Raw genomic sequence first — 144,179 nt, forward strand, 5'->3', positions numbered from 1 at the left:
GATTGAGTACCAAAAATTAATTTAATTTAATTAATTAAATCTATGCATCTATGTATGTACCAGTAAGGAGGTAGAGAGCTAACAAAACACAATAAAAAGGATAGCAAATAGACAGTATGTAAAAAGCTCTTCTGAGGGGCTGGTGAGGTGGCTCTTCCAGAGGTCCTGAGTTCAATTCCCAGCAACCACATGGTGGCTCACAACCATCGATAATGAGATCTGGTGCCCTTTTCTGGCCTGCAGGCAACATGCAAGAGGAATATTGTATACATAATGAATAAATCTTTAAAAGCTCTTCTGGAAAGAGCTAAGTATGTGATGACACCTCAATGTCATTCCTAATTAGGGGAAGCAAAATAAAACCAGTGTTGGTATGAAATGCCCCCATAGGTCCATGTGTTTGAACACTCATCCCAGGCTGGGGCACTGTTGGGAAGGAAGAACCTGTAGGAGGTGGAGCCTTGCTGGAGGACTGAGTTCCTGGGGGTGGGCTTTAAGGTTCAGCACACTGATTCTACTTCTTGCACATGACATGTGATTGTCTGGCCTCACACTCCTGCTACCTGGGCCCTGTCCCCATGACGGAATGCATCCCCTCTGCAACTGTGAACCAAGCAAACCTATCTCCCAAGCTGCTTTTTGTCAGTTTTCTAGCACCACGGCAGAAAGTAACAAATAGTCACAAGGAATACTTAAATAACCTACAGTCTGGCAATGCCACATGTGGCCAAATGGAATTCTTATACCATCCAGAGGTGATGGAAGCATAAAACATAAATGGCAGGCAGATGGCGTAACCCAGCAACTCCACTCTTGAATTGCATCCTATAAAATGTATTCGAAGTCAGGCATGGTAGCACACACTTCTAATCCCAGCCGTGGGAGAGCAAAGGCAGGCCTATCTCTGTGAGTTCAAGCCTGGTCTACACAGTGAGTTCCAGGCCAGCCAGGCTAAAGTGAGAGTCTTGTCTCAAAACAAAACCAAAAATGTTCAGATGTGCAAAGGGACTGTCTCACTGCTTTCCATGCCCTGAACTCAAATGACTGAAGAAACCATACTAATGAAACAGCATGATATATTAATCACAATGAAAATTAATTAACCTGACATGAATTCCCTAAACTATGTTGAGTGAAAGGCACAGGGCACAACAGAGGATGTTTGTACAAGTCCGAAGTGAACATGCATGGATGGTAAATAACAAAAGAGGGGTCAGGAGATACTGCCACTGTTAGGACAGCAGCGACTCCCTTGGGAAGAGACACACACATGGATGCGGAGGGAGGGCTGCCAGCAGCTCCTCTGCGTCTGCGCTGATCAAACAGCTGTTGCCTTTATCCATTAAACTGGTCGTATTTTATACGCGTTTTTGTAGGTTGTCACAAAACTTAGAGGATTGTTCTACTGAGTATTAATACCCATTAAAGCCATAATGATTAACAGTTTAAAAATATTAAGGGCCCAGAAATAGGCCCAAGACATAAAAGGCACTTTTATAGGGACTGTACTATCCCATTAAAACAGCCTTACAAAGCAGAAGGCATGGCGGCTTCTGACACTGAACCAACTGTTAAACATTCTGCAGGAACTGACATGCAGCCCTTCCCTCAGCCAGGGTCCAGGCAGATGAAATCTGTTATGGAGCAAACACTGCTCTTTCACCCCATGGCTTAAATGAGCTGATGTATGGAAACAAAAATTAAAATTCCTTCCCAGTGAAAGGTTAACCATAAAAGATGAATAAAGGGACTGGACAGACGGCCCAGCAGTTAAGACCCCACATTGCTCTGCAAAGGATACCAGTTCTATCCCCGATACCCACAACTGTCTCTTGAGTTTGAGGCCAGTCTGGTTTAGGTGGTGAGTTCCAAGATAGTGAGAGCTATATAGTCAGGGAGGGGTGGGGGGAGCGCAATGACATGGGCACAACGGGCAGGAGATGGGACAGGGATGGATGGGGACACCACAATGGACACTTAATAGGGGAGGGGGCGATAACAAAACACAAAGTTCTTTGAGGCACACAAGCAAAGGCAGACCCTTGGACAAAGCCAGGAGAAACATCATAAGCCATATTAAAAGGCAGATGGTCCCTAAGAGTAACTGCATGACGAAGGGTGAAAGGCAGATTCTTCATCCATCAGAACTGATAAGCCAAAAGGGGCAGTCTCTCCAAAAGGTCGCAAACACACGCATGAAGCCATTCTCAGACAAGTTCTTCCGAGTAGCAGTCACTATCCCAGTAAGCCATTAACACTAAAAAATCCAACATTAAGAAACATGTATTTGAAACGTCGCCCTTTTCAATTCACAAATGTCTTTTAAGTATTAACTTCAAATTATGTTTATTTGTAGAAGGACTATAACCTCTGTAATGAGTAACATACACCAAGATCCTCAAAAACTTACCTGCATCCTCACTTAGAAATCCCACTTCTAAGCTGTGCCTAATGGTGCAGGCCTGTAATCCCACCTACCCTGGAGGTTGAAGCAGGAGAAAAGCAAATGCAAAGCCAACCTGGGGAACTTGGTGAGAGCCAGTCTCAAAAGTCAGGTCAATTGAGGCTGGTGATGTAGGCTCAGCCTGTACTGGGTCCTAGGTTCAAGACCCAGCATCGTGTAAAAGAACAAGTTCATTTTTAGAAAAGGTCTGGGAATAAGCAAGATGTGACAACCTTTCGAGGTGTGATCACATCACCATTCACTGGTTATACTATCATCATTTAGTGAAATATGCAATTGTTTAAGAAGCTATGGAGCTGCCATGAAAAGCATTTTGTGTCTGCGATTTGAAACATTTAATACAGGAAAATGTTTGCAAAGCAAAGCACACTGAGAATGAATATAAAATGACTGCGTAGAAAAGGAAGTCAAAGTATGAACATTCAAATATTAACAGATGGAGGGTCAGTTCACAGGGGGACTGTACAACTTCATGCCATGTGCATGAGCTTTCCTTTACCAACCTTCCAGAAACACTAGTTCATTCTACAGGTAAAGAACATCATCTATTTTGAAATCATCTATTAGTAGTTTTAAAACCACAGGTTCCATATGGTTCTTACAGCAGCTTAGTGGGAGGGATATGGAAAGGGCTTATTTCTGTTAGCTAAAAGCATCCACTATGGAACCTTCACATGTGTATCTGACCTAAATGTTTTCAGTCCAATTTCATGTACAAACACCACTTTTAAAGAAGTCAAATTCAAACAAGTACCACACAAATAACCATTACATGTGAAGTTGCTCTGATTTGTATTTTATTTCTCTTTTGCAGGTCCCATATAATAGACAAAGGGTTTTGATAACATATTGTTATCTTTGCTGGAGAGGATCATATGATTATTTTTAACAACACAAATATGTACATACATGAGACTGTGGTTTCTGCAGCCTATAAACACCCTTTTGGGTTTAAAAAGGAAAAGAGCAATATGCGGACAATTCAACCATAACTCTTAGAAGAACACCGTTTTCCTTACTAAAGATGAGCACCCTGTGTATGGACCTATCACCCAAGACAGCAATGAGTCAAGACAGGGGAAACCAAGAGCAGCTCCCCACACCAGCTCAGAAGACCCTCCCCCCATCCAGTACTTCCTCAAAGTGCTCCTAGCTTCATCACAGAAAGGTAGCAGTCACCTGCAGAGAAGACAGGAGCAGCAAAGAAACACCAGTAAATTTGAGTGTCTTCCACAGTGTTTCACACCCACCCTCAGGAACTCCATGCAAGCATGCGTACCATTCTCTAGACTGCTCCCTTCATTTCTCAAGAAAGGGAACCAGGCCTTCCTAATTGATTTAGGTGCCTGGGATAACAAAGTATTTCACCAGAAGGGATGTAAGCAATGCTATTTCACTAGAGTAAGAACAAGGAAAAGGCAGCTATGTTAAAGAAAAGTGTGCTCTACTCATGCTACAATATCAGACCAATGCACAACATACCGCAACACTGGAACACACTGAGGTCAAACACAATGTTCAAATATTAACCTGTTCAAGCACATGAAGATCATCTTCTGAAAGGCAAACTGGGCTCTTGATTTGTAGCCAGCTTTGTGTAACTTTAAAAACTGCTGTCCCTCAACAAAGTCTGACACGGATCTTGATACTTGTTAGGAAGTTCCCCGAGGCAATGACAGCTCATAGAGATATATAGTCAGCTTTAGAGAGGTGTCCTCCCAGTGCTCATCTTCAGAATTCATCCGAGGACGAGGACTGGGCAGCATCTTCGTCCCCCACTTCTCGGGATCTCCCTGCAGACTCTCCTTCTTGATTGTAGCTCTGCATTTTAATGTTCAGTCTCTAGGCCAGTTTGCGTGCTGTGAGCTTTGCCTGCATCTCCTTCAAAACAAAGAACAAAGTCCAAGTTACACATGTACAGCTCCCCTTACAATACTCAACAAGACCCAGGACAAACGAGCATAATTCTCACTGTCTCTGGCAAAACAGAAAATTGACAGCTCTGTCCTGTTAGACACAGGGCAATGTATCTGAGAGTTGTCCACTTGCTGCAGTTGCTAGTGACTTCCATTAGCAAGCAATGCTGCAATCGAAACAGCTTACCTCTGCACAAGAAACTGAGAAATCAGCTGAGCACCGCGGTAGCTATAAACAGATACACTAAGTAAGTGTTGCATACACAGAGAACCACCTGTCTATATTAGAAATCACCAATGTGGTGCCAATGTCTCCAACAGACAAGACTTCCTTCTCTAGATTAAATCATATTTTCTAAGTTCGAGGAGTACACCTCAATGGTACAAAAGGAGCCAAGACATTAATGCTGCATGCTGACTGCTCCTCAGTAAGTAAAGTCTCAGAAATTAACACTCAAAAAAAAGGTCCAAGTAAATTTCAGAGTGGCAGTGGACTTTTCCACACATAAAGATCACCCAACTGCTGGTAGACTTCAGGGTTCATCTCTGATTCACCCCAAGCCCCATTCATTCCTGAACTTCAGCAGCTCCTTACCTCAGCCCATGAACATTATGGGTAGGCACAATTGGTACCTACTATTACTATTCTGTCAAGGCAACCCATTTCAGAGGGTTTAGCCTAAAAATGTCTCAAGACAGGTATTTAAAAATCCCTAGAGACAATTCAAAGGTCACTTCTCCAGCATAGCAGTTGGATCTGATGCTAATTCTAATGCATTAAGAGGAAGAAACACAAAGGGCCATAACGAATCAGTCCATGCCAGCTGAATGCTTAGGAAAAGGCAAAAAAAGAGACAAAGCTAGTTTGACTTTAGCAGGTGCAGGCACCTGACTAAAATCCAACTAAGCAATTCAGGAGAGAGGGGATGCCCTTTTCCCAGAAACTCACAATGTTACAATCTAACCATAACTAATCTCCACGCTTACTTCTCCCATCTTGCTAATCTGAACACAAACTTCAACAATATTATTCATTTTATTTATAGACAGGGTCTCACCGTCTACTGTACAGACCAGGCTAACCTCAAACTCAAAGAGATCTGACTGCCTTTACCTCCCAACTGCTGGAATTAAAGTGGTAGGATTAAAGATGTGTGCCACCAACAACTTAATATCCACTTTTAAAAATTCTATGCAAAACACAGTGCTATATACAACTGATTAAGACCCAAAGTAGAAAGGGCCTCTATTCACAAGGGTCATAAGTAATGGTCTCAAGCACCCTATCAGCGGCTGGCAACCCAGCATGATCTCCTGTCCTTCTGGGTTGGCCCCTGCACTGTAGATGGAACTGGGAACCGTCCCCCTAAGCAGGCCCCTGAGGGAGCTCTTACCACTGAGGGAGCCACATGGGAGAGAGACATATGTTGTCCCAGCAGCCGCAGACAGCTGATCCATGTCACTCCAATCCTGTCCTTGATCTACTGGGAAATTACTACTGAGGTTTCCTATAGTTCGAGCAACTTTGTGACTGAAAACGAGTAGCACATCTCTAAAACCTGACCCTTCTAGTCAGCCTGAGTAAATTCTGACTCCCGAAGCAGCAGCCACCACACAGACAAGAAAAACCCAAGACTCCAGAATTACCTCGTAATTCTGCTTCTGCTCTTTCTGCAGGGCCAGTGACTCTTCTATGGCGAGCAGCTGAGCAGGCAGGTGGTGAAGCAGAAGAAGGCGCGCTGCTGTGATGTCATCAAGATGTTGCCCAGCCCAACGTCTCTGCTCTTCTGAGGAAGCGGGAGACCAGTTGCTCTGACAGTGACCCGGTGAGTCACTCTGTTGGGTGGGTAACCTGAGAAAGGAAAAGCAGGCACAATCAGACCATGCACAAAGCCTACTGCTTCTACAGGGTAATGGCAGAAGTCTGCCCGTGCTCGATGCTGACAATGGTCGCGTCTACAGGTACAAACACTGCCTTCTTCCTCACACCTTATACTCCCTCCATTCACTCAGAGAACACTTGTAAAAGAGCTTAATGCCCAGTAAAAGGAAGTAAACCGAGTACTGCTTCGGTGGAATATAATACAGGCACTGACAGCCTGACCAGTTCTGAAGGAAAAGGAGGTGTTGGTAGTTGAGGCTAGAGGGAGGAACTGACAATTACAGCCCCAGAGATGAGAACCTTCTCCTTCAAGGATGATGGTGAGATCAAGGAAACACCATGTATGGTCATGGGCAGGACATGATGGATGGGGTAGGGGTGGTGATATATGATACAGTGCTGTCACTAGTCATTTCATGCATGTGTATGTCTCAGAAGGAACTGGCGTTCTGCACTGGAAATGAACCCCCAGGTGGTCCTGCTTCATAGCTAACTGACCATTTACATATGAAGTTCTGCAAAGTCAGCCATGAGCAGATGAGGTAGTCTCCTGTACCCAGATAGTATACAAAAGGTAAGGTCAGAGGAATTAGCACAGAGGTTCTCAACCTTACTAATGTTGCAACTCTTTAATATAGTCCCTCAGGTTGTGGTGACCCCAACCATAACATTATTTCATTGTTACTTCATAACTATAATTTTGCTGTTTTGACTCATAAATAGGATATGCAGGGTATCTGATGGGACCCCTGTCAAAGGATCACTCAACCCCCAAAGGGGTCCATGACCCACAGGCTGAAAAGTGTGAGCAGCACACCTATAACTGTGCTCAAAGCTCCGCGCACACACAAGCCCAATACCACATATCCGTGGCCAGCGGCAGCCTCTCCTGGTCTCTTTCATGCACACACTGCCCCTTCTCTCTCAAACTCACCAATCTTGGTGGCCCTCACTGCTCACTCCTCACCTTCCCTATTCCTGGCCACATGGGCCACCTTCCTCTTTCTGACACACCTGGTCTTCCAATGTGACCTCCTAGAAGTGAAGAGAATGCTTGGCACAGAAGATGAGACCCCTTCACAAGACACCTTTCTCAAAGTTACTTTTCTAGCTGAAAATGAATGTACTAGGACCTGGTTTTCTAAACACAAGAAACCATTTAAGGTTAAAATAATAACTAGTGGAGTAGGTTTAAAGTCTGCAAGAACAATCATGACATGGGTTTTTGAAGCTGCTTTCCTAAGCAGAACAGTCATGGTCTCCCTGTGTCTGACCTATGTAAAGACGGCCAGTTACCCAGCAGTACTCCTTCACAGACGGCCTAAGTACTATAAACAACTCTCTTCTCCTCACAGAGCTCATTTTTTTCTGATCTCAGAAACATTATAGCAAAGAACTCAAAAGCAAGATTTCTTCCCCATTCCCCCAAATCTATTTTTAGTTAAATCTTTTTAAAAAATCCTTTTAGCGTCCCTTTCCTGGAAACTACAATCATTTAGTCTAACATTTCTTCAAGTTTGGAAACCTTGAGTGGTCCTCTAGATTCCAACCTCTTTAAGGAGCAAAATCTTGACTTCACTGTGTCCCCACAGCTCTGCTGCCTACTTGTAGTGAACACACTTTGTTTTGTTTCCTGATGAACAGCCCATTAGTTCCTGCAATTGCTTCTCTGGGCTTACCCAGCAATTGAGGGGGAGCTGCACACTAGCAAATGGTACTGAAAAAAGTCATGATACATCTGCCTTCCCACTGTGTTTATTATGAAACATTGGCCAAGTATCTTGAAGCACACTACTCCCCAGCTGCTATTTAAACCCCTTCTATGACTTCCTTCAAAACTAACTTCATTTTTTTCAAAAGCAGATCTCCAGTCTAGCCGTGCTGGTCTGTTTTCACGGTATGCTCCCTCCTGCTTACAAGCTCCTCACACAGCACTCTGAACTGACACCTCACATACCAGTCTCAGCGGAAGCCCGTTCCTCCACACTTACACATTGGACTTAAACATAGGAGGCAGCAGCACTGGGGTTTTGGCTCGCATTTCTACCACTTCCATGTAATGAGGTCTCTTAGGAGTCTCACTCTGGAGCCCTGGCACGACGTCAGCGTTGGGGTTTTCTTCTGAGGGTTCACTCTGGTCTGCCATTGTGACCTTCTGCAACATAGTGATGAACAGACTGTCAATGCTGCTGGAAATGACTTCTGCTTGACTTGAAACCGGGCGTTTTGGGGGATGTTTGGTAACTTCAGTTGAGGGTGCCCTGGCTCTGCTGCCTGGAGTTGCGCCTGTGTTCACTGTGCAGCAAGCCTCCAAAGTCTCTTCATCGCCTTTGTGAGTGAGGTGTACAAGTCTTTGTGTTTCTGTGGTTGTTTTAGATGATGTGACGTCTACAGAGAAACAGTCAAGAACTAATGACAAAGTATCAAGCATCAGGTCAGAATTCTGGGCCTTTTCTATGTAGGTAACTACTCTTGTGGTTGCTTTTTGCCTTAGCTTATAGTCTACAATTTCAGGATCAAACAATTCACTTCTTCATCTAACCCTTTCCTCACGTTCTTCAATAGTAGCTTTCAGTTTGGCAATGGTATTTGAAAGCTTTTTACCTTTGTCGGGCAATTTGCAAATGAATTTTCTGTCGAATGCAAAAAAGAAACCAACACGTACACATTAGAGCCATGTTCTTAAACACGAAAACACAGCATTTAAAAGGCAAAATGTAACCCTTGAAGAAAAGCTAGCTGGCTTTTAATTTTTTTTTAACCCCCCCCCCCCCCCCGCCATGTCCGACCTCACCCCCCACCCCCACCCCACCCCCGGGCTTTGACTGGGGAATTATTTCATTGAATCAGAATTTCAGAAATAAAAGTTGTATCTTCCTAATCTAAAATCTGCAATTGACTGCCCCATGGAAAATTTCACACCTGACCACATGATGAGATGCAGTCAAACCCAAGCTATAAAGATCACAGTACAAAATTACCTTCCAGCCATGTATAAAAACAACTTTAGTTCATGTTTGGATTTGGGTCTTAACTCTACACTGTCTCTACATACACTCACACCTATATTCAAAGTCCCTTAAAAATATGAAATTCTGGTCTTCAACATTTAGGAACGCAGATCCTGTACAGTAAGCACACTGACAAAGACCAGTGGTTTAAGTGTGCGGAAGAACGGCTCTGTGGGTCAAAGGCACGGTCTGCTACCTCTGTCATAAAAAGTGACTACAACAGGTTACCAGAGGTCACATAATGGGATGACATCACTACCTTACAAAGGAAGGGGACGTACGTGTTTTTGTGTCTGAAAGAATTCTTAGCTGTTTCTGATAAATCGGTAATATTTCTAGATTCAGCATACATAAACAAGAGCTCTTAGGGATGCCCAGTAATTCTTAAAGAATCTAAAAATGTCCTGAGATCAAAACGTTATTTTATTGCTAATATTAACAACCCATTCTGGAAAAATCAAAACACCGACCTGTCTCCAGTAGGAACCCTTCCTGCAAAGTGGTCACTGGCTCCTTCTCTCAGTGAAATTCCCTTTCTGGTTCTTTCCCATGGTTACATAACAAACGGAGGCCTCTTAGGTCCCTAGTCTTCCTGATACCACACCACATTCATTCATTCGCACGTTTTCAACAGTACTAACATCTCTCTGCATTGGAGCTTCCTCTGCTTTTTCGGCCCTCTCGCGCGCGCCTAGTACCATTTCTCAGGGTTTAATCAGTTGGCTTTTAACTAACTAAAAGCCAGCCTTTTTCCCCTCAATTAAATACACCCCAATAAAAAGTTAACCTTGAATCCATTCCTCTCTCCCAATTTTCTCATTATCCTTTGTGGCTCTCCAGAAATTTCAGCCACCTGTTAAATACACACACACTTGCGCGCGCGCATATATATGAATAAAACAACTATATATTTATCTCCAAATTACTTCACCAGTACTTCAGTTTCCCAGTCCCTCTGCCTTCACAGTTCACTTTCCCCCTTGCTGAAAACCTCTCGGAAAACATCCTTTTGGTGTCTTCCGCCTCTTATTGCTTAAATCCCATCTTATACAAAGCTGCCTTTAAAAAAAATAAAAATCAGCTATCATAATCTACCCTAGGCCCAAAGAGCCACTCTTTAGAGCTCGCTCTCCCAGATCCTTTGGTTTGGGAAAGAATGGGGCTCTAGATCGAGAAGAGGGGTTCTTGACCGTTCTGGTCAAGAGGATTTGGTACCCAGACTCTCTCCAAGCCGTTGTGGGAACATGGATAATCGAGCAGGCGGGCGATGCTGGCCAGGCAGCATGGAGGCATGCATGGCGCGCGCAGCCCGGGCCTGCCCAGGAGGCCTGCCCACGCAAGGTCACCTTCGCCCGAAAGGCCGCGGTGGGGAGCGGGAGCCTGGTCCCGGATCCCGACCCCCGAGGGCCTATTCCTTGATCCCGGTTCCCCGTTCCCCGCAACCGCGACCCCACGAGCCCCCGCTTACTCGTTGCGCAAAAGTCTCTCCTGGCGCCTCAACCTCTCCCGCAGCTCCACCGAACTCCGCTGCCCCAAGTCCTCGGGAGCTGGGGGCTCGAAGCCGCGGGGCAGCGAGAACATTGTGCACGGGCTGCGGCTGGCGCGGCGGGCAGGGCTCCCCAGCGGGGCCCACGGCGGGCGCAGGCTCTGCGGCCGGCGGCGACTCTGGCGCGCGAGCGGGAGTCGCCATTTTCCCGGAAGAGAACGGCTTCTTCGAGCCGAGCGGGGCTCTAGGCAAAGGCCGGAAACGGACAGGGCCAGGAGCAGGGGGCGCCCGAGGAAGCGCGCAGGGGCGGAAGTTACATCACCGCAGAAGTGTCCGGGGTTGGCGCGCTTTCTCGGCATGGGTGTCTTTTGCTTTCCCAGCCGTTCGCCTGCGCTTTGGGAAAGTATAGGAGACTCATGTCAAAGACTTCCTGACACACTTCTAAATAAGTAAAATATGGCAGAAGTAATAGTGTCGCTTCTAAAATTAAGAAAAACAAAATTTGGACAAATATTTCACAGGGATTTCTGAATGAACAATAATCACAATAAAAATAAAGGACAGGGGGTTGTAGAAATGCCTCAGTGGTTACGAGTGCACAGTGTTCTTGTAGAGGACCAGAACTTGGGTACCAGCACCCCTGTTGCCCTGTTGGTTAGCTCACAATTGCCTTTAACTCCACCTCCAGGGCATCTCTGGAAACTTCTCTGGCTTCTGCAGGCACCTGGTTCGTGTGCGCACACATACACATGTGTACAAAATTTAAACATAATAAAATAAATCTTTAAAAAATAATGAATGACCAATATAACCAGCTATAATAAAATGCATATTATAAAGACAATATAGCTAGGTGTGGTGGTGCACGCCTTTAGTCCCAGCACTTGCGAGGCAGAGACAGGCTGATCTCTGAGTTCAAGACCAGCCTGGTCTACATAGTAAATTCGAGGCCAGCCAAGGCTACATAGTGAGACCCTGACTCAAAACAAACAAAACAACAAGATGTGAATATTTGGACAAGTCAGAATATCAGGATTTAGAAAGACTGACCATGTCAACTGTTAGAAAAAATAAAGAGCAGCTGAGATTCTTATAGACTGATAATGGGGGAGGGGGTTGCAAAATAGTTCAACCTCTCTGGAAAATAGTTTGATAATTTCCGAGTCTGGTTTTGTTAATGTTTAGTGTAGTGGTCTTGAAGTTCCTCTATGCCAATGTTTCTTTATATTGCTATGTAGTATTGCACTGTGTGAGTTTGTTTATGCTGAAGGACATTTGAGTTGTTTTCAGTTATTAATGATCATAAATCAAATTACTATCAACATTTTTGTATTAGGTGTTCAAGTCAACATAAACTTTCATTCTCTTCAGAGCAGCCTTATTAGGCCATGTTATCCAAGGAGAGAGGAAGAACAGCTCCATTCCATTGCAGTGCCTTCCACAGCCTGAGAAGTTCCCCTGATCCTTTAGGGGCTTTCAGGCCATGCCAGGATTTGTAGCTTTAATGCAGAAAATATTCAGGACTAGCAAAGTAGGAATCTAATAAAAATATTTTAACATAGGCTTAATTAGGAGTGTTAAGAGAGGCTATCTGATGGAATGTATGACATACCCAGATGTGGACATGGGCTTCTCAAGGGAGAGTCACCATTCACTGTTTTTACAATACTTAAACTTGATGGGTTTTGAAGTTATTATCTTTGTAACATTGCTAAGAAATCTAAAAGAGACCACAGATAGGTTCCTGGTTGTTATGTCTCAGGAATTCCATATATCCAGAAATGAACTCAAGCTGGACTATAGATGGATTTCTGGTGGTTAGACAAAAGCCAGAATTTTTCAAGAACTTGTGAGCTGGGTTTTCTATCCCCAGAAAGAGTAATTCCCCACAGCTATTTGTCCTACTTATAATCTGCATGAGTTACCCAGCCCACGTTCTCTAGCACTCATTCACTATGCTCTGTCTCTTGCTATTTCCATTATTCTCCCCCCCCCCACATCCCTAACCCTGGAAAATGTCCAGTCTGCTTTTTCTCTTGGTTCTGGATTCTTCTAAATGGTTTCTCTCTCTCTCTTATTCACACTAAAAACCCTGCCTCTAATAATGGAGCAGTAATGTTGAAAGTTTCTTTATTGTGTCCCTCATATGTACTGACAGGATTACAACTGATAAAGTAAAAATATAGACCAGAAGGATGTGGGGAAGGTCAGGCACCTTCACTGTAAACAGAGTTAATAGTCTTGTTTGAGATTCCCAGAAAATGTGTAGGGAAGAAATTAGGACCTGCTCAAAGTCTAACACATTTAGGACTTAAGTCTGGTTTGTTGCTATTTTAACATAAAGTCTCTCCATATGAAAGGAATATTATCTCTACCAGCAGTCCTTGCAGCAATGTGCAAGAGTTCTTACTTCTCAGCTGGCAAGAGACTTCAACCAGACTCCAGGGTGAGGGGATCCTTTCCCTTTCTGTGTCCCCATAATTTTTCCCATCTTTCTATCCTGCCCCAGTATGGGGTAAATGAATGTTTAACTTCTTAAGAACCAGGGGGTAAGTGAATGTTTAACTTCTAAGATGCTGCCAAACTGTTTACAAAGTGTCCCTGTCATTTTTCACTCCACAGGCAATGTATATGACCCCAGCTGTTCCTCCTCTTCCTCATCAATTGATTGTTGTTTCATTTTGCTTTTAAAATTTTAGCCACTAGCCCTTTGCCCTAGTGCCCTGGCTTGGACACACTTAAGAAATAGCACAGAATTTGCACTAAACATTTTTATGGTACTGTTTTAGTTAATATTGTCAACTGGACAGCCTTGTCACAAACTTCTGAGCATGTGAGGGAGCTTTTCCAGGGGGTTAAATGAAGTGGGAGGATCCATATTAACTGTGGGCAGCACCATTGCATAGGCTGAATAAAAAAAGAGAAATTGAGCTAAGGACCAGCAGTCACCTCTCTCTCTCTCTCTCTCTCTCTCTCTCTCTCTCTCTCTCTCTCTGCTTCTTGATGTCAATACAGTGTGAGTGACCCCCTCACACTCCTGCTACCATGACTTCTCCACCATGATCTACTGAATCTTCAAAGTGTGAGCCTAAGTAAACTTTCCTTGAATTTACTGTTGTGGGTATTTGTTACAGCATCCAGACAAGTAACGAATAAAGGTGTGTGTGTGTGTGTGTGTGTGTAATTCTCTCCAGGAACAATTGACATAATCCATGAAGACTGAGGAGATAGTGGAGGTAGAGGGTGGACCTAAAGTTCCCAAAGGTCATTAACAAGCATGAAGCAAATTCACTTTTCTTCTGTGATTGACTTGATTCCCTCCCCCAATGTTTTCACTGGGCAATAGAACATACTGAAGAGTCAAACAAACCCAAACAGCAGCTATACCTAATGAATAATGAACCAACAGTGTCACCCCAATGACTTTCGAACTATAATGGCTGCTGTCCATACACTACTTCAACCAAACCTCCTCTCTCAGTCATCCCCCAAGGTGCCCCTCCACATCAGTAAGGGCCAAGACCTTCCTGACTCCTCTGTCTACAGGTCACGCTCACCCTCTTCCCTATCACAGCCTCACAAATATATGGAGGAGAGAGTCAGGGGGGAGAATTAGACTCAAGGTATGAGGAAAACTGTGAGAAAGGGAAAGAGAGCCTGGGAAGAAGAAGATGGACAGAAAGAAAGACAAGGGAAAGAGTGAACAGGGATGCATGCTTTATTTCAGAAAGACTTCCCAGGGGCATCTCTAGTGAGAGGTCCAGAGAGCTCAGTGTCTACTTATAGGCTGGCTAGTCACAGGGCAGAGAAGGAGAAAACAGAGAAGGGACAAGGAGTGAATGAAAAAATGAAATGAAATAAAAGGAGGAGGATGTGGCTACTCCTAAAGTATGGAGAAGATTTTTAGTGCTGATATAAGGGAGAAAGCAGGCAGAGGGAAGAGTCCAGGCTGCACATGGCCAGAAGACTAAATTAGACCATGAGAGGAGAGAGGGGGAGGGAGAGCAAGAGAGGAGCCACTGACCAAGGCAGGCGGCCCAGGCCAAGAGACCAAGAGAGCAGTGTAGACAAAATGGCTGAGTTCTATAGCAATTAGACTGGGGAAAGGGAAGCCCCAGCCCCTGGGAGGGAAGGGTTGGGGTGGTGAGAAAGGCTGAGTGAGATTTTTTTTTTAGGGTTTAAGATCTAACATTCCAGGCTTTTGTTGATGATAAGGTACAAATTAATCTCTTCTATAACTACTTCCTGCTGAAATTGGGCAGTCATTTTTGGAGCCCAGGAAGACTGGAATGATGGTTAAGGGACAGGAAGAGAAAGGAATGCAGCCTGTTTCACTCTTGCCTGGGTTCTGTGGGACTGCCTGGGGCTAGGGAAGTATAGGTGGCTTTAGAGCTGCCTAAGATGCAGGAGGGTGGTCAGAAAATCCATCAGAATCATCCAGACCTTGCTCGTTAGGAATTTGTAAACTTTGATTATATTTAATCATCCTAATCCAAGATATTTTCGAGACCTGCTGTTGTCTTTTTAGTCTAAAAGGGAGATACAATGATAAGCAGAGAGTTCAGTGGGACTAAGAAGTTTTAGTTACTTTATGCCATGTGGTTATCTCAATCAAGATGGTCATAAAGTCACATGCCATGTACCCTTTAACCTTAGTAAAGAGAGCTGCCAGTCACATGGTTTCTCTCATCCTGATGAGGTCATCAGGTAAGATGGAGGCAAGTCACATGGTTGCTATTTAAAAACATCTATTTTTCTATCCAAGTTAGAATTAGGATGATTAAATATGATCAAAGTTTATAAATTCCTAAGGTTACCAAGGTCAACTCAAAGTAACTATACACACACACACACACACACACACACACACACACACACACGTATATATATAAAACTTGGATATATATGGTATATATATGTATATATATAATTCTAAACAGAAGTTGGATCACATATATAGTATGTTGTAGCAAATTAAAATTATTTTTGTATAGGGTTTTAACTATAATCCTTTCTGTTGTAAGTTTTAAGCCAATTTTCATTACAGATTTTACAGATTCTTTAACCACATCCAATGAACTTACAAATCTTATACAACAGTCTTAAAAGATTTCTTGAGAGCAGAATAGAGAGAAATCATAGAGATGAAAAAATTTCAAGAGTGGAAAGTGGAAAAAACCTTAGAGATAAGAGATTTAGGTTCATTTGCTTATTATGCAAATGTTACAAGCTGCAAGAATTTGGAACTCAAGTGTGCCATCCTTGGCCATTGAGCTGTACTGCAGCCAAGCCATTTGCAGTAAGACTGTGAGGCCTTAATAAAATTTCTGAGTCTGAAGAAGGAATTGAGTCTGGGGAGAAAGGAAGAAGGGTCAGGAAACAATCTCCATCACAGAGTTCCAATATGCTCCAAGAAGGAGCTGGAAGTCAGTGAGCAGTGCAAACATGAGAGATAAATGGGACAAGCAAGGATTCCACCCAAGGGAAGGATCCAATTGAAGAGGCCATAAGGGTGTGGAGAAGTTGCAGGCTTAGTAAACAGAGAGTTGCTCATGTGATGGGCCCTGGAGGGCATAGTAGGGGCCAGAAGCCAGAGAGAGAAAGAGAGATAACTAGGTGATGGGTACCCCAGAGGGCAAAGCAGGGTCCAGGAGCCAGGGAGATAGAGAGATGTCCAGGTGATGGAAATCCCAGAGGATGTAGCAGGCTCTAGGAGCCAAAGAAAGGACATTTACAGAGGAGGCAAAGAAAGACAGGTGGTTAGAGCCGGTAGAGACAAGAAGCCGCTGAAGAAGTGGACTCTAGGATTTGGAATTGAATATGGTGGCTGGCAGAAGCCAGCAGAAATAAATGATCTATACACACCTTAGGAGAGTTAAATCAGCAACATGGTTTAGAAAGGCCGCATCCACTGGGCGGTGGTGGTGAATGCCTTTAATCCCAGCACTGGGCAGACAGAGGCAGGTGGATCTCTGTGAGTTCTAGGCCAGCCTGGTCTCCAAAGCAAGTTCCTGGAAAGGCACAAAGTTACACAGAGAAACCCTGTCTCGATTAAAAAAAAAAAAGAAAGAAAGAAAGAAAGGCCACATCCTTTGGAAGGGAGCTTGTTTATGCCTCTCCCATGGTTTCAGAACCAGATAAATAAAAAAGTGAAATTAAAGGACGAGGGCATGGCTACTCCTAAAGTATGGAGATTTTTATTGTTGATATAGGGGAGAAAGCAGGCAGAGGGAACAGTCTAGGCTGAACGTGGCTGGCAGGCTAAATTAGACATGAGAGCAGAGACGGGGAGGGAGAGCAAGAGAGGAACCATGGATCAAGGGAGGTCAAGATACCAAGAGAGCAGTGTAGGCAAAATGGTTGAGTTCTATGGACGTCAGACTTGGGGGAAGGAAGCCGATGATCAGCTCATGGCAGGGAGAGGCTTGGGGAGAGAGGAGTGCTGAGTGAGACTTGTCCTGGGTTTGAGACCTAACAAGGAGAAAGAAAGAAGGGGACTTTTTGGGGGACTGGGTAACCATTGCTAGTGATAACTAGGGAACCAAGGGGAACTGAAGAATGTCAGGTGATTGATAAAATCTCTCTCATGGCCAGCCATTAATGGGGATGGGTAAAAAGAATCTAGAGAAACAAGTTATTTTTATTCTAGGAGCCAAATTAGTTTTGGGAACTGTTATTGTTTAATCAAAATAGAAGAGCTTCAGAGAATGGCATGGTCATGGCTAATGGGAGACACAGAAAAACAGGAACACTAAAGAGATCAGAACACAGAGCACCCTAGGTCCATAGGAATTAGGGTAGAGTCATTTCCGGTCCAGCTCTAAAATCCAAAACTTCTACAAAATGTCCCATTTCTCCCAGCTAATTTCCCCTGCGATCGTGGACACGGAGCCGCCTTCCTCAGCCATCCTAGGGTTTGGGCCGTAAAGTGCACACAATCATGAGAAAAGTATACTCTTGCATTGGTTATCCAAACTGTTGGAGATGCAGGGCTGAATGCTCAGCTCCTATCTCCCTTTTTTATCAGCAAATACTAATTTAGAGCCATTTGCTGGGTTATGGTTCCTGGGCGGCAGCCTGCAGTCTATTAAAATTAATCCTGACAGAAGTCCCTAGCTGCTTTCTCCAGGCCCATCTCGGCCCCAGTTTACGGACAAGATGAACAGCCCACCCATCCCAGAGGGTCTGGGAGAGGAAGCACATTAAAATGGCTGCCTGCGTCTTTGTTTGCTCAGCTGCTCAGACGAACTAGAACTGGGGGAAATGGGATTAATTAAGGGGCAGTTGCCCATGGGGAAAAAAATACAAGGACTCTGGTGAGAAAAATCTCAACTAAATAAGTTTCAAGTCAGAGGAAAGAACTTTTTTCCTCTTCAGACCTTTGCATGGTTGAGTGCTGTTCAGTGAGGGATTGCTCATTCCAGCCGACCAGTGTTTTATGAGCTGGACAGTGGGGGGAGAGATAGTCTGGGGTGAGGAGGGATTGCCAAATGTATGGCTCTCTGAATTTTCATTTAATTTTATTTTTTAATGAGAAAGTTTAAGGATGATTCTTAGTTAAGTAACATGGCCATTTATGGATACTAAACACTGGTAATATTTTTTCTATGAATAAGCTCATAAACCAGAAATAAAAATGTCCTTGACCATGTCCATGCCCTTATCTTTAGTACAAACCATATAGGCACTCTAGCTCTGTCCCCCTCTTCCACTCAGGTCAGAAAGTCTTAAGGAAGCTTTCAAATGCTTTCTCCTTCCTTTGTGGTATTTTACTTCCCTTTGACACATGGGCTGAAATTCCACCAATAAAAAGACAATTTGGTTAACAAAGATCTTCCTTTGAGGCCTAGAGCCTTCTGGAAAGCCTGTGGGCTGTCAGTCATCTGCACAGGAACATGAATTAGTTCCAAATGATCCTGCTCATAAAAGCTCTGCTGAGGTAATGGCCTACAGTAAAAGAGTGTTGTTGTTGTTGTTTTTCCAAGACAGGGTTTCTCTGTAGCTTTTTAGACTTTTTAGACCAGGCTGGCCTCAAACTCACAGAGATCGGCCTGCCTCTGCCTCCTGAGTGCTGGGATTACAGGCGTGAGCCACCACTGCCCGGCAAGAGTGGAATTTAATGGGAGAGGAGAGAGAGGACAGGACGTGGAGTGGGCCGAGGACAAACCAGAGAGCATCAGAGGGCCGAGTTTGGGGTAGCAGGAGGACCCTGAAGGTTCTTACCCTGAGAACTGGGAAGCAGGCAGGCAAAGGGAAGTACAAGGAGAGCTAAGACCAAGCCTTGCTTAGAAGTCATTCAAGCTGGCGCTGGAGAGCAGAGACCTTGCCTGTAAAGGGCCTCACTAAGTGTTGTTGCTTTGTTTTGTCATAAAATATCTAGGACATTTTGTATCCTAAGTCTGGCTATAAAATTATTTTAGGGCTGGAGAGATGGCTCAGTACTTAAGAGCACTGGCTGTTCCTCCAGAGGACCCAGTTTGCTTTCCAATGCCATATGGCAACCAGCAGCTATCTATAACTCTAGTTCCAGGGGCTCCAATGCCATCATCTTCTGGCCTCTTTGGGCACCAAGCATGCACATACATACATATATACATACATACATATATACATGCAGGGAAAACACTCATATACATCAAATAAAAATAAATAAATCTAAAAAGTTTACTCAAGTAATACAATAGGGTCAAATGAACTATACTGGTAGTTCTTTTCTGCTGCTGGAAAAACAGTTTACACATACAGAAAAGGGTAAGGGTAGTAGTTAGCAAAGTTTCTACAGCAAAACGTTTCAACCTTCCTCCTAGGCTCATGGGCTGAATGTGGTCCCTATAGTGACTGGAAATAAGGTCCCTATAGTGACTGGAAATAAGTGGGTCTTCATTATAGTCACATCTATTGCTCTTTTAAAAAAATATTTATTTTGTTGGGCAGTGGTGGCACATGCCTTTAAACTCAGCACTAGGTAGGCAGAGGCAAGTGGATCTCTGTGAGTTTGAAGCAAGCCTGGTCTACAAAGTGAGTTCCAGAACAGCCAGAGCTCTTACACAGAGAAACCTCATCTTGAAAAAAAAAATAAATAAATATAATGTGGCTGAGGAATCCAGAAGAAGGTGTTGGATCCCCTGGAGCCAGAGTTACAGGTTTTTGTAAGCCGCTGACATGGATGCCGGGACCCAATCTTGAGTCCTCTGCCAAAGCAGCACACATTCCTAAGCAGGAAGCCATCGTTCTAGCCCACATCTGCTACTCTTTGGATGGAGATCAGAGGCCAGGGAGCTAAAGAAGCTGGTGCTCTGCAGCCCAGAGCAGGGAAATACTAACTACCCAGTCTCTCATCATCCCTGGCCAGAAGCCTGTCTGGTCACCTTTACATGAAAGAAAAAAGCTCTGAACCATGTCAACCAAGAGCAGAGAAAGAGGAGGAGTATGGGATGCCTACGAAATAGACAGGAGAATTGCTCAGGGAAAACCAGAAAACAGAAAATCCCCTAAATGGGAGAGACATAGCACAAGGTAATCCAGATAGGAGACTGAAGACAGTCTGAAGAAAATTAGTCAGTCTCAGGCCAGTAAGATGGCTCAGTAGGTAAAGGCACTTGGGTACAAGCCTAGTGACCTGAGTTCAATCCCTGGGACCTACCTAGAGGTGGGATGAGGGAACCAATTCCACAGTGGTTCTCTGACACCTATTCTCTGACAGACAGACAGAAAAAAAAAAACAGGCACAGACACACACACACACACACACACACACTGAGAGAGAGAGAAAAAACTAGGACAAACACAATCTACAACCAGGACTTCAGGGGAAAGGGTCTGCATACCACTACCTTTGTGTTAAGTCCATGAAAGTCTCTGAGCCTCAGTTTCCTCCCACTGAAAAGGAGGGTGTAGAGCTAGCCTCCCACAGGCTCTCAGTGCTCAAACTGTACAATTCTAAGATGGCTGGTCTCACAGCACATTCTTTGGCAACATCTGCATCTATTTAAGCTCATAAATGTTGAGAAGAAATACTTGGTATGTTGTAAAACCAGGAAGCAGGTATCCCCTTTAAATAAACACTCCTCCAGTGCTGACGACGGCCCAGGTTATCAGTTTTGCCACACTCCCATAGCCATCCATATCTTATGGGACTGGATAATGTTTTCCATCACCCAGAATTCTTGAGCGTAATTTGATTTTCATATCTAGGGGATGACAGCTTTGAGTAGTTTAAGATTATTTATAGGGTTAAAAATTCAAAATTTGTCAAAATAGCAGAAGACAAGCAAATTATAACAAATGGTGTGGGAGGATGCCACTTGGAATGGGCTGAAGAGAGAGGTCGTTTTGAAGGAATAAATAGTTTCTCTCTTTTTCTTTTTCAACATCCAAAATTGTGTTTGTTTGCTTTTGTTTTTGTTTTTTAATAACAGTAAGATCCAGGGTTAGATTTCGTAGCTGTGGCCGGCCCTTTCACCTCTGGCACATTCGACCTTCTGGACCTTGAAATGGACACAGGGTTTGGTGTGGCGGTGTGGAGTTCCTGGGGCCTTGCCAAAATGTACATCTTGCAGCCCTTTCGAGGACCAGACAGGAATGCAGTGCCATGGCCTTTTGGAGACTCCAGGGCCAGCTGGTCAAAGATGAAGTTCTTACCACCACCACCACCACCAGTACCACCCCACCATCCCACCACCACCCCTGCCTTGAGGATGCCACTTCTAGCCCAGCTGCTTAACCCTCGGTGCACACACCGTCAGCTTGGGCACTTCCAGAATCCTCACATCATTTGTGACTGTCCCCATGACCACAGTTGCTTTGTTCTCTCAGCCAGGAAGCTTCATCTTTCAGATCATCCTGGACAGGACCGGAAGTGGCCAGTTAGTACAACACACAAATTAACCTTTCAGCACAACCTGATTGAAGGTGGAGTTGGTTCCTCTGGCCAGAAGCCTGAACAGCTTGACTAGCAGCTGCAGGTAGATGTCCAGGTTCTTGGGTTCCTTGTGCTGAACCTTTCCATCGTTCTTATGGCAAATGTCAACACTCATGATGGCGCCTCCTGCTTGGCCAGGTCCAGAAAGCAACAGTTTCTTGATAATATAAGAAAGGAAACAGTTAACATGAGCCAAGAGTTGCAAATTGTGGTTTTCTGAACTCATTCAATCTCCAGTTGGACACACAGTGTCCAAGCTAAAGAGTTGGAGAGATTGCTCAGTGATTATTGAATGTGTACCGCTCTTCCAAAGCACCTGAGTTATGTTCCCAGCACCTATATCAGGCATTTTATAATTGCCTGTATTATAGATCCAGGGGATCTGATGCCCTCATCTGGCCTACACAGGTACCTGAATTCATGTGCACGTACCTACACACAGATATGCACACAAGACATACAAGTAAAATAAATCTTAAGAAAGAAGGAGTTGGAGTTAGGATGACATGTCCTTACAGTCTGGGAATACATCCACCAGCCACTCACTCCATTGTCCTGCCCTTTCCTTCCTTGTGTGGGGGTCCCTGAATGCAGAGCCTTTATACTGGGACATGTGAATCATATGAGCATCTATATTGGGACATGTGTAAACTGTTTCCTTTTCTGAGAGACTATAATATCATGGAAACTTCTAGATTATCAGTACATTTCTGTACTTCTTAATGGAAAATTATCTTTTCCTAAAAAATCTCAAAGTTTTATAAAGCTTTTGTGTTTTAAGAACTATCCCAGGGCCAGTAGGAACTCAGCAGGTAAAGGTGCTAGCCTCACAAACCTAACCACCTGAGTTCAAGCCCAGAACCATGCAAAGGCTGAAGGAGAGAACTTACTCCACAAAGTTGCCTTCTGACCTCCACACACATACCGTGGCATGTATACCCCTCAATAATAATAATAATAATAATAATAATAATAATTCATTCAATTTTTAAAAGAATCATTGCAAAGCCCAGCTCTGTGGCATCACTACAGTGAGCTGGAAGGCAAGGATGGGAGTTACCTGAAGCTTGGAGGCCAGCTAGCCCAGGGTCGCTTACAGCAGAGACAGGAGAGAGACCCTGCTTCAACAATGTGGACAGTGAAAACCAAAAGCTACCCTTTGTCTTTGTCATCGACACTCATACCATGGCACAGGTGCCTCTCTCTCTCTCTCTCTCTCTCTCTCTCTCTCTCTCTCTCTCTTGACTTTTGTTTTGTTTTGTTTAATCCAGACAGGGTTTTCTGCGTAGCTCTGGCTGTCCTGAAACTCACTCTGTAGATCAGGCTGGCCTCAAACTCACAGAGATCCACCTGCCTGTTTCCCAAGTGCTGGGATTCAAGGCATGAGCAACCACCACCCGGCCCCTCCTCCAGATTATAAACTTCGTCAAGATTACAACTCTTAAGTATCATTTGTAGAAATGAATTTAGTCTGTTTTCCACCTTACCAAGCCCATTTATAAATTTGGAGGGCAGCACTGGTTTCCTTATTTTCTAATCCAGCAACTAAATGCCCTGGTCAAATGTCCAGTCTCACCACTTCAAACAATCACTGTATTTGCAACCAGTTCAATGACATATTGATACCATTTACAATACTTGCTTCAACACACCACTTAGTAACAAAAACTGTTTTTAAAACTTCAAAGAAGGGGGTTGGTGAGATGGCTCAGCAGTTAAAAGCACTGGCTGTACTTCCAGAGGTCCTGAGTTCAATTCCCAGTAACCACATGGTGGCTCACAACCATCTGTAATAGGATCTGATGCCTTCTTCTGGCATGTAAGTATACATGCAGAACAGAGCACTCTCACATAAAAAAATAAATAAAACTTCAAAGAAAAGTAGAAATCTTTATGATTACTGTGAAAAGAGCATCTTTAATACTTTAAATTTCATATTGAAGATTTTGTACAAAGAAAAACAAACAAAAAACAACAATAACAACAACACACAGTCAACTTGAGACAATCCTAACTTTCTTTTCCCCAGCTCTCCAAAAATTTTAAAATAAGTCTGTGGGTGCCATAAAGATCTTGTATTTTAGGGTAGGGCTACAAAATGATCAGCTAAGTTGTTTTCAGTCTGCGTGTGCTTTGTTTAGGAGGTGGCAAGTTAAGAGGAAAAGAGAGAATTAATTTTTGCAAGATGTCATTAATCTCCAGAAAGAGCCCAGGACAGCCCACCCCACCCCCATCCCAGCTCTCATTTCAGAACTAACCCAGTTTTCTGTTATTTGGCTCTGAAAAGTCTTAAATCTGTAACAAGAGACTGACTTCCTGTTCTCAAGAGTGTGCCTGCCAACAAAAACATTTACAAGAAAAGCCCCAGGGCCAAAAAATTGCCTACTAATTATTTCTCAGCATCCCCCCACCCCTAATTCAGGAAGGTGAATGCTGTAAACGCTGTATCTTAAAACTCTGAAGTATGTGTTGAAAAATTAAGAGAAAGCCCACAAGAACTGTTTGCTGCTTGCTTATATTTTATTGCATTCAAATTACATCAGTTTTATGGCCCTTGGGCACAAATGATGGGGTTTTTATATAATATTTTATTCAGAATTCCACAAAGATTATACTATATAGTTATCAAAATACCCACTGGAAGTTGTATTCCCATTACCTTCCCAAGTGAGGAAGCAGCAGCCTTCCCAGCCTGAAGCTGCCCTGGGCTTTTGCCAGATGGCCGAGTGTGCCCTAGCTGGGCTGAAAAGCCCAGGGTCAGGTGCTCTTGGTGGTCCATCCATCCGATGTGAGCCCTGTCACCATCCTAGCAGTGCCCCTGTAAGAATGCACAGGCTGGGTAATTGGTGTGAATGCAAAGGACCTAGAATAGGAACCGTTGTGAAAAGGATTGGAGAGTAGATGCCATCTGGTCTCATAGCCTATGTCAAAGCTACCATCATCAAGTGCCAGTCCAGGCACCTGGGTCACAACAACAGGACCAAGAGCACAGAAACGAACTCAGGCCTCTGCAGCTAGTAGAGGTTCAAGGATTGCGCAAGGGGAAGGCAATGGTAGATGAGTTGTGTCCCCAACCACTGTGTTAGAATATCAGGTACCTGCATGCAAAAGAAGAGGGAGGGAAGGAGAGGGAAGAAGGGGGGGGAGAGGCTGCAGGGAGGAAAGAAAAGAGAAAAACAGGCCCTGCTTTGAGCGCTTATAGCAGGCTTTAGGTCATTTTGCCCCATGAATTATCCCAAGGCCTCAGCAGGTGTCTCTTTCTGACCTCTCCTCCTGGAAACACATCAGTCTCTTCTCTTCTCTCACAGAATCCACTCTTCCGGGTTCCCATCTTTAGGTTTGAGGAAAAGAAGGCATGCTTTCTACCTGCCTGCTTAGCTGATCAAGTCTCCTCTCACTAGGGGTTGGGTGTGGCTTGTTCCCTGAAAGTTGCTTTGCTAGAATCTTGGTGTGGCGATGTGGAGAACACTGGGATACTTGGGTGGGTGGGGGGGCTAATGGAAGGTGGTGACATCATTGAGGATACCATCTGTGGATGTGATGGACACATTCTCGGAAGACCCTTTAGTTGCTAGGAGAGCAGACTACTATGAAGAGTGACGCTGGCCTCAGAATCTCCCCAACTTCCTGCTGCATTCTGTGGTATCTTCCTCTCCCACATGCCTCTACCATGTTAGCATACAGCCATGACAGAGTCCTCACTGAGCAGCAGGTTCTGGATCCCAGGGCATACCAGCTCCTTCTGAGTCCCTTCTGGGTTCCCATCGGCTGCTGAGATCCTCTCAGGGCCCTGAGAGAACCCAACTCACAAGTGTAAGTTCTTGAGGTTAGCTACCCAAGGGCACTATCCTGCAGGAAATCTTCTTACTGTCTTTTAGAAGGACAGGTCTGCAAAGGCAAGAAATTCTCCATATACTCCATTTCTCATTGCTAATGTTGGCAGAGGGGTCAGGAAGTCACATCCTTACAGTACTGGTGAGTTTCAGTGCACACAAATTTCCACAGAACAAATTAGGCCTGGTGCACTGAAAGATTTAAGGCTCGCATACTGTTGGGACTGGCAATTCTTCATCAAGGAATTTAACCTGAGAAAACAATTAGGGGGATGTCCAAGGACGTGTGCAGAAGATGGATTGCTTAAGAAAGAGCAAAGACAACCTTAGAAATTCCAGTGTGACAGGACAGGTTAATTGAATCATGGTGCTGGACTGAAATAGAATCCAATTAATTATGCTTAAAAAAATGGTGGAGCTGGAGAGATGGCTCAGCAATTAAGAACACTTGCTGCTCACTCATGAGGAGCTGAGTTCAGCACTCACATCAGGCAACTCACAACCAATTCCATCTCCAAAAAAACCTGACGCCCTCTTCTGGCCTATGCAGGCATCTGCACTCACATATGTTTATATACTAACACACACACACACACACACACACACACACACAATCTTTTTACAAAGATACAATGATACAAGGGTTAGGGATGTGCCTCAGCTGATAGACAATTGCCTAGCAGGCACAAAGCCCAGCTCCATCCCCAGCACTGCATAACTGGGCATGGAGGTGCACACCTGTAATCCCAGCACTCAGAGGCTGAGGCATGAGGATCAGAAGTTCAAGGTCATCTGTAGCTACACAAGAGTTTAAGGTCACTTTAGGATACATGGGATTTTGTCTCAAAAAAAAAAAAGAAGAAAGAAAGAAAGATGCAGATTCTATATGATATGTACACATAAACTTTAAGTGCATTAAGTCAAACCACTTATGAAAGACGTAACAATACTGGGTGGTATCTAGTAAGCGTTTACTGTGTACCAACTGCTATTCTAAGACCTGTCCAAGGACTAGCTCATCATTCTTCACATCAACCCCACCAGGAAGAATCTGCCTCTGTTCCTCTTCATGGGGGCTCTGGCGGGTCACATGACTTGCATAGGTACACACAAGGGACTACACTCAAGCAGTTGGACCTCAGAGCCTGTATTCTTAAAAACCATGTGATTATACTTGTCTATGAAAGGTCATATTTGTTTTTGAAAATGAGACAAATAAATGTTATATATGCTTGTTGTGTGTTTTTGAGAAAGCTAAGGAGGACTGAAATGAAAATATTAACAAGAAGCACCATAGTAAAATTCATTCATTTATATTGTGGTTCTTTATTCTGGAAAGGTAAATTTACTGTGTTACCACTAGAATCCTGCATCCCCATTCTACAAAATACTCAGGCTCCTGGTGGGAATATAGGAATATGCCTGCCCTGGTGTACGTAGAGGACAGAGACAACTTTCTGAGGTTAGCTCTCTCCTTCCACCTTGGGTTTGAGGTAGGGCGTCTTTCTCTTCCTGCTTGCTGTTTACTCCAGACTATCTGGCCTGAAAGCTTCCAGATGATTCCCACCTCTCTGCCTCTCTTCTCTCCATACAAGTGCTGGAATATAAATGCAAGCCACCAGGGATCAGACTCAGGCTGTCAGGTTCACTCACAAGTGCCTTCACGGGTTGAGCCATGTTACGGGGCCTCCCTAGATGTGGTATCAACCAAGGCTCTAGAAGGCTTTTCTCAGTTGTTCAGTCTGCATAAAGTAGCAGCTCTCTGTAACATCTTCCTGGATAGTTCAGTCTTTAGAATTCACTACATGTTGTATGAAAAACACAAAGGCCCTGGCAGCAGAACAATCCCTTGAACATATCTGTTGGCCTGCCTACCTAGCTTCCTTTTCCATGCTTGTTTTAAAAAGACAGGGAACTACAGAGTTGTTTGCAGATGGTTTGCTTCGCTGCCTTGGGTCACATTAAAACCGGCTTTCTTTGAATCACTGCCTTTCACTTTGAAACCTCTTCCAGACTAGTTTCTCCAGGGACACTGACTTCTGAGGATGACCTGCTCCTCCCTGTGGGTCCAGTGGCCCCATCTGCTCTCCTGATGGCCTCTGCTGGAGACACTCCTTGATTTCCAGAAGGCAGGGTTCCCTGCTACCCTCGAGGGCCACACAGGAGCCAACAACTCTTGAAAACAACCTAGGGTGACAGCAGCTGTGAACTTCATTTCCTCTGACGTCAGCCTAGTGAGTTGCTATGACTGTACGATGGTAGAGGAGGAGATGTCCTTTACAGAGACTTTCCAATGGTAGAGATGTCCTTTACAGAGACTGTCCAATGGTAGAGGAGGAGATGTCCTTTACAGAGATTGTCCAATGGTAGAGGAGGAGATGTCTTTTACAGAGACTGTCCAACATTAGAGATGTCCTTTACAGAGACTGTCCAATGGTAGAGATGTCCTTCACAGAGCTTTTACGACTCACCTAAGGTCCTTTAGCCAGAATTTAAACACAAAATTGACTATAAAAATGTACATTTTGGGTAATATCTTAGGTGGTAAAAGTATTTTCTGTGCAACCATGAGGATTTGAGGTTGATCTCCTGGAATCCATGTAAAAACAAACAAACCAAACAACTAGGCATAGTGGTGTGCACCTGTAATTTCCAGCTCTGGGGTTTGGGGGCAGAAGGATACCTGAGGCTCTCTGGGAGCAAGTCTGGCCTACTAGGCGTGGTTTAGGCCAATGAGAGATTCTGTCTCACAAAACAATAAGGTAGATGGTACCTGAAAAAGGATACTTGACATTGTTCTCTGGTTTGTATGTGTATGTAATATGCACACACATATGCACATATGTGTACATACATACACATGCATGCACACACATGCAAACATATAAACATGCACATGTGCGTGCGCACACACACACACATTTTCCTTTTCACTTTATCCTGACCTAGGGTGATTTATTCAATAGAACTACTTTGTTATTTGCATTTTCCAAACTGGATGACAGATGGCTGTGAAGGGAGGGAGGTTTCAAATGTTTATTTCTTTATTTTCTATTTTTATATGTATATGTATATGTATGTGCATAACTGTGCAACTCCAGTTTCAGGGGATTGGATGCTAGGAATAGAACCCAGGTCCTCTGCAAGCACAGCAGTTGCTCTTAACAGCTGAGCCATCTCTCCAGGCCTGGAGGGTTATTTTTAAAAGGAGGATCTAATTCTTTTGTGATCATGAATATTTCTTACTCTTTCCAGAGGGGGTACTAACAAAATGTATTTCGGGATTTGAGATGAGATACAATCTTATTCCTCAAACTGATGAAAGACCTTTAGTGTCTGACCTGGACACCATTCCAGGGCCTGGTCTGCTGAGTGTCCATCCCTTCTACATAGTCATGGACAAAACAGAACGGAGGCAACATGAGAACAAAATAGAAGGCATTTATTAAATATATGTGATGTGGGCTTTAATATCAAAGAAAGCGTGCGTGAATAGACTTCTCATCCATTTAACAAAAATATCAATTGTTACTTAAACATGAAATGACTAAATGCCACAACATACAAAAGTCTTTTTAAGTTAAAGTGAGAAAGACAAGAATCACAGCTTGAATAAATACAGTGAACTCAGGTGGTCCAATCAAGGCATAAGGCACACATTAAAACAAGGAATCGGTGAATCAGAACTCAGCTACTCTGGCACACACAAGTCTTTACACACGGCTCCCCCAACCAGGTACACATCCTCCCAACTAGAGGAGAGAGCAGTGCATGCTGGGACTCCTTCCCTCCAGGTTCAAGTTTTTCCAGGTGCCCATGCTACATGTGCACAGGCTTCTCCATGGGAGGAATATTGCTACTAATACTTTATGGGTAAACAAAACCTTTGCGCTGTAACAAACATGACGTTTCTAATTAATGCCCCTTTCCCTCCAAACCAAAATCGAGTAAAACAAAACAGACTGTGAAACTTGGACTTCAGCATCCACACGGAAAACAAACGATGGTTCTGTATAGCAGGGTTGGGCGTGTGTCTCAAAGACGGCCTCATGTCCATGACCTTGCTTGTTCTTTCTGCCTCCACTTGCCTGAGATTCCCATTCTGGCGTACACCATGTCTGCGAGGAAGCAATCCTCACGCTCTCCAGACTTTTAAGTCACAGGGTTCCAGAGCCTTCCAGAATTTGCAAGAAACGTGTGTCTGAGTGCCTAAGTCAGCGTTTTCTTTGAGGTTAGCTCCAAGACCCTCGTGTACGGGGTGTAACTCCTGGAAGGCAGCATGATTTCACGGGTCCTGCCTGTTGGGCTGAGAAATGAGAAAAGGAAGGAGAGGAAAATGAGATAAAACTCTAAAACTCTCTACAGGCTTCATGAAGTAAGAACTCGGCACCGGAAAATATAAATGTGGTGCTTAATAATGCAGTTGAGTATTTCACAGAAACACTATAAAAGGGATTCGCCATGGACTGAATATTGTATCCCTGCACATTCAGAACTGAAATCCTAACCCTCAAAAGGATGGCCTCAGCAGGTGAAAAGGCCATGAGGGTGGAGCCCTCAGGCATAGGATTAGTGCCCTTACCAAAGGTCTCAGAGAGCTTCAAGGGAGGACCCAGGAAAGGCATTACCTGTGAACCAGAAAGCACAGTCTAACCAGATACTGAATCTGTTGGGGCATTGGTCTCGCACTTCCTGGCCTCCAGCATGGGAAGAAAATGTGCTGCCCTTTAGCTTCTAGTTCATTGTGACCAAGTATGTAACTACACTTCCCAGCCTCCTTTGCAACTAGGTAGACCATGTTACTGGATGGGCAGAAATGAGGTCTGAATGATACATCCACATGCATTATCTTACACCTTCACCTTCTCTTCTCTTTTATGGAGAGGTGTGGTGGGGAGTGAAGGGACACTAGCCCACTCAAGCATGTGGCTCTGGCAGGCCTCGCCCTTCTCCCTCATCCCCTCTGCCTTGCTAAAAACCCTTAGATCACATTCCTAAAGCTAGCCACCAAGGTCTATTCCCTTATTTGGCCACTTCCCCCTCCTCCTCCTCCTCCTCCTCCTCCTCCTCCTCCTCTTCCTCCTCCTCCTGAGGCTGACACCAAAGTCCAGCAATCAAAAGCCCACTTTGGTTCACCTAATTAACACACCCAATTAAAATTAAACACCTCATCCTAACATGGAGTTTCTCATTTTACCCTTATAAACTGATGTTTTTCCTATGGGCACATCTGTCTCCTCTCTATCCAGAGGCAGTCCTCTGTCCCTCAGGGACAAATAGCCCTCTCCACTTTCCCTTGCCCCTTCCCCTTCTCCCTCGTCCTCTGTCTCCTTTACCACTGCATCCCAGCCCATTCTAACACGGACCTCCCTTTTCCTCCTCTTAAAAACTACCCCTGCAAGGCCATTTGCTGCTGTTTTCTGCCTGAGTCAGAAAGCAGCCCCTTTCCTTCCCACTTAATAAAGGATTTCTCTGTGAAAACAGGTGTTTGGGTGTGGTTTGTGCCTAATCTCGGGCCTGGGAGGGAGCCCCCACTGTTCTGGAGTCCCCTTCAGGGAAGGTGGGTCCAAGGATGTCACTGGTGGAAGAATCCTAGAACCCTGAATGACTGTGTAGAGCAAGGCTCATTTCACCCTGCCTTGAACTGCGATACAGAGATACGGAGGTGAGCCACTGAGGCTTGACGGTACCACAGTTACATTCTTTACCCCTATAGCACAATGACCAAACACACAGGAAGCATAGCAGTTAATTTCCTCACCACTAACTTCCCATGTCCAGTCACTCACAAAATGGTACAGGCTGTATCCAGAAGTGTGAGGGGCAGGGGTGTCAGATCTTACACACTGCGTGTTTCCCCAGGAGACAGGTGTGCAGTAATTTACTTCAAAATTAAAACCTTCCATCTTGGAGGGAATCTTATTAAGACATAGGATGTGAGGAAAGAGATGAAACAACAGGACGTTCTAAGAGAGGTGAAATGTTCCATCCTGCAGGGTAGCTCCTTAATCTCAGGAAGCGAACAATTCCAAGCCTTCAGGAAGTCCCTGAAACTGACCAGATCCAATCCTTCCCCAAGCATATATAAACAAAGAGTAAAGACTGCTGAGAGACACTTGCAGATCAGTGGAGCCTCCTGTGAGAACCAGAGAACAAAGCCACATGGTACATGCCTTTAATCTCAGCAGATCTCTGTGAGTTCAAGGCCAGCCTAGTCTACATGGCAAGTTCCAGGTCAGCCAGAGCTATACAATGAGATTCTGTTTCAAAAATAAAATTAAATAAATAAATAAAACAAAAGCAGAAAAGAGGAGGAGGAGGAGGAGGAGGAGACCTGAAAAAGGCTCTGACCAGTTGAGCTACCTGGAAAGGACACTCTCCAACCTTTTGAGCTACCTGCAGGGTATACAGTGTGCTCCAGGTTCCCAGCTTTCAGGGGACTGTCACCCATGCTAGGGTGGGCTTTGGGTGATAGAGCTGTCCTCAAACCATTTCTGCTTCTGTAAGTAACCCAAAAAAACTCATCAGTTCAGTCAGTTGGACTTCAATGGTATCCTTCCTCTGGTCTGTCATGGGCTCCCTATCTGGGTAAGTAGACATTCGTTCACATCTCTCCAGGTACAGTGCCGCACAACAGAGACCCAATGTGTGCTTTTCATGAATTCCATTCCCCAGGGCACACTAAAAATGACTGTTGCCCAGGCCCTGACACACAGAGGCAGTGTCTCCTATCACACTAATTTGCATCTGTGCCCATGGCTGGGTTTGATTTCTCTGAAAGTGAAAACCATGTCTCACTCATCTTTGTGACCTCAGCAGTTCACAAAGGCCGAGACTGGAGCATTCAGTCCACACAGACATGGGGATGGAAGCCAGAGTGAGTTTGAGGAGGGGGCAATCACAGAGACAGGAATCTCTGGGGTGTGGCACCAAGAATTCCCAGGTGACCTCACTAGGCAGATTAGATGAATAGCAGGGGCAGAAACCAGATGGCCTCGTGTGCCAACTCCTATGAAAATTCCATGCAACACAAATGGTCTCCTGTGACAATATCCTAAAAGCTCATAAAATGCAGAAATATTTATAAAGGTGAACATTCTGGGTTTCAAAAACAGGCACTCATATCCCAACCTTTCAAAAATGTAAAGGGTGGGGGCATTTTATTAAGCTGATCACTAGGAAACAATAGGACTCGAAGAGGGTAAGTCATTTTAATCACAGAACTGAAATTTGCTTGTTTTCTGGAACACAGTTGGGATCCTGCTAACCTTTTATGAATCCACAGAGGAAGGTCCCCTGGAGGCAGGAGGCACTAGAAGTACCAAAGGATAAAGCTTTGGCAAAGGGCTACTTTATATTTTGATCTCTACAACAGGAATGTGGAAATACAAGCCTTGAAAGCACTTGTCATGTGAAGGGCATGGATGGCCATGGGGAATATCTGCCACCAAACTGTACCTACTAAGAGGCAGTTAGAGAGATGGCTCAGCAGTCAAGAGCACTGGCTGCTCTCGCAGCACCCACATGTTGACTTAAACTAGTAACTCCAGTTCCAGGGGATCTGATGCCCTCTTCTGGCCTCCACCGGTATCAAGCATGCATGTGGTACACATATATGCGGGCAAAAACACTCATACACATAAAATAAAATAAATATATCTTAAAAAAAATTAAAAGTAAATCTAACGAAAAAACACAGCTGAGTCTACCACGTTTCAATTTATTAAGGAGCAGAAGAGACAAAGTCTCACTGCTCCTTTTTATTTTTCTCTGTACTCAGAGGCCAGATGACCTTAAATAACTCTCAATGACTAATCAATATGTATCATCCTTTTCAAACGGAACGGATTCTTAAAAAGCAAAAACTCTTGCACTCACAGTGAGTCCCTCCTCATGTTTTCATTCCGAGATGAGATAGATCCTTGCTCACTAGAAATGAGTGCAACCCAAAGATGAGCTGGAGGAGCAGCAGCAGGACAGGAGACAAGAAGGAAGACGGCGGCCAGGTAAGCTGGAGAGAGGGAGGAAGGAATTCCTGAGGACCTCAGGAAGGGAAGTGATAGCACAGGTAAGCGAGCAAGCCCACCGGCAAAGTGATCACTGCTAAGCCATGGCTCTCCTGTAGATCACAGGAAAATGATAGAAATAGCCACAGATTATGAACCTGCAAGTTCATAAATGGTGCCCTGGGTGCCCTGCGTGCCCTGCATTTGTTAGCTATCCACTTGGAAGCAAGCTTTTGGAATGCTGTACAGGAATATTTTCCCAACCCAACAGCTGCCATCTTTATGAGTTGGCACATGATTATCACAACTGGGCTGGTTGACTATTATTAGCCTTCCTTAAAAGGGGAGAGGGGCAGGAGGATCACAGGCCCTTCGAGTAGCCAACCATCTTTCTTAACCAGCTGTATTCAACTTTTCCCTAATGGATAGCATCCTCAGGGTCTTGGGGTGGGGCTGGAGTATACAGGCTTGGAAGAACTAGGAGCCGGTGACTCCATCTATGTGGCTATGGGGAAGCCATCACACATGCTGGGTGATGGCTTTGTAGTATTGCTGCTTGGGGTCGCCCATGCACCTATCAATAACCCCTCCCCCATCTCTGGAAGTAAGCCCAATAAACTCACGGGTTCCCCAGGGGAAACTTTGGTGGAACAGAACTTTGGATTGGCATTGGTATCTTACGACAGGGAGGTTAGATGTAACCTAGTACCCCACCCCCAGCAGAGAAAATTCTCAAGACAGGATCGACCACCAAATCTCCCCTCTTTTCTTTTGTTTTTGCCTTGAAAAAGACCTGTGGCCTATGTGGCCTCACTACAGCCCTCCCGCCTCAGTCTTCCCAGTCAAATTTTCCTTCTCAAGGTGAGGAAACAGACACTCGAAGAATTCAGAGTTTTCTCGAAGCCACGCAAAAGGCAAGCGGCAGATCCGAGACCCAGCTCCAGGTCTAACACACAAGCAGGCATCTTAGCCACCTCTAAGAACTGACACTGGAGAAAAGGCTGACACACTCAGCCTGGAAATGGTCTGTAGAAGACCAAAACAGACGGCAGCCGCTGGAGGACTCCAGAGGAATGGGGGCTTGTGTTCCAGGCAGGCTCGCCCACAGGGAAGGGAGGCAACACTATGAACGGGGGCCGTCTTTGCAGAAATGACTGAAACCAAGACGGAATCACAGGGTACTCTAAGGAGAGTGAGGCACATGCGCCATGAAAGAAGATGAAGGACAGGCCAGGAGGGTAGAGAGAGAGAGAGAGAGAGAGAGCTAGGGAAGGAACATCCTGTAAGAGTAAGAGGCAAGCATTGTTCCACCTAGGAACAATGTAGAAGCTGTTCAAACAACACTGGAGCTGTTGAAGGCTCTAGGGAGATGGTACTGCACAAGGTTGGATTGTTTTGTTTTGTTTTGTTTTTGTTTTTTGAGACAGGGTTTCTCTGTAGCTTTGGAGGCTATCCTGGAACTCACTTTGTAGACCAGACCAACTCACTTTGTTGGCCTCGAACTCACAGAGATCCACCTGCCTCTGCCTCCCGAGTGCTGGGATTACAGGTGTGCGCCACCACCGCCCGGCTTTTTTGTTTTGTTTTGTTAAAAGTACTCTTTGCTCTTCCAAAGGTCCTGAGTTCAATTCCCAGCAACTACATGGTGGCTCACAACCATCTGTAATGAAGTCTGGTGCCCTCTTCTGGCCTGCAGGGATATGTGCAGACAGGACACTGTATACATAATAAATAAATAAATCTTAATTTAAAAAAAAAAAGTATATTGACCAAAGTTTCCTTCCCCACCCCCCACCCCCAGAGCTGAGGACCAAACCCAGGACCTTGTGCTTGCTAGGCAAGTGCTCTATCACTGAGCTAAATCCCCAACTTGCAAAAGGTTGGATTGAATACCTATTCCACGGCACCGCTCTGAGCACATCTCGGGGAGACCAGGCCTAAAGGAACAAAACCTTCTGCTCAAACAGCAAAGCAGGACCCAGTGCCTCTTCTAAGCCCTCTACGAAGTGAATAAACCACATACAACACAGGTCAGCTGCCTAAATCCCCACTTTGTGTAGACCTAGCTGATTCACCCCCAAAATGTTTATCGAGCATCAACTAAATACCAGATTCTACCATCTGAATGCTGGCTTTCCAAAGAGGTCCAGGAATCAAAAGCTCAAGCCCTACTGGGGCGCTGCTAGAAGGTGGTAGGACCCGCAGATGGTGTGGCCTCAGAGGAAGGTCTCTGGTAATGTGGGGAGGTGTTACCCTTCAAGGGAGGCCTCGTCTCGGTTATTTTATTTGTTTCCTGGATCATGGCGTAACCAATTTTCGCTCTACCTTACAGTGCCCTCACCAAAAGATTTTGGAGTGAACTGAGTCAACACAATACACATTTCTCTTTCTAATTTGCCTCCGGTATTTTACTCCAGTAGCAATCAGGTGACTAATACCCTGGAGGAACATTGGATCCCTATTCATAGGCATTCACAATGCTGCCAGGAAAGGGGGCAGTGTGGAGGGGTGCTCTTGAAGAGGGGGTTAGTGCCATTATGACTAAAGAAGAGGTCGTTGCAATTTTGTTTTTCAGCATAACACAATTCCACAAGAGTCCTAGTTGTGAGTTACACTCTAGGAACAGCGGCAAGCACCCGACACCTGCAGGTGTGAGAAGAGAGTGAGCCACTGAGCTGGAGGACTCCCACACCCCAGAGGGAGCCCTGAAGTGCCTGGAACACACAAGGGCCAGTCTTGTGTCTCAGCTCACATAGTTCTCATTACTCCTTCACTCTTTGAAACAACATCTGGGGGATCTGAAGCCACGGAGGGTTTAACTGAGGGGTCTCATGTGCACTGAAGCACTGTATTCTTGAGTAGGCTACCAACCAATGATAACTACCTGTAATATTAAGTTAACAAAATCACCTTAGCAACCCCAAATTCATTTATATAGGATACAGTGTTTTACATCTAAAAAATCAGAAGTTTGGTTTAGTTTGGCTATTTAAACCATTATTGTGTGTGTGTGTGTGTGTGTGTGTGTGTGTGTGTGTCTATTTGTACACATGAGTACAGTACTTGCAGAGGCCAGATGAGGGCTCTGGAGCCTTGTTGCTGGAGTTAGATGTGGTTATGAGTCACCCAATATGGTTGTAAGGAACCAAACTCCAGTCCTCTGCAAGAGCAGTAAGTGTTCCTAACTGCTGAGCCATCTCTCCAGCCCCTTAAAACTGGCTATTTTTTTTTTTATTAAGCAACCTGCTTTATACATATTTTTACCTAATCCTCACAGCAATGCTGAAATTCAAAACTATCATCCTCTTTTCCATTTTGAGGATGAGTATGTCCAAGTTTCAGGAAGATTCATCAACCTGCCCAAGGCTGAGATCCGCTACTGGCTGGCAGGGCAGGGCAGGGCAGCCAGGTGCCCTAACTGTTCAACCCGGCTACACTGCTGAGCTCTGTGTGGCAGAAGAGTGTACAAAACACTTCTGTGTAATGCTAAATTCACTACTTCTCATAAAAGAATACTTTGTGGAGGAGGAGTGTGGTGGTTTGAATGTAACTGGCCCCCAAAAGCTCATAGGGAGTGTCCCTAACAGGAGGTGTGGCTTTATTGGAATGGGTGTGGCCTTGTTGGAAGAAATGTGTCACTATGGAGGCGGGCTTTAAGGTCTCCTATATTCCAGATACACCCAGTGTCTCAGTTCACTTCCTGTTGCCTGCCCATCAAAGATGTAGAATTCTCAGCTCCTTCTCCAGCACCATGTCTGCCTCCACGCTGCCACGTCCCACCATGATGATAATGGACCAAATCTCTGAACTGTAAGACACCCAATTGAATGTTTTCCTTTCTAAGAGTACCTGCGGTCATGCTGTCTCTTCAGAGCAATAGAAACTCTAAGACAAGGAGACTGGATCAAAAAACATTCTGAGTCAGGTGTGGTGGCACACAACTACAGTCCCAGCACTTGGGAGGTAGAGACAGGAGGATGAGGAGTTGAAGGTCTTCCTCGGCTACGCAGTGAGCTCTAGACCAGCATGGGATACATCATCACCTGTCTCAAAGAAATCAATATATAAATAAGTAAAAATTTAAAGTATAAAAAAATTCTGGAAAATATCCCAGAATATTTTACTTTTTTTTTTTTTACATATTTTATTAGTCAGCTTTAAATTTTTCTCAGTTGAAAGTATGTGTGTGTGTATGTGTGTGTGTATGTATGTGTGTATGTAAGTCTGTAGAATATTTTACTTTTTAGATGTAAGTTTGAAGTTCAAGTAAGAAAAGGACTTTTGTCAGAACACACCTAGCATGGCTTAGCAACCTTCTACTTTCTTCCCTTTCCTTCTCTGTGTGCGTCTATATGTGTATGGGCATGTAGGTGCCAAGGTGTCAGAGGTCAGAGGCTCCTTCCACCACGTGGGTCTCAGGGGTCAAACTCAGGTCCTTGGGTTTGGAGGCAAGCCTCTTTACCCAGTGAGCCATCCCACCAGCCCAGAAAACCTCAACTTACTGAGTCATTTCCCTTTATAAACGGTTATACCCAGCCTCAGAAGCCTGGTCTTCCTGGCTGTGTGGCTTCCAGTGAGTTGTCCATCCCCCCTCCACACTCTGGACTTCCTATTTGTTTCCTTTGAAACGTAGGGTTCATCCAGACTGTGGTGTTCTGATCTGTCTTTGCCCACAGACCTCTATTTAAGACAGTCTTACTTAGAAGCCAACATTCAGAACAAAGTGCTGGGTTGGGTCAGTGGGTGTTGCGAAGATTGTGGACAGGGAAGGTGCTTCTTGGCTGGCACCTCAATAATCCTCCTCCCCACCACTGCAAGGTCTCCTCAGAAGCCCCAGCAACAGGGCAAAGCCTTTTTAGGGAGCCAAGTGGGAACCCTGCCTCAGGATAGCTCAGAAGCTCTCGCCTCCTCACCTCCATGACCTGGGGGTGCTTTCCACATAGTAGGCACTTCGTAAATATTTGAGAGGAAGCGGGTGAAATATTATTCTGCCCTTTCGGAAATGTGGTTTATGCAGTTTTCATTTCCTCTGCTGACTGACCTAAGCAGTTAAACCTCAGCAATGGATCCTGAGGGAAACCCGAATGTTACATTTATGGAAAAGCTGCCTTTCGATTCTGACGTGCCTTCCAGGTTCGCTGTGGCCATAAGTTAAGGGTCTGTCAGCACTTCCATTATGAAAACTGTTTTGTGGTTTCATAACGCAGCCATAAAAGTTTGCCTCCGGCCATCCTTGGGTGTACAAATTGAAAAGCTTGTTTTAAGCCAAAATGTGGGAATCAGAAAACAAACAATTTATTGGTTTCAGACATGGTTTTGTGCCCGTCTTGGCCAAACAAGATTTATGATGTGGGGAACTAGAGTGATCTGAGACACTTGGTCTCTGAAAAGCCTGAGAAAGAGGGAAATGGCCAAATTACTCATATTTCAAAAAGGGTCCCCAAACACAATCATTCATTCCTCTGGTTATAGTTTCATCGAGTCAATTGTGCCATATGTTGATGAGATGCTGGGTCTACTTGATGTACTCTTATCTTTTTTAAAAAAGCATTTTCTGTTAATTATATTAGAATGGAAAGCTGCCTCGTTTACCTGGAAATCAGGAAATTGGCAAAGAAAGTTCAACAGCGCTGCTAGTGAGTTCTTTGACAATGGCAAATGGCTGGATTTAATCAACAAGAGCCCATCAGTCACAGATTTAAACATAGGGAAATGAGGTCTCACCGTACCACACTGGAGACTTGGTAAAGCCGCTCACTGACATTACAGACTCGGAGGCCAAGGCCTCAGCAAAGAGAGAAAGAACTCCTAGATGCCAGGCTACAGGTGATCAACAGGACCAGACCTGGGTATTCCACTTCCCAGAGGGGCAATCGGCTGGTCACTCTTTCCCACCAGATGTTACTCTCAAAGGTCCCAGGATCTGACATATTTTCTGGATCACTGTTTTCTAGCACAGCACAGCATAGGACAGCACATGCCTACACACAAATCCTTTCTTGCTCTCATGATACCAGGACTTGCCACTTCACGACTTTGATGACCTACATCACAAGCCACAGGGCATTAATAACCGCATTATACATATAGTCACATATGAGCACAATTGAGCACCCAGCCATGGCAAATTTGTGTCAGTCAGAGGCAGGACACTAAATCATAGGCTCAACTGCAACTCAGCAGGACACAGACCTCGCTGTGGGGAGCAGCTGAACAAGGAACAGGTCAGCCCTCTAGCCTAGTAACAAAGCTGGATGGTCAAAGGTAGAGTTATAGTCTGTCTTCGTTAGTGTTATCATTGCTGTGGTGAAACACATTGACCAAAGCCACTTGGGGAGGAGAGGGTTTATTTGGGTTACGCTTCCACATCACTGTTCATCATTAAAAGAAGTCAGGACAGGAACTCAAACAGGGCAGAACATGGAGGTAGGAGCTGGTGCAGAGGCCACAGAGGAGTGCTGCTTACTGGCTTGCTCAGCCTGCTTTCTTATAGAACCCAGGGCCTCCAGCCCAGAGGTGGCCCCACCCACAATGGGCTGGGCCTTCCCCCATCAGTCACTAATTAAGAAAATGACTTACAGGCTTGCCTAGGCCAGATCATCTGGAGGCATTTTCTCAACTGAGGCTCCCTCCTCTCAGATGACTCTAGTCTGTGTCAAACTGAAGTAAAACTAGCCAGGACACAGTCTAAGATCATTATGATGAACCAGATTCAAACCAGACGTCTGAATATATCAGCTCTGGTACTAAAGGATGGATGAATTTTGTTCCTCATTTGGACGCTCCTTCTGAAGGTAGCCAGCACACCCCTCTAACATGGTAATTAATGTCTTCCTGTATCCTGTCCTTCCCTCCATACACTACTCCAGGACAGGAACCAATCTCATTTCTCCCTGCAACCTGCCTGCCTGCTACAGTCTGCTGAATGAATGAATGAATGAATGAATGAATGAGAGAGAGAGAGAGTGAGCAAAGTCATGTAGTAACTCATAGTCATAGCTTCCTCAGTCTCTCTTTCCTGTCTCCTCCACCCCACACAATCGCTCTGCCTTCTCAGAAGTCACACTTAGCTCCAGAGCTGTACTTTCCAGAGGAAGAATTCGATGCTGTTCATCACAGCCCAGGACAATCGTCGTCTTAAGTCAAAGAAGGGTTTTTGTCAGAAAACCAGGAAATTCCCAAATACCTGGGTAGAAGGTCGCAGCCCACTCCGATTTCTCTGGTCTCCACTTCAGTCTTGGGCTGGGTTTCTGTCAAATAGTCCAACCTGCTTTGCAGTTCATTATTCTAGAAATGAGAGGAAGGCAGTCTTAGTACATCAAGGCTGGAGCACTAACATCCGTGTGTCTTTCAGAATCGGTGCTGAAGAGCTACATCGATTCCATCATTACGCAAAGCTCTCCAGGTGTGTGCACACATGCACACCGAGTTGTGCATAAATGAAAATAACACATGCTGCTCTATCACGTAATCTGCTTTTGTTTGATCAGCACATTTGTTGTAAGGACGGTGAGATGGCTCAGTGGGTAAAAGTGATGACCGCCAAGGCTGGTGACCGGGGTTTGAACCCTGGGACCTGCATGGTAGAAGAGAACTGACTCCTCCTACAAGACATCTTCTGACTTCCATATAAACCCTATTGCATGTTTGTGAAGACAGACAGACAGACAGACACACACACACACACACACACACACACACACACACACACGTACGCATGCACGCGCATACACACATCAGTGTGTTGTAGATATCTAACCATATTTACTAGCTTCCTTTCTGTGTCAACAAGCTCCGTCAACTGCATCACAGTATCCCAGTGTATGGATGTACAGTGTTTACTTAACTAGTCTCATACAATGGGCAGTTAGATATTTATCGCATTTTTGGCATTATAAATACAGTGCAACTCAACTTTTTAACACTCCCTTACTAAGCTGTAAAATGAGTGAGTCTATTAATTTAATTTAGTGGGAAAGCTTCTATAACTGGATAATTAGTATTTCATAGGTGTGGAAAAATTCAGAATCTCAAACACATAAACTAGAATGAGCTCCTTGGGATTAAAATTAGCATTCTGTATACTTTTCATGGCTTTTTTTTTTTTTTAAGCTGGAGCCAAACACTACATAAGCTTATGATTAGATGCCCAGGAATTGGAAATGTGCCCAATGGGAAAAATGAAGGGCAAGAGGGCAAGAAGGGTGAGGATGGGGCTGACTCAGTTTCACTCTAGATCCAGGGGACCCAGCACCCTCTTCTGGCCTCCAAGGGGTGTCAGATGCCCTGGAGCTGAAGTTCCAGGCAGTTGTGAACTGTCTGACATGGGTGCTAGGAACCAAATCTGAGTCCCCTGCAAGAGCAGCAAGTGTCTTAACTGTGGAGCCAGCTCTCCAAGTTTTCTTTAACTTTTTTTTTTTCCTTTGGTAATGACAGACTCAATTTTAAAACCATAAAGGCCCTATCTATTTTCTTGGCTGGAGTCTTTAAACTTGATATGTAACACATACAAGATAAAATTTACTGAATAAATGTACCAATCACTCATACACATAAAAAATAAATAAACCTTTTTTTTTTTTTTTTTTAAGATAAGGGTTAGAAAAAAGTCCCAGGGACACAGAAGCCGACTTTAGTCTGAAGTGATGTGGGCTGCCACTCAGTATCTCCCCTCAGAATGAGCAACGCCAAGGAGCTGTTGTATAAGCCTTGTTCTACACACTGTTCGGATACATGGAATTGGTATAAGGAAAGAGAATGTGCTCACGATGCCCCGGCAACTAATGAGCTAAGTCAGAAAATGGTCCCACTCTGCCACCCAATCTGTAGAATGGGAGAAAGGTGCTGGCTTCCCGGGGGCTGGGCACATTCTTCTGCTATTTATAAGGAAAGAGAAAAGCCAAAGAGGTCTTTCTTGCTGGCAACTGCAGCCCCCATGGCCTGTTCCTCTCCAATGTAAAGACTTTAATCCTGAAGGCTTCATGGAATGCTAGAGTGAGGCTATACCAACAGGGAGCAGAAGAGATGGAGTTAGCAAAATTTCCTGGACTGGTGACTACAAAATGTTTTGTTTCATTTCATAGGGATTCTGTGTATAATGTCAAATACCCTCGGGGGTACAGAAATTAAAAATTAATACTCATGAAATTTGGATGAAATCAGTAAAAGAAAATAATGTGTGTCTTCTGTACATCAGACAGTGTAAGGGGAGGCAGGGAAGAGTTAAGGAAATACAGCACAAGGTGCATCCCGGTGGAGCTTGGTCTTGCTGGGATACAAACAACTGAGCAGAACGGTGTGATAACATTACAAAAATATCACAAAGTCTTAGCTTGAGCCCAGAGGAGCTACATTAGACCAGGAAAAGGGAGGGAAGGCACTAGCGGTAGCTGGGAAGCAAAGGTGATGTGCACCCATGCTGGGCAGCTCACAACCACCTGTCCTTTCAGCTCCAGGGTGTCTGATGCCCTCTTCTGGCCGAGAAAGGAGCCTTGAACCGCCAAGATAATGCAACAGTGGGCAGATGAGAATCAGGGCAGGAGGGAACCCCAAATTGTGTTCTGCACTCAGTGGAGGCCTCCAGCAGGCCTTTGAACCATGCTCATGAAGGGGGATCTAAAAAAATTTGAATCTTAGTGGTAAAGAAGTGAACTGCGCCATTACCTATTACAGGCACAGCAGGAAATAGCCGGGTCTAAACAAATTCATTTGCTTTTAAGGGAAAAATCCTCAACTGCTCTTTAGAACAATGAACAAACCAACACAGTAGTTCTCAACCTGTGGGATGCAGCCCCCTGGGGCAGAACAACCCTTCCACAGGGGTTGTCTAAGACCATTGGAAAACATAGGTATTTACATTACACTCATAACAGTAGCAAAATGACAGTTATGAAGTAACAACGAAAATAATTTTATGGTCACAGCATTAGAAAGGCTGAAAACCACTGATCTAAAGTCTCCACATTAAAGGGTTCACAATGGCTGGTTTAGAATCCAAAGTCACACGGCACATGAAAAGTCGGGAAGATGTGACCTGTTCTTGGGGAACAGGGATGGACAGACAACAGTCTTGAGGGGACTCAGATACTGGACTTTGCAGGTAAGAATGGGAATGTACCCACTGTAACCGTGACCAAGAGATAGTGGAAAATTACATGCTCACAGTCATGAACTAGTAAAGAAAAAATAACAAAGAGCCATGAAAGATTCAACTGGGAATTTTAGAATAGAGAAGTACAACACTTAAAATTATTGTTATTGTTGTTGTGATTGTTGTTATTTTCTTATGTGGACTTAGGGAGAGCAGGGAGACAGTAAAGGCAAGAACCAGCACATCTAAAGGTGCATTAATAGAAATCATCCAATTAAAAGAAGTTAGGGCTGGGGAGACAGCTCAGTGGGTGAAGTGTCTGCCTTGTAAGAAGACCTGAGTTTGGTCCCAGAACCCGCATAAAAAAAGGCCAGTGCTAGGAAGCAGATTCAGAGCTCATTAGCCAGATAGTATCACCAAATCAGTGAGATCCAGGATCACTGAAAATCCCTGTCTTAAAAAATAAAAAAAAGGGAGGTGGAGGAAAACATCCAACACAGGCATCTGGCCTTCACATGCATGTATGCGCGTGCACATGCATGCACACACACACACACACACACACACACACACACACACACAGTTAAAGACAGAACAATTAGCGGAGCCTCACAGAACCATGCTGCAGTTGTTAAAGGCCTAACAGAGCTTCTGGAACCACAGAAGAGACATCGAGAGAAACAAAGGCAGCCAAATTAAAACCCAGCAAGACAGAACAAACTTCCAATCCCGGCATACTGGGGACAGAGACAGGGGATCAGAAGTTCAAGACCACCCTAGGCTACATGAATCTGTAGCCATCCTGGGCTACATGAGACCCTGCCTCAAAGAGAAAAGAGTAGGAAACAGTCCAAAACCATTTTAAAATAGAGAAGTAGGGTATCTGTAAGATATGCTAATGTTTTGTTGATTTTTAAACTAGGAGGCATTTATAAGGCTGTGTAGCTACTTGTGTATGAATTGTATGCCTGATTATAGCATCGCTGGCACTAAGCTGGAAAGAATAATAAAAAGAAGTGAGAGCCAGTGAAATGACTGAACTCTGCAGAAGCATCTGGGGCTGAGGGGCCACGAGCCGGCTTTCCTGCTTTCAAACACCACCACCTTGTGTTTGGATGTGTAATGAGTACCACCGTATGGACAGGGAGGTTTACATACCTTCCAGGAAGAAAGAACCTGCCATGGTCCCTCTAGGTATATAGGGGAAATTCACACACACACACACACACACACACACACACACACACACACACACACAGAGGAGGCAGTCATCTCCTCTCCCAGCTCCCCTCAGGCCCCCGGAAGCCAATGGCCAGGAGTTGACTGAGATACCTAGACAAGAACACATCCTATAAAATGCATGTGGGGAGCCATGTGCCAGGTGCTGCTGCCACGACGCCCCCCAGGAAACCTAATGAGAGTCCTAATAGTGTTCCCCAGACAGAAAGAGAGGCATGTGCCCTGCACTGTGTATGTTAAGGATAGGTAGGACATAAGCCGGACTTTGGATTCATTTCCTGTGACTCTTCAATGTCACCATAAGTTCAAGATTTTCAGCAAAGCGAAACAGAATCCAGTCCAGAAGGCTTAGCCACTCACTGAAGACCAGGCCTCTAATTTCACTTTAGGACATTATTTTTAAGATTTATTCTCTTTTATATTATGTGTATGAGTATTCACCTGCATGTCTGTGCATTCATGGAGTGTGTGCCGGGTGCCCAGAAGGGGGTGCTGGATGCCCTGGAATTGAAGTTACAGACCGTTGTAGCCACCATGTAGGTTCAGGGAACTGAACCTGTGTCTTCTGCAAGAGCAGCTGCTGCTCTTAACCACTACAGTCCCATGATTTTGAGAATATTTCAAAAAGTGTTTTATTACATTTTTGTGTGAGTGTGTGTGTGTGTGTGTGTGTGTGTGTGTGTGTGTGTGAGAATGTGTACCTGTGGATGTCAGAGGACATCTCACAGGATCTGCTCTTTCCTTCTACAATATGGGTCCTAGAGATGCACTTTAACCCATTGGGCATTCTTGCCGACTCAGAACATTTAAAAATTGTAAATGTTTATTTATGAGCATTGTATATGTCTACATATATACAGACACATGTTCATGTGGGTGCTCATGGAGGCCAGAAGAGGGCATCAGATCCTCTGGAGCTGGAGTTACTGGTAGCTGGGAGCCACCTGACGTGGGTGCTGGGAACTGAACTCCAGTCCTCTGCAAGCACAGCAAGTTCTCTGAAGCACTGAGCCATCTCTCCAGCCCCAGAACATGTTTTAAAGTGTCAGAAAAGGGGAATGGGATAGCTCTTCTCCAGAAGATGAGTAGACAAAAGTATTTCGGGGAGGGAGGGAGAAAAGACTAGGAGAAAGGCAGGCATAAAGGAGCTTTTGAGGATCTGGGGTGTATTTTTGAGGTGTGTGTGCATGTAAAACCTAATCACTTTAAATAACTGTTGAGAGTGAGTGGTAGAACCAAGGAGTAGCTGATATTTTCTATTTGATTCCAGACCACCACCCAGGAGCCCAGGATCAGGCACCCAGTGTTCCCCTGGACTGCTACTCTAATGTCTTGATGTGGTTTGCAGGGGCGGGACAACAAGCTTTCAAACAGTCAAAATAAAAGCAATCTTGTGGGTGACATGAGTCCTCTCTCCTTCCTCTTGCCTCTTTTAAAGATGGCGTCACTGAGCCTAAGCCGTGAGTGGAATGACCTCCTCATGCTCATACACAGATAATGATGAAACGGGTCAGAATCTAGTCTCCCATCAGACACATGCACTTTTTAAGATTTCAACCCAACACTGTCATTGGCAAAGTTTAAATGTGAGAACTATGCCATTGAGTGACAAAAATAATAACAAAACAGATCTCACTCTTGTGTGTGTTTATGTATGTACAGTGCATGTGTGTACATGCAGAGGTGAGAGTTCAGTGTCAGCTCTCATTCCCCAGCCACTATCAACCTTGTATTTTTGAGGTACAGTCTCTCATGGGCCTGGAGCTCACTAAGTAACATAGGCTGTCTGGACAGAAAGCCCTAGGAATCACCTGTCTTAGGGCGTGTCACCACCCCCTGCCCATTACATGGGTTCTGGAGACTGAACCAGGTCCTCACTTTTCCAAGTGAGCTTTCTCCTCAGAATGCTGTAAGGACAAGAATGATCATTCACAGCTAACCTCAGCTACATGCAACAGCAGGTTGAACCTGCCCAAGTCCTGAACCTGCCTGAGTCCTACATGATACCACAGAGTGAAGAACTAAGAGGTATCTGGGTGCATACAATTAACTCGTGACTTACCAATATACACTCCCCACAGACCTAAGGACACTACAGGGATAAGCAAAAATGTGTGTAAGAACCAAGGCTCTTCAGCCATTTACCTACCTTAAGCATTTTCTTATAGCAATAGAAAACTGCTTAAAAGCAGAGAGTGAAGCCAGGCATTGGTGGCGCATGCCTTTAATCCCAGCACTCGGGAGGCAGAGGCAGGCAGATCTCTGTGAGTTCGAGGCCAGCCTGGTCTACAGAGCTAGTTCCAGGAAAGGCACAAAGCTACACAGAGAAACCCTGTCTCAAAAAACCAAAAAAAAAAAAAAAAAAAGCAGAGGGTGAAAAATTGTTATGATCTGGCAGCAAGCTGAGTCTGAGAAATGCCTTTTGTCCATCATAGCATTCAAAGGCAAAGTTAATATACAATATATAAGGAGTATTATCAGATGTCTTTATATCAGCATCCAAGATAATTTTGTAATAGAAAAGTAAGATGATTATAAGATGTGTAAGAAATGTAATTGATATTTTTGACCTAGGAGCTTTTCTAAAACAACATAGTTTATTATGTATTAATTATATGCCTGTCTGTAACACCTCTGTGCTAATAATAATAAAGTGAAGTGAGAATCAGCTCACCCAGGATACCACAGCCCACAGAAGGACAGCTCAGGATCATTAGTCACACATCATCGGGGAAGAGGGGTGCTCACTGTTGTCAGTAATCACACATAGCCAGCAAGGAACAGGTCAGCATATATACACATACATACATATGTCGGCATGTATGTATTTTACACACACACACACACACACACACACACACACACACACACACACACACAAAGCTGGGCATCGGGGGCTAGAGAGATGGCTCAGAGGATAAGAGCACTGGCTGCTCTTCCAGAGGTCCTGAGTTCAATTCCCAGCAACCACATGGTCTCTTACAACCATCTGTAATGAAATCTGGTGCCCTCTTTTGGCCTGCAGGGATACATGCAGACAGACTCTGTGTACATAATAAATAAATAATCTTAAAAAAAAAAAAAAAAAAGCTGGGCATCATGGGAGATACCTGTCATCCCAACTCTGGACAGCTGGAGGCAGGAGGAGCCCTGAGGCTCACTGGCCAGCCAGCCTAACTTACTTGCTACATTCCATGTCAATGGGAAATCCTGCCTCAAAAAAGACAGGTAGTCCTCCCCAGGAATAACACCAAAGGCTGTTGTCTTCTAGCCTAAACACACATACACACACAATACTAAAATAAACGAAACAGTAGCCTTAGGAAGGTTAAAAAAAATAACAACACAATGAGTTAAATTTGTGATATTTAATATTTTAGAATACTTAATTCTAACTGCATTGAATTTTTTTTTCCTGTGACTTATTTTGCATGCTTGTCTGCTGTTTAAGGTCGATGGGGAAAGTGGTCAAGAGCAACTGGCCATATTTGCTCTGAATTTAAATAATTTAAGGAAGGTTAATGAGCTCTAGTGTTTAAATGCTTAAGGAAGACTGGATTCCCAGTCCTGTTCTGAGACAGGGCATAGTCGATACTGTAGGGCCCTCTGGCACCCTCTGATGCTCAGGGCCTCCTCACACACATACCTCCTCAGTCTTTACCTGGGGTTTCCTGTGAGCAACACAGAAAAAGTGATCCTGCCTAGGTGGTCAAATGGCCAGACCCCCAGGAGCAGACCCAAGCCACTGTCTTGGTGGGGTTAGTGAATGCTCAGTCTGCTGGAGATAACTCAAGCTAGCTCCATTCCATATCCCAGAGCCCCGAGGGTCATGAGCCTCGGCTGCCCACAGAGCTCAGCTTCCTTTCCCAGCCTCATCTCCCCATTCTACACTGGGGACTCCTGGAATCACCTCCCAACATCACCTCATAGCCACATCTCAGCAGCCCAAACCACGAGCTGAGCTGAGTCATCCGAGCATTCAGCAAAGCATGCATTTGCAAGCCTCTCACTGGGCACAACACTCCCCTGGACATCCAGGGGTCTGTCTACTGGAGAGCTTGGGAGTGCCACAGACAGAAGGAAGGTGGGGGACCCACGGGGGGGGGGGGCTCCTGTCTCCGGCAGCATCCCTTCCCTGTCTTCTGCAAACTCCTTCTCTCTGGGCACATAGACCTCTCCTGGGGACTCTTGACTGTCACTAGGAAACAATGCATCTGCACCCCAATACACACAGGGCTGCCGTTTCAGAAACCAGGGGAGGCAGTGCATACCTGTAACCCTGTAACTAGAAGGCAGAAACAGAAAAGCAAGTGGTCAAGGTCACCCTTGGCAACACACAGGGTTTGGGGCCAGCCTGGGCTACTTGAGATACTATCTTAAAAAAAAGCTGGTGCTGGACCCAGTGACCAAGGAGGAGGAGACACAAGTGGGGACAGAAAAATATCCATTTACTCATCTTTAAGACACTGAGACTAATGGGTCTTGAATCTGATACCAGGTCCCTAGTGGCCATGGAGGCTCCTGGTTAGGGCAGCCTGTAGGCAGTCCCTCCATCAAAGTAAATGATGACCTGGCTCACCACGCCTGCAAGCATGCATCAGGGGAGACTGTAGATTCAGACTCACAATCTCTACTGTAAGTGTGGACAGGAAATGATTTTCTTGAAATTCACCCTCTTATCTTTAAAACAGGGGATATATCATTTCTTCAGAGGGCAGCCCTTTCAATAATCTAAGAACAGAGCACTCACTCTTTAGAATTTTGGTTGTGAGCCTGGCCTTTAACGGCTGATCCGTCTTTCCAGCCCAAGCCAGGCATTTCCTAGGCGCTCTCCTAGGACTGTCCCACACTGTCCTGCACAGGTATAGTTATGATTCCTTTGTAGAGCTAAGAGACCTTCCTGATCACTCGGTCAATAAGCAGTCATGTGCTCCACCAAGATAGACCTGGTTCCACTCTGTGCCTACATTATACAGACCATACAGAAAGGAACCAGCAGTGCCCAGCACGCACTAGACACTCAACAAATGCCATCCTACTTTTCTTCTGGCTTCACTGTTGTGTCCTGGGCTGTCTCATGGGGGAAGGGCCACAGAGAGGGACAGTGACAAGGGCAGCTGCTTGGCAAACAAGCTCTTTGTGGAGGCAAAGAGGACAAAGGCTCAATGCCAAGTTCTTAATAAAGAGCCTACAGGGAAAACGGATTTCAGTTCTTCTATTAATACCCAGCCTCCTAAGAGTCTTCCAACTCGTAATTTCGTTCCCTGGAACTGCCACAAAATCCCCCAAATGCCTTTCAAAAGGCCAGAGGCAGGACTATGAAACAACTCTGAGCTGCAGGCAAAGCTAAGCCACCTCTAAAACATGCTTATCAAAGTAACAGGACAAGTGTTGGACTGGGAGTCTGTTCTCCAACCAGGGATCTGGGTTTTCCTAGGCTGGGTGAGCCTGGGTGAAGTCACCAACCTTTTCTGCCTCTTTTTTCCATTTCACACAGAAATCACAATCCTTCTCTCCACATTTTAAAGGTGCCAAAGAAAACACATGTGAGGGACGTATGTGCAGATCATTCACAAATTATAAAGCCCTACACGCTCGTGGGAGCTTATGAGTGCTGATGGTGTATCAGTTGCTGGGGGACTTCTGGAAGCAGACCCGCTGTTTGCAAGCACAGCCTCCCGAGGAGCAGGCTGGAGCGTGGAGAGGGAGAGGGTAGAGAAAAAAGAGCTGTCAGGGCTCCTCTGCAGAGCTGGCAGTTAACCTTCAATCAATTTTATAAGGCCAGGAAATAGCCATATTTTTAATTAAGTGTCCACAGCACGATCAGCAACATAAAATTTAATGGCAGGGAAGACACCGATTTGAAAGCGCCGTAGCCTCTTACCTCTCCTTCCAGGAAAGAGATTTTTTCTAAAAGCTGCAATATTAGCAGCTGCTTCTGCTGCACTTTTTTCTTTAATGATTCAATCTGGAAAGAGACAAGAGGAAAACAGTCAGACAAAAATGCAGAGCTGTACAACTGCAAAGTAATCAGTGGGCGGAAATACTCCTGCTGGCTTACATAGAACCTGTGTGCAGACTGCTTTTCCATTTAATTCTTTTTTTTCTTTTGAGACAGGGTGGGTCTCGTGTATCTCAGGCTGGTCTCCAGTTGCTATATAGCAGGACATGACCTTGAAGCTCTGATCTTCCTGCCTCCACATCCTGGGAGCTGGGATTTCAGGTGTGTATCACCGGATCTGTTTTATGGGGTGCTGGGGACTGAACTTGGGGCTTTGTGCATGTTAGGTAAGCATTCTACCCACTGAGCTGCATCCCAGCCCTTCCATCTGGATTCTCTGTTTCCTGGATCACAGCTGACCTGAGAATCTCTGACAACAGGGGATTCTGAGACCCAGGGATGTCCCGTTAGGATTGTGTAGCCAAACTCTCCACACCGACTGTGCTGTTTGGATAATAACCGCTTACAGTTTGGGGAGTCTGCTTCAGGACAGACACAAACAAGTCAACAGAGGTGACTAATTATCTAACTTGGACTGATATAGCATCTGCATTTCAAACTTTTTTTTTTTTTTTTTTTTTTTTTGGTTTTTTCAAGACAGGGTTTTTCTGTGTAGCTTTGTGCCCCTGGAACTCACTTGGTAGCCCAGGCTGGCCTCGACCTCACAAAGATCTGCCTGGCTCTGCCTCCAGAGTGCTGGGATTAAAGGCCTGCGCCACCACCGCCCGGCGATTTCAAACATACTCCTCCTAATACATTTGTATCTGACCAACCAAGTGTCCAGAGTTTGTTTGGAGGTAAAGATCACTAAAATTGTTCATGGAATTCAGAGGGCTAAGGAGGCAGGAACAGACCTGGACTGCACTGTCGCCTCTGTAACTCATGTTACACCTGTAACATCATGTGACACACCCTGGACTCCTCTTGGCTTTTCACTCAGGCATCTTGTTTCCTGGGACAGAGCAGAGGATCTCCAAAATCAAGAACCAGGGTACTTTGTGCCAGGTCATGTCTTGAACAAAAGTGAGATCAGTCTGCAGACTCAGTCAATGGTATGCTACCTTTCCAACAAGCGCGTGTATTTGAGCATTTGGATATCCATTTATAAAAAGCCCTCAGTGCAATGTGATAGAACTCCCATGCCAGGGAACCAAGTGGCACCTGGAAAAGCATATGCGTGCTGATCGTTTGATCTAGAAATACCGTTTCTAGGAATATATCCCAAAGACACATTAGACAAATTAGAAATAACTTGTACATGTGATTTTTGGTTTTAGAAAACACGAAATAAGAGACTGGTTGAACAACCTACACTATACCCTGCCAGTGAAGGTCTAAGCAACCTTCAAAAACAAGGATCTTTTACACACTGACATGAGAAACTTTTTTTTAATTAATTAATTTTATGTTGTGTCCGTGTTTTGCCTGAAATGTATGTATGCGTGCACCACTTATGGACTCTCCAAGAAGCCAGAAGAGGATGTCGGATCCTCTGGGACTGGAGTTAGAAAAGGTGAACTGCCACGTGGATGCCCTCCGCAAGAAAAGCCAGTGCTCCTAACTGCTGAGCCATCTCTCCAGCCCCAACTTTAGAAGTGAAGAATGTGTGTGGTGGCTGGAACAGAACAGCAGGGAAGAGAGACTTGGAGAATTGTATTACACCCCAGAACCAACTGACACTAAGGAACTGCCATCTTGTCAGGCGTGGTGGCAGCATGGTGAGAACCTCAGAACAAGTGTGTGGTTCGGACAGGCGCTGTGCACTGTGCAGGAAACTTACAAACACGAGCTAGGATTTGCTTCAAGTTGGAACACAGAGATGGTAAAAAGAGGAGTAAAGAAACCCAACGTGGCTGCATGGATCTTCTGTTTGGCCTGGAATGAGCCTAGTGGGCTTCACCGATAACCTCTTCGTGCTGGGAGAACTGGGCACTTACTCATTTGGAGACCAAGTCTCTAACCCAGGCTGGCCTCAGGCTCTCTGTGTAGCTTAGAACCTCAAACACTTGACCCTCCTGCTAGGATTATAGGCTGCACCATCACACTTAATTTTATGCCGTGCTGGGGATCAAACCCAGGACCTCCTGCATACCAGGTGATCATTCTGTCAGCTGATCTATATCCCCAGCCTGCATTTGACATTTTTATTATAAGATATTTTAAATTTCGTGTGATATCAAGATATATCACCCTATGGAAAGAAAAGCTAGCCATATAAAATAGAACCAGATAAACATACTTATGGTTTTTAATAACTAAAGAAATTAAAGAGAGTCACAAGTTACCTTAATACCTCTGAAATCTGCCCCAAAGTAGTGCCTGAAGAGGCTAATGTTGGCAAGCCTGCAAGGGGCAGACACTCATATGTTGCAGGTGGTACTGTAAATTAGACTGACCCTTCAGGCAATTTAGCAATAAATATTAAGAGCCATAAAGCTGCTCAGACCCTTTGACCCACTAATCCCCCTCCTGGGAATTTGTCCTAAGGATATAACTCAAACACAGGAAAAAAAGCTGCATGGAGAGAGATGTTCTTGCCTCCATTATTTATAATAGAGAGAAAATGGAAATAACCTTAATGCCTCTCACTAAAGGAACCGGCCATAAATTACGAGATACCAGCATGATGGAGTGTATCACACAAACACTAGAAACAAACACATTGCAAAGTGGGAAAGTGTTTATAAAAAGCCTCGAGGGACAGAAACACCAAAGTGTACCCAAGTGAAAATAAAAGCCATTGAGGGGATTAGGGAAGAGAAATAGTTCTGATGTTGGTGTAGGATTGTGGGCCCAAAGGGGGGAAAATTGTCACTTTCTGTGTTTTGTGTAGGAAAGGCTTACAAAAACCACCCCATAATATTCTTTTGCCTTTCCTTCCTGCAGTACTGAGATTTGGTGTGTCGATACACGAATTTCCATGTTTGCACACACATGCATGTGCGTGTGTTTGCATATGTATGTGGAGGCCGGAGGCTGACACTGTGTATCGTCTCTGTTACTTTGCACCCTATGTTTTGAGACATGATCTCTCACTGACTTGGCGCTTACTGAGCCTTCCTGTCTCTGCCCCATTTCATCATTGCTGGGACTACAGGCACAGTCTGCCGTGACCAGTGTTTTTGTGGGCGGTAGGAATTCAAAGTCATGCCCTCATGATTTCAGGGCAAGCGCCTTACCAACTGGGTCATCTCCCCAGCCCTGAAGAATTTTAAAATTAACTTTTGGTTGTCTTTTGTTTTCTTTTTCCCTTTTGGTGGTACTGGGTATTGAACCCAGGGCCCAGTACATGCTAAGTAAACACTCTACTACTGAGCTAGGTCCCCAGACCTAAAATGACTTAAATCTTTAGTGGTAGCCAAAATGAGACCTGAAATTCACTGTAGGGCTTAAGATGGTAAGGAATGAAATTCTATCAAATAACATAAACAGTGATTTCAAACACCCTAGCCTTCTGCCTCTGAAGGACCCTTGAATGGCGTGGGAGTCAAGGAAACAAGAGATGTGGTTTTCTTTGAACACTAAAACCAGGCCACAGAGAGCAGCAGGACCTTGGGACATGAGAATCTCATGGGAAGACAAAAGCCATCCTGCTGACCACTACCCTTAGATTCCAGTTTTGAAATGACATTGGTTTTCCATGTCTGTGGGTTCTGCATTCTCAGATTCAAACCACAGGCCAGAAATAGTTTTTAGGTGTCTGGGTTTAATGTGTACAGATGGTTCTCTTACTAACATTCCTTATATAATATAGTATAAAAACTATATACATAGTGTTGCTATTTTATTATTTATATATTTATTATATTTTATTATTATTATAAGTAATCTAGAGATGTTTAAAGAAAGAGATGTGTACAGACTCTGTCTGAATACTGCACAATTTCCTGATATTCTCAGATATTTTTGGTCTCCATGGAGGATTCTAGAACCAGATGCTCACAGATACCAAGCAATGGCTATAAATCAATCCACAGCAAAGGCATCAGGAGACATGACAGAGAATGTTCTGGGAGCCTTTTTTGAGAAAGGAGAGAAAGGATGATGTCACTCTGAGGAGGCATTTGGTTGGGAGGAGGAGGAAGGGATGGTGGGTGGAGAGAATTCAGGGATTTTAGCAAATGTTCCTGATTCGATGGTGATACTGAAAAATGAACATTCCTCATATGCAGTCAAACCAGGTTTAAACAGTGCTGGGGATCAAACCTAGGGCTATTTGTATGCTGGGTAAGCATTCTTCCAATTGAGCTATACCTCAGCCCCTCTTTTCTGTCACTATTTATTTTTTGAAACAGGGCCTCACATAGCCAAGGCTGACTAGGAACTCACACTGTTGCCAAAAACCTTGAACTCTTCCTGATCCTCCTACCCCACCCCAGAGTGCTGAGATCAAGGCTTGCTCTTCTACCCAGGCCTTCTGTGACTTCTTGAGGTATTCCAATTTGTAACATGACCCTCAGGAAGTTCAATTGGTCTTCAGGAAATCCGCATTTAGGTCTAGCTGTCACCAGGTGGTGGTCAATGATCCAGAATACTAGGCTCAAGTCAGGATGCTAAGAAGCGGGAAGTCAGAGCACTTGCTTTCCAGACCTTCATTGTGATTTCTACAAGACTTAATCTTGTTACACTAGCTGAATTTAAATGTCACACTGAGGTCCAATTCTAGACCCCCTGCCTATAATCTTACCTGGTATCTTTAAACTGAGGTTAAAATGATGCTTTCTAACTCCTGTCTCCATCAGCATGGCTCTACACCACACTGAACAGATGACCTACACCAATGAAATCTTGCAAGATGCCAACTGTCTAAGCCTTCAGGCTGATTTGGCATTTAAAAGGGAAGGGAAGGGGTGGAGAGATGATTCTGTGGTTAAGAGCACTTACTGCTCTAGCAGAGGACCAGGATTCTGTTTCCAGCACCCACATTGGGTGGCTCACAACTCCCTGGAATTCCAGCTCCAGGGGAGCTGATGCCCTTTTCTGGCCTCTGTGGTACTGCACACAGTGATGCATATACAGGCACACATATACATAAATTTTAAGCTAATTTTTTTAAGAGAAGGGAAATAGCAGTTGTAGCTTGTTATGACTGATCACTGCTTTTCTCCTCTTTAGTAATAGTTGAGACACTTGGATCTATAGTGTGAGCTAAGCAATTATCCTTAAGCATGGCTACACACTGGCATTGCCTATGGAGGCAGTGGGCTAGCAACCTGTTGGGTTTTTGTTTCGTTTTGTTTTGTTTTATGTGATGCTTTGGAACCATTATTGTAGTGAAAGGCTTCCTCTCAATTTGCCTCAAAAAGAGTCACCAACCAGACCAAGAAGAAATCATACAAAAATTTAGGAACAGGGTTGAGGAGACTATGTAGCTGACATACTATGTTGGCTCAGTCAGTCAAGTGGTTACAAGGCTGAGGTGGATCCTCAGAGCATGCATTTAAAAAGTCAGGCATGGTGGTAGGCCCTGTGCTGGGAGGCAGGAACTAGCAGATTCCTGGGGTTTAGTGACCAGCAAGCCCAGCCTAATCCACAAGCTCGAGGCTAATGAGAGATCCTGTCTCAGCAAATAAATAAATAAATAAATAAATAAATAAATAAATAAATAAATAAAAGTAGATGGCTCTTGAGGAATAAGGCTGATACTAGAGGTGGTACTCTGGCCTCCACAAACATGCACACAGGGATATGCTCCCATATCTCACACACACACACACACACACACACACACACACACGCACACACGCACACACGCACACACGCACACACGCACACACGCACACACGCACACACACACACACACACACACCACATGCACATAACCCACCGCATCCCCTACACACAGATTAGGACAGGTTCTATGCTGTAAGACTTGCAACTTTCTGTGCTTTTCTCTCTAACAATAACATGTAGGAGACAGGCCATTTTATGTTAGAAGATGGAAAACGACACCCCCTATAGCTGGGTTTATGTGACCAACACCCAGTTGTGCAAGGCTCAGAAAACATAATTCAATATGGAACTTGGGAACTGGGAGGAGAAATTAGTGAGATACAGCCACAAATAAGCATCTGATACTAGAGATGATTGACACAGGTTGTTAAGAAAAATATTCTTTAGGTATTTTCTTATCCCAGCTGGGAAATGATAATATACATGGAAAATGCCTCATAAAAGAGGAAGCACGTGAAGCAGAGTGCATGCAAGATTTCTCCCAGCTAGATGACTCATCCCAGAACCGTGTGTCCAGTCTGCTTTCCTCCCTCCTCAAATCTGTACTGACAGTCATGTCAAAAACTGTTGGTCAAGCTGGGCAGTGGTGATGCACGCCTTTAATCCCAGCACTTGGGAGGTAGAGGCAGGTGGATCTCTGTGAGTTCAAAGCCAGCCTGGTCTACAGAGTGAGTTCCAAGACAGCCAAGGCTACACAGAGGAACCCTGCCTCAAGCCACCCTCTACAAAACAACAACAACAAACCCAACTGGTGGTCAGGAGCTGGGGATGTGGCTTACTTGGTAGAGTGTTTTCCTATCATGCATGAAGCCCTGGGTTCAATCACCAGCACTTCATAAAACTGGGTGGTGGTGCACACCTGTAATCTCTATACTCAGGTACTGACCAGAAGTTCAAGGTCAGCTTCAGCTACACAGTACATCTGAGGCTATTTTGAACTACATGAGTCTACCTCAACCAACACCTAGAGTCAAGGGTAAGTACAGGGGCTCACACTTGTAATTCCAGCCCTCAGGAGGGCAAGGCAGGGAGACTGTCACATATTCCAGGCCAGCAGAGGCCACATAGTGAATTCCAGACCAGCCTAGGCTACAGTGTAAGGTCCCATTATAAACAAAGAAAGAAACACCCTGGTCACAACTAGAAGTCCTTCACTGAGACAAAGACAAACCAGCTATGATGGAGGACAGTTAGGTTTGGGTAAAAATCTTATAGGGAGAGGCTGCAAACCCAGAAAGTGTTGAAATAATTAGGCATCAACTCCTGGGGTTCTGACCCAAGTAAATAGAACCTCTTGGGGAATTACTGGTCAACAACTGCCTTAAGAGAATGAAACTCAAATTTAATCAGAAGCCAAAAACTAACCTATAATGAGGAGCACCAATCAGAGCAAGTACTGGACCAGAATCCACCAATGAACCTCTATCTAGGGGCTTCAGAGATCAGAAACTGCCCTCTAACATCTAACTAGGCACTTTCTAATTTAAACACACACACACACACACACACACACACACACACACACACACACACACACACACATTATTTTTAAATTTAATTCAAGGTCTCATGGATCCCAGGCTGGTCTTGACCTCCCAAGTAACTGAGAATGACCTTGAACTTGACCCCTGCCTCCACTTACAGAGTGGACCACCACACCTGGTTTATTCTGGGGATTAAACCCAGGCCTTTCTGCACACTAGGCAGATAGTCTAGGGACCAAACTACATCCCCAGCCCTCCATATTTTCCTTGTCTTGCTTCAGACAACACCCTGTGAAAGTGTCTCCTTTGTGCCCCTTGTGAAGTCCTGGACTGAAACACTTGTGTGTGGTGCTGCCTGATTCATGAATGGACTGACACAGTTCTCCATGGTGCTCATGAATGGCTGCTTTCTCAGAGAACCAGATAAAACAAAAAATACCAATAGTCACATTGATTCAACTGTTTAAGCTCTTGTCATAGGAAGAAGCTAGGCTACACATGTGACATTTCTGTCTCTTTCCTTTCAAATCTGCTTTATTGTGCATTTGTTTTCATTGTAGGAATAGCCACAAGGCCTACAGGCACACGTTTTCAAGATCAAGATCGAAGGGCCGTGAGTGCATTAACTAACGTTACCCAAGAAGCCACGCCTGTCATCACTAACACACCGCTGTGTTATTGCTTCCTTCCTGAGGACCCATCACCACCACCACCCCGGCTATCTACTTTAAACTTTGTGTACTCTCTCCTTAAAACATTGGTCAAGGGTTGGAGATTTAGCTCAGTGGTAAAGCGCTTGCCTAGCAAGCACGAGGCCCTGGGTTCAATCCTCAGCTCGGGGAAAAAAAAAAATTGGCCAAAGATGTGTAAATGACATTCCATGTTTCTGAATACTGAGAAATTGATTTTAGGTCAAAATAAAGAAACATGAAACTTTATTATGAGTCTCTATGGCCTTCTCATGGGAAATATCTGTTGTCACGGTATTTGAAAACTTAAAATTCCCACAAGGAATTAGCTCAGATCCACAGTACTATTTTCAGAATGTATTTGTTTTCTATGTGTATGTGCTTGCAGAAGTTTTATGTACATCACATGCACTCGGGTACCCTTTGAGCCCAGAAGTATAGGATTCCTTGGAACTGGAGTTGTAGGTGGTCATAAGCACTGAGAACCGAACCCTGATTCTATGCAAGAGCAGCAAGTGTTCTTCACTCCGCCATCTCTCCAGATATCTCCCCTCCCCTATACCAACACTGTTTTCAAAACCACTAGAGAGCCATTGAGTCAGGACTCTTACAGAACAAGGATAGAACAGGACAGGAAGAACCTTCTAGAATTCATTCAAACTTCCACCTCTTGCTTCTGCTTCCTCTTGTCCTTAGAGCGCCTTCCCTGTTCTCAACCAGATCTCTTGCTCTATGATCTGTCAGAGTCATTCCCCGACTCTGACTCCCCCAGCTGAGGATTGAACCCAGGGCCTTGTGCTTGCTAGGCAAGCGCCCAACCCACAGTCATTCTTATACCCTCTGCAAAGCAGGGATCATGTTTGATCCCCTATACAACATCTTGAAAACATGAACGTAAGCAGCATTTTGCACCCTTCTTTCGAAGGGTTTGGTTTGGCACAACTCCCCGTGACGCTAGTGTAGAAGTTGTGTGGTGTTGCCATATTGTCATATTTTCACGTTTGGTTTGGCTTGGTTAACTTGCAGTGCTGAGGACCAAACGCAGGCCCTTGAGTACCAAGTCACTCTGCCACTAGGCTACATCTCTACCCTTTTGAGTTATAAATTTAAACTCCACTGTCCTTGATAAAGGAAAAGCCACCATAAACATGTAAAAGTAAAAATAATAAAGCCTAGCCTCCTTTTCAATATCATAAGGCATGGAGCAATTTGACAAGATCAGATGGTGTCCTGCGCTAACACAGCCTGGAAAAATGGCTTCACAAGGATGAAGAGGAGGGTGCATTACCTCATGGGAGGGGATGAATCAAGGCCCTGACCAAATGAAACTGAAAATTGCTAAATGAAGCTGTGAGTGGAGAAAATGAAAAATCAATGGGAGCCCAGAGGAGATAGGCACATTTTTCATCTTCATGGAGCTGGAGTAGGTAGTGGAAATCCACTTTCAATTAATGTGTCTTGTGGCATTCAGCCAGGCTGGATACGAACCGGGTGCATATTTTAATCAATTTTTTCTATTAAGTTTGAAGTAATATATAACAATAGAACTATGCTAGTCACAAGGATCAGTTGAAATGGGCTTCTGAGCTAAGATAATCTTATTTGGTTTGATTTCTACCTTAGATTGATGAGAATTCAACTTCTCAGTGTTGAACAGCATGCAGATCCTCCTGGGTACCCAAGAATGACTTAAACATCAGGGAAGAAGGAGCGCATTGGCTTCCCAATGCCAATGCATCCACTGGAAAGAAAGGAAGATGTACTAGCTATAGGCCTTGGATGGCTTAGTTCGCGATGCTCACAAACACCCCAAAGTGGTTATCACCCCCAGCAAGGATCCAAGGTGCAAGATGCTGGAAAGAGCTGAGATCTCAGCCGCAGCCTCTTTAATGCTGAGACCCTGGCTCTTTTTATCCACATCCCGCTGTTGGGGGATTCTTCTGCTACCATCCTCTTGAGGACCATACCTTAGCATTATGACAGTGGCCTGGGAAAAAGGGTGGGCTGGGAAAAAATGGTATTGTGGGATTTGCCTTTATGAAGGACTTCTTGGGGCTGCCCAGTGCGTGCGTGCATGCATGCATCTGTACGTGTGTGTACATGTTGTATGTGTGTGTCTGTGCACATGCACACATGTGTGCATGCAGAGGTTAATGACAGATGTCTTCCTCACTGAACCTGGATCTCACCAATTAAGCTAGACTGGCCGGCCAGCAAGTTCAAGGGACCTTGCCTGGTGCTGCCACACTCAGCCTTCTGGCAGCACTGGGGATCTGAACTTGGGCCCTCATTCTTTCATGGCAAGCACTCTGCCAACTGAGCCATATCCCCAGTCGTAGTCCTTGCCCATTTTATTTTCTGAGATAGGGTCTCATTAGCTTGGGCCAGCTGAGGATGACCTTGATCTTCAAATGTTCCTGCCTCTATCTACCAAGTTCTGGAATTGCAGGCCACAGGATATGCCGCCACCACGCCCAGGAAGGCCCCATTCTTTAAACTGCCCCGCCCAGGGGGAGGCAAGTGGGATGGAGAAAGAAAACAACTTGCTTGTCTGTCCCTGAGCTTTCCTGGGTGGATAAAATTTCAGAGGAACAGCCCCAGATGCTGATGGGAATATCTGGGAAGAAGGCTGACTCAGGGCCAGACAATGCCCATCTCTCCACAGCTGGCACCAAAGTGACACTAAAAACGGTCCTTTCAAAATATCCCTAAAATGCAGGCGTTGTGAATATGAACCCTGCCCACACCAGCCGAGCTCTCCTCCCAACCCTTTCTTCCTTCAACCCTGCTATTAGCCTGGCATCCTAGACACCACTCTGAGGCTCAGGCAAAACCAAGCAGGAAGAGCCACTGAGCAATCTCAAGTGGTAACCACCTTGTTCTAGGCTCAGTGCCCACCACCCACCACAATGGGTCTCAACCCACATTTCCCTGCTTCTTCATTTACCGCTCCTTGTCTAATTAACCTCGTCTAATGCAGTCAAACTGGACCCACGCCTGGACCCACCCCATACTTTCTGGTCTTCATAATTTTTTGTTTTATTTACTCTACATCTTATCTGGCATGACCTCTTCTACCCTGTCAATCCCAGCCTAGAAAAACCCAACCCATCCTGCAAGATGCTATCAGACACGGCCTCCTCCCTGCAGACTGTCCACCCACAGGAGGATCAGTTCACACTTGGAGGCACTGTGGTCATAAAGCACTTGGCATGCATGTCATCAGTCAGTCAGTCCGTGCCACCACCTCTGGGACAGGGACTGTCGTGACCGGTCTCATTTTACTGACAAGGAATCTTGGAAAGGATGAGGAATTTATGAATTTGTGAATCCCAAGCCCAGTCAGAAGCAGAGGTAGGGGCAAAGCCAGATTTCACTTCTTCAGAGTACAGGATAAGCTGTCCAGTTTCTGTGTTCCCAGAAATGGTCCTTTCAAAATATCATATTCTCAACACCTAAACTTTAGGGATATTTTGAAAGGACCATTTCAAAGGACCATGGCTTAGAACCGGGTATGTCACTTAGCACACTCTGCTCACCCTCTGGTAAGTTTAAAGGTCATTCAGAGAGTCCCTTGAGAGCAGGAGCTCACGTCCATGTTCATACCTGCTTTACAGAGGGTACTTCTTACATACTCGCTTCTGATCTTGCAGACTTATCAGTAGGTTGGACCTGTCTGCTCCCCCCATACACCCAACTCCTACATCTAAAGACTGGGCTTCCATAAAGACTCTGGCAGACGAGCAGGACAAGAATATTCAAAGATAATAGCACAGGGGAAAGAACTCCAGCTTGCCAAAGGTGGACAATGATGTAGAAAAACAAGCTTCTCATGAGCCAGAAAGAGACAGAGTGAGTCCTGGCCACACTAGACACACACACACACACACACACACACACACACACACACACACACACACACAAATCCAGATGGCTTAGTCTTTATTTGTCCAAAAATAATATTTATTGACACCTACTGGATACCAGTGACCATTCTAGGTATTAGTAATACAGTCATGAATGAAACAGGCCAAAGTCCCTGCCCTCACAGAGCTTCCATTCTTTGAGGGGGAGAGACAAAACCAAACCAAATAGCACAACAGAAGAGTGAAGGCAAACCCCGCCAAATCCAGTGGAAGGGCTGTAGACAACACCAGAGGAAGGAAGGGGGCGGGGACAGACATGTGGGGTTCAATAAAAGATAAAGATGACGAACAAAACTTTAATACCATTACAGAAAATGACCAACAAGACATACAACACAGTGGAAACAATGATACATATAATCCCAGAAAAACTCAGTATTTGTATAAGAGATGCCACAAATACCACTGACTGGCAGATGAGAACATCACAAGTATTTTTCAATAAATGATCCATGCTAGCAACACAAAGAGTTCATACAAATTATCAGGAAGGAACATAAAGGAACTGATTTAAAAATTCAGTGAGGGACATGAGCATTAGTTTACAAAGGAGAAATGTGGCCTGCCAGCTGAGGACGCCATATTGCCTTCCAATCCGTAGTGAGTGTTCACCATACTGACAAAGATTATGCACTAAATGCACTATGACCTGCTTATGCTCTTATGATCCTTTTCTTCTAGAATACATAGGGAAGAAAGGTTGACCCAACTGTGTTCTTTGTGATACCTCTAAAAATTTCATGGACAAAGTTTTAAGATTTTTAACTAAAATAAAGAAGTGACTACATACACTATGTTAACCACTAGATTTTTTGAAACGATAACATTTTCACTGGCTATAAATAAATCCTGCCTCAAGTTGACCCTTTGGGTGGGGTGGAGAGTGGTCAGGAGACAAGATACAGCCTTGGGAGTCCAGGCAAAGGGTCCAAATAAGAGCAGGGGTATATTGGGTGACTAAGGATTTGAACACAAGTTGGGTTTGGAAGCAATTTAAGTCAAGCAGACACCATGCCAACCTAGGTAGGAAGACAGAACTAAGACACAGGAGTGTAAGCTGAAGCAAAGGACCCGGATCTAAGAAGCTCACCAATTAGCCTACAACCAGGGGCAGGACAGGAGGCAGGAGCAGCCGTAAGGACACACGAGGAGTATAGTTCACACTCTGGACGCCTCGCCATCTGCTCCACAGAGCAAGGCTTCAAGGGACTGACTGTAGCCCAAGAGAGGAGAAACTTCAGACAGACAAAAGCATACCACACCACACCAGAGGGGAGATTCACCCAGGATGCACCTTCTCTGAGGTCCAGGGCCACACTCCCTTAGGTCCTGTGATTTCACTTCCTGAAACTGGGTAATGACTTGTTCCAGAAGAAATGCCAGAGATTGAGTCCCTAGGAACAGCGCAGGTAAGTGACTACCTATGGTCACAAGAGGGTAAGTAGCTTTTGACTCTGACTCCAACGCTCCACAACCCTACAGAGTATGTGGGGTCCAGCCTTAAACGGGACCCACACCCAGGCTCATGTCACCAAGAGCTCTTTTGAGGTGTGGAATTAATTGTCTTGTCTGTTTCCTTCCCTTCCATGTCAACCTAAGCTGGGGTCAACAGGACCACCAGCATGAATGAACAAGGGCAAACTCCGACAAGACAGCATGCCCCCCACTCCAACACACTTTCCTACAACAAACTGGTAGACATGCCAAGGTCAGAGGGATGCTCACTCCATCACCAGTCTACTGCCTTCTGCAAGTGAACACCACCCTTAACTAAAACTGCCACCATAGCACCTGCTGGCTCCCAGAAACCTAGGCATATTTCTCTTTTCATTGGGCATATTCCCACTTTTCCTGAAGTTGGTAGAACCATGTCTATTCAGGCAAGATGCTCAGAAGGCGAGAAGCAAACTGAACTTTCCTTAAAGAAGAAGAGAGAGACATTCACTGACAATGACTGTAGACAGTAATTCAGGAAGGACACCAGTGGGCCACCTCCAAATATGAGGGCCACCATATACAAAGATAACCAAGCTGCCAGGACATTGGGCTGAATCTGCATTTTCAGGAGTGTGATCCAGTGAGGCGTGCCTCCTTCCCACAGGGCTGGCACACTTCGCCTCTCTTCCCTTCTCCTTAGTGGGCATCTTCTGTGGTTGTTCCACCTGGCACTTTCTGAGTTATTTTTAATAGTCCTGTTCAGTGCAGTTCTTGCTTTGATGTCTAGGAACCCAAATTTCTAAAAAAAAATATCCTGTGGGTCTCTGAGGTCTCTCTGCTCTGTAGTTTGAGGTTGTCTGTGTCGAGGCTACTGTCTGAGAGTGTTATCACCACTGAGGACCCCACAGGGTCAAGGTTTCCTTTGAATAGCACATCTTTCCTGCTTGCTCCAGGGCTCAGCACAGATAAACACCACCTCTTCCCCGCAGAGTGTACAAGCATTCTTCTAATCACACCCAGTAAGACGTGTCCACCTCTGCGTCTACCCAGAGCAGGCTAGCATCTTATCATCTTCCAAAAAGTCGGAGACTAAATGTGGAGAAGAGCTCATGCGACATGATCTGGGGACAGTTCAATGGAGTAGGTTAGGGACGAGGGTTCAGGGTCATGGCTCCTTCCCTGACCCCCGTGGACCTAATTACCAGCTATGGGAAGAACTGGGACACAGGGCATTTCCCCAAAGCACCCTTTTGTGTTGTACATCTCAGCACATCGCATAACAGTTTTGAAATGAAGATCTTTGAGACAGAGACAATTTAACCGTTCTACTCAAGAACCTGATGAGGGATATAGTTCAGTGGGCAGAGTGGTGGCCTAGCATGCAAGGGACCCTGGGTTCAATCTCCAGCACTACAAAAACTAGGCATATGACACATACATGTAATCCCAGAACTTGGGAGTTGAAGGCAGGAGGATCCAAGGTTAAGGTCATCCTTGGCTACATAGTTAGTTTGAGGCTAGCCTGGACAACATGAGACTCTATCCCCCCATATATATATATGCAGTTTGATGGATAAGTTAGAGAGTGGCACACAGCACACAGAGAAGAAGAGGCATGCCCAAAGATCCAGTTTGGTTCCCATGACTCCCACAGAGAAGAAGGCCAGCTCCGAGTACAGGGGAGGCCATAACCAGATACTTTGACCACTTACCTCCACTGTGGGTCTGCATCATAAGAAACCATTTATTGAAAGCAGTAATATTAGTGGTGGCTAGTATTCATTAGATATTTTCTGTGTTGTTCCAATGAATAAGTGATACACACACACACATAATCTCATTTAATTTGTGCCTACAAAACCTTCTCAGGCAGACATTCTTATTAATTCTATTTTGCAGAAAGGAAAATGAATAAATTTTCAAAGTCCCACAACCAGTCCACACAGATCTGCTTGGCTCTAAAGTTCACGGCTCTCTTCTGATTTATGGATATCTCACACTATGTCCATAAAGCTCTCTGGCGGCAGAGGTGTGTGTGGACTCGGGGCCTGCAGGGGTCAGTCCAGAACCTTCTATGGGCAGAAGAGAAACTGCTCTGCCAGCTGACCTAAGAGCCAGGAACTCAACGCTTCGGTCTCAGACAAGTATTTCTCTAGCTGCTCCGCTGAGGGCACCTGCCTCCCCAAGGCCATGGCCCCGTCACTCTGCCAAATGTCTGAGGTGATGAGATGGGACTTCCAAAGCCATTTCATGGCATTGCAAACAAACCCTGCTTTGGCTTTTGTGTGAAAGGGAGGCCCTGCTCACAAAGCCACTGCGTTTGGCTGTTCACTGAGGGGCTGAAGTCCAAGGCAGAAAGTGACCCTTTAAACCAATGTGGGGCAAGTCCGTGACTACAGACAGGGAGAGTCCACACACACACACACACACACACACACACACACACACACACACACACACACACACACACGGCAAGCCCTGAGTACACACATTCTCTATTTTCTGTTCAACAACTGACCTCATCCTCCACTGGAAAAGCCTTGCAGGAGGGTCCACCCACAACCCACAGGCCTTGTGAAGCATAGAAACAGCTATGAATGTGGCACAAAACAGCAAATTCACTTAATACAGGATGAGATTTTCCTTTCTCTCCTCCCCGCCCCCACCCCGGGTCTTGAACATGTACTTTGTAGGTGGCAATGCTGTGCTCGATGTCAACATGTTGGACACACCTGTGAACCTGGATGGATTCCGGGCACCCATGGGGCATTCCTACACTGTGGATGCCAACAGCCACTATTGCACATTAGCATGTTGCCACAGCGCTCTTCCAGGACCCAGAACCTAGGGCTAGCAGGAAAAGATGGCCCACTTCTTAAATCCCTTGCTCTTGTCCCTGGTTGCTGTTCCCCAGGCTTTTTATCTATGACAGTACCCTTCTCTGGGTTACAGCCAGCTTTCCACCTTGGGTACAGGAGCTTCTAAAGTAGGCTGGCCAGAAAGTCTGACAACATGAAACTCTACAAGGAAAACCAGTCTGCTGTGTGCTAGACACGCACGCATGCACTCACGCATTCTCTCTCTCTCTCTCTTTCTCTCTCTCTCAAGAGACTCCAATACCCAATCTGCTCCCACCAGCATCTGCCAGCTTTGGAGGTTTTCTAAGCCCCCACCCCCAACCCCAGGTGATCCTAGTTCTCAGCCAGGTGGAGAAACAGAAAAGGGAACGTGATTATCTTCTCACTTTAACCAAACAGCTCTGTTGGGGGTAGAAAGATGGCTCAGTGGTAAAGCGCTTGCTGTACAAGCATAAGGACCCGAGTTCAGATCCTCAGCCTCCCCATGAAAAGTAAGGTGGTGGCTGCCTGTAATCCTAATGACTGGGAAGTGAAGACAGGGGCTCCCTAGAGCAAGCTGGCTAGATAGACTAGCTGTATCAGTGAGCTCCAGGTTCAGTGGCAGACCCTGCCTCCGTAATTACAGTGAAGAGTGATCCAGAAAGACACCTGACAACCTCTGGCCTACACATGCACACATGTGCCCGTACACATGCATGCACACATATATACAAAGACCGAAAGAACGCCATCATAAAAAAGGGTGAGTAATAAAATGAAGACATGCTTACTAGCTAACATGGAAAACAGTTCAGGAGCACATGACCTTACCACCCCCTAACAGTGGAAGCCAAAAGACAGCAGAAGCTGGGACAATCACTTTTATTTTGACCACTGCTCTTAAAAGTGAGATTTATGCCCTGCGGTGGTGGCGCACGCCTTCAATCCCAGCACTCGGGAGGCAGAGGCAGGCGGATCTCTGTGAGTTCGAGGCCAGCCTGGGCTACAGAGTGAGTTCCAGGAAAGGCGCAAAGCTACACAGAGAAACCCTGTCTCGAAAAACCAAAAAAAAAAAAAAAAAAAAAAAAAAGTGATATTCATGTCAGGGAATGGTAGAGGCAGAGGCTGTCGGATCTCAAGTTCGAGGTCTGCCAGGTCTACATAATCAGTTCCAGGACAGCCAGGACGGTTAAACAGAGAAACCCTGTCTCAAAAAAAAAAAAAAAAAAAAAAAAAAAAAGCGCAAAACAAACAAACAGAAAGATATACTGAGGTAGGGAAAACGTATTGCTGAACACAAAAGGTTTTTAAGAGACTCATCGGCGAGAGCTGGGTGTTTGGGGCTGATAAATAAGCTCACACGGACACTTCCTTCAAAGCTGTCATCGCCAAAATAGGACCAAAAAATGGCAGGAGACTTCCCTGAGGAGTCCCAGCCTTGGGGAAGGTGGAGCAGTGACAGGGACAAGCTTTTGGACTTCAAGGGAAAGAAGGAAAACATCCCTGAAGAAGAGACTGCACCTACGGGCTGCCCCTAGCTCCAAAGTGCCTCTCCCTCCCTCCGGGTACCAGGTGTTGACAGATAAAAACACACTTCCCCACTAAAGTGGGAATTCAGCATTCCACGGTGACTAATTCGGTGTGTAGTTTTCAAAACGAGGCCCAAGTGACCTGGGGTGATGGCGCTGTGACTTTGTTGATTTTGTTACAGTGAACCGAAGTTCTCATAAAAAGCCACACCTACGTTAAAGACTCTGCAAGGCTGGAGGACTGGTGGGAACCTGCTGATTGTGGAGAGTAGGAATGTTGCAGATCCAGAGCCAAATTATCTTAGGCTACTATTAATTGCCCAGCTGTGTCTGACCTAATACCCTTGTGACTACCAGGTGAAACCTTCTGAGATTATTAACTAAACAGACCATTAGCTTTCAACCACCCCAAATCTAAGGCTGTCATCAGACCTATAGCAGAGTCCCTGCCTGCCCAGAGCTCCTAACAGTGGATTCGAAAAGTGCCTGGACTTATGACTTCCTTTTGGGTGTGACTACAAAGACGTCCCCAAACTGTTAACCACATTGGAACATGGCATTCCGGGTACCCTGAATGCATGTGTCCAGGTACGGTCATTCATATCTGGCTCCAGAATGAACTCTCTCTTACTCCCTTTGAGGAGAGCTATGTTTTTGTGTGGGCTCTCTATAACGACAAAGCTGAGATCACAGTAACAGACACAGCACGCGCACACACATACACACACACACACACACACACACACACACACACACCACACACACAGAGAGATAAGAAATAATAAAAATAAAGAACATTGCCAAACTCAGCAGATTTCCACCAACTATCTGATCACATGGGATCAGGAGCAACACTAGCAAACTCCGGGCTTGCCTTTTCACGTTGTAAGGGATGCACCTGTGATCTGAGACTATGTACTCAGAGCAGCGGGTATCAGAAAAGCTGTATTCTGAGTGAGTCTCAATACTTTCCTCATTGAGAGCGCCACCCAGTGGCTCTGGCCTGCTTTGCACCAAAATAACACTCCCCTCTGCCACAAACCCTTTTCTTTCTTTTTTTTCTTCTGCCAGAGCTGAGGATCGAACCCAGGGCCTTGTGCTTGCTAGGCAAGTGCTCTACCACTGAGCTAAATCCCCAACCCCCACATGGTGGCTTACAACCATCTGTAATGAGATCTGGTGCCCTCTTCTGTATACATAATAAATAATCTTTAAAAAGAAAAAAAAAAGGTTGGGGATTTAGCTCAGTGGTAGAGTGCTTGCCTAGCAAGCACAAGGCCCTGGGTTCGATCCCCAGCTCCACAAAAAAAAAAAAAAAAAAAAAATCATTTTCAGTGCACCCAAATATCACACACAAGTGCCAACACAAACCCTTTTCTAAGACCCCGCCAGCATCCCGCCCCCAGCCACGTCTTCCTCAGTCCCTCCAACCCTCCCCCCTCGCCCCTCCCCCATGCCACTCCTGTCTCCTTTCCAGCCTGGTGGCTCCTCTGAACATACTCACTTGTCCACGACACTCTTCCACGTTTCTAACTTTAAACAACCTAAGTGCCCACAATAATTAAGTTTTTTTCAAACTACTCTTTTTCTGTCGGTGTGACCACAGTGTGCTGAACAAACTTGATTATTTTTACTTCCTGATTTGAAGATCTTAAATTCAGAATACAGACTTTTAAAAATAAAAATCTGCTTTCGCTGTTAAAACCCAAGCGGCCGGTAGGTGGCAGTAGCGCCACTCACAACGCTGTCCTGCCGGTGCGGGCCCTTTCTCTCCACCGGCCGATCTTCCACCCTCAATTCAAGACGCTTGTGTGGGAAAAGTGAAATAAAAGGCACGGATCTCAGTCTTTGCACGCTTCCCTGTTTAAACACACACCCCACACGGGCCGGCTCTGCCCTCTGTATCCATGGGATCCACACCGTGGATTCAACCACCTTCAGATTAAAAGTATTGGAGAAAGTAAAAATTACATCTGTGCTGAGCATGTACAGGTTTTTCTCCCCATCATGATCCTCTAAACAAGACTGAAGAACAACACTTTACACTATATCCAGTATTGTAAGTCATCCAGAATGATTTAAGATACACAGAAGAGAGCCTGGAGAGGTGGTTTAGCAGTTAAGAGCACTTGCTGCTGCACATGTAACTCCAGGCCCAGGGGATCCGACGCCCTCTGCTGGATGAAACAAGCAGTGACCGCATACAGCACAAACACATGAACACACACACACACACACACACACACACACACACACACACACACACACACTACAAGTAAATCTTTTTTTTAAATACATAGGAGGATTACAACTGTAGTATACATATACAGGGCCATTTTATATATGAGACTTGAGCATCCAAAAATGTTGGGGTCCTTAGAGGGTTCTAGAACAAAATGCCTCAGATACTGAGAACTCTGTGTGTGTGTGTGTGTGTGTGTGTGTGTGTGTGTGTGTGTGTGTGTGCCTTCACTCTCTTTAATTAAGAATATACTCTGGAAATATGACAAAAACACAGAGTTCTGAAGTTATCTGAAAGTACCTTAAAAAAAAAAAAAAACACAACTCTGACTTTGGTCTCAGTCACAACCAACGCCTTATAGACAAGGATTTTACTGACTCAAAAGCCAATCAATCCAAAGCTTACTCCCTACTGTGAGGACAGAGAAATGGTAGCCCCAGTTAGGATCCCACTAATTAAGACATCACTTCTGCCTCCCACTTTAAATATGGGCAGGTCAGAGGTGGAGAAGTGTGCTCTGACAGCCAAGGTCCCTCGAGATGACAGGTGTTTCCCTTGGCAAACACACTTCTGCCCGTGCTGGGGTGGGGTGGGATCTTGCCCATCACTGTGGCTGATGGTGCTCCCACATGAGTGCATGAGTCAGGGAAGATGCAGCCCGGCTCCTCCCCAGCTTCTGCTACCCCTGGACACTTGTGTGCGAGCCACACAAGACTCGACACAGTGTGCCTGACTTCTCGTGTGGAAACAAGATTTTATCTACTGTGAATGTTTATTCTAGACCTAATTAAACAAAATGTTCCTCCCACCCTCAATCCCCTGACCTTATCCCCACCACAGGAATACCCACATTTTCTAGACTGCTAAAGTAGATATGCTTTTATCTGTCATGTATGTAATTTATTGACAGTAGCTACACTTTAAATATTAATGATTCATTTAAAAATAGTCGGAGTTGGGGAGACCTTCAGTTGGTAACATGCTTTTCTTGCAAGTACGAGGATCAGAATTTGATCCCAGAACCTATGGGAAAGGCTAGGTATGGTGATACAGGCTAGGTGTTGTGGTACAGGCTAGGTGTGGTGATACAGGCTAGGTGTTTGTTGTAGTACAGGCTAGGTGTTGTGTACAGGCTAGATGTTTGCTGTAGTACAGGCTAGGTGTGGTGGTACAGGCTAGGTGTGGTGGTACAGGCTAGGTGTGGTGGTACAGGCTAGGTGTGGTGGTACAGGCTAGGTGGTGTGGTACAGGCTAGGTGTGGTGGTACACACTTGTAATCCCAGCCCCAGAGAAGTGGAGACATGAATATGTCTGGGGCTTACCAGCCAGCCAGAACGGCAAGCTTCAGGCCAGTAAGAGACCCTGTCTCCAGAAATAAGGTATATGGTACCTGAGGCAAGACAGCAAGGTTGTCTCCTGGTCTCCACACACATGCACACACACGGAACATGCATGCACATGAGCACATACATACACAGGCACACATAAAATGGACACATATTTTAAAGCAGTGATTATTGTAAGTAAAATAGTTTTCCCTGTTTTTTTCTGCCAACCAAACTTTTATTTCATTTGACTTTATTTTTCAAGCTAAAGATTTAGACCCTAGATAGTCTTAGAACCCTTACTTACATATTCTCATAACAGTTACTGTTATTTTTCTATCCTATCAATTTTTCAAATTAAGTAAGAAACATCTACAAGGACATGTGACCAGCTTCAACTGCAGATGGATTTTTCTTCTGCTGAGTATCACAGGAAAGGGAGGGCAGACCATAATAAGCCATTTATTTTTCTTCTTAGAGAACTAAATGTTCAACCTACCTGCTTTTCTTCTCATTTAGAAAAAAAAACCAGAATGATAAATAAACCCCCAGCAGATGAAATATGTAACTTTTCGTATCACACGGGAGAGGAGGATGCAGAAGAGAGAGAAGATGGAGGGAAACTAGAGAGAGGAAAAGGGGGACACAGGGAGCAGAGCATCATGGGGAAGGAATGAACGGGGCAAGACAAAGGACACCCAGGAGCCAAGAAAGGGCACAGCCAAGACACACGGTGCAGGAGATGAGGGTGGGTTCGGGAGGCACACGGAAACCTGAGCTGAGATCGCCCTCTGTCACCTTTCGTCCCCTAAACTACAGGACTCACATGGGTGCCACTGTCCTTGGAGAGTGTATGCACTGTGAACTGCACTTGGCCAGTACTTTGGTTCTAGAGCAAACCCTCCTTTGAAGGGAACAATCATTGGTCCACACAGCACACAAGGGGAGCTGTCCCTCTGGGCTGTGACCACAGTGGCCCCGGGCAAAGTCACGAGTGAGCTAGAGTGCTATCTCTTCCCCACAGCGGGAAGCAGTCCCGGGTCCCAGGCTTCTGTGAGAGCTTACCTCCTCAACCATCTGCTTCACTTTCTTCTGCTGGCAATGCACCATGTCATCCAGGTGTCGGATCCGCTCCCGGAGGCTGGCGGATGCCTCCTCCAGCTGCTGGTACCTAAGGAAGAAGAGAGCGCTCGGGCCCTGCCTCGGAACAGTCAGGGCAGCAGGGAAAGACACAGCGTTGTAGAAGCCTTGTGAGAACCAGAACTCAGACTTAAGCCATGCCCTCCTCGTCAACTCAGAATCAATATCACCCCAGAGAGTCCTTCAGGTCCCCTCCTCTGTATAAGGACACGTCTGTACCTCCTGGGGCAGAATGAGTTTTTTCTCCACTGACAGGCATGAGAGGATTTCTGCTCGGGGTTAATACAGCCTGGGACACACAGTCAGTGATCTTAATCAGGGGACCGAGAAGGGGAGTCTAAGAACCCAGTGAAGCCCCTGCAGTCAGGGGTGGAGTCCCGGAAAGCCTGCAGCCAGCACTGCTGTGCCCATCACTTACTGAACAAACGAGGCACAGGTGGAAAGCCCTCCACTGACCCTGCCCCACACACCACAGAACATCTCTGGGCATTTATTAGAGACATTATTCTCTTTGCTCCGCTCAAACCAAGCAAACGGAGCTAGTAGACGGTTCTGTGCATCGTGGGAGCAGAACACTGGAAGAAGAGTTCGGTGTCTCTGTCCCATTTCCCAACCACACCAGGTCCCTCTTTAGCACCAAAGCAGAAACTAGTGAGGATCTCACAACTTTGGAACCGCTCAAGTAACAGGAGAAGGGTGAGTGAGACGGCTCAACAGGCAAAGGTGCTTGCAGCTAAGCCTAGGGATCCGAGTTTGATTCCCCACATGACCCGTATAATGAAAGGAAAGAATGAATTCCCAAGAATTATCTTCTGACCTCCACACTCATGCCATGGAGCATCTGTAAAACATATACACACCTGCACAATAAATAAATAAACATAATAACTTTTTTAATTGAGGAAAACAGATTTTTTTTACCCCAGCATGTACTATGTAGCAGGCAGTAGGTCAAAGTTCCCTCACCATGGGAACCAAAGGGATAGGCATCTGATCAACATTCCTCACTTAGAAAAAGAGTTTCCATCCGCCTAGTAGGGAAAGAGCCTCGGGGTCAGGTAACTCGCCCAGCCTTTCTTTCCTCTCTGCCTTTTGATTTCTAGAAAAGGCCATGTATGACTCCTGTATTTTCCATCCAAGGTTTTACAAGTTCATGGCCAAAGGGCAATGTAAGGCTTGGAAACAAGCAACACTTTAAAATTAATTTCCAGGACAAACGGTATCAGTCACAGCTGATGAGTTATCTCATTAACAAGGTGCATCCTGTGGCGCTCAGGGTCAGGAGCACACACGGACTGAACGTCTGTGTTTGTGGCCATCTCTGATGTGTCCCGCTGAACTAACAGCCAGCCTTGGGCAGTGAGAAGTGACTGTAAGCTCCTGAAGGAACTGGAACCACACTGGGTGCTCTCAGCCAATGTCACACTGACTACATAGGTCGGTGCTGAGTGAGGACCACATGAATGAAAACATGAGAGTCAAATGAGCTAGCCAAAACAGGGCACACGGGGCTGGGGAGATGGCTCAGTGGGGAGGAGGACTTATTGGGCAAGCATGAAGACCTGAGTTCAAATCCCCAATACCCATGTAAAAAGTTGAGCATAGCTGTGGGGTAGGGTGTTGTAGGAGGGGAGCCAGAGGGTGACCAGGGCTTGCTGGCTTCTAGCCTAGCTCCCCGTTCACTGAGAGACCCCAGGTCCAGGGAATATGGGAGAAAGAGATAAGAGTTGAATACCAGACATCATCCTCTGGCCTCTGTGTGCATGAACACACACGTGTGCATACAACACACACACACACACACACACACACACACACACACACACGTATGTGTCCACCTCTGAGTTGCTCCAAGTCCAAGGCCAGCTCTCCTCACCTGTCCTTGTCAGAGTCTGCAATCTCCCCCGACATTTCTGTTTCATGTTCAAGGAGCTGGAGCTGGAGTTGATGCCGTTCCTAAAACAGACATGATCAAAATGGAGCCAGATGGAGCCAGATGGAGCCAGACAGAAGATGAACACCAGACACACCCGCTCTGGTGTCCAAGTCTGCACATCATTCCCTGGGTTTCACACATCTACTAGCCCAGAGCTCAAAACCCAAAGGGGCCCAATGCATACACATACTATGGATTAGACAAGACACTCTAATCAAATCACATGAGCACCAGCCCAGGCTCACATGTCTTATAAAAATTTATATTTCTTTCTTTCTTTCTTTCTTTTTTTTTTTTTTATTAAAGATAGGGTCTTTCTGAGTAACTCTGGCTGTCCTGGAACTCACTCTGTAGACCAGGCTGGCCTCAAACTCAGAGAGCCACTTGCCTCTGCCTCTTGAGTGCTGGGATTAAAGGTGTGTGTCCAGCTTGAAAATTTATATTTCTAACTAATGATAATCAATATCTTAAATCAGTATCATTGAAAAATTCCTGATTGTTTTCAAAATCATCCAGCAAAGAGGCTCTGATATTCTGGCAATGTCCTATGGACCAACCACATCATGTTTACACAGGGTTAGTTACTTATAAAACATACATTATGGCCATTATGGCCAGAACAATTGTTACACACACACACACACACACACACACACACACACACACACACACACACACAAAGAAGTTCAGGGTTAGTCCCTTATAAACACATCATCTCACACAGAAAAGGGAACTTTGCAAACATGGTTAATGATATGGAGAGTCTCATGGGTAGAGTTGAGCTCTTACTAGAGGAAGCAATAGAATTAAAATTGGGGAGCTAGGGAGATATCACATGGCTGACTCTGATGCCAGCGGATGGGGCACAAGGCAAGTATTACAAGTAGTGCTCAGAGTTAGAAAAGGCAAGGAAATAGACTTTCTTTTAGAACTTCTAAAATCCTGCCAATAACTTCATTCTTGGACTTCTCACCTCCAGAACAGAAATGGACTTTTTGGTAACTTATTTCAGTAGCAATAAGAAACATAGGTATGTCAAGCTACATGCTTCATGCACTTTGCTGAATATATAAACATACATGTGTAAATTTAAGTTTGCCCCAAACAGTAAGAATTTTTGCAATTACTTCATTGAAAAGAAAGAGTAGGAAAATGTTCATAAAGGCACAGTGCCTGTCATCTCTGGAGTGGTAGTAGGCATACACTATAGACATTAATATAGCAAAATCCCTTAAACACATTTGTAGAGCCCTGCTGGCTAAGGGGGAGGGGGAGATTTTGCTTCTCCTCTGAGCAGGGCTTTGCCTCACATCCACTCTCAGCAATTCTACCCAAAACACTTGTACAAGTTATATAGGCTCCAAACCTAAATGATGAGACTCTGTTTTCGGGGTGGGGGGGGGGACACAGACATACATGGGAAAGGAACCTGTCACCATCTGTCAGAGGAGTAAAGGCCTGTGTAGCAGGCCAGTAAGCAGAGGTTAGAGGCCCATCCTCAGATCTATCTGAAGCCTAGACAGGACCTCGCTCCATCATGAGGTTGGGGTTTCCAGCTTGCAGGGTCTGGCCCTTGGCGCTAATGACATCATGCCCGTGGTGGGTCGGCGCTACGGGCAACTTCAGCGTAACTAGAGAGCTGTTTTCCAGAAACTAGACCCAGCTTTGGCCTTCAACTCCAGAAGTCTACCCAGAAGTCAGCTGTCAGCTGCTCAATGTCACCACGCTTTCTCTTCCTCTCCTTCCTTCCTGTCTTTTCTCTTCCACTTCCTGCCTCATTGTGCAGCCCTGCCCAAGACTGGCTTGTCAGCTCTGTAAGCCACCCCCCTCCCCCCATGGTTAGCCTGTTTACCACACAGATGAGCTTGCTCCCCATCTCATTCAGGCCCCAGGTGTGTCATGGAAAAGTCAACCTGCCCCAGACACATGCCCCAGAAACAAGAGGGGTGGGGTGCTACATTGCCTCATCAGGTTAAATGAAGAGCATGTCTAGAGAACCCACAAAGCTCGTTGTTGCAATATTCATCTGCAGAAAGAATTTTACAGGTGACTTTTTAAAAAATGTATCAAAATAATTGTGATGGGCTGGGCTGGGGTTTGCCTAACACACACAAGGGTTCAATGCCAACACTACAGGAACAAACAACCATAGAAATAGTCACCAGAGAGGAAGACAGGAACTTGGTTCAACTCCCTTCTGTGTTTTACAGGACGTGCTACCCTGACAGGGGACTGACGGAAGTCAGTACTGAGGCTTTGGGCAGGTTTTCAAAGAACTATGGGACCAGGGGGACTGGGCAGAGGGCAGCAGGTCCAGAGGGACTGTTCAGGGGGGCAGCAGGCCCAGAGGGACTGTTCAGGGGGGCAGCAGGTCCAGAGGGACTGGGCAAAGGGCAGCAGGTCCAGAGGGACTGTTCAGGGGCAGCAGGCCCAGGCTGCATCCGTTACCTTCTCCATTCGCTCAATCAACCTGTCCAGCTCCCCGATCCTCTGGTCTTTCTCCTCCAGGCTGAGCTCAGCTGCCTCCATCTTTTTATTGGCCTCTTCGATCGCTTTCAGAAAGCTATTGGTTTCTTCCTGCAATAGGCACACACTCTCCTCAGCAAGGCCTGGATACCCAGGTGACTCACCTAAGTCCCGAGCAGACAGTGCCTTAGCGTGTCCTGCTCTCCCTGCGAAGGCATGACCCTGCGGCCCATGTTTCTCACACAGAGTAAACTCAACTGTCATGAGTCTGGTTTCACCTCCAAACAAAGCACGTCATCTAGCTACTCTTGTTTAACTTCATTTAAGATTGTATGTTTATTTTATTTTGTGGGTGGCAGATATGGGAGCCAGGGAACATGTGTGGAGGTCAGACGTGTGGAGGTGAGAAGACAGCCATTTAAATGTCTGTTCTCTCCTTCCACTGTGTGGGCTTGGGATCGAGCTCAGCTTATCACCTTGGCAATAAGCATCTTCACCTGCTGAGTACTCATGCTGGCCCCTCGTGGGCTTTTCAATGGGTCCAGTAACTCTCTCCTGAAAGTTTATGTTCCAAAGGTGCAAAAAAAAAAAAAAAAAGAAACAAAACAAAACAAAATAGCCTGTGCAGGCTTAAATAACATTGCACAAATGCTCAGAGCGTCCCTGTGCGGGCCAACATTCGACTGAAGCGGAATGAGGAATTCCCAGGTCTTCCTCCCACAATGCAATACAGCCACTTACTCCGGGAAAAACCCAAACATCTGGTGCATTGATTAAACGTCCAAGGACACAGACACCCCAGACACAGAGAGACTCCTTCAAAGAATGTGGGGCCTCCTAGCGAGGCCAAGATGTGAGCCCACCTCTAGTCAGAGGCACAGTCCAATCCCACAGCCAGGAAGGGGGGAGAATGACACACGTCACTTCCCCCTGTGGGAATATCGGACCTCGGGATGGAGAGGGTGGAGCTCCCAAGATGGGGCAATTGTATAATCCAGAACGGGGACATGGGAGGTTATAGAGCAAACAGACCAACCCAGGATCCACTCAGATGTGGGTGAATGGTCCTATTAGCCGGAGAAACGTGTATTTGGAGACAGAGACAGTGGGTTACTCCAGAAGGAGGAAAAATGCGTGCAAATGAACAATCAAATAAATTCCCTGGGCCAGGGAGATAGCTCAGTGGGTGAAGAGATTACTGTGCAACAGGAGGATCTGAGTTCAGATTCCTAGCCTGTAGGTAAAAGCTGGGCATGACAGTGCATGCCTGTGACCCCAGCACCGTGGAGGCTAACACAGGGCCACAGGGGTGGGTATTCTGAAAAAAATTGCTGGCCAGCGGCCTAGACTAAATGGTAAGCTTCAAGCTCAGTGAAAACTCTGTTTCAAAATAAATAAACAATAAAGAAGGTGTTGAATGGCAGAGGCACACTATCAGAATCAATCTGTCGCCTCTACAAGTATACCCAGGAGTAAGGACACCTGTATACACAGTGCACATACGCATATAACACATGAAATAGATAGTGAATGAATGAATGAATCCCCTGATCCCTCTTCCCATCCACCCTCACTCCCTTCGAGGACAAGACCTTCCTATTAACCCTGCCAGCCACACCCCATGCCTTCTGTTTTGAGCAGCACACACACGCACCAGGAGCGCCTCCTTCTCTGCGCTGTGCTTACGCTGAGCCTCCTGCAGCTTCTCCTCGTACTGGCTGTACAGCTTCCTCGTCATCTCCCGCATCACCTCCGCGTTGGCTTCCTGAGACGACTCCACCTGCAATGAGGCTAGTTGCAGAACTGCAGCCTGTGCCTTGCCTCTCTAGCACAGACACACAGAGATCAGAGCATGACTCCCAGGGGTCTGTGGCAGACAGGAGCAGCAAGCAAGAGGGCAGGGAGAGAGGCACACACCAGTGAAAGATGGCACTGTACACTAAGTTATTTAGGATGCTTGGGACAGGGTGTTCCAGGGGAGAGAATCTTTGAGAAGGTCGCTTCTTGGGGCTGGATGGTAAAGTTTTTCCAGAACCCATGCCAGAGGGGGGGGGGGGAGAGGAGGGAGGGAGGGAAGGGAGGGAGGGAGGAAGGGAGGGAGGAAGGAAGGGAGGGAGGGAGGGAGGGAGGGAGGGAGGGAAAAATGAAACAGCCAGGCATGGTGGCTCACACTTGTAACTCCCAACACTGAGCAGACAGACAGGTGGACAGGTGGACGATCCCTGGGGCTCACTGACCAGCCAGCTATAAACAGCAAGCCCCAGGTCCCAGTGAGAGACTGTGTCTTGAAAAGATAAGATGGACAGCTTCTGAGAAACTACACTTGAAGTTGACCTCTGAGCTACACCCATACATATACACATGTGCATCCACACACCTATGTGTACATGCATGCACAGATTATTATTATTTTATTGTTTGTTGTTGTTGTTATTTTTTCAAGGCAGGGTTTCTCTGTGTAGTTTTGGTGCCTGTACTGGAACTCACTCTGTAGACCAGGCTGGCCTCGAACTCACAGAGATCCGCCTGGTTCTGTCTCCCAAGTGCTGGGATTAAAGGCGTGCGCCACCACTGCCTGGCATGCACAGATTATTTTTAGTTAGCTTGTCTTTTGGAGGAGGTGGGAACGGGGGGGGGGGGGGGGGGAGGTTAGGGAGCGGGAGGAGAGGGGAGGTTGGTATGTAAAATGAATAGAAAATCTCTTAATAATAACAATAAAAAAGAGGAAAAAAGCTAGCGTGTCCTATCAATCCCATTCATTGCCCTGAGCAAGCGCATCTCTAAGTCGGGTCTCATTAAGCACAAATGAGAAATCTGCACTCATCTTTCCCACACTGCATGCTTTCCAAACTGTTGTCTTTGGAAGCATCTCGGCCTGGCAGGGCCCCTGGGCTGGGAGCCTTTAGTGGCCAGCCAGAGCAGGTGCAGCTTGAGAGAGTCTTTGGAGCTGGGGGGGGGGGGGGGGGCTCCAGGAACGATGTCTCCTTTCTGGCCTTCAGTAAGGACCTCATACCACTGACCCAACACTGCTGCAGGTGTGCCTTACCCTATCAGGCTTCTGCTTGTCTAAGACGCCCAAGCATGTGAGCACCTCCCCTCGGGGAAAGGGAGGTGCCCTCTGGCCTTAATAAGCTGCATAGTGTTTACTCCAAAGATGTGACAAGTCCCTTTTGACACCCTTGAACGTTCATTCATCTCTGGGGAAGTATCAGTGCTGAGAAGTCACAGGATGGAAATTCACAGGCAAAACTTATCATTAGCTTAGAACACGGGTCCACCCCACACTCCATGTCTACTGCACAGGAGCCATGGAAAAGGGCTGTGCCTGAGGTCGGTTCACACTGCATTCCATCATGTGCAGCATCGTGAGTCCCTGGAACTCCTTTCATTTTTAATTTGAAAGAAAAAACAAAAGGAAGTTGTAGTGGGTAGCCATCCCAGCCTTGGCCTGGAAGTTCCAACCTCCATTGAGGCTTCGGTAATGGTCACGCCCACAAGGCGGGGCTGAGAGAGGACACTGAAGACCCAGGATTGAGAGGAGAGGTCTCTCTTGGTTCTGGGACCCTGGATGCTGGAGGTAGACTGAGCAGAGTTCTCCAGAGGACACTGCCGGACTGCGCCATACCTTTGCCAGACCCTACAACCTATCCCTTCATTTGTAAGTTACCCCACAAAATAAACCTCCCTTTTAACTACGTGGAGTGGCCTTAATAATTTTACCAATAGGAAGTGGTCAGGATCAATCTCGATCTGGGTCTCTAAAACAGTCACTGCAAGCTGGACACAAGGGATCTGGACTGTTAGACTACCTTGCCATGCCTGGTGACATACCACCCCAGAGCAAACAGGAACACACAGGACAGACCCAAAGAGTTGGTGCTCAATATAACTCCTAGTGAGAAATAGAATGTATAAAGAAAAAAAGAAAGGAAGGAAGGGAGGGAGGGAGGGAGGGAAGATGGGAGGGAAGAAGGAAGGAAGGAAGGAAGGAAGGAAGGAAGGAAGGAAGGAAGGAAGGAAGGAAGGGAAGGAAGGAAAGAAGGAAGGAAAGAAGGAAGGAAGGATGGAGGGAGGAAGGAAGGAAGGAAGGAAGGAAAGAAGGAAGGAAGGAAGGAAGGAAAGAAGGAAGGAAGGAAGGAAGGAAGGAAGGAAGGAAGGAAGGAAGGAAAGAACAGAAGACCTGAGCTCAATTCCCAGTTCCCACATCGGGTGGCTCACAATCACCTGTAACTCCAGCTCTGAGGGATCTAATGGCCTCTTCTGGCCTCTATGAGAGAGAGAGGTTTTTTTGTCAGTAGTGTAGCAAAGTGCTTATAATCCCCTGAAGAATCTCTCACACACACTCCTGTAACTGAGACTACTTACACTCACATACATGAAAAGACAGAAAAGCAGGAGGAATAGTTAGGAAAGGAAGGTAATGAGAGAGAGCAATGAGGGGGTGGATATGCTCAAAATACACACATGCATGTATGAAAATGTCATAAGGAAACCACTATTATGTCATAGGCACCTTTAAAAACTTAAAAATAAACCCCCCACAGGCTTGAGTGAAAACTTTGGGAAGGCCCACTGATGTGTTCAAAGTTCATCTTAGGCCTATACACAATTCAGTGGCTAAGAGGGACAGATCTTTGAGGTGTGTGTGTGTGTGTGTGTGTGTGTGTGTGTGTGTGTGTGTGTGTAGGACAGGGGCAGTCCTTGGGACTTCACAGAGGATATACATGGTGAGAAGAGAGAGCACCCACAAAACTCATGAGTATATTCTAGACTCAGGAAGCATACCACTGGCCTTCCCAATAACATAACTACAATGTCATGATGGCTTCTAGGAAGGCCTTGAGGACACTACTGTAGGCTAAGAAAGGCATTCCCCCAAGGGGTATTTGTGCAGCACCTCAACTCTAGGCCAGGAACTGTGCACAGACACCCCTTGGTACCTCCAGACGGTGCCTGTGGGTAAGGAAGCCTAATGAGGAAGAGAACAGGGAAAGGGGGATGAAGAATTAGAGAGAGAGAGGCCAATGGTTTACCTTCATTTTCAGCAGCTGGTTCTCCATTTGAGCAGCCTCTAACTGCCTCTGCTTCTCCCGAAGCTTGTCCATGGATGCTTCGTAAGTCTGCTGCAAATGTCTGATTTGATCCTTGATGGTGCTATTTTCCAAAGTCACATCCACAAGGGTTTTCTGTTTGGGTGAAAATTAAAAACCCAGATCTAGTGGTGTGAGAACACACAGCAGTGGCATCCCATCCCGCAAGTCATGCTGTAGCAGCTCCCAGGCGGGAACCAGGGATTCCCACAGCAGCTGAGGCCTGTCCCACTGTGGTTTAGTGGACCACAGCCTTCCCTACAATCCCCAACAGCTGTAGACTATTAAACTTGCCACTGCTTAGGATGGGAAGCTAGATTAAATGGAATCTTTCTCAAGGAAAATGCTCATAATACTATCATTTCATAAGGCAGGGGGGCATGGAGCGGGTATAAAACAGTCAACACAGGCCAATCCCATTCCTAAATCCAGACCCTTTCACTCCATGAGAGAACTGAGATGTATTTCTATTTTGTTGTTTCCTTGTCTTTTCCATATTTCCATGATGAAATTAAAAAAAAAAACAAGCATTTTAGAGAATAGTGATAAAGTGAACAACCTTGCCTGACAAGTGTGGAGAGCCTGTAAGGGGGCTGGGGGTGTGGTTCAGATGGTAGAGGGCTTGGTTACTGTGCTGCTGCTTAGTCAACTAGACACAAGCCAGGGGCATCTAGGAAAGGGGGGTCTCAACTGAGAAAATGCCCCCATCAGACTGGCCTGTGGGCAAGCCTGTGGTGAATTTTTCTTGATTGATAACAGATGTGAGAGGATGCACGGCTCACTGTGGGCTGTGCTGCCCCTGGGCAGGTGGTTCTGAGTTATATGAGGAAGCAGGTTGAGCAAGGCAGTAAACAGCAGTCCTCCATGATCTCTGCATCAGCTCTTGATTCCATGTCCCTGCCTTGCTTAAGTTCCTGCCCTGACCTCTTTCGAAGATGGACTGTGATGTAGAAGTGTAAGCCGAATGAACTCTTTCCTCCTCAGGTTGCTTTTGGTCAAGATGTTTTATCACAGCAAAACAAAGCAAACTGGGGAACTTAGCATGCACACTGTCCAGAGTTCCATTCCAGCGCTGCATATACAACAGTATATGCAGATACAGGCTCAGGCCTGTAATCATAACACTCAACAAGTAGAGTCAGGAAGGTCAAATTCAAGGTCATCCTGGGCTACATAGTGAGTTTAAAGCCAGCCTGAGCTACTTGTCAGGAGAAAAAAAATGCTGTTGACTGTCTGCTGCTCCAGGACACTCAGGTGGGCAGAACTAATTAGATTAATAATGCTGTTGTTTGTTGCTTCTATTTCTATTTAATTAGAGAGAAATGATTTACATAATCCCCAGATTCTCCACCACTGGACACTGGGGTGTCGGCATTATCTGCAACTTCAGATTGCAAGACTCAGAACCTGGTGCCAGATGGTGTGATAGAATATTCTTTTTGTACACTGTGAAGATGTATCTTTGCCAAGGCACCTTTTGATTGGTTTAATAAAAAAGCTGACTGGCCAATAGCTAGTTAGGTAGAGGTTAGGTTGGACTTGTGATGGGGATGGCTCAAGGAAGAAGGAGAGAGTCACTAGCCAGACACAGAGGAGATGCCTAGGAGATGAACATGCCGTGATTAAAAACAAAAAACAAAACAACAGCAACAAAAACATGCCAGGTGGTAGAGTGTAGATAAGAAATAAGTTGTAAGAGCTAGTTAGAAAAAAGCCTAAGCTATTGGCCAAGCATTTACAATTAATAATAAGTCTCTGTGTGGTTATTTGGGGGCTGGCTGGCAAGACAGATCTAACTGGTGGGCCAGAGAAAGTCTGCCTACAAGATGGCATGTCTATCTCCTCTGTCCTCTGATGGATGACTGGTCTCTGAAGATTCCTCACCCCTCAACAATATACCTAAGCCCATATGAATCACTTTAGAAACTGTCAGTAGAGGTAAAAAGTTACCAAAGGAAACACTGAGGCCATGGGAAGATTCCAGGAGCTTCAGAAGACATCTAGCCTAATGTCCAAGTCCTTCTGGGAAAAAAAAAATGGATGCACAAACACTTAGCCTTGACCGATTTATCTAATCCTGTCTCTGCCACTAGCTAGATAATGTCATTGATCTCTGCTGACCTCAGTTTATCCAGAGAAGTCAGGATTTGGAGCCCAACTCCACAGTTTGCCCAGCTCTGTCTTTCTACATAATGAAGTCAAGAGTCTGGTCTCTGTCAGTAGTGACAAACGTGAGTAGAAAGGACAAGTGGAAGAGGCTGGAATCTTGCACAAGTTAGAAGCTGATGACCTTCAGACATGACTGATGATGTAATCTTCCAGTTGCATGGCTCTGTTGGAAACTCAGGATTGAGACTAGGGGCCCTTGGGTTAGGGATTCCCTGTTCTAATAAGTGACCTATGAGGTAAATGCCTAGATTGTCAACCAACAAACACATGAGAAAAATTTATCTAAAACTAACTATATTGTTCTTCTGGGGAGAAAAACCCAGAGCCACATAGAGATATGAGCAGGTAGAAACTCAGGTGGGGCAGAGCCTTCTCTAGTGGGCTGAGGAGAGAAATGATTTCCAAGAGAGAAGGGAAAAGGGCTTTGGCAATCTCCCTTCAAGATAGGAAGAGGGAACAAAGGGCTCCTGGATAAACCAGGGGCTTGGCCTGAGGCCAGGGGGAAGCTGGCATACACAAAAGGGAGCCAGGAAAAGCATGGGACTGCAGCCCAACCAGAAATGGGCATCCCAGACAAACCCAAACACAGCCCCACCCCACCCACTGCTGGAAGCTGGCCGACCTTTGTTGCCTCTGGGGCTCCATCAACTATGGCCGGTGAATACTAAGTTCTATGGGAAATGGAGGAGCCCAGTATGATGGCCTGTTTGCTTATCCACAAAACTATTTACACAGGACCAGAAAGGATTAGAAGTGAGTGGGTTGAACGTTTAAGAGGCATAAAAAGATAAGCCAAATAAACTCGGGGATGACAGAAACGGTTGTATGTTTGGAAAGTAAGACCAAGGGCTTGCTCTGAACATCTTCAGATGAACTTGCATGCTGGGCAGGAAACCTCTTGGTTGGAAGAGTAAAGAGTGAAAACCCTTCAATGGATAGCTCAGAGCCCATCTCTGGTAGGTCTTAATTAAGAGTGTCTATCTACTGAGAACGTCCTCATTCTCTGGAACACACATGATTCTTTACAATGTAAAGTCATTCCTAAATCAAAAAAAAGTGTTTCCTGTGAGAGCTGCTTCCCATGAAAGGATGCATATTGACTTTGGATAAATATGTCTTGTCTGAAACCAAATCAAGTGGGACTTCCTGACACACCAGAGGTACAAGGAGAAGGTAGTCGATGTGTGGTGTAAACACAGAGGACCACTTAGGTACCTGGAGAGCAGGAGACAAGGCCATCCCAGAGCTGAGCCTCAAACCCCTCCTTGACACAGGAACCGGACAGAGGCTCACATTTCCACTGGAAGCATTTCCTCTGACTTCCTCCCCACCTTCCAGTAACTGCATTTACCAACTTCCATGCCTGTGCTTAAAGGCCATTACTGACCACAGGGCATTCTGTGACTTTTCTGCAGACAGGCTCCACTCCCGCTTAAGCTCACTGCCCTACAGAGAGAAGGTTCCCCGCTAAGGGGAAGCAGAGGAGTAAGTACCTGCAGGCCAACAGAGTCCGCTGCCAATGCTGAGTTCATGGCGTTGAAGCTATCCAGGGCTGATGACTGCGCTTGGATGTGACTGTCTAGGTAGTCCTGCTGAGCGTGGGAAACCTGGGGAGAGGAAGACAGTGACTCTAGACCAACCCACACCCCACAGACTCTAGGGAGGGTGATTTTCTGAGAGTAGCCACATCTACTTCAGTAATATTTACGGTAAAACTATAGATCACAAAGCAGCATCTGGAGCCGGGAGCTAGCTTAGTCGGTAAAGAACTGGCCAGGAAAGAGAAAATACATGGTCTTTTTCTTGGTGTGTATTTCAAATTCTATTTTTTAACTATTACAAATGATGCTAAAAAAATTAGTTTTATCCATATGTCATTTTGCATGTGAGAGAGCTTATCTGTAAAATAAATTCTTTTTTAATTTTTTTTAAAAATTTTTATTTATTTATTTATTTTGGTTTTTCAAGACAGGGTTTCTCTATGTAGCTTGGAGCCCTTCCTGGAACTCACTCTGTAGACCAGGCTGACCTTGAACTCAGGTAGGTAGATCTACCTACCTCTGCCTCCTGAGAGCTGGGATTAAAAGCATGTGCCACCACTGCCCCGGCTATAGAATAAATTCTTACCAATGGAATTTGAGGTCTGGCTTGGTAATCCCAAATTGGTAGAATGCACAAGGCCTGGGGTTTGAGCCTCATCACCCTGTAAACCAGGCATGGGGGTGCACACCTGTAATCCCTTTGCTGCAGAGGTGTAAACAGAATGAGGAGTTCAAGTTCATATGAAGTTGAGGCCACCCTGGACTACCCAAGACTTCATCTTTCAAAAAATTAAAATATATCTTTTTTTAAAGTAGGCCATTAACCAGAACCGATCTGGGTAGGGGCTAGATGGCCAAGCCATCTCCCAGCAGTTAAGAGTGTGTAATGCAACTCTAAGGGAGATTATTAGACATTTCTTCTTTAAATAATAAAGTTCAGTCTGTGACTCAAGAAAATGTCCTGTCAGTCCATTTAAAGTATGACTCCGTTCACAAGAAGCATGAGCTATTCAAACATCTCCAGGCCAGTGAGCACAAGCTCCAAGCCCTGACATCCTTTCACGGCCATTATGCCGAAGCATGGACTTACGGACAGGTGGACTCACCGACAGGTCTTGGGTGAGCTGTCGAATCTTCTGCCTCATCTCATCGTAGTCTCCATACATCCGCTTCCTCACCTTCTCCAAAGTGGCCCTCACCTGCAGCCACAAGAACGCTAGTTAGACATCAAGTCATAATAGTTTCATGAAAGATACTGGAAACTTTATTAATAAGAGAAAGGCCCACCAAAAAAAATCTTAAGAAAGGCCGGGCCATGGTGGTACATGCCTTTAATCCCAGCACTCAGAAGGCAGAGCCAGGCAGATCTCTGTGAGTTTGAGGCCAACCTGGGCTACAGGGTGAGATCCAGGACAGGCACCAAAGCTATAGAGAGAAACCCTGTCTCAAACAAACAAACAAACAAAAAACTTAAGAATAAGATGTGTAGCAAATTAAGTGACAAGACCACTTTTAACATCTAGTTAGAAACAATGGAAATGAGCCAAACGATAATGTGTATTATCAATGAGGGTAAGGACTAATAAACATTAAGTTACCCAAGCAAAAATCTGAAGCACAACTGCTTGATAAAACTCACCATCACTGTCAAACACCGTTTGAACAGTTTACCCCTTCCAATCACATGTTTTTACAAGCAGGAAGTTTTTAACTAATCAACTGTAAACACATGGGTACGAGGATAAAAACACTCCAAAGCAGGCAGCAACCTCTAATTTTCTCTCTCTGCTCCAAATGCCAAAAAGCAATTAAATGTCTAGAATGCAAGGTGGAAAAATGTGAGGCCTGAAGGGGCCATAAATTCAGATGTCAGTTTCTCAGTAATTAGCAACAGAACATACACTGGGTGTAACTAAGAGGAAAGTGGACCCCAGCTCCTCACTCACACAAACACTGTGCACGTCTGGTCTGGAGCGTTAAGTGGGAAGCTGCTATACAACCCTGTTTCCTCATTTTCTGGGGTCCTTAGATGTTTGGTAAACTTCTTGGGAGTCCCCCAACAGATGGAGAAGTCTGGAGGCAGCTTCCTCCAGGCAAATGCTAGGCTGTCTAGCTTACAAAGGGCTAAAGGGAAGCAGTTTGGTTGAAATGCAAATGTTTAGGAGCAGTGCTGGAAGAGTCTTGATACTGAGGGTCTGTTTGTGGAAGAAACTCCTTGTGCTTTTGGGGGGTTTGTTTTCACTTTCTTGTACTAGGGATTTGAACTCAGGGCCTCAAGCATACTAGGCAAAAATTCTAACAGTGAGGTACATTTTGTTTTAGAATGGATATTGGTAGAGAGTTAGAAGAGAGGAGTCAAGACCTCAAGTATTCCCCAGATGAGGTGTTTTTGTTTTTGTTTTTGTTTTAAGATTTATTTTTTAAGTGTGTGTGTGTGTGTGTGTGTGTGTGTGTGTTTGTATGTATGTGTGTGTGCACACATGCACATGTGTGTCAGGAGAAGCCAGAAGAAGGTGTATATCTCTTAGAACTGGAGTTACAGACACTTGTGAGCTGCCTGACATGGGTGAGTGCTGGGAATCAAAATTGGGTCCTCAGCAGTAGGAACTCTGAACCCCTAAGCCACCCCTCCAGCCCCTCCCCAGATGAGTTCTAATAGCTTACTTTCTTGCCATTGACCACAAACAACTGGGAAGAAGAGGCTCAAAGCATGAGCCTTCATTCTAGGGGTGAATAACTCCTTATCACCCCAGCTGGCTCCTGTGCTGTCACCAGAGGTGAATGGGCAGAATCTTTAGCTGGGTGTTGCTCTCACTGGAGGGTGTAGGAGGCCAACAAGGCCAGGGTGTCTCCCATCAGGGAGCAAGGGCAACAAACTCATAAACACACTGAGGAATGTGAAGGCCGGGATGGATCTAAAACCAGCCATTGAAGGTGGGACCTAGAAATTAACTTTGTATTGCAGATCACGGTGGAGGGTAGGAATTTTGGGTCAGAACCAGTTCTGTGATTTCATCACATGTCATTTATAGCAAGGATTAGGCTGGACCTGCTGTATTTGTCGTGGGAAACTTAGGAGTCTCAGCTCTACTGAGAAGGCTTACCTCTAAAGCGATCCCAAGCTATACAGAGCATATAAATGAAGAAGTTCTAAATAGTTCCTTGAGAAAGTCTGCATTGTTAAAAATCAATCTGGGGTGCTGGAGAGATGGCTCAGCAGTTAAGAGCACTGGCTGCTCTTCCAGAGGCCCCGGGTTCAATTCCCAGCAACCACATGGCAGCTCACATTTGTCTTTAACACCAGTTCCAGGACTTCTGACACTTTCACATAGACATAAATGCAGGCAAAACACCAATGAACATATAAATAAATAAATAAATAAATAAATAAATAAATAAATAAATAGTGTGTGTACACACACACATCTGGGATCTAACATTCTGCATGATTAAAAACTATCTTTGAGAGGCCAGATAACTGACTGGTGGTTGTAATACTGTGTGTGTGTGTGTGTGTGTGTGTGTGTGTGTGTGTGTGTGTGTATTCATGTGCACATTCACATGCGAATATGTGTGTGGTATATGTACCTGTTCTTGTGGGTGATACATGTATGTATATGGGTGTGTATACATATGTGTGCACATGTATGGAGGCCAGAAGTTAACATTAGGTATCTTCCTTGATCATTCTCCTGCTGTGGGATGTTCTGTATGCTGTGAATGTGTTGCTCTGATTGGTTGATAAATTAAAAGCTGATTGGCTAGTAGCCAGGCAAGAAGTATAGGCGGGGTAAACAGACAAGGAGAATTCTGGCAACAGGAAGGCTGAGTCAGGAGACGCCAGCCCACTGTCTAGGGAGCAGCATGTAATGGCACACAGGTAAAACCATGGAAAACATGGCAACATATAGATCAACAGAAATGGGCTGAGTTTAAGTGTAAGAGCTAGTCAGTAGTAGGCCTGAGCTAATGGTCAAACAGTTTTAATAAATATAAGCTTCTGAGTGACTATTTTATAAGCTGTTGCAGGGTCCGTGGGGCTGGGCAGGACCAGAGAAAACTTCAGCTATACTCTCCACCTTATTTTTTGAAGCAGGGTCTCTCATTGAACTTGGAGCTCATCTATTCAGCTACAATGTCTGGCCAGGGAGCTGCAGGGATCGTCCTGTGTCTACCCCACCAGTACTAGAGTTACAGATGCCAGCAACCACACAGTTTTTACATAGATACTGGGGATCTGGACTCTCAGGTCCCCAGGCTTGTGCAGTAGGCACTTTATGGACTGCACCATCTCCCAGCCCATGGATTTGTTGTGTTAAAAAAAAAAACAAGCAAACTCATAGACAGTAGCTAAAACAACATGGCTTTGCACATCATCTATCCCAAACCAAATGAGGCTCACAAAGCTGGAGGTTTTGACCTCAGGGATGAGAGTCCACCTATAGATAAGTAAACTGAGCCCTAGAGAGGACAAAAGGCCACACTAAGAGGAACCTGGGTCTGATATGGAAGCAGAAGCAATGAGCTCCCAGGCCTGGGGAACTTCTCCGGCCCAGTGTGGACCTTTGCTTCCGCCAGCACTGAGCTGTGGGGCTGTGTTTGGAACCCATGGGTATCAGAGCGGTTCATTTCTTCTCTCATCTAACTAGTCTGGTTTGAGCTTAGCAGCATCAATCAGAGTCATGTGGGTGGAAGGGATACTGAGTAGCACAGAAAGAAACCAACAGACAGCCATCAAAGTATTTGAAGAACATGATCCAAAAGGTTAACCACAGATCAGGTTGAATGGTGGAATGATGGCCAATTATTTTCTTCTTTATATACTTCTCCCAAACTTTCTCAACTTAAAAGATGCAAGGCAATACATTAAATACAAAGAAATTGCATTGATTCACGAAGACCGCACCCTTTCTACTGTAGCTGACTTCTCAACATGCATCTCAAGCCAAATCATCAGTGTGAACCTGTGAACCTGCCAGGTCTGCCTATGTTCCCTGTCAGTGATTGGTGTGGGATGGGCTATGTGACCATCCCTGGCCAAGATGCCTTGGAAGGGGCAGCCTAATGGGGGCAGGGCAACTTTAAAAACTTTCCAGAAGTGAGTGTCCTATTTTCTTTCTCCAAACACTGTCATGCATATAGAAGAGACCCAATCTTGAGGCTGAAGTAAGAAAAAGTCCAAAGAGATATAGAAAACCAGACCCAGAGCCTAGGTGAACCCTGCCCAGAATCCCCCCCATTCCCCCAACACTTCCAGACTCATCTCCAGGGAAGACACACTTCTTTCTGAGTTGGCGGTTCTCTTATGAGTAGCCAGTAACACCCACATTTATACAGTTGCCCAAACACATACATTATGTGTGTCTGGTATCTTATGCAAAACCACCCAAGAGCCTCCACACCACACCCAGCAGAGGCCCTGGGTCTCACGACCCCCCTGCCTGTAAGGAACAGCCACCCAAGAGAAGCTGGTTGAAGGATTATACTTAGGCCTTTAGCATCATCACAAAGAAATGGAGAAACATTTCCCTCCCAAATAAGACTTTCAAAATGCCTACTTAACATTCCCATCCACACTTTCCGACCCCACCCTCCTGTCTACTTCAAAGGACAGAAACACAAAATATCCCTGAGTAGCTCACGTCTTTGATGTAATTCATCTCTTCTTTCAGCTGATTGGTGGACCAGCCATACACAACCATTTCCTTCTGCTGGTTGGGATCCGATCTTCGCACCACACCGTAGACAACGCCCTGAGGAAGCTTCCTGGTGGACTCTCCATTGCTTAGTTCTGGAGGCTAGGAGAAGGCAGGAAGTGAGAAAAAGAATGTAAGTCTCACACACACAGCGATAATAAAGGCCACCCATGTATGATTAAGCAGGCTGTAACCAGCCCTGGGTGCCTGGACAGCAGAAGCAAGGGGGCAGAATGCCAGCTTGGCATCTGCTGACTACCTGGCTGGGGCTGCCTGCATCCTGGAGAAAGCATCAGTTGCTCACATCTATCAAGTTCTGGTCCACCATCCTCATTGGTAAGAACCGTCATTCCCCATTTTCCCAAGGGGAGATCCATTTCTAATCCTCATGAAGATGCCAGAGGAATTATGTCATGAAACCCTACACCAAGGTGACACTGTTTTCTGCCTTATACCAGTTCCTCTGCTGTCTTTAACTCCCTCACCAACCACATAGCCTGAAATGGGGGAAGTGAGGTTGACTGGCATCGGGTCGCGAAACTGTCCTATGAGGGCAGGGTTGACCCTGCGGCCAAGCTCTGAGGGAAAGAGGTGAAGTTGGCACACGTCCTGTTGTGTCCACTTATGAAATACTTCTGGAAAGCCAAGCAGAGGTGGTGTGACTCTAGCCCTGAAGAATCTTTCATTCTGCTTGGCTGGTCTTATTCCAGCACTTAAAGCTTGAATCATCAGTAAGCTGCAATTCAAAAGGACCATGTCCAAGTCTCACACAGCTTTGTAGGATGAAGGCTTCAGGAAGCAGGAAAAGGAAAAAAAAAAAGTGTTTTTGACCACCAAGAAAATTCCTTCCAATGTTTAATGTTCACAACTACTCACCAACACAGCCATTTCCTTCTACTTCATAGCTGAGGGCCCTGGAGTTCAAAGGGGCTAAATTATGGCTTGTGTGTGACCACACATTCACATTTAAACTAACCCTGTCTGGTCTTAAGCACGGTTGTTCCTCATACTGAGGGTTTGTTAGATGTGGGGAGATGGAGTAGGGACCTCCTCAAACATGAAAGGTCAAAGACAAAGAAAGAAAAATGGGGGTGAGAAACAGAGACAGAGAAAGGGGACAAGGGCCAGTGAAATGGTGCAACCAATAAAAGTCCTTGCCACCAAGCCCAATGACCTGAGTTTGATCCTCCGGATCTACATGGTGGAAGGCGAGAACTAACTTCTACAAGTTGTTTTCTGACCTCCACGTGGGCACAGTGGATCACTAGCCGTGGGCATGCAGGAGTATGTGCGCACATGCACACACACACACACACACACACACACACACACAGAGAGAGGTAGGGGGACTCAAAGAATAAAAAAAAGTAACAATATTTTTTAAAGAAGTAACTTGAGAGAGAGAGAGAGAGAGAGAGAGAGAGAGAGAGAACAAGACCCAGGCTGAGACTTCACACACAGATAAGTGGCCTCTGCTCTCCCTGGAGTTGACCCAGTATTTAGTCTACACCACAGAACTGTATAAGCAAGTCCCTCCATCACCGACTTTTCTTTCTTTCTTTTTTGTTTCTGAGACAGGGTCTCACTACATAGTCTTGGCTGTCCCGGAACTCACTCTGTAGACCAGTCTGAACTCCCAGAGATCCGCCTGCCTCTGCTTCCCCAGTGCTGGGATTAAAGACGTGTGCCGCCGCCACACTGGACTCTGTACCAACTTTTTCAATTACCCCTTTGTAGACTTTTCCCAGGAAATTGTTTGAAATACAAAACTGTAATTTGCATTTTAAATTATTTACTGTCACAAAATAATGATGACTGAAAGCATTCAAAGTCTGTAAAATCAAAAATAAAACCCAGAAAGATTCATGACAAACTGCTAACCACTTCTGAGGAGCAAACAGTGAAACACGTTAGAGGTGCTGGAGAACAAAAGGGCAGCTTTCTTCTTTATTCATTTATTTATTTTTCTTTGTTCCCTGCATTATTTGTGAGTACTTTTACCACAAGGACTTTTAAAGAAGGGAGGGAACACACTCAAATGCTTTTTACTATTCTGTACAAACTTGGGAAGAGGTGCGATGTGAGGATCTGAGACACTTGTGTTGGCTTCAGATAACAGCTTGACTATGTATGGGCCCCAGGCACCCGGATCCCATGGGTGCAGCTGCTACCCTTGAAATCTGTTTGTCAGTTTCAATGACTGGGCTGCTAAGTGGTTTGTGGTGGAGAGACACACTGGCGTTCAGATCCCCCAGTGGTGGAGGGGCACACTGGCGTTCAGATCCCCCCAATGGTGGAGGGGCACACTGGCGTTCAGATCCCCCCAATGGTGGAGGGGCACACTGATGTTCAGATCTCCCCAATGGTGGAGGGGCACACTGATGTTCAGATCTCCCCAATGGTGGAGGGGCACACTGGCATTCAGATCCCCCAATGGTGGAGGGACATACTGGCGTTCAGATCTCCCCAATGGTGGAAGGGCACACTGGCGTTCAGATCCCCCAGTGGTGGAGGGGCACACTGGCGTTCAGATCCCCCAGTGGTGGAGGGGCACACTGGCGTTCAGATCCCCCAGTGGTGGAGGGGCACACTGGCGTTCAGATCCCCCAGTGGTGGAGGGGCACACTGGCGTTCAGATCCCCCCAATGCTGGAGGGACACACTGGCATTCAGATCCCCCAATGCTGGAGGGACACACTGGCGTTCAGATCCCCCAATGGTGGAGGGGCACACTGGCATTCAGATCCCCCAGTGGTGGAGGGACACACTGGCGTTCAGATCCCCCAATGGTAGAGGGGCACACTGGCATTCAGATCCCCCAATGCTGGAGGGACACAATGGCATTCAGATCCCCCCAATTTGCTTGACTCGTAATTAGGAAAAGGAAAAGCTCCCATGAAACTCCCCACAGACCAGGAAACAGAGGCTGTTCTTCCGGCCCTGGGCCCCACCTAGTTCCTGAAAAACAGGCTGCCCACAATACTGAGGAGACACAGAGCACAGTAGTGTGCCCAGGCGACTGGTGGCCAGACCCAGAGGATGCCACCACCTGGGAGATGCGAACAATCCCAGCCCTGAGCAGTCTGAGGCAGGAAGACTGCTCTGAGTTTGAGATGAACTGGGGTTGCATAGTGAGTTCAGGACTCTTTGGGCTACAGAGTGAGCCACTGTCTCAACAGAGAAAAGGATTTATGTGCATTGGAAGATACCTAAAACACACCAAGTGAAAAAGAATAAATCTTACGTTCCTGCTATTTTTTTTTTAAGATTTATTTATTTAGCATCTATACACACTGTTCTGCTTGCTTGCATGTACCTGAACACCAGAAGAGGGCACCAGATCTCATTACAGATGGTTGTGAGGCACCATGTGGGTGCTGGGAATTGAACTCAAGACCTCTAGAAGAGCAGCTAGTGCTCTTAACCTCTGAGCCATCTCTCCAGCCCACATCCCTGCTTTTATTTTAAGAATGTGTGTGGAAAATTTCTATGCTGGGTGGTGGTGGTGCACACCTTTAATGCCAGCACTCAGGAGGCAGAGGCAGGCGGATCTCTGTGAGTTCGAGGCCAGCCTGGTCTACAGAGTGAGTTCTAGGACAGCCAGGGCTACACAGAGAAAGCCTGTCTTGGGAAAAAAAAAAGGAAAAGAAAGAAAATTTCTAAAAAGATACGATCCAAACCTTTGGTGACAATCTCCTCTGTGGGAACAGGAGGTCATCTTTTCCTCTGTGTCCTTTTGTGTGATGGCCTGATGTTGTTGCTGAATCATTGTTATGTAAACTTTTGAAAAAAGATTTATTTTGGAAGTGGACACAAAGTCCCACCCCTAGGAGCTACTGGCATTTAATAACAAGCGCTGAGAGTCCATTTTCTTTCAGGGTGTGACCCCTGGTAGGTGGACCACGCTCCAGGGGACAGTCTCACACCCAAGAATATTTGGACAGCACAAACTGGCCTGGATTGTTGTCTTTAATAAAGGAAGCCATGAAGTTGGGTAGACGGTGAAGTGGGGGTGGGCAAGGGAGGAGGTGGGGGAGGGGTGAATGTGATACAAATGCATTGTATGAATTCTCAAACAAGTTAATAAAATATTAGTTTTAAAGATTTTTTTTTTTTTTAGTTATCTGTATATGTGTGTATCTGTGTAGGGGTACATGTCCATGTGAGCACGGGTGTCCACAGAACCTAAAAGAGGGTGTCAGATCCCCTGGAGCTAGAATGGCTGGCAGTTGTGAACCACCCAATACGGATACTGGGAACTGAACTCAGACCCTCTGCAAGAACAGAAAATGTTCTTAACCATTAAGCCATCTCCCGAGGCCCCCTTTATTTCAACTTTCAAAAGGAAACTAAAAGTTATTAAAATGGCATCTAAATAAAAGACCTCCAGAAAAGGCCTTGGTCACAGGGCCCTGCTGAGAAGCAGGGCTAGCGGCATGGTGCTCCTTAGGGAAGAGGCTAGACCACGCAGGAAGGGGCTTGCACAGTGAAAGAGAAGGAGGAAGACGTTCGCTGCACAGTGATTTTTACTGCCCTAAAGTATTTCCTTTAGTCCTCACAACTCTACTATGTAAACATACTGGTTCATCCAGGGTGAGCACTCAGGTTCCTGTCTCTGTCTTTCCAAAAGTGAGCTCCTCCACCCATACTGCCTCTAGCCAGGGAAGAATCAGCAGGGAACTGGACCTCGCATGGCTATGTGGCATCCCAGAGTTTAAAGGGGCAGGGAGCCCAGCCCTCAAGTGCCAGAACCATTTGGAAGAAGGTGGCCAGAGATAGGGGCTCCCCACCTCACCCCCAGCCACCATGATACCCCGTTCCCTGCCTCATTCTTCTACCAACTCCTCTTCCCTCTGCCACACTGCCTAGCTGAGTCTCTTCCTCCAGAGTGACTTCTTTTACCCTTCAGACCCCGTGACCACAGCCAAGCCTGAGTGACTATGGGTGTCCTTAGGATCAGAGGCCTGCTCGGCTGGCAGCCACCAGTCCCAAAATAGCTAGGCCTCATCGGTCTTCTTTCCCACTCTAACTGCCGCAGCCTGCAGTGATGGACACGCTGGGACTCTCAGCAAATATTTACTGAATGAACAGGAGCTTAGGAAGCCAGGAGAGGCTCTGGGGAAATCGCCTCGAACATGCAAATACAGTCCAACTAGAGGAAACACCCTTTGTCTGTCCTTCTTAGAGCAAGGGACACACAGCAGCCTCGGCTACAACATGAAACCCTGAGAAGTCCCAAGACATCATGTTTTGAAAATACCAGCATGCTCGAGGTCAAGTGCTAGAGAACATAGAAAAACAGAATATGTTTGCAAATGTTTAAAGTTCTTTTCTTTTCTCTTAAAACATCCCTTTTAGGCATGATGAAAATTACTGTGGTGATACCAAAATGTAGTGTTTACCTTTGAGAGAAGCATACTGAAATATTTATGACATATTTCTTTATTTACGCAGGCGAAGGAAGTGGGCAGGATGTAGAGGAGGCAGGGCTGGCCTCGGGAGGAGGGCTACTGAGCCTGAGTCAAAGGCTAGTAGCTTGTTCCACATTTCGCTTTCCTTTGGTTCAAGTCTCAAACTCTCCACAGTTAAAAGAGCTTTTATAAAGCTTTAGAGTGCTGCTTTATATCTTTTAAAAAGCAGGGTTTAAATTATATATGGAGACTGGCAAGACGGCTCAGCTGGGGAAGGTGTGTGCTACCTAACCTGAAACCCCAAGTTCTATCCAGAAGGAAGTAACTGACTCCTGTAACTTGTCCTCTGACCTCCTCTGACCTCTTCATGTTTCCTCTCTCTCTCTCTCTCTCTCTCTCTCTCTCTCTCTCTCTCTCTCTCTCTCTCTCTCTCACACACACACACACACACACACACACCCCTCTTAAAAATAATAAATCAAATCTTTTAAAAAATAGTATGTGTATGTCAGACCTATTATGAATATGTTGGGGCTAAAACAATGCCAGGCAAAGCTCCTTGAAAACGAAAGCCCTGCCGGGCGGCGGCGGCACACACCTTTAATCCCAGCACTCGGGAGGCAGAGGCAGGCGGATCTCTGTGAGTTCGAGGCCAGCCTGGTCTACAGAGTGAGTTCCAGGAAAGGCGCAAAGCTACACAGAGAAACCCTGTCTCAAAAAACCAAACCAAACAAACAAACAAAAAACCCAAAAAACCTAAAGCCCTATACATGTCCAGACGAAAAGAAAGTTCTTACCACAGAAGGGAGCAGAGACAACTCACAAATTGGCATCCCATAAACCCCACATAAAATGCACAGGATGAAGAGCAGGCGCACACAGAAACACACAAAAAGAGGCTGCAATCAGTGATTTCCCATGAGCACTCACAGCTCAGAATTTACCTCGGGCTCTAGCTACAGCTGTTTTCCCTGGACCAGAAAAGGATAAGAAGCCAAAAAAAGTAACCCAGCCTAAAACTCTATACGATGCCCCAAGGGATTCACTGGCCATTGGGTTAGTGAGGCTAGTGATGAGGGCCTAGGGTTTCTCACCTCTTAAATATGTGATCTGCCAGCCCAGCAACCCCCACTAAGGCAGGGAGTGTATCTGTTATTCTCAATACCAGCATAGACAGTCAATAAACATGGGGAGGATTGCATGTGTGTACATATGTGTGTTCATGTGTGATAGGTGAGCATGTGGGTGCACATGTAGAGGCCAGAGGTGGACCTCAGGTGTCAAGCTCAGGAATACTGTTCACCTCCTCTGAGACACTGCTCTGACATTGTTTCATATGAGTGTAACAGCGTTAATACAGAGTTCCGCAGCTGAAGAAATGTTGGAGAGGGGCGAACCCTCTTGTGTTCTACAAGAGGAACCTGGATCACCCTGAGAGAGCTTGAGACAGCAGCATTGCAGAGGTTGATGAAGGTCCCAGGATTGGAACCTCGGGCCTCTTCATTGAGAGGCACGGACAGCTCCTGCACACTGTCACGGAGGCAGCCCAGCCCCAGCTGCATGAATCATGGTAGCACACCGGCTCACCTGGCAACAGCCAGGATGTTGTATAAACAGGCCCTCCAAGGACAAGAACCAGCAGGCTTGTTCAGCTACACTTTTAAAGGAAAGGGGCTATAAAACCTGCCGGTGGGGGTTTCCTCCTCTGACACACTACTGGCTCCAGGGATCCTGGACTCTGCACCCGTATGTATGCACACAGCCAATCTCCCTCTCTTAGCTTCTCAAATTAAAGAGTAATCTAAGGTCACTGAAGGACACATAATGCCCTTCCTATTGTGTTAGTAACTTCTGATAGTAGCGTCTCTTCCAGTTAGTCTATTAATATGCACATAATGAAGATTTCACTCATGATGAAGATTACAGAACCAGCTCCAACCAGATCCAAGGCTATGCAGTCACATTCTGGTTCAATGGGACATATCCATCTCTCTCTCCCTCTCTCTCTCTCTCTCTCTCTCTCTCTCTCTCTCTCTCTCTCTCTCTGTGTGTGTGTGTGTGTGTGTGTGTGTGTGTGTGTGTGTGTGTGTGTGTTTACTCACAGGATTACAGATTTGGGCAAGAATATGGATACAGACCTTCAGAGAGTTACAGAGTTCTTTGAAAATGTCGGATGACGTATCTAATTTCAAAATGATCTACTATCAGTTTTATTCCTAAAGTTTAACCATCTTTACAGACATTCCACATTTACCAATTCTTCTCCATGAAATCTGAGATAGGAACTCACCATTCCTTCTTCCACATTATTATGTTTATATATAAACAAAAAGCCAGGGGCAGTAGCACACACCTGTAATCCCAGTCCTTGGGAGGCAGAGGCAAGAAGATCAGGAGTTCAAGGCCAGCCTCAGCTACAAGAGACAAGCAAACAAACAAAAAGCAAAAAGAAAACAAAAAGCTAATTCATCTGAGTTGCTCAAACAATTTAAAGAACTTGCTAGGGGCCGAACTGTATCACTCCCTGATAAAAAGTATGTTGGAGTCTTAACTGCTAGTAACTTAAAATTCGACCTTACTTAGGATCACCTTAAAAGAGGGTTATTGAGAGTGGGCTCTACTCCACGACCACCAGTGATGCTGCTGTGGAGGAGCAAAATCACAACCCCAACACATGGGCTCAGGAGAGACAGAATCACCATCTTCCATTCCCTATCCTCACAGGCCATGCCAGGCCTGTCTAGTCCACCTCACAGGCCAGACACTGGAGAGGACACCACATCAACTCATTCACTCTTTTTAGAATGTTTTATTATTTTTAATTAGGCACGTGTCTATGTGTAGGTATGGACATGAATGTGCAAGGAAGGCCAGAGGTGTAGGACACCCCTGGGTTGGAACTAGAGGCAGTTGTGAACTGTCTGTCTCAGGTGTTGGGAAATGAACTAGTCCTCTGCAAGAAAGTTTATGCTCTTAACCACTGGGCCATCTCTCCAGCCCTGGCTCATTTATTCTTTACAGTAAGGCTGGAGCTGAATATCTTGGTAGCTATCTGAGAAAGAAGGTTCTAGAAAAACTGATCTCAGAGTCTAAAAGAGAAGGGATTGTGCTCTGGAGGAAATGAGGACAGAGGGACAGAGGGAATCTACTTAAGACAAGGTTTTTAGATCCCAGGGAAGGACAGGGACATCCCCCATCTCTCCCCTCCTCCACTAACCATCCTACCAATGTCTATTCCCTGTAATATCCCCAGATCCATGCCCAAGACTGACCCTACCAGGTTTCCTGGAAGCACATGAACCAAACTGGCTCTGGGGGAAATACACTCAGTGAATGAGCCTCAGAAAGGAACCCCCATTCTCACCAGGGATCAGGGCAGGGGACTGTCAGGTGCAGAGGGCCACAGCCAGACTATCTTCTAAATATGTGTGCCCATGTCCCATTCAAAGTTCCAAATGTTGCCCTAAAACTTTTTAAAATATGGAAATAGTACACACCAATAAACTATCATTGTTCTGGTGGATAGAAAAAGAATCACAAGTCAGCATGGCCTTCATCAGGATAGGATGCAGCTCACCAGTGAGGGCATCTCGAAGCCAGGTAAGGGGGAGTTCTCTAGGGTTGGAACTTTGCGGAGAGGGGAGGTAGGGGCAGGAAGGTCTTTGTAGAGATGGAAGGTGGGTCAGCAGGTCTTCAAAGAGGGTAATGCAGACCAGGTGATGGTAGGGTGATGCTCCAATTTATGGAGGAGAGTGGAATAACATCAGCAAGGATACAGAAGGAATGGCCCAAGAGGAAGAAGAGAGACAAGACAGTGCTTTGTGCATGGGAATGGATGCAAGACAGCTAGAGGGGGAGATGCCGAGGCCGTTGGATTCGACCTTCAAAAGGCAAAGGTGGTATTCAGCCACTCCACGTTATAGGCCAGACATGGTGGTGGGAACCTTTCCCATACTAGTTTAAATTTTTAAAGTGTTCGTGTGCATACATGGAGTGGGGGGCACATGCACATGTGTGCAGAAGCCAGGGAATGACCTCATGTGTCACCCTCAAGAACGCTGTCTACTACCTTTGAGAAGTTTTCTCCTTGACCTGGGGCTCACCAATTAGGCTAGACTGGCTGGCCAGCAAGCTCCAGGGACCCACTTGTCTCTGGCTCCCTAGTGCTGTGATGACAAGTGCACATCGCCATGCCCAGCACTTTTAATTGAGTGTTAAGCTTTAAACTTGGGTCCTCATGCACGTGATGCAAGAGCTTTACAAAACGAGCCATCTCCCCAGCCCTGCTTAGCTCCTCTGCTCTTCACAGCTGGACATCACCATGCCTGCTTACAGAAGAAACTAGCGTGTGCTTTCCAGAACTGGCGGCCAGCAGAACATAGTCTCAGACAGAAAAACAAAACAAAACAAAACAAAAACAAAAACAAACAAAAACTCTCAAGAGAAAGATTAGCAGGCAGGTGAGCATCTGCTTTAGAGTTAGGAAGCCTCCACAATACACCCCACCCCATGATCCCACGACTCCAGGAAAAGCCCTGACTATTGAACTTGCCTTGAGCATCCTCCCAACACATCTGTGCAATGGGACAAAATGTGACTTCTTCAACACTTCTGAGCTATGAAGCATTCCTCTCTGTGATGAACAGAGAACAGACAGAAGAACGGCCAGCAGGCAGTGGGTCTACGCATAGCCAGATGCCCACTGGCAGTATCTGCTTTGACTAAGGCCTGGCTGCCCTCAGCCAGATGCAGCTCTAACACCCTGAAAATCCTCTGGGAAGTTTCACTTCATTAGAAGTCAGTCAGACCATTTGACATCTTCAGACTTCCATGTCCTATCCAGCCTCAATCCCTGGCTTAGGAAACCATGGATTGCCCTTCAAAGGAACTAAAGTCATTTAGCCTGGGAATATCATGAAGAATGTTGGGTACCTAGCAATTTTGTGGCTCCCAGGGAGGGGCAGACACATGGCAACCACATCAGAAGAAGTGGCTCCTCTAGGGAACCCTTGGTTGGTATGTGAACCCTGCTCCCAGTGAGTCAAGCCCAGGAACCCAGCCAGGACATGGTATCAACGTCACTGTCTCCCCAGCGATCACTAGAACATCTGAGTGCTGCCACCACCCAAGAGCTTCAGTCCTGAAGAAACAGCCAGCCTCACCCTTCCCTCTACCCCAGTTCTCCTGTGGTGAGTCACCAGACTGTTACAGGTGGACACTTTGGAGCTCACACCTGGTGCCCCAGTGCCAGAGGCATTAAGGTGCATGACTCCGGAGCTCCCAACTCCTCAGAGCCTGGCTGTTCCTAAGTACCTGCTGTGGGCTATTTGAGGGTGTAAGGACAGGTCCTGCTTCGATATAAATATAGGAAGGTTCCGAGAGAGAGAGAGAGAGAGAGAGAGAGAGAGAGAGAGAGAGAGAGAGAGAGAGAGAGAGAGAGAAATCAAGAAGACATTAAGAAGGTCAGAAATGATATTCTCGTAAAGGTTAGTGTTGAGGTTTTTAAACCATTTCTTCTTAACTTTCTCCCATATGTCACTTGACAAATGAACCAGGAATTGCTCCTAACAGTAGGATCTCTGAAGGCCAGGACTCTTCTAACTTTCCAATGATGTCACAGAAGAGCAGCCACTTGGTCGTGGGGAATTTGAGGAAGTATCTCCCAGAAAAAAAGACAAATAAATCCAAAAGCCTATACTGAGACTCAGGGCGGATGACAGAACTTCGTTTGGGGACTAGAGTTATTTTATTCTGATTGCTAAGGCAGTTGGAAATTCCACCACTGAAGGAGTGACATGCTCTTTCCTAGCCCAACAACTTATATTACTTTTATGTGACTTAATTCGGAAGTGGGATCGTTCCTGCGTATGTCTTCCACCTTTATTGATAAAAGTCCTCTGGGAAAGGCCCTTTCTTTCTCTTAAAGTCTCGAGCTATTCTGTGGTTTCTCAATGGTGCAGGATCTGGCTTCTTCTTGTCATTTTTCTTTTTCTTTACATTTTTAAATATTTATTTATGTATTGTATATATGTGTGTGTGTATGTATATACATGTGTGTTTGTGTACATTCCATGCTATACATGTGGAAGAAAAAGGACAACTTGGGGGAATCAGATCTTTCTTTCAATCATGCATATCCTAGGGATCAAACTCAGGTTGTCAGGCTTGGTGGTAGATGTCTTTACCGGCTGGGCCCTCTCACTGACCCCTCTACTCCCTACCCCCATGGGCCGCTTATAAAAGAGAGCTTTCTGCTGACTGCTCTGAGTATACATGTCATTTTCATCCAATTGTAATCATAATGGAGTTGGAATTATCATGGTGACATACAGAATGGATATATTCTGTTATGGACTTTCTCTCCCCAAATAGATGGTTCCCCATTGAATGAATATCTGTCATAAAAATATTCCTTTGAGCTAGGTGCACGCCTTTAACCCAGCACTCGGGAGGCAGAGCCAGGCGGATCTCTGTGAGTTTGAGGCCAGCCTGGGCTACAGAGTGAGTTCCAGGAAAGGCGCAAAGCTACACAGAGAAACCCTGTCTCGAAATATTCCTTTGACTTCTAGTGCAAGCTATAGCAATATGCACATGATCTCGGATAAAATGACCCTGTCGATGTCTTTAGCAATTTGCATAAAGCTATTCGTACTTTTCATTTCAACCTTTGACACTTCTTCTCTCTATAAATAGAAGTAATGCCTGATGTTTAGTTATAGGAAAAGAAAAGAAAAAAAAGCCACTGCCTTAACTAATTTGGAAAGTGCTCTTCAAGACAAAAGATGGGCGGGCACACAACTTGAGTAGGAACTCCACAGCTAACACTCAGACTCTCCCCTCGGGAATGTGGATTCTTCTATGAGGACAACCGCTCCAGGCACCTTCCACTGCAGCTCTCAGAAACGCCTTGTTCCCTATTACTTTACCACGCACACAGACACAGACACCACGGCCCTGACGCCATCATCCACTCTGCACTAGGCTTCCTCCTCCACCTTTCCCAGATGCCATCGGCTCTAAAGAGAACAGAGAGAGTGAGGACAAAAAGGGGGGAAGTCGATGCCCCCCAACAAGAGGACCCCACTCAGTCCTGGTAATCACAAGGGTCCAGTAGCTGCAGCCTCACTGCCACGTTCTATTGTTACGAGCTTTAGCGCTGTGATGGCTAACACTGACTGTCAACTTGACAGGGTCTAGAATCACCTAGGACATCAAGTACTAGGTACATCTGTGAGGGAGTTTCTAGATTGGGTAAACTGAGGTAGGAATTCCCATCCTGACTGTGTGTGTCACTGTCCCATGGGGTAAATTAAAGGGAGAGAACAAGCTGAGCACTGTTTCCATCTCTCTCTGCTTCCTGATGGCAGATGCACTGTGCCCAGCTGCCTCGGGTCCCTGCCACCACGGCTTCCACACCTTGATGGGCTGTACCCTTAAACCATTAGCCCGAAGTGAATGCTTCCTTCCTCAAGTTGTTTTTATCCCAGTTTGCCACAGTAATGAAAGAAACATAATGAATATACTACCAAGCATTTCCTCTGCTGAATGTTCATAGCTACGGGGAAGCGGAAAGAACTCTTCAATCACATTTCACATGCATAAAAATGAAATCCATCCAAAAGCTAACATAGGGCTCATAGTCCAAATTCAATGAGTTTATCAACATGTCTGCTACAATTTTGGGGGCCCAAGATCTACCCAAGGTCTGTTCATAACATTTCACATTTAGTTTCTTGTCTAACTTACCAACAACAGAAGTTAATCCTGTTTTTAAGACCATCAAATTCGTGGTAAGGAATTCAGGCCAATCATTCTGTAGAATGTCCTGCATTCTGGACCTTTCTGTTCCCTTATCATTAATTCAGTTACACAATTCAGCTTGAAGATTACACAGCCTGGTGTGTACTTCTTAATCACATCACTTCGGAAGTCCCCTAACAGAGGGTTGTCATCTGCTGGTAATGCTGGGTTGGGTCCCTGGGATGAAATTTTACTCTAAGGTTCACGGTCCCTTTGCAGCCTATACTTTAAGACCACATGAATATCCTCATTCAGTGAATATTTAACTAACTAGTTTCTTAACCATTGATGAGCCTATCTGGAAATTCCAAAACAGATTGTCTAGACTAGTCAGTGTTCTACAGCAAGCTCCCTTTCCCCTTCTCTCTATGCCTCTCAGGTATCACTGGTGTTATATGATTTTTATTATTATTCAATATATCATAATCCATTGTAGGTTGAGTGTCCTCTGTCTCAAAATGCTTAGGACCAGAAGCTTAGGACCAGAGCTTCAGATGTTGGAGTTGTTTACACTTGGTTGGGGATTTTTGTACAGACTGTACCAGTTATGCATGTCTATCCACCAAAATTCAAAATCCAAAATGTTTCAAAATCCAACTCATTATGAGGCTCATAAGAGTGGGGCTATTTAGCTGGCATACACCTTTAATCTAAACACTCAGGAGACAGAGGCAGGCAGCTCTCTGTGAGTTTGAAGCCAGCCTGGTCTACAGAGTGAGTTCCAGGACAGTCAGAGCTGTTACACAGAGAAACCCTGTCTCAAAATAAAATGAAATAATAATAAAAACAGGAAATGAGGCTATTTAACTTGTATTGATCTTAATCTTTTTAGTGTTCAAGCTATGTCCAATTTAGCCAGGAAGAGCTGTCAGGGATGGAGAGATGGCTCAGTGGTTAAGAGCAACTTCTGCTCTTCCAGATGACCAGGTTAGATTCCCAGCACCCACATGGCGGCTCACAACCATCTGTAACTCCAGTTCCAGGGATCTGATGCCCTCTTCTGGCTTCCATGGACACTGAATGCATGTGGTCCACAGACATTCATACAGGCAAAACACACATACACATAAACTAAAAATAAACAAATCTTTATCCCCTAGGGCCTTGGCTAGGACCTCACTGGTGCTGCCTGAATTTCCAGGTCTACCCTGTCCTCCCCGCCTCCTGGAAGCAAGACTCTTGCAGCTGCTGTGGGTGAGACACTTCCTCTCCTCTGCAGCAGGTCAGAGTTTACATCTCTCGTGGCTCTCTGGCCATAACTCCACCTGCCTTCCTCCCTCCTTCCTCGCCTGTCATTTGCCATTTGCCTCGTCACCAGTAACTGGTGAAGGAGAGGGAGCTGGGACAGTGGCTCCATTGGCAAAGGGCTCACCGTGCAACCCTGAGGACCTCAGGTTGGATCAGCACCCACACTAAAAACCAAAGCAGGGGTGAGTGGATGGACAGAGGCAAATCCCTGGAGCTCCATGGCAAACTGGTAAGCTTTGGGTTCAGGGAGAGACCCCCATCTCAAGAAATGAGGCCAGGCATTGTAATGCATGCCTGTAACCCCAATACTCAGGAGCCAGAGGCAGGCAGATCTCTACGAGTTTGAAGCCAGGATGTTCTATGGGGGGTTCCAGGACAGTCAGGACCACATAGAGAGAGCCTATCTGAAAACGGGAAAAGTAGTCTAGAAAGATGGCTCAGTGGTTTAAGAACACTTCTTGTTCTTGCAGAGGACCTGGATGCAATTCCCAACACCCACATGGTGGCTCACAACCATCCATAACTTCAGTTCCAAGGGTCCAACATCCTCATCTGACTTCTGAGGGCATCAGGCACATACATACATGCCGACAAAACACTCATACATATAAAATAGAATTTGAACATTTTGAGAGAGAGAGAAAAGAAATAAGGTGGAAAGCAACCGAGGAAGGCACCCAATGTCTGCCTCTGGCCTCCACAGGCACATGTAGACATACATGAACACACACAAAACTGGGAGAAGGGTGCCACAAGACAGGAGAGACACACAGAAAACAATCTCTGGGACACTATCAACCTCTAACCCATCTACAGGAAGCTTCCTTGTTTATGGTTCATTGCATTACTGGTTGCCTCAAAAGTGAAGCCTATGAAATTTATAACCTATTATTTCCTTTTATGTTCATATAAAATACCCACCATAAGAAGGACTGCCCAGTGTCTGGGCTGCCTATCCCTTTCCCTTACACTGTCTCTCTAGAAAGTACATCGTTATTTTGCCTTGTTTACAGCTATGTTCATCACTGGAGTCCTAGTGGATGAAATTTACCACGTGCCAGTCATGGCTTAGGAATGAGAAAATGGCGTCACCTGGAACACAGGTGGAGAGGTAAGCAGGCCTTCCCATTTATTTGTTAAGCCTGCACCTCTGCCCCCTGCCTGAGACACTTAGTGTCATCTCTCTGTTCCCAGAGAGGAACACATGGGACATGGCATCACCACTGTTTCTTTATATACCTGTCCCACCTGAAAAACTACAATCCCCTCTAATGCAAAGGGAAGCGCATGGTCATCTGTATGGTGCCAGCACTCAGAAATGACACAGAAATGTTCGCAGATTTCCTCTTGTGTCCAGCCAAGAGCGCGCTCAGCTGCCCGCGGGGCTCTTCCTGTTAGCTAGAGACAGGCCTGCAGCCTGTCGCTCCAGTCCCAGCAACTCACAAAAGGCCTTTGACTCCACCACATGGGCCATTCCAGGAAAAACCACCTTCCCTGACACAGCACCTGTCACTAAGTCCAGTGTCCCCACAGCTGTGAGGTTGCACAGAGCCACAGTGTTCCCCGGGAAACAAGGGCTGGGCCCAAGGCTGCAGAGGCAGCTGGGAGAGCAGTGTGGAAGGCTGAGGGCCTTTTCTTCAGCAGTGACCAACACATAACTTGGAGAACAGCCTTGGTGAGGGATAGAGAACACGTTAACATAGACCAGCCACAGGCCCTGGCCTCCGAGAAGGCTCACCTGGTCTTTCCTCTCAATCTTCTTCTCTGTTTGCTGAGGCACTGGACTCTCGGGAGGCACGGTCAGCCGTAGTCTGCAGACATTTGCCTAAAAGCGGAGGAGGACAGTCCAATTAGGATGGGGCTGGGGGCAGGAGTCAGGGACCCTGCGCCTTCTCTCTGACTATTCACGGTAATGGGCTCATCACACCACACTGATGGCACCGGAAGGAGGCTGAGAGTGAGACCAGCACAGCCTGGCACAGGTGCCCACCACCAGCACCCACCAGCAGCCTGCTGCTCAAACAAGGAGCTATTAAATACCTGCAGAGACTTCAAACATTTTTTTTTTTTGAGACAGGGTTTCTCTGTGTAGCTTTGGAGCCTGTCCTAGGACTCACTCTGTAGGCCAGGCTGGCCTCGAACTCACAAAGATCCGCCTGCCTCTGCCTCCCAAGTGCTGGGATTAAAGGCGTGAGCTACCACAGCCACGCTAATTTCAAATATTTTTAAATGGCTCAGGTTTCATAACAATATGCCTAAAATGATCTCATTTCACAGATAAAGGCCAAAATTCCCCTAGAGAGATGGAAGCCAAATTACATAGTGCAGTTACTTCTTGTCTAAAATCTAAGATTTCCAGTGATGGGGTAGGAGGTTATTTTCTGGTTTTCTAGCCTATGTGTTTAACTTTTCTACAACAGACATGGAAATGTTAACCACAAGGTTTTTATTTTATATGTTGTGTGTGAGTGGGTGTGCATGGGTGTGCGTGCAGGTGGCAGGGCAAAGGCCAACTTTGTGGAATCAGTGCTTTCCGTTCACCTTAATGTGGGTCCTGGAGATCATACTTAGGTCAGGCTTGCACAGCCAGGTGCCTCTGCCTGCTGAGCCATCTCACTGGCCCAATCACAGCATCCAGAACGTTTCTTTACTCACATTCATATTGATTATTCACAGTAGGAAGAAGTGACTTCAATGTCCACTGTCAGATGGAGGAGCCAAATAGACACACACCATAGACTACCACTCAGCTTTAAAAAGGACGGGGGCCGGGCGGTGGTGGCGCACACCTGTAATCCCAGCACTCAGGAGGCAGAGGCAGGCGGATCTCTGTGATCTCTACAGAGCTAGTTCAGGACAGGCTCCAAAGCTACTAAGAAACCCTGTCTCGAAAACCAAAAAAAAAAGGAAGGGAGCTCTGCTACAGTGCAACATGGATGAACCGTGACAAGACACTACCTGAAATCCGCCAAGCACACAAGAGCAAAGCAGCCTTCTACACAGTGCACCTAGACCAGTCATGCTCATCGAGACGGGGGCTGGAAGGTGCTGCCAGGAGCCGAGGAGACAGAGAATGGGGAGTTAGCATCTCCTGGGTATAGAACTTCAGTTTGACAAGATGGGGGAATTGACAGCGGTGGTGGGGTCACAGTACCGGAAATGCACTCAATGCCATCAACCTGTACCCGTCAAAACAGTTAAGGCGACAAATGTAATGGTTTGAGTATTTCAGAATTGAAAGAAGAAGAAAAAGCCAAAGCTGCTCATGGTTGCTAAGAGTTCAAAGAGATTTAACAGAAAAGTCCAATACCCAGAGCATAATTGCCAAGGCGACAACATCTGACATTTCATCAGCTGCTCCGTGAGCACCTGTCACTGGCCTCTGAGGAACTCATGTCAGGTTATAAGGGCTGTCAATAAAGTTCACTGAAATTCCAGAATAAAGGCCAGTAGTGGTGCACACCTTTAATCCCAGCCTTCAGGAGGCAGAGCCAGGCAGATCTCTGTGAGTTCGAGGCCAGCCTGGTCTACATAGAAAGGTCCAGGACAGCGGGAGCTACATAGTTAGACTGTGCCTCGAAAACAAACAAAATACAATCTATACATATACACATACACACATACACATATGAATAAAGGTTCCCAAGAGGTTTTCAAATGGCCAGCTCTGGGGGTACGGCTCCATGGTAGAACTCTGGTATAACACACAGGAGGCTCTGGGTTTAAGCTCAGTACTGCAGAGTCATGCCAAGCCAATGAGAGAGAAAGTCTAAATTATACTGTTCCTCTTCAAAGTAAACACGAAAGAAGCATTCAAGCAGCCACTGAGGAGAGCTCCAGCTTGTGTGATTTGCCAAGAGTCTGGTGATAGCAGGGGATCCTGAGCAGTCATTTTCCTGACCCCTGGAACTAAAAATAGACCAGCATACCAGTGACAAGGCAGTGACAACATCAGAGGCTACGCACTCACAGTACTTGCTGGGTGCCGGGTACCAGCTAAGTGACCCTAAGGTCATTTAATACTGAACATAACCCTATGGAGAAGGTCCTCTTACCAGGCCTACTGAGCAGTTAGGAAGTCATCTCCAGCAAGGGGGTGTGGAGGGCCCACACTAGGATACAGGAGAGCTAAGATTTGAGCCTGGCCAGTCTGCAGAGCCTCTTCGCCTTCACATTCTCTGCCACCACAACCCTGAAACACCATATGGGCCTGACTCGTGGGAAGACTGCTTGTCCCCTGCTATAATTCAATGTGTGTCCGAACCCACAGTACCTCAGAATAGGGCCTTATGTAAGTATATAGCAGGGGTTCTCACCCTTCCTAATGCTGTGACCCTTTGATACGGTTCCTCATGTTGTGGTGACCCCCAACCATAAAATTATTTTCATTTCTACTTCATAACTGTACTTTGGCTACTGTTATGAATCTCCTGTAAATAGTTTTGAGGACAGAGGTTTGCCAAAAGGGTCATTAACCACAAGTTGAGAACCACTGGTATAGAGTATTTTGCTTTGTTTTGTCTGAGACAGGGTCTCATGTATCCTAGATTAGTCTGGAACTTGTTATGTAGCTAAGGATAACCTTGAACTTTCAGATCTTCCTACCTCCCCCTACCAAGCGCAGCTCTTATGGGGCATGCACCACCATGGCTGGTTTATGTACTGGGAATGGAACCCAGGGCCTTGTGTGTGCTATAGGCAAGCTCTGTCAACTGAGCTATACGGTGTCTTTTCAGAGTCTATCAAAAATGAGGTCACAGGGGTAATCCTTATCCAACGTTATTGGTAAACTTGTAAAGTGGGAATTTCAGAGGCAGAGGTACAAGGAGAACAGCTCAGAACCATTCAAATGCTCATCTAATTCAGGTCTGGCAGTGCTGGCCCACAACCTCAGCTACCTGGGAGGTAGAGGCAAGAGTAGAGTGAGCTGAAGGGTTCCTCAGAGACAAAATGAGTTCAAAGCCAGCTGGAACAACTTTGTGAGCCCCTGTCTCAAAAAAACTGCAAGACTGGGCATGGTGGCACGTGCCTTCAATCCCAGCACCCAGAGGGTAGGGACAGGGGGATATTTGTGAGTTCAAGACCAGCCTGGTCCACATAGCAAATTGCAGGCCAGCCAGGATTACACCCCTGTCTTAAAGAAACAAAACCAGAAAGTCATTGCCTAGCATGTACAAAGCCCTGGGTTTTGTTTACTACTTTCTTCTCCCATAAAACATATGATGAGGCTTCAAGGTCCCTTTCCATCCTTACTTTCTTCTGCGAAAGCTTCATCGCCCAGTGACCTCAGGATGGAGCTGGCCAGACACCCAGGGCGATCTTTGTCCCGGCCAACTTTATAACCAGCTTTCAATGCTCACGGCCAGACATGCTGGCCAAGAGGAGAGCAAGCCATTCTATCGGGTAGCTCTTTCCGGATGGGCAACAGCACCAATGGAAAACTGGGTGTGGCCTGTGGAGGAGAATAGCCTTCTGGCTTCAGGCCACTCCACCTGGCTAAAACCAGACTGGCATTTACAGACATTAAAGTGTAAGTAAGCCACACCAGGCAAGACCATGCAAATCTGTGATTCCCTGAGATCATTTCTGTCAGGCTGGATCTGGCCCAGGGCTTATCTGTTGGCAGAAGAAAGGAGGTATGTTTCTACTGTGCCACATCCCATACACACATGGGGACACACACACATGTATATGCACTCACTTGCATAAATGCATACATGCACACAGGCTCCAACATCCACTAGCTAAATTACTCTGAATTTCAAGAGTAAGATGAAATTAAATGGAAGGCATACCTCTATAAATGTTTAGAGTTTGTGTGTGTGTGTGTGTGTGTGTGTGTGTGTGTGTGTGTGTGTCCACATATATACACACATTTATGTTTAAAAGTGTGGACACCCACATGCCCCAGCACGAGGCTGTCAGCCCTTGCTGCCATGTTTGAGGCAGAGCATCTTGGTTGTTTGCTGCTGCACACACCAGGCTGGCAGGCCCATGAGCTTCCAGGGATTCTCCTGCCTCTACCTCCCATCTCTTTGTAGGAGTGCTGAGGTTACAATTTTTAAGTGGGTTCTAAGGATTCAGACTCAGGTCCTCACACTTGCTCAGCAAGGGCTGTACTGGCTGAGTCACCTCCCCGGCCCTGTTAAAGTATTTTTATTATTATCTAGATACTATCACTGTGCCCTCAACCTACATGCTCCAAAACAAAACAGGTCTGCTCAGCTTCCTGACCCTCGTTTCCATGGAAACTATTTGAGCAATGGGACTGGGGACAGGAGATGGTAAACAAAGTCTTTTCACTGGCTGGTAGGTCCTAGAGGGGCATTCCCTAATGGCCGTACTTTTCAGGAAAAAGACCTTACACATTCATTCATCCAAAAGTGAGGTGGGCAGACACCATTGTTGTACCCCTAGTCCGCTGGCCCTCCCAGAACGCTGACATTCCACTGCACACTTCCCACAGTGGGCAGCTACACCGTGTCCATCAGACTGGGCTGTGAGCCATGCTCACCCTGAAGTACACAAAGCCAACAGTAAACACAATACATAAAAATGCACTGAGGCTGCAAGATAAAAGATTTGGCTTCAAAGCACTCAGGCCATTGCAGCAGGTGCCTGGGGCTACACCCTCGGGTCCTATCTGAAATGTCGCTCTCGTCAGCAGAGGGCTTGATGGGAACATTAAAGACCACAGCTACTGTTAAGAGATGCTGACCCACTCATGACCCACTGTCAACAGCACATAAGCAACTTAACCCCAGCTTGGAGCAGGACCACACAGCTCCTGAACAGACAGATGATCCCAGTGAAAAAAGAAAGGTGCAGAACAAAATGTTAAGACTAACCCCATTTTTGCTTTTAAACACACTCTTACAATTAATGTAGATTTAAAGGGGAGGGGGTAATACACCCTTAAGGAACCACAACTGTTAATGCCGCTTATCTCCCCCACCCCAAAGGGGGTGAGTTCTGTGTTGCTTGCAACTGTTTCAAGTAGATTTTAAACTAAAATAATAACAGGGGGCTGGAGTTCAATGACTAACAACATTTTTTTTCCCCAATCATGAAGACCAAAGTTCAGCTCCGAGTGATCACATAACAAGCTAAGCATCCCATCCACATTGTAACTCCAGTTCTGAGGGGGATGGAGACAGGAAGATTGCTTGTAGCATATCTGAAAAAGCATGAGCCCCAGGTTTGGGGAGAGATTCTGTCTCAAAGGAATAGGTGAAGGGTTACAGAGGACACCAGATGTGCACTCTCTTCTGACCTCCTCATTTATGTACAAGAGTGCACGTGGCCCACACACAATTATAGTAGTAACAATGATACAAATTAAAAGAGAATATGTATGGAGGAGGTGCTAATTCTTCCTAAATTGGATAGCTTCAGGGGTAGCAAATGAAATATGCTAGAGGCCTAGGAGGTATTCTGAATTCCTGATAAAAGCTCTGATAAGGAACCTGACCCCTGAACTCTGCCCACTAGAGTGACTGGGCATAGCCCACCTCCCTCTACCCATCTTTCCTGTGGGGAATCTCCCCTGGGTAACAACAACCCGCGTGGCTTATCTCAGCATTTTATGATGCTAATCACTATGGCTTCCTGAAACTCTTACAATTCCCAGGGCTTTCCCAGGTTCAACAGTGCTCAAGAGGTAGTTAGGACAATTTATACCCAGGGTTTCCCTCAGCAGCTGGCTCTAGAAAACTACAGTGTACACACCATTGCTGTTTCTCCATCCACCCCTGGAAGCAACGTTCTAATGCAGCGGATCGAAGTCAGGAGCTGCACACAGCATGCTCCATTCTTTATCACTGAGCTCCCATGACTTGTAAACAACTTTTTAAGGGCTTGAAAGGGACCATGAAGCTGCTGTACCTACCTTCAGGAGCTTGTAAGCTATTAATATTCTCACTAGCATAGCCAATGCATGGTAGTGAGATGTGGGGTAGTTAAAGCATGGAAATCTACATTTCTTGGGTTGTACTACTGGTTTTGACACTAGCTAAGAGACTTTTAGAAAGTGGCTTCATCCTCAGAGCTTCAGTTACCTCAGTCATAAAATAAAGCTAAGAACACAGCATTCTCTGTCAAGGGTGAAGGTTAAATTAGCTGACACATGGTAAAGTGTTGAGCAGTCTCTGGCACATGTTAGGATTCTAGAAGTGTTCTTATTCTAGGGAGAACCTTAATCTTAGTTATAAGTGGGACTTTATGGGAAAGGTGGCACCTAGAAATGCCACATGAGCTGGGTATAGAAGGACAGAGAGGACTTTCAGGTCAGTGAGGTCTGGGAAATCCATCATCACCAAACAACAGACATCTCCCAGGCAAAATGTTCCAAGATAGGCCAGGCACCGCTCAATGCTGACATGTCCAGACAGTGACAAGTTAACCTGAGCTATTTGGTTAGCAGGTGAGATGAACGCAAACAGAGATAAGGACCAGAGACTCACATTGACCTATGAGTTCATTTCAACAATCCAACTGAATAATGAAGTGTCTCCCTGCACTACAGAATGGATAGAAGGAAAGACACAGCTTGAGATCAGGCAAGTGTTTTACCGGGATGGCTTTTAGAGCCTTTCCAGGGCTTAGCAGGGTATCAGTGTGGTTTGGTTGGATAGTTTGGGGGGTGAACTGAAACAAAGGAGGCCACACCTGAAACTCCCTAGAGATTCCCCAGTCTTCAGAGCCATCCTCCAGGGAGGGAAGGCAGAGAGAAGCAGCTAGCATTCAGCTCTCCTTCCCAAAAAAGGTACAATCCAGTCTTTGTAGCTCAGGGTACCTAGGGAGCTCAGGGCATCCTCTAGGGCCCTTTGTGACCCCTTTTGTGGAGGCAGAGGTTCTCATCTAGAGACACACTGGGGTTTTACCCACCTTTTTGCTCTTAGCTTCTGATACTGGGGCTCACAGAGGCACGAGGGTCCTATCTCAAGGGGAGAAGATCACTTAGGGAGGTGATAAGAATTTGCTCATCAGTCTGCAAATCAGATTTCAGTAAGGAAATGAGCCCAATGCATTTATGTTTCCCTCAGGTCTAGTCCATTCCTTTGTGGGTGTGGCTGGAGGACCAACCTCCACTCCCTGCTACACGCAAGTATCCAACCTCTGGAACCTGCATGCCAGGCTATGTGGGAACGGAACACGCACCATCTAGATAAGGTCTGCTGTGACCCTGAACTTGTAGCTTCATTATCTATATCAAGGTGGGGTCAACTTTCTATATAAAGGGCTAGATAAGAACCATTCAGACTTTGTAGGCCACAGTGAAATCCACTCTTAGCTCAGAGACATACAAAACAGAGCAGGCCAGATCTGCCCAAGGAGCAGCATCCAGCCTCCCCTCTCACCATGAGAAAGGGCCCTTTCCCATGTCAGGCCTGCTGCTGCACAAAAGTCACCAAGAGGGAGGCAGGGAGCTGCCCTTGCTCTCTCAACTCTCTCTCTGGATCACTTCCGTACTAGCCACAGAATGTGCCCTAAGTGCTAAGATCTGAGAAGAAAGTATAAACCCACAAATGCACACAAAAATCCCAGTACATCTAGCAGTGTTTGGAACTCTTGGTCCTGCCCCACCCATAAGCCCTGATGGCCATCCATGAGGCCCAAGGGATCTTACTGGCTGCCCCAGAATATCTGCCTTTCCAAGAAATCTGTAAGGGGAAGCGGTGCTTAGGAAAACGCTCATTCTCAGCTGTACTCACAATCACAGGAGCTGCTCCCCAGTCAACACGGGGGCTTGTCCTTTCAGCCTGTGCTCCTTACAGTTCAAAGCCTGACTTGGCTTTGAGGGGGACCCAGACGTAACTGCTTTAAGCTGCCTAATGACCAAGTTTGAGAGTCAACGAACTAACCCAATAAGAGAAATCCCAACCATGGCAGAGGAAGAGGCAAGGGACAGTACTTGGAGACCTGGCCAGACTATCTAACTTCTCACCTGGGCCAGTACTTCTCTCCATTCCTCACCTGCTCCCTTCCCTGGTAAGACGGAAGCATTTGGCTGGCTGGATCCCAGGAATTCGCTTCCTAAGTTCTCCATTCCCAAATGTGTGTCAAGTGTGGTTTCTTTGGGACCTTGGATGTCATATCTTCTGCCACCCACCTTGCTTTTTACTGAAACATGGTTTCTCAGTAGCCTGCAACTCACCAAGTAGGCCAGCAATCCCCAGGGATCTGCTGTGTCTGTCTCCCCATTGCTGAGATTATGAACCCACACAGCCACCATGCCTGGCTTTTTATTTCATTTTATTTACATGGGTTCTGGGGCTTGAACTCAGGACCTGTGCTTGTGTGGGGGGCACTATATTAACACAGGGCATCTCTAGAGCTTCGCAAGTGGTCACTCAGCTCCACACAACTGTGGGTTGCACAGGCTGAGGGAATGAGGGTTCAGGGAGACTCGGATTCTCACGAGGGGAGAAGCATGAAGCAAAGAGAGAAAAACACCATTGGAAGCTCTGGCGTGGTGGGTGGGAGCTTGAGTACCTGGGGAGAGACTAAAGGACAAGGAAGACCAGAGTCAGCTCAGGGGCCTGGACGTCACACTGGAGTTTGGCCTTGCAGAGGTTCCTGATGCAGAACCAGGTGGCTGGATTTTGCATGTTAGAAAAGACCATTCTCTTCCATAAAGAAGGGATATGAGTCAGCCTTGTGATTGACATTTAGTTGACACAGCTCGTCGGAAAGAGGCAAACACCACTGCATTATTCTCCTACACGCTGGAAAAGTACTGGGGCCATTTTAAACCCCAAAGCAGGAAACGGCTGAAGGGCTTCAGGTTAAACCTCAGGTTCGACCCTATCGAGTCAGCTCTTGAACTAGATCAGGCACCTGAGGCTCACTGACTTGGAAGGGTGTGCCAGCCACCAAGATGCTTAGTGAGGACACAAAGCTCCAGGTCCCTTGCTGGGATGTGGATGCACAGCACAGGAAAACATCATCGACAGGGGACCACATGTAGGCCTCTGCAGCGGCCCAGGAACAAGGATAGACCATCTTTCCATAGACTGCAGAATAAACGTGGAACTCTCCATAAACTAAGTGTCCTTCAGAGCCCCACGTCTGACCACCCTACCCAAAACAAAGCAAGATAGAAAAACAAAAAAAGGGGGGGAAAGTTGGTGTTTTTCTGAATCTCTGACTGTCAGGTGTTAGTGGCAGAGGTCTTTGGCTTTAAGTCTTGGTGATACCACAAGTCTAAGCCTGGCCTCTCAGGAACTGGCTCAGGAGGATCCCAAGCAGTGGGCTCCAGGAGTCAGGCAGATTTCTAAATGCAATGAAAATCCCTCCCCTGCACCCCACCACCAGTGGATACTACAATCAGCTTCCTTCCATCAGGGGCTGAATTCCCCCAAAATCCCATGTCCCTTCATCAGATCCCACAGGATGGTAGAGTTATGTGCACACCCTCCTTGGATTCCACAGGGTACAGGATACAAGAGCTATGCAGACTGTTTCCTCCATTGAGAAGAGGAAGCTGGGAGAACACCTGCCAGCCTCTTCCACATGCCAGTTGAGGGGAATTCCTTATTTTTGAACCAACAAGGCAGGATCGAGACTGGTGAGCACAGCGCCAGCCAGGGAGTGATGATGGGCAGGCCTGTGCTGGATTGGTTTTAAGAGAGAAGGTCTTTGCCAAGGGAAGGGCCGGCTAGGAAACAATCGTACCCCTTGGCCTTGTTTGGATTTGTTTGAGTTGGGCTTTTTTCCTCCACCAAGGGGTCACAGTACCAGCCACAGGCAGCCAAGTCTCCTTTTCTCAACAGAACACAGGGCAGGAGAGACCTGTGACGGGCCCCAGTGGATGAGCTCCAAGTACCCGGCTGCAGGAGACAGCACGTGCCCTCCACTCCAGGCACACAACCCGGCCACACAACTGACTTCATTTCAAAGGCCTGAGCTGTGAGGCTAACCTTCAATTACAAAATTCCTTTCAAAATCATGCAGTCCTTCATGCAGCTATTTTCTGAAATCCCACCCCCACACCCCCCCAAGGTCATCATTCTAGCTGTACCTAGTCTCCGAACACTTTATCTTCCCACTGTTGCCATAGATAAAACTATTTTTAGTGCACAACTGGTTTGAAGGCAGATTCTTTTATTTATTTATTTTTTAATTCCCACTGGTTAGTGTGTATGAACGCCTCTCTGAGTTTTGTTTATCCGCTAACAGAAATCACCCTCCCCCCCAGGCTCCCCCCTCCCCCTTGAGATGATTTCAGATAAGAGGGAAGTAAGTACATTTGCAGGTGGCAGTCACTGAACAAAGTGTGACCTGTGACAGCCTGACTCAGGGCAACTCGGCACAGCATCACCCGCCGCTGCCACCACTTCTGGTTGGCTGGAAGTCTGCGACAGCACAGCCTGGTTTTCCCCACCGCCACTACCTTGATAAGCCCTTTGGATAAAGCTGGTCTATTTTAATAGCTAGCAGGCCTTTTGACTTTGAGACTCGGCGTCGTCCTTTACAAAGTTCACACACAAGAACCATGCAGTTAAGTTACAAAGCAAACAATGGCATCTCCTGGTGTTTTAAGAACATTCATGACTCTGTGTTGGACTACATTCATAGCTACCCTTGGCCACAGGCGGCCCACGAGTGGCAGGTTGAACACACCCCAAAGTATTCCAGTTTGAGACCACCTCTTGTCCAAGTGCAGGGAAGAGATGAGAGGGTACAGGATTTCTTGAAAACTTTTCAATTTCAGGAACATTTCTCATGGTTACTTATTTAGTTTATAATTTGATTTTCTTGTGTTTCTGTAAGTTTTTTTTTTTTAAATAGGTGTTTTGTTCCAAAGCAGGTCTGAGACACATTATCATAGAATCTATGTCAAGCATCCATTGAGAGGAACAACAGTTCTGTTGTCCCAATTGGTCATGTCAACTGGCCTCCAAACCCCTGTTTCTACTGGCTGACTAACTAGCAGCTCACCTTCAGGGAGAGGCTTGCCTCACACACCTCAGGAAGAGCCTTCCTTTTAGCATCACTGAACCCTGGAAACACTCTGCTCACTACAAAAGTCATCACAGTATATCATTTATGACAATGTTTGCCTCAAGGAGCAGAGTAGAGCTGAGTGCCCAGCCCTGTAACACACAGAAATAGATCTATAAATATATACAGTGAGTCAGTTAGTCAATCAACACACCACAGCTTCCCAACACATGGCCCTGCCAATACACACACACACACACACACACACACACACACACACACACACACACACACACGCGCGCGCGCACTTGGAGCCTTTAGAAATATTCTGTCCACAAAAAGTGATAGGATGTTCCAGTCAGAGGCATGAGCTCTTCAGTCCAAGGTTTTGATGGAGTCTTACCCAATAGTGTGTCCAGACACCAAAGCACCATTCAAGGGAAAAATCCTCAAAGATGCTACTGAATGAACTGGTCGCATCTGTGTTCATCCACAGGGAGCCCACTACCTACCTCAGCCAGAATCTCCCTGTGGGGGAGGGGTGCTGGACACAGCTCAGGGCTGTCTTGTCAATGATTTCATTCTTTGTCAACCAAAATTTTGTTCTAATTAACAAAACTTCCCATGGGAAAAAGTCAAATACCCTTTTTGTAGTAGGGTAGGACTATGCTTGGAAACCCACTAGCCAAATGTGACACTTACTATATGAAGTTAATGATCAAGCAACCAGAGTTCTGTCAGCCTTTGGTGTCTACCATGCATACACACACACACACACACACACACACACACACACACCATCACTTGGCCCACACCCAAAAGCATCACTTGGCCCACACCCAAAAGCAACACATGCCTTTCGTGTATAAGGTAACTGCCAACAAGCCTGTCTACCAGTCAGGCAAACTGGCCTGACTACAGAAGGGGCTTTGGGTCTGGACTTAACCTATTGGAAGGAACCTGGAGAAACATGATTAGAGGAGAGGAGAGTATTCGGTATGACGACACCAAAACTAAAAAGCTACAGGCCAAGCTCTAACAGTGTTCTCTGAGGTCCCTGTCTTAGAAGGGGATGGCACGTGAACCTGACTAGCCTGGCCATTCTTTCTCGAAGCATCTGAGGTGAGAACAGATGAGGCAGAGACTGTGGCTAAACAGATTTCCACAGGGAAACCTCCCCGGAGATGATACCCAGGGCTTTAGGACTGGCCCCAGTGCCACAGAGAAGAAAGTGCCTGCCTGCATAAACTACGGTCCTGCACAGCGTGGGGTGGTCAGCAACGCCAATCTGCAAACAGGCAGCCACCTTGCCAAAGACCATTCCTGAACCACAGGCACTCTACCACTGGTGGGTGGGCACACGGACCATGCTCCTAATCAAGAGATGGAGGAAAGCCGGCATTTTAATACGTTCATTACTTGTGCATCTCAGGGTAGAGACACTCAGAAACTTCTTCCTCCCCCTTTTTAACTGGTGCCAAGGGTGGCTTGACAGTGGAGACAAGAAGAGGAAACTTCTGGGTATTGCAGACAGTCCCCCTAAGCCCTCTTCTTCCAGCCACCAGGGTGTCCGGAGGGAGGGTCTCTGTGCAGTTCGGGACAAGCCGGGAAACTTAAGCCAAGATGAGGTGTCGGCGGCCCGCAGCTGACCCCTAAGTACCCTCCCCACTACATCTCTACAGAAGGGTCGACAGGGACTTGTGCAGGAGACCCCGGCAGCTCCTTCTCTAGCTCGCTACTCACCCTCCTACTGGGCGTCCCAGGCGACTTAGCGCTGCCACCTGAGAGCAGGGTGACAGTGGACGTGGAGCGCAGCATCTCGCAGCGGCTGTGGAGCGAGGGCTGGGTCCCTGCGCTGCTCCGGGGCAGGATAAGCATGCGGGGCGCGCCCGGCGCGGGGGAGGCTCAGACACTGGAGGTTGTAGCTTCCGCAGGGCTGGAGCCCGGGAGGGGGGGCGGGGTCTGGGAGGAGCCTGGGAGGGGGCGGGGCCAAAGAGTGCTTGCTAGACCCGTCCGGCTTCATTCTCTCCCCAAAGTTGAGCGTCATTTCTCCGAATCTTCCTGTCCAGTCTCCTTGCACACTGTAGGTCCAGCTCTCTGACGCCTGTCCATTCGGCCTCACGACCCCAGTGCTTTTTGCCAACCCCGGAGGACCACTGGGACTCTTGCTGTGTGTCATTTATTCAGTAGCTACTGAGTGCTTACTATCTGTGCCTCCTTGTAAATAGCCGACCCTTGTCTTCACAGAATTTGCATCCTGATGGGGACCCTGAGAGACGCCAGCTGTCGTTGCTATGGTAGAAGACAGGTATGTGTGCTGGGAGTGTGCAACCGTCCTCAGGTCCTCAGGAGCCAGGAGGAGGCTCCCAGAGGAAGTGACTAAGCTGAAGACCAGAAATGCAAGTTGGAGGAAGCCAGACACAGGCTGCCCATCACATTCATTCAGTGATTACTGTGTGTCCACCTGGGAGGGCTGAGCACCTATTACGTCAACCAATCTCCACGACCACGCTTTGGGGTAGGTGTCATTATTATCCTGCACCCCATTTTGTAGATGAGGACATTGACTCATCAAGGGTTGAGTAAGGCAGCAGGAACCCCACCGACTGCTGGGTGGCCAAGCTAAGAGGTGACCTACTCTGGTCATCCTCTAGGGCCTTGGTGGGGCACTCTGCTGCCCCCTAGCAAAGATGAGAACAAGGTAAGGGCATGCCTGTCACCTTTTTTAGGAACCTTGTCATGGTGCACGGAGCTAAAAGTGGAGAGGGTTTAAAGAGAGCTGAGACCTAGTCATTAAGAACCTGGTGTGCATGCTTTGACTTTTGTCAACAGGCCAAAGTGCTTTTGGGAAAGTGAAGACACTGTATCTCCCCTCACCTTTCAAAGCCCAGGCAAAGCCCAGCTTCCTCGCCAGCCTCCTAACTCTCTCTCTCTCTCTCTCTCTCTCTCTCTCTCTCTCTCTCTCTCTCTCTCTGTGTGTGTGTGTGTGTGTGTGTGTGTGTGTGTGTGTCCATGTCCTTCTGGGTGTCCGTGCACACCCCCAGAATAGCACCAGCAGGAAGACAGTCAAAGAATGTTGCTGACCAGAATTCCTCATGATCCTGTGAAACTTGCTCCTTTATAGATGAGGAAACAATAGCCACATTTTCTGAAAGTCTGAATGAAAGTGACTTTCCAAAGTCACGGGACCTATTCTGTGCCAGCCCTTCCCGGTGCTCTCTACCAACTCACCACCTTTATGTGTGTTTCTTTTTTTATTTAAGATTTACTTTTTATTTCTAATTTTGTGTTTGTCTAGGTGAGTGCAGATATCCTCAGAGGCCAGAGGCATCCGATTCCTTGAAGCTGACATTACCTTGGTTGTGAGCCACTCAACATGGGTGCTCTGTCCTCTGCTGGGCAGTAAGCTCTCTGGTGCTGAGCCATCCTCCAGCCTGGGCCCGTGCTCTCTGGGCGCTAGAGTCACTTTCTCCTCAGACCGCACCTCAACCCCACCATGTGGACCCTGTTAACACCCTTGTCTTGCAAAGGAGAAAACCAAGGCCATAGGAGTTAACTGGTCAATAGCTGTACCCACTGCTTCTTACTCTGCTGCCTTCTGCCTCCCATGTACCTACCTCTTTCAAAAAACAAATTCATGAGGTTTCCTTCTACCTCCTCCACACATTCCTAGTAGTGGCATTTGGAAGACTGAACTCGTAAGTCTACCCTTCACTAAGTAGTGCTCAAAGGGTGGTTGTTGGGGCTGGAGAGTCGGCTCAGCAGTTAAGAGTACTTGCAGAGGACCAGGACTTGATTCCCAGCACCCATGGGGTGGCTCACAATAGTCTCCCACTCCAGTCCCTGGTGATCTGACACCCTCTTTTGGCCTCCAGGGGCACCAGGTGCACACGTGGTGCACAGACCTACATTCATTCACATACAAAAGTAAATAAACAAATCTTTAAAAGGAAGTTATTGAAAGCGCCTAGGAGTTCGTCTGAATCTGCATGGTTACCTCAATGGGAAGAAGCTAATGGTTAACATCGTTTTTGCTATTTTGCCCCGAGGAGATAGGAAATGGGCTGTTTTTGCAGACACAGTCAAAACAACCTGGCATCAGTAATGGTTACTTATATCATGGCAAGCACCCAAGTGGCCATCCAAAATAGGCTCAGCACAGACAGAAAGGGAATTTGCGTGTCTCCATTTTGTACATTGTGCTGGTTAGGTTGGGTTTTTTGTTTGTTTGTTCCTTTGTTTTGTCAACTTGACATAACTAGAGTTATCTGTTAAGAAGAAACCTCAGCTGGGTGGTGGAGACGCACACCTTTAATCCCAGCTCTCCGGAGGCAGAGGCAGGTGGACCTCTGTGAGTTCGAGGCCAGCCTGGTCTACAGAGTGAATTCCAGGAAAGGCGCAAAGCTACACAGAGAAACCCTATCTCAAAAAAAGGAGGAGGAGGAGGAGGAGGAGGAGGAGGAGGAGGAGGAGGAGGAGGAACCTCAAATGAGAACATGCTTCCATCATATTGGCCTGCATGCAAGTGTGTATGGCATTTTGTTATTTTGATATGGAAGGGCGGAGCCACCCCTGGGCAGGTGTATAAGAAAGCAGGCTGAGCAAGCCACAGGGAACAAACCTACCTATAAGCAGCATTCTTCCACAGTGTATGCCTCAGTTCCTGCCTCCAGGTTCCGGCTCTGCTTTCCCTCAATGAAGGACTGTAAGTTGTAAGCTTAAACAAACCATTTCATTCCCAGGCTGCTTTTGGTTATGGTATTTTATCACAGTGACAGAAACCCTAACTAAGTCATCCATCCAAGTCTTTTTCACCATAATATAATGGTTTGGTTATTAACAAGACAGCAAACTGCTCACCAACTTGTGACTCTGGTTAAGAACTGGATCCTGTTCACATCCCTGCCCCACAGCCAAAATACATCACTGGGGTGTGCTAAGTGCCCAGTAATTTTCAATGGGTGTGAAAACATTACAGAGCAACACTGCAATTTATTCACGATCAATCCAAACAAGTAAGATCCTTGCCAGCCCAACTTAAAAGGTGGCCCAGGGTCTCTCAGCAATTTGTCAACGTAAGTTAGCCAAAGCCCCAAGATTGTCTCAGTCAGGGTGATTGCCAACATCATAAAGTGTTGTGGGTGGTAATCAGGCAGGTGCAGGCTGACCAACACTAACACTAGAAGGATGAGACCACAGGAATTACAAGAGCAAGGAGATGGGTGAGTCCCCAGAAAGTGGGAAGGAGGAAGGTGGGGAGGTAAGCAGGACTTGGGAGTCAACGGAAAGGTGGGTGCAGGGTGGAGGGAAAAAATAAAGAACACAGCCAGGTTTCTGTAAATAGTTCTGGAAGAAGATGTACCAATAAGACTGACTCCTTTCACATGATGAACTGGGGCTAGAGAGACAGTTCAGCAGTTAAGAGCACATACTGCTCTTGCAGAGGATGCAAGTTTAGGTATGAACACCCAAGTAGGATAGCTCACAACTGTGGACATCCACAGAGGCTTCCTAGTGAGAACTTACTCAGGGTCAGAGAATCTGGGCTTGCTTTACCCAGCAGGGCTGCATAATGGGATGATTTGACCACAGGCATGGTTACCAGGTGTTGTGAAGGGTCTACATTTGGCAGTACGGTGTGCTTTGATCTTGCAAGGGGGAGATCTTTTGCCTCTCCCCTTGGCATTTGTATAAAAAGCCTTTTGAATAAACGTATAGGGTGGCTGGGTATTGACCCAGGCCCTCCCAAAGCTATCCTGTGTCTGTCTTTCTCATCGTCTAGATCTATCTTTCTAATATTTCCTCATCCCTCTCTCCTCCACACTAGAACCCTTGGAAAGGTAGGAGCAGGTCAGAGCTGTACTTCCACAGTCTCCCACACATAACCTTTGTAACTCCACATCCAGGGGATCTGATGCCCTATTCAGGACTCCACAGGCACCTGCTATCATGTACACACACACACACATAATTAAAAATAAAATGACTCTTTTAAAATGAAAAGAGGAGCCAAAGGCTGAGAACTCTAAAATCTACAGAAGAGCTAGTAGGAAAGCAGATAAAAGGGACAGGGCTCTGGTGCAGAAGGCCATCAAGCAATCTTCCAACATGCTGGGGCCTCCCTAGGCCCTCCCTACACTCAATGGTGGGTGGATGCCATCATCTGTGCTGGAGGGACCAGGAGGTCTGACAACACCATCTTAGCTGCCACTGGTTTCCACCTCTGACAACAGCCATACGTACCTCAGTCCTGTCCCAACCGCCTCTGCTGAAGCACAGGTGCGCAGAAAATTCTAGATGCCTCTACAAATGGCTTTCCTTTTCTTGGAATCTGTTTCTTAATTGAACCTCCTTCTCTCGTGTCCTCCAGGCCTCTGCTTCCTCAACTCTTTGCTGCTTCCTGGTAAAGCCTTAGCTGAGGGCCTTAGGGTGGGATCCCTTTCTCTGGTGAAGTCCTGAGAAGAAAAGATTGTTTTTATTTCTGGGGAGAAATGACCAAGAATTGAACCACTCACCAGACACCAAGCACGAAATAGGTGAGTCCGGGGCACGCCAGGCCTTCTGGTTATTTGTGCCCTCTTCACTTTCCAGTCCCTGAGGAATCCCTTTCTTTCTTTTATTGGACTGTGACAACATCCCAGAGTCCTGGCACATCCTCCTCTTCTGAATGCCACAGACACCAAATGTTCACGATGGGAAAGGACACATTTCCAGCCCTGGGCAAGAGTGTTGAATTACAGAGCTCCTTTGCATAAGTAGAATAAGTAACAGCCATATTGACAGGCCCCTGAGAGGCGGGGAGCAAGGCCCAGTGATAAGGATGGCAGACTGATAGGAACCCAATCCCAGGACAACTGGCTCCCTCAGATCCTCAGCATTTATAAGCCTGTCTAGACATGGGTAGGACCTGCTGCTGACCCACTCTAGGGGAGAGAAACTCACTGAGGCAATTCTGTGGCCTCACAGCTAGCCCAGTAAACAAATGGCACATTCATCAAGCTCATCTGTACTGTTTGGGTTTGAGTGTGCAATGTTCCCCACAGGCTGAAATGTCTGCATCTTGGTCCCGAGGCAGTGGCTTTGTTTTTATGAGACTGTGGAACCTTTAGGAAGTGGGGTCTGACTGGAGGAAGTGGGTCACTACAGGCAGGCCTTTGAGCAATCCAGCCTGAGCAGATGTCTGGTCCCATTCTTTTGCTTCCTGTTTGGCCAAGATATGAACAGCTGCTCTGCCACATGCTCCTCCCAAGGCAGACAAGCCACTCCTGCCACCATGCTTTCTGTGACTTGATGGACAGAAATCCCCAGAAACCGTGAACCAAAATAAGTCCTTCTCCTGTAAGTTGCTTCAGTCACAGGATTGAGAAAAATCACTGATCAAATAGTATTTGCTACACCCTGGGGATACAGACACAGAAAGAACAGCCCCCGATTTCTAGGATTTCATCACAAAATTGGGGTGAGAACACTTAGGAAGTAAATGATGGCTAGGACTCACATGGAGAGAATGTGTTGATGCGTTGGAAACTTTTGAACATATAACAATAAGGAAGGCACTCTTCTGTCCCTTTTCTGCAGATGAAGAAATGGAATGACAGGTAGGTGGGGTGACGTGCCCATGATACCAATACTAGGAAGTAGTGGAATCAAGCTTCAACCTGAGGCTAGATGACTCCAGACTCTGTGATGTTGGCAACTTGCCTTCTGCTCTGGGATAGAGGCCAGATTTGAGGCATGCTTGGGTCCATAGAAGTAGGGGAAAGATGCCCTGGGAGGTGGCTCATGAGCTGGCCCTGAAGAATGAAGAACAGAAGCAAGCGCTTCAGAGGACAGGGGCAGAGGCAGGGTCAGTGGCGGCTGAGAGGTGCGTGGTTCCGGGGAACAGAGAAAGCCCCAAGAGAATGAAGTCCTGAGTGAATGTGTGTTTTTAACGTAAGCACAACCATGTCAAGGACCCCAGAGCCTCAGACTTGGAAGAACAGCAAGGACTTCCTCAGGGGACAGTGTGAGTGTTAACAGTGTGTGCAGAAAATGTCTCCCATAGCTTTCTCCTTCCTGGATATTTACATCCTGAGGACTACTCCCCCACAGAGCCCATTTCTACCAAGATTAGCTCAACCTGGCTCTTTGATCCAGCTGTACACCATAAACTCTGCCTCCTTGTTTATCTGTGTGCAATAACCCTGCCTCTCTGTTCAACTCGATATAATCAATGTGTGGCCTTTCCAGGGTACTGTGGTTTCTCCAACAGAGAGCCCAGGTCATCCAGTCCTAGCTTTCTGTGTCCTTCTGTCTGTCCTCTCTTCCTTCCCTTATTGTTCCTACTCAGGTCAAGTCCCTGAGACTGCATGAACATGGCATGTGATAGTCAATTTAACTGTAACTTTGGGGCAGAGGAACTGTCCAGAGAGGAATTCGACTATAAATGTACCCAGATCTGGTTGACATTTGTCTCAAGAGAGGGAGTCTTGAACTTCTGAGCAGGGCAGTGATAGGGTTGCATTCGTATTGAGAAAGATGTTAGCAATAAAGATGCTGATGGGTGGAAAGCAAAGACTGCTGTAGCAGAGTGAAATGTGCAAAGAAACTTGGAGTAGGGAGGCCAGCAGCAGCCAAAACTCAAAATGTTCACAGAGGTTAGCAGCCACAAGTTGGGGTTTATGTGAATTGTAGACCACCCTAGTGAACAGTAATCGTTACTTCTAAATATCATGGGGGACAAGAAGCCAGTTGAAATGAAATAAATGAGGGCTGGAGGTCGAGCTCAGGTGCTTGTCTAGCACTTTTAGATTTGGTCCCCAGCACCGAATAAGCCAGGGGCGGTGACACACAGCTGTAATCTCAACACTTGGAAGGTAGAGGCAGGAGCATCAGTAGTTCAAGGCCATCCTCCACTACATACTGTTAGAAGTCAACCTGAGCTACATGAGACCCTGTCTCAATAAAATAACAAAGAAAATCTCAGATTCTGGAAGAAGGCATCGATCGGACCTTTCTCAGTAGCTACTGCTGTGGAGTTATAGTAGAAACCCTTTGAAGGAAGAGGCGGAATGCTCCTGTCTGTTTTCAGAAAGGCATCCTGGGGACTGTCTGTAGGAGGAAACAGGCTCCACCCAGCCAGCGGCACAGATAATAACAACAGAAGCAGGAGGCAGACAGGTGAGAGATGCTGGGATTAGGACTTTACTGAGCCATGTGGCACAAAGCCCACATCTGTCCTTAAGCTATGGGGGAGATTTGCCTTGAAAGCTACTCTGCTGGTGACTGGTCCTATTTGGACGGATTAAAAAGTGAGTCATGTAATTCAACCTATACCAAAACTGAAATGGCTAACCTATTAAGAGGCCAGTGTCTTCCACAGCAGCTCTCCACCTTGCTTTAGAAACAGGGTGTTCCTGTGAAGCTGGAGCTTGCTGGTTTGGCTAAGCTGACCATTCCAGAGATCCTCCTGTCTCCACCTCCACAACACTGGAATTACAGGCATGCACCACAGCTCCAGGCTTTTTAATGGAGGTTCTGGAGCATTGAACTAGGGCTTTCCTGGTTATGCCATAAACTTTACAGACTGAGTCATCTCCCCAGCCTAGTAATTCTTATTTTTTTCTCATTTTAGTGTTTCTGCAAATATTTTCATGAAGAACATCTGCTGTGTCTGTATGTGCTGCAGCCATGATCTCAGGCCTGCTTCTTCCAACACAAGTGCTAATCAAGAATCTGTGGCCAGGAGCACCAAGGAGGGGAGTGGAGGATAGGGGAGGGGAGGGGAGGAGAGGAAAAGGGAGGGTTGGGGAGGGGAGGACAGGGGAGAAGCAAGTGAAAGTGTAGTCTTGGGTGACAGTCTGGATTTAGCCTGACCCCATGGCTAGCTCTGGAGTAAATGGCACCTCAGAGCTAGTCCTTCCTCTTTACTGGGTCTTCCCATACTAGTCCACCATCGACTCGGGCTCCTAGAGATGGGGAGAATATGAGGGAGATGCATGGATTCACAGGAAAATCCTCTGAAGGCCACAAGTGCAGAATTACCATCAAAGGACATAAAGGTTGGGAAAGAAACCCCCAGAACCAGTTCAAAAGGAATGATGAGATTTGAGTGAGCGTGTGCCCTCTGTATCCCCCCACTAGCTCTATCTATAAACCTGTGGATAGCTGGAAAGAGAGGGGAATAGAACATTCAATCCAGAAGAAGCAACATTGAAAAGTTAAGAGGCTACAGCAAGGCACAGAATCCAATCACGTGAAATCTGTGGTCCTAAACTTGAGTCCTCAGTCAACAACAATAAGGAGGTACCTAAGAGAGCCAGCTGCACAGCATTGTGGGCTAAGACACCTGTGAGGCCCGGCATGATGGCACACACCTGTAATCTCAGCACAAGGTGGAGGCAGGTGGATCAGGGGTTTAGGGTCATCCTCTACTATATAGCAAGGCAGAGTTTGTCTCAAAACAAAGCAGACAAACAAAGGTATCGTGAAACTCAGTTTGCCCCACAGTTTCAGAGAAGTCCATCCCTTTGTGGTCCAGAAAACCTGATAAACTAGAAAAACAAGAGTCCCCTATGTGTGGTGCTGACCTAACCATGCCAGGAACCTGGCATTCAGGTTGGGATACTGTGGTTCAAAGGTACAGGGAACCTCAAGGTGATTTCAGAAGATCACATGACAGTGTTGGGACATGTGAGTGAAGGAACTGGCGATTTTGTCTGGAGAAGAAAAGCTAAACACTCTCCACAGTCAAGCAGAGAGGAGGAAAGAGGCTGGGAAGTGGGGGTGGGCAGCATGATTAGCTTGGGTCTAAGTCTAGGAAGGGACTGGGGCTTTACCAGTTGTCCCCAAGCCACCTGAGGTCTTGCTAATAGAAGAACATTTCTGCACCTTGACCTACAGACATCCCGACTCGGTGTGTCAGCATACAGAAATTGATGCCCCAGAGTCTCCCTGCATTTTTTCTTGGGCATTCTCCATCGTTTGCAGAGTATGGCCAGGGTCGAGACTGCTGAAGACATTTGCATCAAGAACCAGAGAAGGCTCAACCTCAGATGGGCAATGAGACAGAGAGCAGACCCAGCCAGTCTCTCCTTTCAAATTCTAGACGCCCATCATCCCAAAGCTGTGGGACTCTGGGTCTCAGGTCAGAGCAACATAAGCTTATTTATCTATTTATTCTTCTGGGTTTCTTTCATTTTTTTTTAAACCTCTATTTAGTGTGCAGATTAGAGGACAACCAAAGGATTCAGTTTTCTCCTTCCATGTGGGGCCCAGTGATCAAACTCAGTTCATCAGTTTTGATGGCCAAGTGCCCTTAGCAGCTGAGCCATGTGCCTGGCCCCTGTTGACTCCTGTATTCACTGTGAGGAGGGAGGTATGTGTACATTTGTGCACACATGTTGAGGCCAGTGGTCAACCTTAGGTCATTTTCTACCTTGTTGTTCGAGACAAGGTCTCTCACTGAACCTGAAATTCACCAATTTAACTGGCCTGGCTGGCCAGGGCACCTGCCTCAGAGGCCTTCCCAGCCCTGGGATCACATGTGCATAGCCCCACATCTGTTCGTTGGTTGTCATTTTTCACATGAGTTCTGGCTGGTCTGCCTCTGCAGGAAGCACTTCGCTGACTGAGCATCTCCCTAGCCCCAGAGCACCATCCAACAGGAAGCTGCCAGTCGAGCTAAACTCATGCATGGTTTTGTTTTGGTTGTTTGCTTTGTCTGGGTCTTACGCAGCCAAGGCTGGCTTTGAGTTGCTGGTCCTCCTACCTCTACCTGCCAAGTGCTGGGATTACAGGTGTGTGTACTGCCATGCTTGGCTGAGGCGAGGCTGGTTTCTCTTTTAGCGCCACCACTCATTAACTGGAGTCTGGATCAAGTCACCACCACTCTCCAAGTCTTAATCTTCTCCCCTGTCAAAAGACAGCCGTCCTTCCTGGGGTTGCTGTGCAGCTGGGATGATACCATCAAGTATGAGCTCCATGAGCAGACTGTGCCACAGCCCTCAGCACTGGGAAGTCCTTTTGAGGAAACTGTGATAGCCAGCTCATCTCGTGGGTGACATGAGTGTGAAGGAGAACAGAATGCCTCTTTAGATTGGGAGTGGCTTTTTTGAAGCAAAAATATTGAGTGTTCCATGGCAGTGTCAATGGACGGCACTCGGGAAAGACTACAGACACTTTACTGTAGTAAAGAGTTCTCTGTGCAGAATTTATCTGCTCTCAGTCTATGAGAAAAGAACCAAATCACTTCAAAACAAAGAGGCATGCATTTTTCTTTCCTAAGAAGACCAACAATATTCCTTAGTGCTATCTTCCTGCATTTTAATGCTTTAAGAACGTGCATAGGGGCTGGAGAGATGGCTCAGAGGTTAAGAGCACTGACTGCTCTTCCAGAGGTCCTGAGTTCAATTCCCAGCAACCACATGGTGGCTCACAACCATCTGTAATGAGATCTGGTGCCCTCTTCTGTATACATAATACATAAATAAATCTTTTTTAAAAAAGATTTTAAAAAAAAAAAAGAACATACATAGGCAGGCTTATATGAAAGCTGTAAGGGAGGTATCAAATTCACTACAGAGTATGGCATATGAACAGATGTTTCCTCTAAGTTCGATTTCCTCTACCTCGAATACCCACCAGGCACGTCCCTCTTCTACCTGCAGGGCTTCCTGAGCTGTCAGCTGTCACTTCTGGTAGGACCTCTCTGTGTGTCAGGAGGGCTGGTCACAGCACAGGAGTTATGAGCCGGCACGGGAATGCACCCTGACATGCTGGACCCTAATGTGAGGCCGTGCCCCCCAAAGGAAGGGATGCCATTTCTACCACACAAAACCGTATGGGCTGGTGGCTGCGCTAACCTGAATGTTGGGGGCTCTGCTTTTATTTTATTTTCCTTTTAAGCATGATCCTCTCAAAAATACTGTTGTTGCTAAAGCTTTCTTAGTTTGATTGACAAGGACTCCGGTTCTCTGGTAGCACCAACCATGATCCCAGAGGTCTTTCCTGCTCCTTCCACTCACTCTCTCTCAGACCCAACATTTGATGTCTGCCTCTGCCTTCAGTATGCGCCGAGAATCTAAGCGCTTTTCATCACCAGGTTAAGCTACCATCCCTCTCCTCTTGATCCTCCAAGCAGGATCTTGAAAGGTCACTTCTGCCCTTGCCTAGCAATGGTGTGCTCACAGCACACATCTCAGCAACCCTTTTGACCTACACTTCTCTGCTTAACTCTATAATGGCTTTCAGGTCTTCTGATGGAGGCCTAAGTGTCACACATCTTAGAAAGACCCTATCAGAGGAAGTGGGGCCCTCAATAATACCCGGTACAGAGTCACAGCCAGAAGTCATTCCTGAATAAGTGAATGGTTTTTTGTCATACTCCTGGGGCTACAAGCATGCCCAAATCAGTCCTTCAAGATGCTGACTGCTCTGGGCTGACTCGGAAGACATGTACCTCTGCTCCTTCTCTCCCTCCAACCTGGCTATTCAGCCCCCCTCAGTCTGCAGCAGGCCTCCTCATCCCTTCCTCTTCAGACAAACCTTACTGGCTTTAGGGCTTCATAAAACAAAAGGAAAGCTAGACACGGTAATAATCCCAGAGGCCGAGGCGGATGCAGCAGTCCTTGGAGTTCCAGGCCAGCCTAGTCTTCACAATGAGTTCCAGGCCAGGAGGGCCACAGAGTGAGACGCTGTCTTGAAAAAGAAGAACAGTTGAAGTATAACTCCATGAAAGGCCCTGCAGTACAGGAACAGAAAGGCCTGGAAAAAGAAAAGGGATAGAGAAAACCAGAAAAGGCCACCCCACCAACTGTGCTGGGACTGTCCTAACATGCTCACACACCTATCTCCACCTCTCTCTTCACTGTGAGTATACTCCTTTGATGTCAGGGACTAATCCCACATCAGTGCAGACATCTGTGTGGTCCTGAGACTCAGTCATCAGTCACAGGTGTCAATCCCACAAGCCCTGCTTATCTGTAGCCTTGGGACAGGGATGGGAAGGATGGCTGTGTGCTGTTGCTAAATCAATAAACACGGGTGCCTGGTCATATCAGCACCCATTCAGCTGGGGTCACATCACCAGGATTTCTCTCAGTGGCTGCTCAGCTCCCCCATGCAACTGAGAGAGCAGGAAGATAACCCAGGCAGTGGGCAGCACGGCCCACTGGGGGGAGACTTGGGATGGGTCAGTGCCTCTGGGGGGGGGGGGGGACCACCATGACAATACGCCTCAGCTGCCAGGGTTTGGAGAAGATGGAGTTCAGCTGGAAATGGGAGGGAGCTGGCAAGTGAGCAACTTCCCGTGACAGCTTAGTCCATCAAGCCGGAATGGGGAGCCCGAGATTAAACAGCTGCAAGCTGACGGGTGGCTGAGTGCAGCCACAGGGAGTCCTGAAGACAGAGGTCACCCAGGCACAGGAGGAGCTGCCAGAGTGCCTCGGCCATCCTGATAAGGAGCTCCATCCACACGGCCCTTACAAAGAGCTGAGCTTCTGTACCTCCTTGGTGACAAGTTCCCGAATTCAAGATTACCCTGAGGAAAGCCCCTTACATGGGGTGAGGCAGTTCCCTCCAGTCCAGGGCAATTCCTTTGAGCAGCAGACATCCATCACTGCTATGGCTAAGAGGGACGGGATATAGGCAGTGCTCTGTGACCTCTACAGCGGAGTCCTCACACATGCTCCTCCTCCATGACTATGATGTCTGGGCTGAAGAGCCTCTCCTCTCCCATCACTACTGCCAAAGTGCACCTCCCACTTGCCATTGTTTTTGTTTGTATATCTCCTTTAGGACAGGAACACCTCAGGCTTCGGTCACACCACACAAACAGCAAGAAATAAACACAGTGTGCTAAATAAAGGTCCTTGCATCAGACTGTGAGTTCAAATACTGTGACTTCTCGTTATAAGAGGAATCAATCACTTTTCTTCCTTGAGCCTCAGTTTCTCCATCTGTAAGATGGGAGATGGTCATTATTGCCTTTCAGGATTATTAAGGTAGAATAAGCAGTGTCCAAAAGACACCCAGTTGGTACTGGGTAAGGTGGGAGGCTGTTTCCTGTGTCCTTTACTCAACCACAATCGACAAAGATCTGATTATTCAGTAACCAGAGAGAATGTAGGGAGAGAAAGTCAAAGAGGAAGCAATGGATCGCTGAGCAGGCATCCTGGGGAAACCGTGTCCCTTAGTAGTGAAGGGGCGTTGGAGCTAAGTGAAGCCGGAAGCTGTGGCTGTGGTCCTCTGACCTGCACAGCTAGAAGGGACCTGAAATGGGAGGGAGGAAAGTTGAGAGGAGGACCCAAGATGGAGCTTAAGCCCTGACTCAGAGCCTGCATCCTATCTCGGGGCGGCTCGGCACTTCAATCTACCCTCTGTAACTCGGTGTCTTGTTACAAATATCTCTGCGCACACGGTCTTTGCTGTCTTTATCTCCCCCAACAACATTCTCCATGGATAAGCAGAAGGGCATATCATAAATACCAGGCGTTTCCTCCCTCTCGGTTAGATTTCAGGACAATGTATTTATCGCTGCCTCATCATATGGGCCACCACACATGCTACAGAAAATAGGAAACAGTTTGTATTAACAGGGAACTGTGGAGGCTGGCTCTCTTGCATCCTGTCTCCCACAGGCTGGGCCAGGCCGGATACCCCACTGCAAGCCTACTTCCGGTTGCCTCCATCCCCTCCCTCAGCAATGCTTTCCTGTCCCTGCTAGAGAGGGACCTTTGTCCTGTCTGCATCTGTGTCAGGGGTGGAAGGGGAGGTGTGTCAGACCGGAGGGTTCCTCCACTCCTGCTGTTCTTGCAATTTCAGCACAGCCTCCCTAACAGGACTCTGAGCCACAGAGGCCATACTCAGACAGTGGATTTTGTGTTAGGTTATTTTGCTTAAAACCCAAAGGATTCAAACAGATGCAAATGTGCCATGAGTTAAAACTTAAAAGGCTAGTAGATTTGTTTTGAATACTTGACTAAGCTCAAAGCTCAAAGCTCACAGTATACTGAGCCAGCTGAGTATACTGTGGTGATTGGACTGTTTGACATGGGCATCAGAAGAGAGCCTCACTTTGACCAACTAACCTAAGTTACATGACTTCGTAGAACGATATAGTCTTGCATTCATTCATTTCGCTAACCATCTTCTCACCTACTCAGTGTACATCCTTTTATTGTGACTTTTAGTAGGCCAAATGTTGTTCTAGGGCTGTAGGAAATGCGTGGGTATAAGAGTCATCCCTTGCCTTGGAGAAGCATTGGAGGGTAGTAGGGAAGAGAGGTGGGGCTGCCCAAAAGAAAGGGTTACTGATTTAGAGACCTCACGTTGTAGTAGGAGCAAGGGTGGAACTAGCCTAACACTCATATAGACACATGGTGTTAACAGTTGCTCTGAATTTAAGCATTAAATTTTATCCTGAAGGCCCTAGGAAGTTTCTGACGCCTTTTAAGGAGAATGGTTCTACAAGACCAGATAATGAAGAGCTCCTCTAGACTGTTACACAAATAAAGGTTGAAGGCAAAGGATCTGGCTTTTCTTGATCAGTTGTCTGCTTCTGACGAGTGCATAGACTACCTGGAAAAAAGTTCAACAAGTTATTATTCACGACTAAATGCATGAAGATGTTTCTGAATAGCACTGATAAGAGAGTGGGAAGAACTGGGACCTTTTGAAGTCTAGAAAAAGTTTGGAAAAGCCACATGGGAATCCAAGCAAAAAGTAATCCAAGCAAATGATGGGAGAAATGATTGACAACATCCTTGGCCATTGAGGTTGTTCAAATTCAAGCCACAGCAAGATACAGACTCATACATACGACCGGATGAGGAAAAACCTGCGCTCCCCTATGCTGCCAGAAAGGAGTGGGGCTTTAGGGAGTATTTGTTCCTCAGGTGGTTAAATGTAGACAGAGCTCTGGTCCGATGTACCGCTGCCAAGTATCCATACAAGAGAAATAAAAGCACAGGTCCACTCAAAAGCCACCCACCAAGGCTCAGCATTATCCATAGGAGTTAAAAAAATAGGGCAGAGCAGATACCTCAGCCCTTAAATGTGTTTGCTTTGCAAGCATGAGGACCTGAGTTCAACCCTCAGAACCCATGTGAAAAGGCCAGGCACTATGGTGTGTGCTTATAATCCTAGCAAGGGGGAGGTTGAGATGAGCAAGTCTCCAGGGTTTCCTGACCTGTCAGCCTAGCATACTTGGTGAGGACCAGACCAGTGAAAGACCTGGCCCCATGTACCACCACCCCCAACTCACCTGAGAAAGGACAGCCAAGGCTGTCCTCTGGCCTCCACACGCATGCTCTCCCTCATTTCCCCACCCTGTAGAAGTAAAGGCAGCCCAGATGTCCATCAGCTAATAAATAAGTGAAATGTGGCCTACAATTCAGGCAATCAATCTGACTGATGTCTTCTGAGTACCCCAAAAGCCAAGGCAAGAAGGCAGAAGAAAGGGAAAGAACCCACAATAAATAGCAGTAGCTAAGTTGCTCAAGGCATCCCCTATAGGAAGTTTCCCATACTATCTTATTATGTACTATGTATGCTTAGGTACATATAACATATAACAATACATACATTGTGCTGCATCCCCCCCAGTGAAGGTGGTGCTCTCATAAACTTCAGTTTACACGTGGGAAAACTGAACTCTAGAAAGATTACATAATTAGCCTGTGGTCTGACAGCCAATAAGGACAGAGCAGGGACGTCAGCCCGGCTGCTGAGCACACCCTTAATTAACCATGCTGAGGCGATTGATGCTGCCTCCCCTGAGGGGCAGGACTGGAGACAGGTGCAGGGGAGGTCATGAGGTGTTAGGGCCTTGGGAGGAGCCCTAGCTGCTGTGGGTCTCAGCAAGGGTGAACTGGTTCTGAGTGTGGCGATGGCATGCAGGAGTGCACACAGATGGAGGGCTGCGGTTATGACTCAAGGCTTTTGGAGATAGGCTCACTCACAGCTTGGCTCATTTACAGCCTGGTGCATTCCAAGGTGTGGAGGAAACGAGGCTGCAGAAAGAGCTTTAGACAGCCAGGGCAGGTTGCTTATCATCCTGGGTGGTGGAGTGTGGACATATTCCATGGCTTGAAATGCTATGAATTTCAGGGAGATGAGCATGCCAAACACACGTCTCTGGGGGACTCCTGCCACCTACCAGTCACACGTGGCAAGAAGCAGGCTCCCGAGGAACAAATTAGTTTGGGTCAGTGGTTTCCAAACTTTCTATTGTGGATAGTGCCTCTCAGCAACACTAAAAATAGTGTTTAATATACAATTTCGTGTTAAACAGTAATTAACCTATTTTCAACATTTCCACTAATCAAGGAGATTTACAACAGGCAATCAGAGCCTCTGGTGAGTGGAGCACCCGCCTCCCTGGCTGGAGTGCTGTGAGCCCTAAGCTGAGAAACCGCAACCTCACCAACCAAGGCAGCTCCCTGTGGGAGCCGTGTGGTCACTTCCTGTGAGGTGTTTAGAGTAATGGAGTGTCTGCAGGTCCCTGTGAGCACATCTCCAGGCCAGCGGAGCACCTGGGTGCTGTGCCAGGAGTCACCATCCTCATTCTGTCTTTTGTGGTCAGGGGAGGCACGGTAGGAGGCAGTGCAGAGCGCAAGCAGCCGCGGCTGAGGTCAGCACTTGGGCCACTGGAGGACAAGACAGAGATAACAGAAGAGGACCATCACTGAGACTGTGCATGCATGTGCACACACACACACACACACACACACACACACATACACACAAATACTCACATACACATACATACATACATACACGCACACACACACATACACACACATACCTACATATACACACACACATACATACACACACACATACACACAAATACTCACATACACATACATACATACATACACGCACACACACACATACACACAAATACTCACATACACATACATACATATATACACGCACACACACACATACACACACATACTCACCTACATATACACACACACATACATACACACACACATACATATACACACACATGCACACATACACACACATACACATACACACACATACTCACATACATATATACACACACATACACATATACACACATATACACACACACATAGACACACATACTCACATACATATATACACACACATACACGCACACACACACATACTCACATACATATACACACACACATACATACATATATACGCACACACACACATACTCACATACATAGACACACACACATACATACATATATACACACACATACACATATACACACATATACACACACATACACACACATACTCACATACATATATACACACACATACACACATACACACACATATATAAACATACACATATACACACTTATACACACACATATACACACAAATACTCACATACATATACACACACATACACACACATATACACACATACACATATACACACACATATACACACATACATATATACACACACATATACACACATACACACACATATATACACATACACATATACACACACATACACACACATACTCACATACATATATACACACACATACACACATACACACACATATATACACATACACATATACACACATATACACACACATATATACACAAATACTCACATACATATACACACACACATATACACACATACACATATACACACATACACATATACACACACATATACACACATACATATATACACACACACATATACACACACATACACATACACACACACATATACACACATACACATATACACACACATGCACACACATACATACACACATACACACACTCCACTTCTCTCCCCGTGCCTAGAAAGTAAGAGCTGAATGCTTGTGTTGGGAGAATGGGGTGTAGGGAAGGGACATCTTATAAAGCAGGTAAGTTGGTGGGAAGGCTGGAGACCCCTCCCCATCAGGGTTACATGAGGGACAGAGCATGCATGGATCTCCAAACGCAGAGAGGACAAGTGCTATGTTAGTAACCCATAGTGTTCTCTCCTCTCCTAGCTGACCACTGTTGCATCTAACCTTTCTCAGATCTCTGCTCACCTCTGCTCTGGAACGTACTCTTTCGTAATAAGCTGTCTCTAATTCTGCCGCATGTGTCCCTATCCAATCCTTCATTCCCAGATCACGAGAGCCTGGGACTCTCAGTGAGTGCCCTCCAGACTCCAACCTACACTTATCTAGCAGGGAAGGAGGGAAGAAGAAAGGGGTAAGACAGAAGGAAGTGGGGGAGGATCCTTTGCAAGATATTAAGGGCAAAGGATAATATGTAGTTTCTGCTGAAGAGATGGTTCATCCATCAGTTAGGATCATTAACTACTTGAGTTCCATTTCCAGCACCCACATAGCAGCTCACAGCCATTTGTAACATCAGCTCCAAGGGATCTGACACCATCTTCTGGCCTCCCTAGGGACCTACACCTCAGGTGAGTGTGTATACACACACACACACACACACACACACACACACACACACACACATCATTAAAACTAACAAGAAACATGACATACAGTCAAATTAAACTCTAGGCCAGACATGACCTCCCCAAGGACAGCCCACTAGCAACTGAGCCTTAGCATGGTGCTGCCAGGGCAGGGCAGGAATGGTATCTTTTTTTTTTTTTTTTTTTTTTTTTTTCAAGACAAAGTTTCTCTGTGTAGCTTTGTGCCTTTCCTGGAACTCACTTGGTAGACCAGGCTGGCCTCGAACTCACAGAGATCCACCTGGCTCTGCCTCCCCAGTACTGGGATTAAAGGCGTGCACCACGACTGCCTGGCTAGGAACGGTATCTTTTCAGGAGAAAGTCAAGAGGGCTTGTGTTAGTTGCTTTTCACTGTTACTGAAAATTACCTTACACCAGCTACTCAAGGAAGATAGGGTTTGCTTTGGCTCACAGTTTGAGGGGATACAGTTCATTGTGGTGTCAGGAGTCTGAGGTGGTTAGTCACATGAGTCCAGTGTCATGAGGTAGAAGATATATGCTAGTGCCCAGATCTGTCTCCTTTTTGTTCAGTCTGGTTCTACACCCATAGAATGGTGTCCCCTATATTCAAGATGTGTCTTTCAACTCAGTCAATCCTACCTGGGAACGTTTTCACAGACATGCACAGAAGGATGTGTCCAGGGTGGCTAGAAACACACAGTTGATGATGAAGATGAATTATCACAGAACATGAGCAGCCCAGTATCCTGCTCCCAAACTCCTCAAGGGAATCAGAGATTCAAGTCCCTCTGCCTATGCACAGAAGCATCCTTAAGAGGGATAAGGGTGTTCAGGAATTAAAACCAATCCATGTGGAGACTTAGAAAAATGGGTCTAAGGCCAAACAAATGTTTCTTGTGGCCCTACATGTTTCAGTAACGCCTCTGAATTCTGGGAAATTATATCTAGAGTTAGACACTCATGGTGTTTATAGATTGTTAGTTAATCCAGGTCTAAGGGAAATAAACATTGAGGCACACTGTGTTTTAATTACTACCCAGCCCACTGCATCCTTATAGTGCACTAATCAACTATTCTTCCTAAAACTAAATAAACAACTATTGGATATTTATTTAAGAGGCAAGATTTAGATAAAAGGAAGGTTTGACCTCAAACCAGAATTAAGCTCAAATACCAAATATGCAATTCTAGGTGATAAATTTATGTAAGTGGGTCAGTATAGTAGCACATGCCTATAATTCTAGCTAGTTAAAAGCCTGAGACAGGAGGGTCACAAGTTTGAGGACTGCCTGACTCTATAGCAAGTTGAAGGCTAAACCAGACAAGTTACCAAGACTTGTCTCAAAATTTAAAATTATAAAAATAAAGAGAGAAGGATACACCTCAGTAGCAGAGCACTCGATTAACACCAGACCCACCTCCACCCTCCAGCTCCACAAATAATCATCCCACGAATTAATTAAAAAGAATCAAAGTTGGCTCAGTGGTTAAGGGCACTTGTTGCTCTTGCAGAAGATCTGGGATTCAGTTCCCAGCATCCACATGGCAGCTCACAATCTTTAGTAACACCAGTTCCAGGAATTCAAGCCCTCTTCTGGCCTTTGCTGGTATTGCATACACATGATGCACATAAACACATGCAGGTAAAACACTGACACAAAACAAAGGGTGGTTTTAAAAGTTCTCCCTCCTTCCCCTTTCTATCTGCTCCTCCTCTCCTGTTCCCCCTCCTCCTTTCCTCATCTCCTCCTCTTCTCTGCTTCACCCCTTCTTTCTTCCCTCTTTCTTCCTCCCATCTCCTCCCTTTTGAGATAAGCTCTTATTACATAGCCCCGGCTGGCCTTGAACTCATAAGCATCTGCCTCAGCCTCCTGAGTACTAGGGTTGTAGGCCTGTGCCACCTCCTCCAGCTCATAGAAGTCTTTTTCAATAAAGAGCCTCTATGAGGGAGGGAGAAGCCTTGATTAATGCCACCCACCCAGGAGGCAGGGTGTCTGCGATCACACATGAGCCTGTGCAGCTCAGAATATACTGGCAACTTTGCAAAGGGAGCTCAGGGTGAAACCACAAGTCAACCCTACCCAAGGAAGCAGATTAACCGGGGGAGCTGAAGGGAGAGGGCTGGCCTAGAGAAGCATGGGCTGTGACTCTGAGCACCAGACGTCTGGCTAACTGTAGTCCTGTGGCTTTATAAGAGCTAGTCTCTGCTGAGACATGGTTCCCCCAAACCTCCAAGAAGTCCTCATGACCCTAGACTAGCCTGTCCCTTTGGGACCCCATGGTTCCCTTTCCAAACTCTAACTCCCCTCACTGCATCAGTGCTCTGGGTTTTGAACCCCCACCCCATTGCCCACATAAGACTTTTTTTTAATCCCAAAATATCCAGTAGCAAATAATGTCAGTAGCTACCAACACTAGCCAGCCCCCCCCCCAATCTGAGACTGCCACCGCCTTCCAAAGCAGCTAAATCCCAGACCCCAAGTGTGTGTCAATTCCCTTCCTTAAGGAAGTAGGTCTGGGCTGTTCCTACATGGATGCGGCTTCCTACATGGATGAAGAGTTCATTCTCACCCCGATTCAGCTTCCTGTTTGTTGCTAGGAAAGCTTGCCTATCACTTCCAAATTTGTCCTAATCAATCTGTCAGTAGTATAGTCCCCTGCCAGCTTTACAGCCCTGACCCTTCTCAGACAGAAGCCTTATCTTAGGTGGCCTTGAAAGTGGTCAGATCTGCCCTCTTCCTATAGGAGGGGCTTGAGGGAAGTTTGGGAGCCTGGTAGAGGGTGTTTGGATTGGGAGTGAGAGTGAAGAGATCCAGAGAAAACCACCAAGAGCTTCCGGCCACACCGCCCTTTGGATCCCGGTGTTGAGATGTAAGTAGAAAACAGCCTTATTCTCTGTGGCCTCTGAGTCGCCCACCCCGTGGTACCTGCTGTGCTCTCTGCTGCCACCCAGTGGCTATATTGACAAAGGCCAGATGGGAAATTTAATCCAGGGGCTTTTTTTTTTTTTAACTTTTTTTTTTTTTTAAGGATTTATTTATTTATTATGTATACAGCATGTATGACTGCAGGCCAGAAGAGGGCACCAGATTTCATTACAGATGGTTGTGAGCCACCATGTGGGTGCTGGGAATTGAACTCAGGACCTCTGGAAGAGCAGTCAGTGTTCTTAACCCCTGAGCCATCTCTCCAGCCCCCCAGGGGCTCTTAATGGTCATCCATGGGACCAGTAGACTGTCTTAAGTCTTCAGGGTTATTCTGATGCACATTCAAGTTTTTTGTTTTTTTGAGACACAATTTCTATGTATAGCTTTGCGCCTATCCTGGAACTTACTCTGTATCCCAGGCTAGCCTCAAACTTACAGAGATCAGCCTGGCTCTGCCTCCCGAGTGCTGGGATTAAAGGCGTGTGCCACCACTGCCCAGCGCACATTCAAGTTTTAGGAGCAGGCAAAGGGGCTTGCTGACAAGCCTTATGACCTGAGTTCAATCCCCAGGACCCACATAGTGAAAGGAGAGACCTCATTTCCACAAGTGGCCTCTGACCTCCAACCACATAAGAACTCTAGCATGTGCATCCTCACATATGCAATACATAACTGTGATTTTTAAAAATTAAGAATATAAAAAGTACTAAAAAGCTCTCCATTTGTGAAAAAGTATTCACATCCTTTTCAGGGAAGGCAAAACCTGGGAATGGTATTTAAGCTTCTAAAAAATTATGGCAGCGGGGGCTGGGGAGATGGCTCTGACCATGAGTCCTTATGGGAGAAACATCCAGACCTGAGTTCTGATCCCCAGAGCACACATAAAAAGCGAGGCACCGCAGCACATTTGTGTACCTATGGCCTCCGCAGGCATGCATACCTGCCCACACACATGTACACACACAGGCATGGCTTCAAATCTGCTTTCTAACTATCTTCGATCTATCCTGGGTTCTAATGCAACGCGAAATGCTTGGGGTTCTTGAACATTCCTGTGTTCACTTTTTCTAAAGATGGACTCATTGGGAAGATGATTATTTCCAAATAAAAAGCTCCAAGCCCTCACCTCTTTTCAGGCCCTCTCAGACAAGGTGTCCTCCGGGAAGCCTCCTTCTCTGATTGCCCTAGCAGACAACAGTCACTCCTGCTTTGAAACTCACAGCTCATTTTTCCATGCTTCAAGTTTAATTCTTACGTAATGAGCTCTTAGTGGACATTGCAACCCCTCAGAGCCGA

General features: G+C 46.2%; 2 protein-coding genes and 1 pseudogene across 3 annotated transcripts; all 3 read right to left on the reverse strand.

Annotated features, from left to right (window-relative positions):
* Positions 1-4,264: 4,264 nt before the first annotated feature.
* Polr2m (RNA polymerase II subunit M) lies at positions 4,265-11,036 on the reverse strand. Of its 2 annotated transcripts, XM_036194338.1 has the most exons (4): positions 10,742-11,036; positions 8,254-8,439; positions 6,028-6,232; positions 4,265-4,345 (listed from the first exon to the last, which is right to left on the reverse strand). In XM_036194338.1, exons 1-4 carry the CDS (start codon positions 10,852-10,854, stop codon positions 4,307-4,309), a joined length of 543 nt encoding a protein of 180 aa, XP_036050231.1. In that variant the 5' UTR covers positions 10,855-11,036; the 3' UTR covers positions 4,265-4,306. The 2 variants fall into 2 exon arrangements, with proteins under 2 accessions (XP_036050231.1, XP_036050230.1); XM_036194337.1 differs by lacking the exon at positions 10,742-11,036 and having other exon boundaries at positions 8,254-8,693.
* Positions 11,037-21,189: 10,153 nt separating this feature from the next.
* Positions 21,190-21,795, reverse strand: LOC118587609 (annotated as a pseudogene).
* A 7,142-nt stretch (positions 21,796-28,937) lies between these two features.
* On the reverse strand, positions 28,938-121,406 carry LOC118588046 (myocardial zonula adherens protein). Its single transcript, XM_036194336.1, has 13 exons — positions 121,236-121,406; positions 108,286-108,372; positions 92,036-92,191; positions 87,500-87,592; positions 86,346-86,459; positions 82,627-82,779; positions 79,248-79,373; positions 77,576-77,704; positions 75,068-75,147; positions 73,117-73,222; positions 50,733-50,816; positions 40,706-40,806; positions 28,938-29,819 (listed from the first exon to the last, which is right to left on the reverse strand). Exons 1-13 carry the CDS (start codon positions 121,368-121,370, stop codon positions 29,723-29,725), a joined length of 1,461 nt encoding a protein of 486 aa, XP_036050229.1. The 5' UTR covers positions 121,371-121,406; the 3' UTR covers positions 28,938-29,722.
* Positions 121,407-144,179: the final 22,773 nt, after the last annotated feature.

The sequence above is a fragment of the Onychomys torridus genome, chromosome 7 (genome assembly GCF_903995425.1).
Source record: "Onychomys torridus chromosome 7, mOncTor1.1, whole genome shotgun sequence".
Lineage (NCBI taxonomy): Eukaryota > Metazoa > Chordata > Mammalia > Rodentia > Cricetidae > Onychomys > Onychomys torridus.

Coding starts and splice junctions, on each gene's coding strand:
- Polr2m (XM_036194337.1), bottom strand. CDS start 8,693: ATGCTTGATACTTTGTCATTAGTTCTTGACTGTTTCTCTGTAGACGTC. Junction 6,233..8,253: donor CCTATGTTTAAGTCCAATGT/GTAAGTGTGGAG, acceptor TTCCTTTCTCAG/GTTACCCACCCAACAGAGTG. Junction 4,346..6,027: donor AGCAGAAGCAGAATTACGAG/GTAATTCTGGAG, acceptor TTTGTTTTGAAG/GAGATGCAGGCAAAGCTCAC.
- LOC118588046 (XM_036194336.1), bottom strand. CDS start 121,370: ATGCTTATCCTGCCCCGGAGCAGCGCAGGGACCCAGCCCTCGCTCCAC. Junction 50,817..73,116: donor TGAAGCAGATGGTTGAGGAG/GTAAGCTCTCAC, acceptor GTCTCTTTCCAG/ATTGAATCATTAAAGAAAAA. Junction 29,820..40,705: donor GGCTGCGACCTTCTACCCAG/GTATTTGGGAAT, acceptor CTCATTTCTCAG/CCCAACAGGCAGGACCCGTG.